This window comes from Nuphar pumila, chromosome 12 (genome assembly GCF_984573655.1).
Source record: "Nuphar pumila chromosome 12, dmNupPumi1.hap1.1, whole genome shotgun sequence".
In the NCBI taxonomy this organism is placed as follows: domain Eukaryota; kingdom Viridiplantae; phylum Streptophyta; class Magnoliopsida; order Nymphaeales; family Nymphaeaceae; genus Nuphar; species Nuphar pumila.
In genome coordinates, this window is record NC_143260.1 from 15,521,801 (window position 1) to 15,649,641 (window position 127,841).

Genomic DNA, 127,841 nt, shown 5'->3' on the forward strand with positions numbered 1-127,841 from the left:
ACTGACACCAAATCGTGATACTTCTGGGATTGGTTTCACTATGTTGATTTTTTTTTATGTCCTTTGAAATAGTGAAGAAATTTGTAGGAAGAAAAGCTCTTGTTCTCTCGGAACTACATTGGTGTAAAGTCACAAGATGTGAATATGGGTATGTGGGCATGTAATGCATGCCTTCTAGCTTTGTATGTTTTGTGTTTTACTTTTTTTTAGAATATGTTTTACACTGCTATAGCGATAGGCTCTATTTGTACGGGAAAAGGAAATTGCAAGAGTTACAGTTACCTTATTTAGTCTAACTTAGATTACTTCAGGAAAGAGATTGTATTTAAAATTTTCATTTGTTGTCTACATTTGTTGTTAAAAATGCTCGGCCCACGGTGATCATCCTTTGCTTTTTAGGGTTTGAGGGGTGTTGTATCAGTTGTGGTGCCTAACCAAGATGCAAAATTTGTTGTCTTCTCAATGGACGACCAGGTTTTGGGTGTAAAACTACATCTAAAACTTGGTTTGGTGGTTGTTTGGGTGCGACCAAACCAAGTTAAAGAAAAGCTTGGCTTCTTCAAAACTGGGAGAAACCCAACCCCACCCTATTTTCTCAGCAAGAAAACCTGGTTTATCGGGTGGGGGTGGGGGTGGGAGGGGAGGGAGAGCTTACGTCTCTCAACCAATGCTTCATATGCCGTTTAAAATCCGACCGCTGGGCAAGAAATGGCTGATCGACACCATCCCAGCCATTTTCCAGCCGATGGAGGACCAGGAAATGGAAAAAAAAAGATTTTTTTTTCTGTTTTTCATTTTTTAATTTTTCAGCCATTTTCTGGCCAACCACCAGCTGGAAAATGGCTGGGCTGGTGTTTCCAGGGAATGGCAGCATCATCCCGGCCATTCTCTGGCTGGTGGCTGGCCGGAAAAGGGAAGCTTTGAAGGAGCAGCAGCTTGCTGCTTTATTGTGGAGGTTGTCGCCTGGCAGTGGCACAACCCTGTTCAAAAGTGTATTGGATTCAATAAGTTATATCCTTAGTTGGTGATGATGAAGGCCACCCGCAGTGAGTAGTGATTCATGGAATTCTTGACCTTCTGATCTGATTCAAACTGATGACTAAAATGACATGCTTCACACGAAGGGACTAATGCTATCTCTAAAGCTCAAGCGCAAGCTTGTATTTTCGCAATTTATGGTTTCTATGCTTCATTTTTCTAAATCATTGGGACTAGGGTAATTAAGAACTTAACCAGTTGGATGGTGATAGACCCATGTCCAGATACATGATTGAAATGGATGAGTTGTCAGTAAGAACAAGCTTTTCTTATCATTCAGGTGACCTTGTTTAGAAAAAATGTTAACAGGGTGGCTTCACTAGAGTCTAACGGTTGGATGCTGATGGGCCCATGGCTAGATCCATTATTGAAGTAGACCATAAGTGTCAGTGAGAGAATATGAGTGCCCTCTAGGACGGCTGCTAATGGAATTTAATAATCATGCCAAATATTGCGGTGCTGCCATGTGTGTAAATGCAGGTTTATTTAGGGGGATCAACAAAAAGATGGAGAAGGCTGGACGAGATTTGTTTAATTTGTGTATGTCTGCAGGAAATTGTGGGAAAGTTTTCTGCAATTCACCAGTCATGCGATCATTTTCGTCTGAGAAATGTCTCATCTCAATTTGGTTATGTTATTATATGATGTAAAGGGGCATCTGCATATTTAGTTTATTCTCTATGTTACTACTGTATTTTACTTGAAGGGTTAATACATCTTTTATCTCAGTTTGTCAGCAAGCTACATTAGAGTTTTTGGATTTTTCTGTTTTCTTTTTCCTATAATTTGTTAAGCCCTGGTATCTTAACACACAGCTTAGTCTGTGTATGTGCGCATGCGTGTGTAGAATTTAGGGGATTTTCACCAACAGTTGGAATCTTGCATATGAAAAATGTTATGTCTTGATGTAAACAGCGGCCAACTCAAGGGGATTTTGTGTTATGGATAGGGATGGCAGTGGACCGGGGGAAAGCGGGGCCCCGCCCCGCCTCGCCCCATTTGGACCGGGGATGAAGGGTATGAAACGGGGATGGAGGCGGGGACGAAGGTTAAAATCCATCCCCGTCCGGGGGTGGAGGCGGGGATGGATGTGCACTTTTCCCCGCCCCGCCCCGTCCCCGCCTCATCCCCGTCCCAACCCCGCCCCGACCACTTTTCCCCGCAATATCCCCGCCCCGCCTCATCCCCGTTTGAACCGGGGATGGAGGACATGAAACGGGGATGAAGGCGGGGGTGGAGGATAAAATCTATTCCCGCCGCGGAGGCGGGGCGGGGGTGGAGGATAAAATTTTGAGGCGGGCGGGGGTGGAGACCTTGTCCCCCACCCCGCCCCACTGCCATCCCTAGTTATGGACCATTCATTGCCAATGATACTGCAGGTAATCAGCATATTTCGGTCTTTTTTTTATTTTTTAACTTGTCATGCTTCATCTGGAAGCATAGTGACAAATCTCACGAGATTTATGAAAATTCCGCGAAAATATCGAGAGAAATTACCCGAAAGTTAAAAACTCACAACTACAAAATATAGCTATCATGGAAGTCAAGAACTATAGCCTTGTTTAAATGCCACTGAAGCAAACAGTCGCAGTTTACTGATGGCCGCTGTAGGTGCTGTCACTGTTGGCAACAGTGGCAGTTTCACGATCTACAGCGGCAAGTACAACTGCGTTACTCTACAGTGGCAATCTGAAACTGCCACTATAGGTCCTACTCGAGGCCCGTTTTAGACTGCCACTGGTACCAACAGTGACAATTTGAACTGCTGCTGTAGGTACCCTATAGCAGCTCTTACAAAGTGCCACTGTTGACTACTCAGCATCAGACAAACAGTGGAAGTTTGTAAACTGCCACTATTTCTAACCTACATTTTTTTTAAATAAAGAAAAAACACAAAAACATAAAAAAAAAAATAACGAGAGGAGCAGGCTCATTGGACACCAAGTGAATGATTTGCTATTACTCTTTAGCCATATCTCTTTGTAAGCACAATAGAACGAGAGGTGCAGGCTCATTGGACAAATAAGGAAAATTAGAGAAGCGGGAAGTCTGATTCAGTATTTTTATGTGTGCCAAATTCAGGAGCATGTGATGCATGAGAACTCAAACAAGAAGCATGTTCACCATAGCAACACAAAAGCAAAGCAAATGATTTTTTCTTCAAAAAAATAAATTCTTGCAGGCTTACCACAGTGCAAGAGCCAGATGAAGCTTGGGTTTGACCATTGGATTGGGTTTTGGTAAAGCATGGACCTGAAGCATTAGATTTGGATGGAACATCAAAAGTTTCATCATTACAAGTATCCAACAATACGTCATAATTTTCTTCACATACTTCATCATCTGTTCCCCTATAAACTGATGAAAACCTTGTTTCTTCATCCAGCTCAAAGTCCTCAGGAAATTAATACCCCTTTCCTGTTGATGAACAAGCCAGTGTAAGGATAAAGGAAAAATATGAAGTGAGAATAGTTTAAACAATATGCTGGTTATTTCATCAATACATACCAAATATAAGTTTGTGCTCTCTCAAAAGGAAAAGCATTTAAAACATGCATACAACATATAAAAAATAAAAAAAAATCATGCTTTCAAAATCACCAATAAATTTTTGAAAAGCAGTCAAAGTTTGTATCTCATGCATGCATGCACACAGACAGGGCATTGAGGTTGTGTATTGGGTAATGTGAAAAGGTTGAAATAGGAAATCCTCATTCTGATGGGAAGTGCAGAGCCAAGGTTCCTAGAAAAATGGAAACCTAATTACCAGCTAGCTAGGGAGTATCTGGGATTTACACCCATGAACCTTTCTCTTTATTTGAGAGAAGTTGACAGGACATCTCCGTGAGAACAGAGAAAACAAGCCCTTCAAGCAGTAAAAGAGGCAACATTTTTAACTGTTTCCATGGGCTAACTAAACCTAATACAGTAGACACATGAGATTCCACACCTTACACGAAGAAACAGAACTCTAAACAACAATCCCATGTAGATGGGGCTAGGCTAATGATGGTGATGCAATGTTTTACTCAGCCAAATAATCCTACCACTTGCCACAAGTGGAACATCTTGGGTTTGCATAGATAGCTGATTAGAAGATTCAACAATTTCAGCACACAGAATAGAAGATACCTTTCCTTCATCTGAATTCCAGCAAGCTATATTATAAGAACAGAAAAAAAAAAAACAACTAGAAAGATATCTAGGATGAATATAAAAATCCAATCAGAAAAGGTTGCATAAGCTACATAAGCCAGATAGAATACCAGCATCCGAATTCCAATCAATTAATAGAAAAATAAACAGTAACAGTCTCCATTTGTGAATTCCAACTATGATTTCAACAGGCACAAAACAGCTTTATAACAGTAACAGAAAAAAAACTCTAGCAAGATATTTAGGATGAATATAAAAAATCCAATCAATTAACAACCATGTAAAGCATATAGGGTGTTCCAGTCTCTATTTGTGATTCTAGAATCGTAAACCAGAGCTTTTGTGCCGGCACAACCTTCTTTGTCTTTCCCTATATTGAAAATCAGAGTTGCTTAAAAAATTAAATCATAAAAAATTGCAAAAGGTTGTATAGTCCTTAAGCTACATAAGCCAGATAGAATACCTCTCTTTCATACTTAGCATAGAGCATTTCAAATTCATCACCCCAACAATCAGCTAGACCTAGAGCGTCATTGGGACAGAAAAGTGACCATGTTTCATTATCCTGAACCCTCTTCATGAAATGATCAGGTACCCAAAGTGCATAGAAAAGATCACGTACTCTGTTCTCTTCCAGAAGTGACAAAACAATGACAACACTTCATGAGTTGACTGATAATATAGACTGAAAGAGACATCAACATTATGCCTTCTGGTTGGTTGTTGCACATGCTGACTTGAGACAGGTAGCTTCTTTTTGAGATCAAGAAATTCAAAAATATCAGCATGCCATGGTTCCAAATACACAGCAAAGGCCCCTATAAAGAGAATGTAAAGGATTCCTTAAATTCAAAGGGCGAAGCCATCAGATACAATACCAAAAGACATCAGATGTCGGTAAGGTCTTGCCAACAGTAACAGATACAATATCAACAGACTCTTTTAAACTTCAAACTAGAATAACCCATTAAAGGATATACCTGTAAGGTACAAAAATACAAACAAATTTGCATAGCACTCGGCAAACACATAGAAAGACCAAGCGTTTCCTGAAAAAATTTAATACACCTGTTGATGCTTTAGTTTCAGCCATGACAGATCCACAAACCCTCTTCTTTGAAAACAATCCAGTATCTCCTTGCTGACTTGTCCACAACAAGATACCACCAAAGTTAACCATCAATAACTTGGAATTAGGTGGGACAAAAATTAATGAAATAAGATGCATTATAGGAAGTGGTCATACTCCTTGGTACAAGACCCTGACCAAATCAAATAGTAATACTCCTTAGCACTGTTGCCTGGCACAAATGGAAATTTGGGTGGGAGAAATGGTCTCAACATGCCAATCTGAATTTTCCAATCAGCTGGGTTGAAGCTTGATGCTTTCAACTTTAAAATCTCAACATGCTGCAACATGAAAACATGCAACCTAATATTACATAACCAATGGCATATAACAAAGAAACAATTTTAAGAATGATACATTTCAACAAACATAAGACTCCCATTATGACCAGGACCTTCGATAACACCAGGAGATTTTGTACCAAGACATGCTAGGAAGGGAATAAACATTGAATATCGCCTTGATTTGGCAAGATGTAAATGAGAGGTATAGGGAAAAATGACTCGAGCAAAGCAGTTTGTCCAAATTATTAGCATTGCACTACCTCAGGCTGTCAACAATGGCCCACAATGAACTAAAACATCACAACAACAATCAAGTTTTACATTAAAACAATTAGTTCAAAACTCATTTCTTACCAAACAAACCATGGCAAACACATCTACAAGGTCTGATCGACTAACTAATGCCTGCAACCATGACTTTCCACTCTAGAGTATGGGAGCCTTGAAGGTACCAATGATTAGCCCATCTGGAAACACTTCCAATTCGATAAACTTCAAATATAATCCAAATCTGAGCTTGTGCCACTGATAAGACTCTTTATGAAAGTTTTTGGTGTTCTTTCCTCTTTTTTGTGTAAAATAAAATGCTATCTGACTTGACTATCCAACATCCACAAACTTGTCGGTTTACTTCTGGCTACTATTCCTTTTCCAAAGCATCTAGATATTTCTAGCAACTAAGACCATCAGAATGACCACAATATTCACCGAAGAGCACCTTGACATCTTCATCAAGATAATATAGTGACATAAATGAAACTCTAGAAATTACAAAATGAAAAAAGAACTATGATATTTGAACTGTGAAAAAGTAAAGTGTGAAGATCTCTACCAGTATTTCCAAGAGACAATAGGAGAGACCCACAAGTCTTATAATATAATAACATTCATTGACATCTAGGCAAGCTAACATATTCTTCACAGCTTAGGAAATATGCTACGAAGTTACGAACCAGATGCTCCAATAGAGGCATCCACCTATCAAGTATTAATGTTGCTGCTGCTGACCACTAGTGTTCTATTTAAGATGCCAGTTTGGGTTCACCTGAAGGCTGAAGCTGCTCCAACACATGTTTCAGTCATACCATATAGGACAATCAATCTTCTCATGTGTGTGAAGAGAATTGATCCCTTCTTACCAAAATCCACTGTTAGATTGAACTCAAAATTGAAACTCCACCCAGTTATATTTTCTTTTTTAAGGAGATATATGTATATCAAAATCAATCACGAATTCTGGCAATGAAAATAATTTATGAACCAAAATTGGCAACAGTATGCCAAAGCAATTCTTTTATATACGTGAAGCTTTATAAAATAATTTTCACACCATCACATTCTCACGGAAATCAGTACATGCTCAAGCATCGAGATTTAACAAGATAAACAAATGAAGAACGCATTGAATTTTTTGTTTCATTATCTAGGAACAACCTTTCAAGGTAATCACATTCTCAAGTTTAAACAGCCGCTGTAGGTGCCCACACTCAACTGCCGCAATTTTCCCAAATTGCCCGATGTTCGAGTGTCGCTGTTTCCTGTTTTTATTGTAGTGACGGTAAGTTCTCGTGATATTTTCAATTTCTATCGAATTTTTCGTCAAAAACATAAATATCATGTTTTAAATCACGATATTTATGTTTTAATTGTGAAAAAAGTGTGTGGTTTTTATTTCTAAATATTTTTTATTTATGTTTTTTTATAAAACTGATTTTTTATTGCCGAGGTTTTGCCAAAAATTTATGAAATTTAAAAAAAAAAAATTTAATTCTCACGAGTTTTTGGCTGATGATATTTTGCAGTTTTTAACTTGTCACTATGTCCGAAATCTCCTGCTTTTACTTTTGGAAAATTGTACTTGAAATTTGTGACCTGTCCATAAGGAAGAAGAGGGGTTTTTGTAGTATAAATAATAGATGGTTGGAACTCTCGGTACAAGTTAGCCATCTAGAGACTTCCGTGGATGTAGGTTCATATAGAAGCGAGCCAGGTAATTGTGTGTGTGATTTTCTCATCTCTGGTGCGTTTTTGAGTTCGGTTAAGCACGGCCAACTAATCTCGTTTCTCAGCCCGTGCGTTTTTGAGTTCGGTTAAGCACGGCCAACTAATCTCGTTTCTCAGCCCTGTCCTGGTTGTTATCTGAGCTCGAGTCCGTGACATGAAACAAGGTTAAAAGATCAGGTGCAATATGATTGCACAAATATTTTTGCATTAAGCACCCTTCATCTTGAGGACAGGGCCTGTAGGATGTGGGACCCAAGACCTGATGGAGGGTGATGAGGTGTTTAATGCACATTTTTTTTTTGTGAAATCATGTTGCACCTGATTCGGACTGGAGATACACCCAATCAGGGACTCAAGATGGGCAGCATATTTAAGAGCCGCCATCACATGGCACACTATGAGTGTGCCTCTGCTTAGCTGCCCTTCATCTGCTTTTGAGCCCCCACAACTGACAGACTGTCATCAGGTGCAGCGGCACAATTCTTCAAAGTGTGCCATGTAATGGCACATGATCCTGGCTCCATATATAGTGCAATCTTTGCAGAGTGGGCATACCCAGAAAGGTGCAATTTCTCTTTCTTGATCAAACATTAAAAAAAAAAAACTTTTTATTAATAAAAAAAGTAGAAAATTGTGTATTCTCTTCTTATTTTCCAAAAAAAATAAAAATCGAATCCAACTCGTGTCAAGTTTCCTCATGTCCACATGCCTTTGTGGGTCACTACCAAGAAGCTATACTTGGCGATAAAATAAGCATCGATCAGCAGGTAGGTTGTCGCTATTCTCTCCATTAAAGGGGAACCCACCAGGGTTGCACCATTCACGAACCTGACAGGGCTTGAAGGGGAAGAATCCGAAGGTGGGACCCATGGTGATGCCAACCATGTGATCACAACTGCACGGCATGGGACAAGCAGCATCCTGATCCATGTTTTGGATCAATCCAGGACTCCCACCTCATCTGTTGATGGAAATTAGCTCAAGAGAGGTTCATTTTTCTTTGTTTGTTGAGAAGGGCTAGCTATGTTCCCCACACTTGGCTAGGTGTCCAAGTTGAAAAAAATGGCGAGTTTGTTACCATGAGTGTGCATCTCTTGCCGCAAGGTCGAACCAATAAGAAACTATCCCCTGTGGGAAGGAGGAGTACTCATCAAGTTTTATACTGGATGCTGAAGTAGGGCCACGATCAACATGCCACCTCTCGGTTCGTAGTGGGAAGTCTGTTATGATAACGGTGGTTTCTCTCCGTGTTGAAAAAATATGACATTGTTCCTCACAAAGAAAACCGAGGGCAGATCACTTCGAAATCATTTTTAGAAAAGTGATTTGGCATCCTCACCGTCCACAGTGTAGTCCTTGTGGAATGAAGCGATCAAAGATGAAGATGTCAAATCACCTTCTTAAAATGATTTGACAGATCACCTGATCTGCTCACAAGAAAACCATGGTGGAAACCATTTTCACATCTTATCGCCAGGAGATATGACAAATTAACTGTACTTGGGTTAAATCATATAGAAAAAGACTCACTCATATGAGAGATCTCAATTATTGTTTCAAATGTATGGCAACACGCCAAGAGACGAGAATTTGAGGCAGCTCATATCTTGGTAGATTCGTTTTCTGTCTTTTTAGTTAATTAAAATTCCCTGTCTTTTTCTTCTTTTGTCAATATATGATTTAGAAAAATTTTGAAACGATGCTGAAGAGAAACAGACTAACCACAAATGACACGCGATCAACCCAAGCGCTTCCCTTCATAACTCTTTTTTGATCTGCTTTATCTTGTTTACCATTTTTTTTTCTGTTTATTACACAGAGAAACCGCACACAAGATTGGAGACTTTTGGCTATGTTGTTCTTAGCCTACCATACCTGTGGTGCACTCCGTCGACGAACACACCCACTCGACTCCCTATAAGCCCCCTTTTGTTTATAGTTAGGTTCATCAAGATTGAAACCAAATACACGGGCGCGCGACCACACACACACACACACAGAGAGAGAGAGAGAGAGAGAGAGAGAGAGAGAGAGAGAGAGAGAGAGAGAGAGAGAGAGGTTCTCAATGGAGAAAAGGAGAAGCTGCGTGTACAATCTCTTCATTTCATTTACAACCCAGATTGGTCTTACCATTCTCTGTGTTTCTCCTCTAGACTCCACCTAGTGAACAAGACTAATACCAGAACACCAAAGAAAAAGAAATAAAAAAGCAAACAAAAAACATACTGAGTAGGTAAGCGTCATGTTTTTCTTTCTCATTACACGTAGCAAGACATACATCTCCATTTCACACAAAACGCACCAATGATGGTATCGTCATAACCAAGAAGGTTCTAGAAGAGATCATAGAACTGCAATTTCCCATGGTGATGGCCCTCAAAACCAACCAAACAGGCATACAAGTCCTCCATTATAACCCCACTGTTCTCTATCTTCACTCCACCACCACTGTCAGATTCTCCTTCCTCTTCTTTTCCACCGCTTTCTTTGTTATTCTTTCCTTCAAGGGATCCACATTCATCACCCGAGCTTCGGATCTCGATTCCGCAGTTCGTCTTGAGCAACTCCCTCGCGTACTGAAGCTCGCCGCTGAGCCTCGCAACCTCCTTCTCCAACCTCCGCTTCTCGGAGACTACGGACTCCATCTGGAGCTCCAGCGCGTTGTAGTCGAGCTCGAGCCTCTGCGTCTTCCACCTCGCTCGCTTGTTCTGGTACCATATTGCGACCTGCCTGGGGTGCAAGCCCAGATCGCAGGCGAGCTGAACCTTCCTCTGTGGCTCCAGCTTCTTATCCAAGCTGAAACTCATCTCCAAGAACTTGACTTGCTCTTCACTGAGCCTCTTCTTGTAACGCCGTGGTGGTTGTTCTTTGGCGAAACACCCCAGTAAGGACCCCCCACGAGACTTCTGATGATAGGCATCCATGAGAGAGAGAGAGAGAGAGAGAGAGAGAGAGAGAGAGAGAGAGTTTGGTTTAGGTGTGGGATGAAGAAAGGATGAAGGGGATAAAGGGAGAGAAGGGGGAGGGCTAGGGGTGACGTTTATGAGCGTGGGATTCACGTGAGGGTTGGACCCGCAAGTTTTACTGCATGGTGGTGGATAATTCATCAGGTCATTTTGTATATAATCTTTCCTCGGTCATATATAATTTCTGCCCCCAAACTTACTTGGTGGAGATGAGTGTGGGCTGTTAAGGAAACCGAGCTTGTCAGGACACCATCTCATTTGGTGATAAAGACAAAGGTTGCTCACATGGAAACTGCAAGCCAGGTAAGGAAGATAGGAAAGATCGTGATCCAATCTCAGTTAAGAGAGGTCGTGATCAGATCTCATCGTCATCGGCACTTGTAGTGTACACCAACTCATCAAAGGCTATCTCCTCAGCAGATCCCGATAACGGTCAACTCCTGTCAAATGGTCTTATTTCAACAGATCACAACTGTCTCTCGTCCGGATTTCAAAAGAAGAAAACGCAAAAAAAATTCTTACCTAAAACTATGGTTGACGCCTTTCCAATTGTGTGTCAAAATTATCTTTTGTATTTCATCAAGTGTTGGAGTTAACCAGATGAGATTCGAGTAAACAAATCTCTAACAGTTTTTGAGTTTATTAATAAAAGTCTATGAACACACGGTGGACAGGTGTGCAATTCAGAGTTTAACAAGATCTTGAATCTTTCTTGATGCATTGTTCTCATGTGAGGTGTGCTGAGGACTGAACGGACTAATGATCAATTATGTATGAACTGATATGAGCAGGTTATATGTTCCTCTCTGGAACATGCAGGTGCGTGTTCTCGGGTCTTAATGAGCACCACACATGGGGCTCGTTTCCCCGTGTGTGCCTGTATCACTTAGCATTGAAGTCCGGTGCATTTGCAAAGACTAAAGTATCCTTTCCTGCCATTAGTGTCATGAAACGACGTTTCGAGTAATGTACCAATCAATCTCCTTCAGCCAAAAAATGGTGGATAACCTTTTGTTTTTACCCTAAGCAACACCTCTGCTTGAAGAGTCTCAACCTCAAAATAGGTCGCCCTCTCCGTTCTAGATCACCCTTATACCTCTGGAGGAGCACCTTTTGTTGTCGTCTGTTGTCGTGGGAGCACCCTTTACCGTCGTCTGTTGCCAGAGCACCTTTTACTGTCGTCTGTTGTCGGACCACCCTTTGTCGTGCAGCTGAAGATCTATCAGATATTAAATCAACAAGAGCAGACTCAAAAGTATACTCTGGAGCTGATAGCTTCATGTTCTTCTGCAGAAGTTCTGACAACAACTCTGTATCAGGGGTCAAATCCCACATATCCTTTGCAAGCAAACGAGCTCATTCGTAATGGCAGCCCACTGCACCATTCAATTTGATACTGTTTATCAGATGTATGTTACATTCAATATTATTTGAATTGGTGGTTGTACATACTCATCGAAGAGAAATAATTGCAGATCTTTACAAAGAATGGGTTGACCCTACCAAAGGAAAGGTGATTCAGTTATTTATAACGATCTTCGAGTTATTATTTACCATGCCAATAAAAGTAACGATTTATAGTATTAATATATTTTGACACGATTCATACGACAAATATCGTAATAATTGATACTAGTAAACACTTAATATCTATTTACAATGATTCATACTTCAAATAATGTACAATGAGTTTAATAGAAATCGCTAAATAAGCAACGATTTAAACACACACATCGATGTACATATCACATAATATACTACAAATCGATACAACAATTCAGCATAATCGCTTATTCATATTACAAATCGATACGATAAACGTAAGTACTGTTATGCCTCATAAACTCCGGACAACAACAATCGTGGTAATTTCATAAATCATAAATACAAATTGCGAAGCCTGATCCATCAGATATTGAATGACACATATTTTGGTAACAAAGCTAAATCGACACGATTTATGATTTATATGTTTAAAGCAACAATGATTTATATATTTAACATAGTAGCGATTTATGATATATAAAGTTACCAAGATTTGTACTCAAGTTTGCTAAATCGTACAACGAGGTTTACTGTTGAAGCCCAAATGTTACAATGATATGTACTTATGAAGGGTGAGATTTATACATCGACTTGTAAGTTTGAAGCGATGATTTGTACGTTTAAATTAGAAATAATTTATATGTTTGATGCAATAGCGATTTATAATTGTTGATGATAGTGATTCACGTGACAACTATTTAATTACCGGTACGACGCTTTAAAGCAATTTTCATAGAAATCACTAAAGGAGCAATGATTTGAACACGCAAATGGCTACCTCATGTCCCTATAATTGTTATTCCTCACACACAGGTTTCAATTACATACTACAAGTATCTAACCCTAAACCCTAAACCCTTTTCCCGAAACCCTAAACCCTAAACCCCAACCCTAAACCTTAAACACTAACCCTAAACCATAACCCGTAAACCTGAAACCCTAAACCCTTTTCCCAAAACCCTAAACCCTAAACCTTAAACCCTAAACCCTAAACCCTAAACCTTAAATCATAAACTCTAAACCCTAACCCTAAACCCTAAACCCTAAGCCTAAACCCTAAATATCTTACTAAACCTTAACGGCAAACACTAAACCCTTAATATGTTACTGAACCCTAAGCCTTAAACCCTAAACCCTAAACCCTAAACCCTAACCCTAAACCATAACCCCTAAACCTGAAACCCTGAACCCTAAACCCTAAACCCTAAACCCTAAACCCTAAACCTCTAAACCCTAAACCCTAAACCCTAAACCCTAAACCCTTAATATCTTACTAAACCCTAACGCAAAACCCTAAACCCTAAACCCTAAACCCTTAATATCTTACTAAACCCTAACGTTAAACCCTAAACCCTTAATAAATTACTAAACCCTTAATCTTAAACCCTAAACCCTTAATAAATTACTAAACCCTTAACATTAAACCCTAAACCCTAAAACCTAGACCATAACTCCAAAACCCTAAACCCAAAACCCTAAATTCTAAACCCTAAACATCGTGTCAATTTGTTCTTTAGTAAGTCTAAACATCGTGTCGATTTGTTTAAAGCTATTTTCTTTTTGCCTTTTATGAATCAGTCATTAGGTACATCATGATACGACATATCGTTCACGTAGAAAATGCTTGCAAAAGCAAATCGCGATAGGATATTGTTCACATAGACAAAGCTGGTAAACAAAAATCGCTATAGGATAAATCATTAACGATTTAGGTCCATTGTTGTACAGATCTTGATAGAACACTTTTTTTATAAAACAGTGATAACGATTTGCAACTTTAACTTAATGTCTGTTGTTGTACTGATCATGATAGAACACTTCTCCTATATAATAGTGATAGTAATTTATAACTTTTTAATAGTTATCAAGTTGTAAATCGATTTGTACTTTACTAAGTCTAAACGTCGTATCAATTTGTGTACACGTGCATAAAACCCTATTCTATGTAAAACCCTAATATAGATCTGTGTAAAACCCTATTCTATGTAAAACCTGACCCGATACAACCCGTTATCCATATCTAAAATCCTAATCTATTTAACCTCTCTTTCTCTTTTCTGCAGCAACGCAACTTCTTCTTCTTCTTCTTTCTCCTTCTTCTTCTTCTTCTTCTTCTCCCTTGTATTTTTCTTTCTTCTTTGTTTTTCTTTGTTCCTTCTACCTGTGCTTGATAGATGGGTTTTGATGCTGATAATGTAGTTGTTTCACGCTGTGAGGAAAGATCTGTATAATCTTCGATGATGATTATGGTTTTTATCTATTGTGTATACATTAATATATTCATGACACATACAACTATGACATATTTGTCGTAAAGTATATCGAAGCTTACGCAAAATATAACGACCATAATCATTTTCAATCGTTGCCGTTATATGGCAAGCACAAATATTCTGCATGATAGACAGGGGGTGATGTTGATGTTCATCTATTTGATCTATTCCTACTGTCGGACCCTTCATTGTTCACAAACCATAATTCGTAGTTGAAAAAATATCTGCCTACCTTCGATATACTTTATGACAAATATGCATATAGAATCGGTTCCTTCAAGGAGACAATGCCTGAGCTGATGTTTGTGAAGCATATTCGCATATATACCTCCCTAGAGCTCTTGCTAGCTGGAATATGAACTTTGTGCCAGAAGTGATAATATTGGAGGATCTTTGAAACCAAAGAATGTGCAACACTCTGAAAACAAAAAATGTTCAACTGAGGATATTTGCATGAGAAGCAAAGAATGTGCAACACTCATAAATTTTGTAAATGAATATGGTTGTAATGTATCGCTGAAGTTAACTCGATTTATAGTTTACTATGCCTAAACATCGTGTCGATTTGTTTATTGTGTTTTTCTTTCGACCTTTTATGAATCAGTCATTGTATAAATCACGGTAGGATATGTTCACTTATACAAAGCTCATAAAATTAATTCGCAAAAGGACAATCGGTATCAAGCAAAATTTTATATATCATCTTAAAAATCGATACTAGAAAATACCTAATTTCTTACACATCGATATACATATCGCATAATATATTAATCATCGATACGATAATTCAACATAATATCGATTTCTAACGTGATTCTTTATATCGATTTAAGATATTGTTTTGATTATTAATATCAATTTAAGATATTGTTTTGATTCTAAATGTCAATTTTTAAGATATCAATACGATTTTTCAAATCGATTTATGATATTGTTCTGAATTTTAATATTGATTTCTATGCTGATTCTTAATAAGGATTTAAGATATTGTTTCATTCTTAATATCGATTTAAGATACTATTTTGATTATAAATATCGATTGTTAAGATATCAATAGGAATTTACATATCGATTTAAGATCTTGTTCTTATTCTAAATATCGATTTTAAAGATATCAACACGAATTTCCAAATCAATTTAAGATATTGTTCTGAATCTTAATATTGATTTCTATGTTGATTCTTAATAATGATTTAAGATATTGTTTTGATTCCTAATATCGTTTTAAGACATTGTTGTGATTCTAAATATCGATTTTTAAGATATCAATAGGAATTTTCATATCGATTTAAGATGTTTTGATTCTTAATATCGATTTAAGATATTGACTTGATTCTAAATATTATTTTTTATCCTGATTCTGTATATCGATTTATAAGCTATCAACAGTAATTTACATATCGATTTGTATAATATTTGATAATCCGATTGCGTTATACTATGACAATATTTTTGCAACAAAGGCAGATTTTTATGGCCGACAACACTGTCATTTTAAAATCTTTTATTATAAGACGTGAACCGCCAAAAATGTGAATTGACAAAAAATCTTTGGCGGGTCCCATATGCATTAAACTCCTCGACTATAAAAGGAGTTCTTCGCAATATTTCCCCCTAATCATTCCACAAAGATTCTATCACTTCATCTTCTTTCGTCGGAACACCCTTTGCCGTCTCAATAAGTTTTTGTGTTGTGCAGGTTTTCAATGACTTACATTCCTAAGAGAAGAAATGCTTCATCCTCAACGGAGAAAACTTTTGACATAATCGTATAAGAGTATGCTTTATATGAGCAAGTAGAAGCGAACTACAAAATAATGAAGATTGAGAATGATAAAGAAAGGGAGCAATTACTGGTAAAGTATAGATCAGAGCCTAATTTGTTAGATATTGAAGATGATAATCCAACAATGAAAAAGAAGAAGAAGGATGACGAAGACAAGCAAAATGAAAGAAAGGAGGAGGATAATGAAAAAAAGCAAAGGAAATTAAGGCAAAGGAAGGAGGAGGTGGAGGATAGGGGAAAGCAAAGGAATAATAAGAAGAAGGAGAAAAAGAAGCGAAGGCAAAAGGAGGAAGAGGGGGAGAGGGAGAAGCGAAGGAAGAATAAGGAGGAGGAAGAGAAGTGAAGGCAAAAGAAGGAGGAGGAGGAGGAGAGGGAAAAGCAAAGGAATAATAAAGAGAAGGAGGAAGAGAAGTGAAGGCAATTGAAGAAGGAGGAGGAGGAAAAGAAGCAAAGACAGTTGAAAAAGAAGGAGGAGGAGGAAAAGAAGCAAAGACAATTGAAGAAGAATGAAGAGGAAAGGCAAATGAAGCAGATTCAGGATGAGGAAGAGAAGGAAAGGCAAAGAAAAAAGAAGGAGGACGAGAAAGAGAAGGAAAGACAAAGGAAGGAAAAGGCTGATGAGGAAGAGAAGGAAAGGCAAAGAAAGAAGAAGGAGGACAAGGAAGAGAAGGAAATGTTTGCTACAGTGCGTGTTCGGAGGAGAGCGTGTTGTGTGTTCTCCCCCGAAGACGCAATGTTTGCTACAATATGCGTGTTCGAGGGTCCGAATGAGCGTCACATATATAAGTACATGGGGCTTGTATTCCCGTGTGTGTCGGCATCACTTAGCATCAGAGTCTGGTGCGGTTGAAAAAACTTAAGTACCCTTTCTTGCTATTCTTGCCATGAAACGACGGTTAAAGAAAATGATGAAAATGTCCTCCATTCAAAAAAAGGACAAAAATATCCTCTATCCATAAAGTCGAGGATGATGTTAACTCTTCAAAGTCCAAACAGCGAAACAAACCTGAAATGTTCTCTCTTTCTTTTCCATTTAAACTTTTCGTCGTCATCTTCTTCTTCTTCTTTCTCCGTGAAACACTATAAAACCCTCTCTCTCTCTCTCTCTCTCTCTCTCTCTATATATATATATATATATATATATATATATATATATAGATAGATAGATAGAGAGAGAGAGAGAGAGAGAGAGAAAGAGAGAGAGAGAGAGAGAAGAAATTAAGGGAAGCAAAGAGTCGGCGATCAGATGGTGATCATCGTCCTCTTTCTGCTAGCAGTGGCCGAAATGTTGCCCTCGTCTAGTGGGCAACCAAATGCGACGGCCCCTCCGTCACCTTCGAGGGACACCTACAACGAAATCTTCCTCTAGTACACCTACAATGGAGTTTTTCAAAGTACAATCCGTCTACCCCTACATCGGCAATACTTCCGATCATGGCTATGTCTTTCTGACCACCCTGACAATGCTCAACATGGGCGTTCGCACCCTCAAGTCTTTGCAGGCATTCATCGGGTTCTAACATTGTGAGGTCCTCATCTCGACCTCCGACTTCATGCTCTTCGACAAGACCCACCTTCCCGCCAACATCGAGAATGACATGTTCCTCTCTGACTTCCCTATCACGAACCTCAAGACTGCCATCGGGACGACTAGTGACTACAGCCTGATCACGGCAAAGATTGTGCTCAAGGGGCTAAAGTTCGGCATCGTGATTTACATATTACACACAATAGCGATTTACAAAAATCATGTAGCAAAAAAAAAATGGCGAATCTCTAAATCGAGTAGCGATTTATGAAAATCGCATAGCAAAACAAAAATGGCAAATCGCTATGCGATTTTCGTAAATCGCAATGCGATTTTCATAAATCGCGTAGCAAAAAAATGGCAAATTGCTAAATCAAGTAGCAATCTATGAAAATCACGTAGCGAAAAAAAAATGAAAAATCGCTAAATCGATTAGCGATTTATGAAAATCGCATAGCAAAAAAAAATAGAAAATCTCAGAAAAGGGTGTTACGAAAACCACAAGCAAGAAACAACCGAAGGAAACAATAAACAACAACGATCAAACAAAACACTTTATTGCTCTTTTTTGACAGTTACAAGAGGAAAAAAAAGAAAGAATTTATACAAGACTCAAAAAAATTTCTTTCGGGGGGCACTGCCCCCCTGCGCCTCCCCTGGACCTCTGCCAGCTAATCGTGCAGCAGGACCCATGCCAGGGGAGCCCCTAGACCCCCCCTCATGTAAGGGAAAAAAACTCTGAATCAGGCTCCATAACTTATCAAGTTGAACCATGCTACAATCAGTGTGTAGGTCAGTCGGTGCTTGATAGAGCAGTGTAGGATCGTCTGTTGGATGTGCATATAGGCAGAAAGAGAAGGGAGAGAGAGAGAGGGTTGATGTTCATGGCCTTCTTCAGGGAGATTCCTTTCTCGGATAATCCTGCAGTGCAGGGACTGGGTTTTAAATAACCATCTCTGGGGTACTTAAGTCTTTGCAACCGCTCCTTTTCTAGAATCGTCATTTTATGGCACCAATGGCGGAAAGGGTACATGAGAAGGGAGGTTCAAAGTCTTTGGTGTGTTAGGATGTCATTGTTCAAAATTTGGAAGTTGGTGGCCTTGGTATTTATCACCTACGTTGTTCTAATAAGGCCTTGATTTCATGATGGCTTTGGGTAATTTATAAAAGAGAAGGGATAATACATAGAAAAAATATGATTTAGCAGATTGGTCATGGAATTGGGTGGACTCCCATCATTGGAAAAGGGGTTGGGGTATTTGGAAGGGGGTGGTCAATCACTATTTCTGATTTTTGTTGCTTTCTTCGTGTTGATATTGATGGTGGGTTTAACACTCTATTTTGGCATGATACATGAAGAGGAGACCAACCCTTGTGTGAGGTTTATGGAAGGCTCTATGAGTTTTGGTCACAAACTTATAATCAATGGGAAGTAGTCTTAAGATAGGACCCGTCTGAGGTGGCTTTTAACCAATGGTCAACTATCATCACCGCCTTGCAAGGTAGTTCTTTGATACCCATACCTGATCGGGTAAAATTGGGCATTATCTAAAGATGGTGAGTTCAACACTTCTTCCATGTACAAGGCACTATCTCCATCATTCGTAGCATGGCTGCCTAAAAACACACTTTGGGGTGGTGGGCTTCCGCTACGAAAATCATTGGTGGGCTTGTTTATCTTACAAGGCAAGATTAAATCTGAAATGACTGCTTGGCGCCTCATTTGGTGGAAAACGCAACCATATTCTTCAGCTGATCATATTCTTCAGCAAATCAAATGGGAGCTAATGTACAGGGTGCGCAGGAAATTGGTAGAGCAGTCACAGGAGTGGATTGGCAGAAACATAGTTTTCTGGTAATATTTTTCAAACCTTGTCGATTTGCTGAATGATGACAGGGGTTGTAATACTCGATTTTATGAGTGTTAACTCTTTGCTTTATAGCAGCATTTTACATGTAATGTGTGATCCCTCGTCACACCATTTGTTATAATGATTTTTTGTTCTAGATCAATGCCAAATATGTTTCTTTCAAAAAAATAAATGAATGGCTAGAATATGAGAAGTGAAATATGAGAACTAGAAATATGGGCATTTTCAACATTTTTTGTTAAATCCAACTATGTGGATGTGCTTGGCATGATGAATTTGCTAGGAATCAACTGTTGGATCGTGTATTTTGGATGAAAAAATGTGAATTTTGAATGCTTGAATATTTATGATGATTATGAGCCATTGATTTTAAAGCCTTAAAAAAACTTCATTTATGCATCAAAATCCGATGATTCAAGAGCGGGTTCTTATAAAACTTAAACCCCTAAACCCTAAAAATGAGCAACAGATTAACCTCAAACCGACTCAATGTGTTATAATAATTGGGTATTGTGCATGCGTGGTGCGTTACTTTCAACCTTTATCCATAGAAATATAGGTATTATTGTTCTTTGGTTAAGAGGGGCTGCCAATCTAAAAAAGCGGGAAAAAAACGCTACGGGTCCATTTATGCCACTCAATTCGATCCACATGAAAATGTGAATTTTGGATCAAATGATATCGAAAATCACCATTGATGGTAATTATCAATTGTTTAGCACCGGATGCCAAATCCCCCAAAATTCTTATGAACAGCTGATTTGGCATCCAGCCCTGGGGATGAGCAGTGGATATTGCAAATCACCATCAATGGTGATTATCAATATCGCATGATCCCATCTCAAATGTGTCCCATTTTTATATGAAAATAGGTAGTTTTCATGCGGTCAGTGAAACAAATGCCTCTAGTGTAGGTGCCCATGTGGGACCCAATTCTTGTATGAAGATCGTTTCTTAAGGCCACCAATGATAGAGCATTTCTCTGCCTGTGATTACTTCTCGATGCATTTGCATTCCCCACCTGTTGAAACAAATGAGCCTTAAGAATCCAAGATTTTTTTTTTGGTTTTGGGTCCATATTGAATCGGACTTGGTTCACATAGATCCAAACCAAAGATGATTCATTTGCACTTTTCATATATGAAACCCTTATTTCCAACCTTTTCCTACCAAACTACATCAAACCTAGTTTGTATCAAGAATTGGATTCAAAGGAACATTCATATCAGGATCTGGATCTACCATGATCCGGTGGAATGGCATGAATATCTTTTATGCAAAAGACTAAAACCTTTAGCAACTAAACATGCTTACTGAAAAGGTGTAGAACTAATGGAAGGTGAGTGACAAGATTGGTAATTCTCTCCAATTTACTTACGATTTATTATTGCTCTACTAATAAGAAAGCATTTGCGTTTGAGAGTTTCGCGAGAGACTCATTGGAGCAAGGTGGAGGATCGTGTGCAGGCAAAGACTCAGTCATGTGCATGCATGAACCATTTGGGCCGGGGATGGAGGTTAAAATCAAAACAAGTGTGGGGATCCGCTTACGCTTTCCCCTGCCCCGCCCCATCCCCGATCCTAGTTAGTAAAATAACTAAAATGCCTTTACGGATGGTAGTAGACCAGGGAGAAATGGGGCCCCACCCGCCTCACCCCGTTTGGACCTGGGATGGAGGACATGAAACGGGGATGGAGGTTAAAATCAAAACAAGTGTGGGGATCGACTTACGCTTTCCCCTGCCCCGCCCCATCCCCGATCCTAGTTAGTAAAATAACTAAAATGCCTTTACTGATGGTAGTAGACCGGGGGAAATGGGGCCCCACCCGCCTCGCCCCGTTTGGACCTGGGATGGAGGACATGAAACCGGGATGGAGGTTAAAATCAAAACCCGTGGAGGAGGGATGGAGGGCAGAATTTTGAGATGGGACGGGGTGGAGACTTTTTCCCCAGCCCCTAGGTCCACTGCCATCCCTAAGTAGAAATTTATTTGGCTTAAACGAAATCAGCATATATTCAGGGGGTCATCCAGCAACCCTGAGTTAATGCTTGCACAACTGAAATGAGAGCTTTCAAGCAGGGCTCGCAGAAAATAGCCTGATCAACCCATACAGTAGATTGGCTCTAACAGATTACCTTCATAGACTAGCAATCCTATTGTGTTTCATATGTGTGGATATTTAAATGTGCGTGGGTAGATATCTGGCTGTGGAGTTTAACGTGGCTCTTCGTATCTGTGTGTGTGTGTGTGTTAGTGTGCGTGTGGGTGAGTGTGTGCGTGTTACAGGGAAATTCGCATTGGAAAGTGTGCGGTAATGATTTTTAAACTGATCTGCAACTAGAATTTGGTGGCATCTTCTAAGCTGCCATGCTTCGTTCTGATGTGAATGTCACCATGATGATGGTGGACTCATGCCCACCGCTTTGACCTCATCAAGCTGCAATTTCAAGCTCGCATATATCTTCCCACGAACTGAATCTGAAGACCTCTTCGCAACATCAAATGTTGGGTTCTCAGATTGCTGTTGCAGGGATGTGGAGATATCATGTGGTGGGAATTTGCAGGACCGTTTTCCTTGCCCGTTTCATGAGGCTGCAGTTCCGGTGTCAACAGAGCTGATTTATTCTCAATCTAATTGTCATTAAGAGGTTTATGCTGGAACGTCTGCAGCTTATATGGCCTGGTTTGGATGTGCAGTGGGTTGGGGAATGCTGCATTGGCAAGGCTGGATCTTTACCACAAAGTGTCAGCTGAATTCATGCTTGAATGGAGCTGTTGGCTGGGCAGCAGTATTGAAGCTACAAATCCTTTGCAGCAGAAGGTTATGGTAGCTGCAACACTGTTTTTATTTTATGCAGTAATTTCTCTGTTGTTCCGCAGCTGTTCATTGTACTTTGCACCTGCGGTTCTGGGGTTTTCTGCACTTGCTCTTCACTGTACAGTTATCTGCTGGAGTTCACAGCTTTACAAAACAACAGATTTGATGGGGGATGGTTGTTTTTTTTATTTTGATACTCTTTTTTTTTTTTTTGTAGCAGCTGTTATCATGAGCGCGGATCCTTATCCTTCTACATTTTGAGGAAACTAACTTTAGCAAGTGTGGAATTGCATCAGAGATTATGAATTATCTTGTTTCCATTCAGTTACGATTGTTTCTATCTCCAATTAGTTGTTATTGTATTAGTTGGAACTATCTATATATTGAGGGAATATGTATCTATCCATCACAGAGTGTGAATAATAATCTGGTTGAAAGGCCTCTTCTACCCGTGGATATAAGTAGTCATTTCCGAACCACGTAAAAAATTGCTTTTTCATGTATGTGCTCTTGTTTGTGTTTTATAACATAGTATGAGAGCAAAGCTCTTTATAGTAATTGATGATCATTGGATCCTATGACAGAATACGGAGGAGCTATTGATGGTAACACAACCAACACCACGGGAGGTTCCGCTACCAACAATGTTGGGACTATATCTACCAATGTTGCCGATACTAAAGTTGGTTGCCATGATCAAAATCATTATTTAAATTAACCAATACGTTTAGGATACATTACCGAAAAAACTAAAAAGCCAGAATACTCAAATCCCGCCTATGAGAAATGGAAATCTGAGAATGATATACTAATGAGTTGGATGTTAAACTCTATGAAACTGGCAATTGCTATAAGTTTTTTGTTTATGAACACCTTAAAAAAAATATGGGATGTTAAAAAAAATTATGAAGAACAATTCAACCTCGCAAGAGTATACGAACTGCAACTACAGATTGCTAAATATACCCGTGATGACAAGCCCTTTAATGTGTACATAGGTACCCTTAGAGGGATGTGAGATGAATTACTTCAATATCGACCCCCAACTGGTGACATTCTTGAAAATAAGAAACGGTTTGGGAAAGATAAGGTTTTTAAAGTGCTGGCAGGTCTCGACCCTCATTATGAAAACCTGCGAGATGATGCCCTTGTCATCATACAACTCGGTGTATGCCATGATCCAACGTAAAAAAACTTGTAGGAAAGTTATGAATATGGGCCTTAAAACTAAAGAAGAACAATATGAACAAATGGCATTTCGGGTTGGCTTCAAGAAAAATCAATCGTCAACTAGGCCATCAAACAACTTCACTCAAGAACGATCTAAATCAAGGCCTAAACATAAATGTACCTATTGTAAAAAAAATGGGTCACTCCAAAGATCAGTGTTGGGATCTTGTTGGTCGACCTAACTGTGACAAGGAGACTAGTGTAAAGAGAGATTCGGCAAATTTTGTCACCAAAGATGACCTGGCTCATTTTTTCAGCAGATGGCTAAGACATACTTAGCATCTACCTTACCCATTAGTGATACTCCTATCGACCTGCAAGATAAAATTCATGTCTTACTTTCATGTCTTTCAAACAACGAGTGGATTATTGATTCAAGAGCCTCATACCACATGACAAATCATGACGATGGATTGACTAGTACAAAAAAATTAGTATATATTGTCGATGAATCAATCATGATGGTCACTAGCACAAAGAATATTAAACTTATCAATCAAGATATTGATTCAAAAGTTCTTATTGTTCCTTAACTTACTGCTAGTCATATATATGTGAGTAAGATCACAAAAACTCATGATTGTTTGATTGTTTTTTCTTTAAAGGATGGGGGTATTTTGGGACACGAGAACGAAGATGGTGATTGATAGAGGCATAAAATGTAATGGGCTATACATCTTTAGTCAACTGACGAGAGCCCTTTTAAGTTGTGCTCAACGAAGTAATATTTATAGCCTTCGGCACTCCCGTCTTAGACATGCTTCTGCTAGAATCATAAAATTGTTGCTGCCAAAATTGAACAATGATAGTTTATCATGTGATGCATGAGAGTTTGCTAAGGCCACTTGACTTCTTTTTCAAAACTCTTCTGTTAGAAATAACATGATTTTTTAATTGGTGCATTTTGATGTGTGGGGTCCAGCCCCGACTCTGTTTTTGGTTTTAAATATTATGTTACATTCATTGAAAATAAATCATGTGTTACTTTGGTGTATTTTCTGAAGCATAAAAATGAGGTGGCTAAAGTTTTTAAAAAATTTTGTAATTTGGTGCTTACTCAATATGACAACAAGATCAAACTCCTGAGGTCCGATAATGGAAGAGAGTACATTAATGAAATTCTTGGTGAATTTTTTACTCAGCAAGGTATAATGCCCCAAACTTTTTAATTGTGTCAGGACTCCTCAACAAAACATTTTTATTTTTTAAAAAAAATTAGCGATGGCTATTATCCATCGCTACTTCATTGCTAATTTAAAGCAGTCGTCGATTTGCGACAGAATTTAAGTCATCGCTAATGTTCATCGCCAAAATAGCGACGTATATGTATCTCTCATTAAATAGTAGCGACTGATTAGCGACGGATTAAATTCCGGTGGATAACCAAATCAGTCTCTATTTAACAACGGGCATGATCTGTCACCAATCTGATGCTACCTAGCGACAGATAAATTCTGCCATAGTTTAGTGACTAGGGTTATGCGATGGAAGCTATCCATCGCAAAGGTCGTCGCTAACATATTTAGCGACGGATAGCGTTCCTCGCTAATACGCATATTTCTTGTAGTAAAATCTTGATGGCCCGGTTGACTCATCTATCCAAGAATATGATACATCTCCCACACCAAATCCAAATGCCACTTCTACAGACCTAGATCCCGTCCAATCTGGTTAAAAAAATCGGTAATGTTAGGAGATCTTCTCGACCCACTAGGCTTCTAATTAGACTTAGTGATTACTATTCCTATTGTGCTACCAAAATGTCTAAAGCTCATTCTATATAACATCAATTTGACATCTCAAAACTATCCATGTCTTATCAAACCTACCTGTCCAAGACTTATGCCCATCATGAACCATCAAGTTTCAAAGAAGCTCTTGAAGGCCCTCAATGGAAATGGGCGATGGATGATGAATTAAAGGCTTTACTCAGAAACAATACTTAGACTTTAGTTGAGTTAACTCAAGGGAAGAAAACAATGGGATATCAGTAGATATATAAAATCAACTATAATAGTTATGACTCTATTGAAATGTACAAAGCAAGATTAGTGGCAAAGGGGTATACGTAGAAAGAAGGTATTGACTTCACTGAAACCTTTGCACCCATTGTAAAAATGAATTCTATATGTATCCTTCTTTCAGTCATTGTAAATAAGCAGTGGGGCATTTTCCAATTAGATGTGAAAAATGTTTTCCTTCATGGTGAGTTGGAAGAAGAGTTGTATATGGACACTCCGCCTGGGTATAAGTGTGATCTTGAAAAAGTGTGGAGACTCCAAAAATCTATTTACGGTCTCAAAAAATCCCCTCAGGCATGGTTTGCCAAGCTAAGTGAAGTTTGTATTAAATTTGGATTCAAGCAAAGTACCGTTGACTATACCATGTTTGTGCATCTTTCATCTCAGAGCATTGTGATTCAGCTAGTCTATGTTGATGACATGATTTTAACAGGAGATAATAAAGCTATGATATAAAAAACCAAAGAGATCTTACATGCCAAATTCGAGATCAAACATCTTGGCAAAGTAAGGTACTTTCTTGGTATCGAAATTGCACATTCTAATAAAGGATTTTTTTTGTGTGAGCAGAAGTATACTTTAAATATTCTTAAAGATGTTGGAGTGATTGGGGTAAAGGCAGCAGAAACTCCTCTTGAAGCTAACTGTAAACTAAAAAAAATGATGGAGAGGTTGTGGACAACATTGAGAGTTTTCAAAGGCTTATGAGAAAGTTAATATATATAACTATTACACGTCCAGATATTGCATATGTTGTAAGTGTAATCAATCAGTTCATGCATCAACAACGATCTATTCATGTTGAAGCTGCACACAGAGTTCTCTGATATCTTAAAGGGAGCCCAGGCAAGGGGATCCTTATGAAGAAGAATGCAAATCTTGACATTGTAGGATTTACTGACGCTGATTGGGCAGAGGATGCAAATGATAGAAGGTCAACAAAATGTTTCGATTCTTTTGTTGGTGGTAATCTTGTCACTTAGAAGAGCAAGAAACAGTCAATAGTTGCTAGATCCAGTGCTGAAGCTGATTACACAAACAAATTCTTTTAAGAAGATAGGGATGTAAAACCTCATGATTTTTCACTTTTAAAAATTTAACTAATGAGTTTTTATGCAATTTTAGTGAAAATAAAAATTTAGTATTATTTAAATAATAATAAGAGGGTTAGCATAGGCTTTGGACTAAGTAGATCGTGAACCCTAGATGGAATCCATGGTCAACACATATGGCAAAGGTTTAAATTTTAGATAAATTGTTTTTTATTTAAAGCATTAGCTTAGCTTCATCAAGCTAGGCTTAAAAAAAAAACTTGAGAGGAAGCTCAAATAGGAAATCAAGATTTGACCCATTTGTAGTATATGCAGGATTTGTGCAAGATGAAAACTTAAATCAATTAAATTGAGCTTGTAGATGCATTAAAAAACAATGGTTAATAATGAGATAAAAAGTCATTCATGCAACATGCATTGGTTCATGCATGAAATATGTATTGATAAGTTTAGCATGTGATTTTGATTGCATATATTAAATTAGTTTATATTGCAAGTTTGTCTTAATTGTGAATTGTGTTTGCTTTGATATATGCTTATTTTCTTACTACTAGATTATGTGAGATTTCTACACGAAAAACTTTAAGTTCACATCCCCATTTTTAAAAACCCTTTTTTACATCCTGAGCAACGTGAATATAATGTCTGAGCCTATTGACATTGAATTTGATTTACATTAAATCTTAGCTTAAATAATTTTTTGGTTTGAAATGGATATAGGTTGGTGATATAAATCTATGATGTACCCGAGATCCATGGGTTTGTCTTTCTGAAGTGAAACAAAATTTTCATTACTTTTTCAAGGTTGAGTTTGGGGTCGTTACACTATCCACCCGGTTTTTCAGTCCTATCTAACATACACTTTCATATTAACAAACTAGTCAAACCGTCACTCCTAACAGACAGGGTAGCAAAGAAAGAGGGAAAAAATTAGAATCCCTTATATGCAGCAATTTCACACTAAGGGTTAGTCCAAATAGAAAAAAGCATGCTAGTTCGCGAAGGCAAACTAGAAGTTAACCACTTCCCACAAATAATTTACATGTTTTTGTTGAAAAGCAAAATGAAAAAGTACAAATGGCAGAAAGAAACGTTGTAGATTACATTTTCTTTGGCATTTTACAAAAATGAACCGTAATGGTCATTTCTAAACACAATATTCAACCTTCTTTTACAGGAACTAATCATCCGCATGAAGAAACATGAACAAAGGATTTGGATTAGTACTTGCTTCTTGCAAATTGATATCTCAGACCTAGTTCCCTGTGAAATTCACTGCTTGCATGATATTGCAAAGAAATTAAGAAAATGAATACCAATACCACATAAATTCAATATATGATTCTAAACAAGTGAAATGCAATAGATCTGTGTAAGATGGTTGTGCCGTTCTCCAATTTTATGTCATTGGTAAAGCCATAGGCATCATCAACAACATATAGTAATAAAATCCGCAAGGCCTTGTAACCTAACAATGAACAAAATGTATATGATAGACATTTTTTTTAGATTACAAGAAGCTTAAGTTAATGTACAGGAACAATTAATTACAACCAATCAGTAGCATGGTGATGGGAGATCACCCTGCCATAAATAATAGGAGAAAAAAAACCAGAAGCAATCGTTGTGCAACTAGAATTCTCAACACATGAGCAAGTGCAGAGCCTCCCAGTCATCAAAAGTCTGAGTATCCACTAAACTACTGAAGCCGAGCAGGTAGCCCCAACATCTGCATTTACTGCTGTCCAACAATCGTGATTTGAGCCCAATTCCACCTTGTTCTATTTCATCTGCATTGCAACAGAATTGCAACTAATTGCAGTCAGATGCAACCACAAACCTTGTTGGTGATGTTGTTTAGCAGAATTGGAGTACAGACATCTGTCCATGAAGCATACAAAGATGATATGGAGCAGGGGAAGGAAATCCACTATAATCCTATCATAAGAGTTGTTGCGTTGCTACCAAATTGGTGATGATGATCCATGAATGACAACCATGGTTATGGGAATAGGCAATTCCCACGAAAATGTAAAAAAATGTCTTGTAAATGCTTGCTATTTTTATCAAAAATTTCCCTCTGAAAAATAATAACATTTAACGATCTATATGCTCAATAAGCAACTAATTACAACTTTAATAATTAGTTTTTGAGCATTTTAGAAAAAGACATTTGAAAAGGACAATTTAGAAAAGACAACATAATGGATTTGAAATCACTTTTGAAAAAATTCATTTGAATAATAAAACTAAATTGTCCAATTTACAACCAAAAGAATTTTGTAAACCACATATGACAACCTCTATCATATTTGAAAATAATCAGATCTAATTTATCAACTAGAAAGTTTTTATTTTTTGGTATTTTAACAGATCTAACTTCGAAAATACATTTATTTAAGAGGGGATATGGAAGGAGAGCAGCGAATAGGACTAAATGGCTGATCAGGTCAATTGGATATGCAACACAAACTAAGGATGCAAAAGTTGAATTTAATCAGATAGACGATCCAAATCCAGCATGTCATTTCTAGTTTTGGATCCTTAAACGTCAGGATGTGCATCCTCATCAGATTTAGATTTGCTTGCTCACACTATTTTCAAGTTTGGATTGGATTCCGATCAATATTTTATCAAAATACAAGAACTTCTTACATGTAAAAAGCTTGTCTTCGAACTTTTTTACCAGATCCAGTATTACCAGGTGTTTCGGATATGGATTCAACCCCAATTCAAACCCATGGTCACATTTTAAAGGATTCACCACTATGACAATAAAACAGGCCATGATACCAAGAAAACCTGCTTTGTTTGATTATCTCAAAGGTGAAAAAGTAGTTTTAAAATAGCTATCAACAACTCGCACCAATGTTAGTAGTTTTTACACTAACTTATTTCAAAAATTGGATAAATGAAATTATGCAGATCATTTTACATCGATAATAGCAACTTTAAAAATTTTAATATCCACTTAAAAGTCATCTTAGGAATACAGAAAAACATAACATCTGGGAATTGATGAGTGCATGATATTAGCATCAATTCAATTAGGCTCCAAAAAAAAGAAGAAAAAAAAGAGAGCAAACTTCAATGTTCACTTACCTTCCTATAAATATCATTATGTGATAATTATGAATCTCTTGTTGCGTGCAAAATATAAAAATTATAGGGCTAGGAGGTATGCCCTGTGCACCATCTAGCTGCAGTGGTAGAGGTCAACTAATCACATTACTTGCACTTCTTTACCATTGGCAGCTGACCATGAAGGTAATGCAGGAAGAAAAATCCATCTTTTCAAAACCAGCTAGAGTTTGCCTCATGAAATAAGCGGGTCAGAACCGTACTTGAGCTCAGGAATGTGGTTAAATCTGTCAAAGAAAAAAGGAGCAGAATGTGAGAATTAAGGATCAGTTCCACAGACCAACATAAGGATTAAGGAAATTAAAAATTTGAACGTGTTCCTAATCAAGATTAAAGGATAGTCTCAAACCTTTGCTTGACTTCGAGAAGTCCTGTACCAATTGGCATAGGGATGCCCATTATGATGCACTCACTGACCCCCTCAATTTGGTCAACCCTCCCATGTACAGACGCATCAAACAAGTGATCAGTTGTTTGCTCAAACGATGCCAACATCAAGACACTATCTTTCATCTTTTTGATACCAAATCTTGTGATCCCTAGCACTTCACCCTGCTTGCAAAATCAGATGCGAAGGAAATTTAGCTTATAAATAGTCTAAAAGTGGCTCTGATGTCACAGGCTCCAGAAAATTCCTTACCTTAAACGTCATAACATCTGCAAGAAGCATCATATGGCGTACATCTATTGTCATGCCATGATTTCTCATAATAAACCGTATTTCATCAATTATGGACTGCCTCGCAGCTTCAATCCCCAGTGTATGTTCAATTTCTATAACATGGTTGCTCTTTGTCTTCTTTCCCACCACCCCAGGGATGCCCATGACAGCAATAAGATTCGTCCTGCAAATTTGCATTTCAAAAGCAACAAAAAGAAATGAATAAATGCATCTGCCATCCTCAATGATTTCCTACCTTTTACATCGTAAGTAGTTCATTTAAAGCAAGAAAGTGCTGCATAACAGTGGAAATGCTTGCAACATCAAACATAAATAAATTTTAAAATTTCAAATAAAAGTATCCAAGAATGCTAATTATAAAATGTTAAGGCGAGCTATGCCAGGGAACAGTGTGCACCAAGAAGCGACATTCACTTGCAGCATGCACAATCAAAGAGAAAGTGAAAATCTACCAACAGGTTGGGTTGGCTTAAAGCACAACGGAAAGAATACAAATGTTCAAGAAACATACCCTTCCAATAACAACCTATATATATATTTTGGCTTCTCTATATCATTCGCATCTTTAGATTCCTTTTTCTTCTCTTCACTGATAATAGCACGACTTATGGTTGGAATGCCCTGCAAATAAGATAGCCCTGAACTTCAGTACTCGTGAAATCACAAGCATCCACTATTTTTAGGTAACTATATCAAAATACAAGATACACTTGTGCCAGACCTTCACAATAACATTTGGAAGTAAGGAATTTAGACAGTGGAGAGCATAATCGAGTTTCTTCTTATCAGCTATAGAAGGATAGATCTTCAACTCCGAATCATCTATGCAAGCAATATTCTGAAAAAAAAAATAAAGTGAGACATCCCTCGAAGGAAATACTGAGCAGCTAAAATGCTTTCTCACCTCTCGCTTTAGTTTTATCTTCGGATGTTTCAAAATTGCATCAATGATAGTGTAGGAAGAAATCTCCAAGTGCATAGCCTCAATAGCCTCCCAATCTAGGTTCACTTGAAGATAAGCATCTCTCCCAGAATAAACAATCTCTATAGATTTTGATACCTGGAAAAGAAATTGTTAATGTCAAAGCCACATCAATTACAAAATTTTCATCTTAAATCTCGTCAACAACAAAACATGCAACCTTTTCCTTGAAAACAATCAACGATTCAACAGTGAGAGAATGAAAAATGCTATTCAATAATCAGTGCTACAACTGTTTTCTCCCATTATTCTGATTACTATTTATAATGAATACTGCTGGTCAAAACTCTACACAATGGCGTTGGATGAAAACATAAAGGCCTAATCTTTAGCCCTTGATTATGCACATAAGAACTAGATAAGCGAAGGAGCTGAAAAAAGAAAACACATGCTATAATGAAACTAGACATGTAGAATGCACATTCATCAACAATCGTAACATTCGCCAGTTAATGAAGCGACCAAGGAATCTTATATACCTTTGACACACCACCTTTGAAGTATAGTTCATAAAATATATGAGAGGGGTGTTAAATATATATATATATATATATATAAGTGTGTGTAAGTATGTGAATATATTTTTTCATATATACATATATATTTGTAAATATTTTTTATTCCTTTTTTATACAATTATCTTTTTACTTTTTGTATTTTGTGCTGGATTTGACCAGCTTTGACTAGGCATTAGGACTAGTCTAATGGCTAGTCATGGCCTTCCTTAGTGTATTTAAGGGGATCTATCCCTATTGTAAAAGCAGGCATCTTTTGTGCATTTGTGAGGATTAATATGAAATTTTTGTCCAATCGGTTCTTGTTCCTTGGAATATATCTTTTAAGGATTTTCTATTTGCCTCTTTATATAGCTTTGTTAGTTCACCATTCTTCTTTTGATACATCCAATATTATTTGTTTGGCCTTATGGAGGAGAGTTGTATGTACTTCTATATTGTGGAACTAGAGTTAATCGTTGAGGTGAGTTATGTGTGCACCTTTGTCTTCTTGTCAGTATAGATTGTCAAATGTTTTGGCTTTGACTGACAGTTGATTGACCTCTAATTACATGAGTGTGTTGTATCACTCATTTGTTTTTGTGCACCTCGATGTTGTTGAGCAATAGTTAGTTGTTAAGGTGAGTTATGTGCTCACCGCTATCTTCTGTTCAATATAGATTGTCAAGTTTATGGATGTTGTGTTGACACTAGTCTTGGCTCTGTCTAACAATTGATTGACCTCTGGTTCTATGAATAAGTTGTATCACTCAATTGTTTATTTGGCTTTTATTGTTTATTGGATGCTCGTAGGTGATGACTTTATTGTTATTTGCTTGTGACCATTTTTTGTCTTTATAGATTATATCTCATATTATTGTGAAATTTATTGCTTTGATTTGAATATTGTTTTTCAAATCTTCTTGCTTATTGACATCAATTTATCTTCATTACAGTATATTTGCCTATCTTGATTTCTCCACTCTTCCCTCTTATTTGAGTGACCTTTTTATTGGATAAGAGATTGTTCTTTATCAGTTTTACAACCATGGTTGTGGTGAGTTGTGCACCCATTGCAGCTGATGTCAAGGTTGTAAGTTGTGTATCATTACCCGTATCGGTCGGGCCAATAGTAATACCATATCGTATCGCATCGTAAACGTATGGTAAATTTCTAATAAAAAAATTCAAAAAATCTAAAAAAATCCAAAAATTCTAAAAAAAACACATCACATGAAATAATGATGAATTACACAAAATACAACCATAAAATCACAAATGAAGCATTTATGTCGATATGAGCTTTAATAGACATCATAAAACATCAACTATCACACGAACAATGCAAGATATTAAATATCTTGCAATTAAGAACATGTCACAAGACTCATTACTTTCATACTACATAAATAAAAATATTATGGCAATAGTTGCACTCGATTTTCACTCATTACTTAGAGTACCCATGCCATGTCGTATCATCTGATGTCATCTTTGTTGGAGTGTGGAACCTAATTTTTACCATGATAGAAATCTTTAATTTTAGAGAATTAACTTCGCGATAAGTTGGTGAGGGGGTTGTAGGGAGGCAGTGCCCCTCAAGGCAAAAATTTTTGGTGAGTAGCTTTGTAATTTTACTCATAATAAAGATTTTTTACCTTAACCAATTTTCTTGACTAAAAATGGTGGAAATACATTTTTTTTTTTACCTTAACCCACTTCTTTGGGTAGAAAAAACAGTGGAAATGCGCTTCTAATGGACTCTAGACAAATGGAGAAGTTGGCCTTCAAAAGGTATTTAAAACCCAAAATGAAAAAAATAATGATTTTCAGCCCTTTTAAAGTGTGTTGAAGTTGTATCGTATGATACGCCCTTTACGGGTATGATACACACTTGTATCTATCGCGATATGAGTGTGTATATGTATCATATCATATCGTATGATATTGACAACCTTGGTTGATGTTGTTTACAGTTTTACAATCATTTATGAGGTGAGGGATGTGCACCTCTTGTGGTTGTAACTAGTATTTGACCCATAAGTGGTCCTTGTTTATTCATACCTTTTGTGTGTTTGTTTAGCACATAGCATTGTGATTAATAATCTCTTGTCCTATGTGCTGATACACTTGAATTTTGAGGATTTTTGAATTAGAGGTCAAAGTGGTGGTTGCTTGTGGTGCGCAAATTGGTGTTGAGATTTGCAAATATTACTCCTTTTGTTATGTGGGATTTTTAAAATCTCTCCATGAAATTTCTAAACTTTTACCTACTCGTTTGTCCTTGTATGGAAACATGTCTATTAACAAAATTTCATACATTTTATTGATAAAAATATTTATTTTTAAGACTTTTGTTTGGCCCATTAGTGGCCCTTTGTACTTAACCCATTTCGGGTTGTGTGAATAAACCTCTTGTTTTTTATGATTAAACCCTATTGGGGTGTGCTTTGTGTGATTTATGAGATTGCACTCATTCATTATTATGTGCATTAAATATGCTTTAATTGTATGTTGGATATGTATATATATTTGTGTGTTTCATTTTCATTATCTTGTTCACATTGTTGTATGCATAAATTTAATTAACTTCGCTTTTCTTGATGACTCTTTATATTGTTATAATTTATATGCATGTTGTCACTGTCACGGACTTAGAAGTGAAGGCCCTTGCGATATAGCTTCAGGTAGTCACAAATATTGAAAGCATACCTTTTAAGTGCACAAGCAAACTCGCAACACACGCACAGGAGCAGAAGCAAGAGTACGTGCATGCACAAGCATAAAAAGAACAAGGAGCCAAGGATGCATAAAACTTCTTTATAGCAACTTTAAGCAAAGTACATAAAGAGGGGCCCGAAACATGGCGCTATTAAGCCAAAAAGCCATATACAAGCACAGAAGAGTGCCAAAAAGGTATATATACCAGAAATAAAAACATGAAAACATAGTGGTTCGAAACATGCTCCCCTGCCTAAGTTGGCATCGTCCTCGATGCCAATTGTTCATGTTAGTCCTCCACAAGTTGACCATGCTGAAACATGTTGGTAGCTTTTTCCCAGGTGGCTTCACGTTCTGGTAGACCTTTCCACTGCACCAAGTACTTCTTAATTTCGTTGAGGTAGTTGTTGGAGTGGTTAAGGATGATTTTTTATCCTTTGCCTGAAATGTTGATTGTTGACAGCATACGCTGCGGAATGAGAGCATGTTGAGGGTCTCCTTCATCTTCATGGAACAGCTTCATGTTATACATATGGAAGCCCAAACGCACTTGAAAATTCGATGGTAAGTCCAGCCTGTACGTCAAGTTCCTAACGAGCTTGATGATGATGAAGGAGGCCATCATACTTACGAATGAGGCCTCGAAGGTGGCCCCGAAAGATAGTTGTGCTGCCAGGGGAGAACTTCACCAACACCTTATCTCTGACACAAAATTCTGTTGGCCGACGCATTTCATCCGCCTATTTTTTCATGTGCTTGGTCGCCTTATTGATATACGGCTTTGCCAACTCTGTCTGATCATGTCGGTTCCTAACAAACCGGTATGCAGAAGGCGCTTTGTCACGTTCTCACGCGGCAAGAGAGTGTGGAGTTTATGGTTGTTGTCCTGTTGCAACTTCAAATGGACTATAATTGGATGACTAACTCTTTTAGAGGTTGCAGCAGAATTGAGCAACATCAATTAAATCATCACAATCTCTTTGATTGGCACTAACAAAATGCCTAATGCCACAGATATTCCTCTAGCATGTCATTGATCCTCTCTATTTGCACATCGGTTTGAAGGTGAAAACTTGTGTTGAAATGCAAGTTTGTCCCCATCAAGCGAAATACTTCTTTAAAAAATTTGCCAGTGAAGCGGGAGTCACAGTCGCTGATGACGCTCTCCGGGATTCTCTAATACTTTATCACATTTTGCACGAACAACTTTGTGGTATTGGTAGCTGAGCAGGTGGCAGAGGTAGAGACGAAGATAGCATAATTTGAAAACCTATCCACAACCACGTAGATTGAACTGCAACCTTGAGTGGCAAGCTCACGATGAAGTCCACTAGTAGAGGCTCCAATAATCCTTCAGGTCTCTAGTTTACAAGCTTGTCTTGCCGACAAATCAAGCAAGTCTACACATAAGCATCAACATCGTCGTGCATCTGCGGCCAATAGAACGCACATAACAACAATGCCAAAGTCCTCTATTGCCCTGGGTGACCCGTCCATGATCCAACTACAGAATATACAAACAATCTCCAGTGTAGCAGAGCAAATCGTCTTCCAACCAAAATCTCCACGCCTTTCCTTCTTTTATCAACACCATCGACTGTTGGACCATTGGATCGTTCCTCAAAGCTTCTCGAACCTGGTCAAGAAAATCGCTTGTTAGTTGGCTAGCATTATTGTCCCAAGTGAGCAATGTTGCAAGTTTCGCCTTCCAACTCAAGGTGTCAACAACAACATTGATCATGTCAGGCTTGTACTCATCAAATTCCGCTAGAAAAACTAATTGTGGTCATCCTAACAACTGGAGCAAAAGTTTCTTCGTAATCTATGTCATCCTCTTGGGAATACTCATTGGCCACTAATCTGACATTATATCTTTCAAGAGTTCCATCACACTTTGTTTTAATCTTATAAACCCACCTACAACCTCCAGGTTTTCTTCTTTATAGAATATCTTGAATAGTTAAGTGTTAGCTTTGTCTAAGGCTTTTAATTATGCCCTTATGACTTCTACCCATTCAATAAGGTATTTGGCTTGAGTATAAAATAAAGGTTCTATATACGAGTGTGTTAATGCAATGAATGCCTTATATGTGAGAAAATTTTTCAAGAGGTTTAGAGACTCTAGATGACCTTCTGTTTTGTACTTTTAAATATTTTTTCAGTGCACAAGGAAGATTGGATTCGCTACATCTGAAGTATTGTAAACAATTGGTGTCCCTATGAGTTTTCTCTTCATTAATTACATTTTGTTATGTATCTATAATATCTTGGCCATCATCATAGTCACAACTATGAGACTTCGAAGTCAAATCTATCAAAAAGAAATATTCGTTTACTTGGCCTTTTAAAAAAAAAAACTTTTTCCAAAAAAAGATACATTTCTTGATATATACAATTTTCTATTTTTAATATCAAAACACCTATAACCTTTTTGGTTATCTGCATAACCTAAGAAAGCAAAGGAATGGCACAGGGAGAGATATTCTTATTAGTGAAGACAAAACATTTGCATCAAAAAAAATTTAATCTAGAGCAATCAAGAGATAATTGAACAAGTTTTTCAATTGGGGTTATATTTTTCAAAGAAGAAGATGACATTCGATTAATGAGATAGGTAGCAGTTAGGGCAACTTCAGCCCAAAATTCTATTGGTATTTGGTTTGTTATCAATAAGGTCCTAATAGTTTTCATAATGTGCTTGTGTTTTCATTCGGCCAAACTATTTTGTTGTGATGTGTGAAGGCAAGATCTTTAATGTGTGATGCCATGTAAATTGAGCTAATCTTTAAAATCTTTTGACAAAAATTCTCCCTCTAGGTAGGTGCGAAAAATGAAAATATTATTTTGAAATTTATTTTTAGCCATATTGTAAAATGTTTAAAAATGCAAAAAGGTCTTCGATTTATGTTTAAAAATGCAAAATTCTCCCTCTCTCTCTCTATATATATATTATTGTAATAAGGTAAATACCCATTAAGGGTATTTTTGTCTTTTTATATATGTAATAGGCTGTCATGATATCGGAGAATCAATTTGGTTTTATGCCTGGAAGATCAACTATGGAAGCTATACATCTTCTTAGACAACTTATTGAAAGATATAGAGAGAGGAACAAAGATTTGCATATGGTTTTTATTGATTTAGAGAAGGCATACGATAGAGTACCTAGGGACGTTCTCTGGTGGACAATGATGAAGAAAGGTGTTTCTCTCAAGTACATTAGTATAATTAAAGATATGTATGAAGGAGTAGTAACCAATGTCCGCACTTGTGGAGGGGTGACAACCAATTTTCCGATAACGGTTGGGTTACATCAAGGATCTGCTTTAAGCCCTTTCCTATTTGCGATAGTGATGGATGAGCTTACGAGATCAATTCAAGAAAATGTACCGTGGTGTATGTTGTTTGCTGATGATATTGTTTTGATTGATGAGTCTAGAGCTAGGGTTAATGCTAAGTTAGAATTATGGAGACAGACATTGGAAGCTAGAGGTTTTAAGTTGAGTAAGAGTAAGACTGAATATATGGAATGTCGGTTTAGTAAGCAACGAAGTAGTGATGAGAGTGTAGTGAAGCTTGGTGAGCAAGATATACCGGTGAATGATTATTTCAAATATTTGGGATCCATCATTCAAAAGTATGGAGAAATTGATGGAGATGTAAATCATAGGATAAAGGTTGGGTGGATGAAATGGAAAAGTGCTACTGGAGTGCTGTGCGATCGTAGAATGCCATTGCGGTTGAAGGGAAAGTTTTATAGGACGACTATTAGACCCGCTTTACTATATGGTACGGAATGTTGGGCTGCCAAGAGACATCATATTCAAAAAATGAGTGTAGCTGAGATGCGGATGCTTAGATGGATGTGTGGAAATACAATAAAAGATAAGATTCGGAACGAAGAGATACGTAAGAAGGTAGGTGTTGCACCCATTGAAAATAAGATGCGAGAGAATCGTTTACGGTGGTTTGGACATATTCGGCGAAGGCCTAATGATGCTCCAGTTAGAAGGTTGGAGAAATGGGAAAATATATTAGTTAAAAGAGGTCGGGGTAGGCCTAGGAAGACTTGGATGGAGATGATAGGAAAGGATATGAATGCTTTGAACCTCACCGAGGACATGGCGTTGGATAGAAATGATTGGAGGAAAAGGATTCATGTGGAAGACCCAAAATGAATTTCTTTTTTGGTTCATATCGCTGACCCCAATTGTTTTGGGATGAAGGCGTAGTTGTTGTTGTTGTTGTTGTATATATGTAATAGGCTATGCCTGTTAGGGGCACTTTAGTTCTTTCTTTCTTTCTTTTTTTCTTTCTTTTTGACCTTCAGCTAAGAGCATTTAAGTCCTTAGCTCATAGAGTTGTTTGGACCTCCCTAACGACTATATTTATAGCCAATGGGGGTGATCCCAAGGGCTCTTGAGCTCCTCTTTGTCTATATAAAGGGTAATCCCCCTCTTGTATGTTAATGCTCTTCTAAAGTATTATAACTCCTTTTATGAGTGTATTATGAATAAAATGTTATTTATTTTTATTCTTGCTCTTGTGCCTTAGTGCATTGTATTACCCATAGTGGTTGTTTGTATTGCCTATGTTGGCTCTTTGTATTGTCCCTTAGAGGAATTGTGCACTTTGTGTTTATGTTCTTGTAAGCCCTTGGAATCATATTTCATTACAACTGCCTAATCTCATTACAATATGCATTCACTTATTTCACATTAGTATCTAAACCTTTTTCCCTCAAAGCATGATACGAAGGCATCTTGTATCAAGACACGATATTGATTATGGCATCTACCATGACCTGAAAATAAAAAAATTTGCTGCATTGAAAGGAATATAGGCATCATACAACCATCTTCCAACCGCGACATTCGCCTGTTCGACTAAATGTTGAGGAGTCATAGCCGTACGAATATCAAGTTGCGCCCCAGGGGTATTCCTAGGAGGGAAAAAGCTCGTAATAGAGAAGTTAGTTCTACCTCCTCTCGAAGAACTTCATCCTCCTCTTCTTTCTCTTCGTTCCCTTCTTTATGTGCTCGCGGCAACACTACTACTGGTACCATCAACACTTTTCCCCTTCGCAACAAAACTTTCTATTTTTAATCCTATGCTAGGGGTTATAGGATCAGAATTAGGGAGCTTATCTTTGTAAACCACATCCTCTCAAAGCTCCGGATATCCCATTTTTGCCTCATTCATCTCTCTTTCTTGTTATTTTCCTCACATATCATCAAGTAATTGATGGCATTGCCATTTCACGACATCCGACAATGCATGCATATTATGATGTGTCCCGGCGAAATGATGCTTCAACTGAGAAAAGCCACCTGCAAAAGAATTTTTGCAATAGTTGCACCTGAATTTTAATTAGTTTTCACTAATTACTTGAGTGCACCATTGCAATGTCGGATCCTTTGATGCTATCTTTCAAAAAAAACAACTAAATAAGAAGCAAAGAATTGAGATTTTTTACCTTAAACTACTTTAAGCGGATGGTGAAAATGCACTCTTGAAAAAAATCGCAAAAGCCCTCTCTTTTGCGCATGAATCAGCCCCAAATTGATCTCACAACCCCTAGGGTGTGTGGGTTCCCTTCAAACAACCTACAAATAAATGGAGACGTCCAAGAAGCCTTTAAAACTCAAAACTTAAAAGGTTTGGAGTCATTTTTAAGTACGCCACACCTGTATCGTACGCTACATCGTGTATCGTACGATACACTCAATTACAAGTATGATACACACTTGATACGAGTATGAGTGTGTATCATATCGTATTTCCCAAAAGTAATGATATGTATTGTACGATACGATACATACAACACTATCAAAATTGTACTTTCCAACTCATAAAAAGGAAAATTATTTATTTAATGATCTGAAAACTATGGTGATTTTCTAATAGTTTTTCCTTGTCTATTATTGTTTCCTAACCCTTAAGCTAAGTGATATTTGACTAGAACCATTAATAAAGTTATCTCTTTAAGTTTGTAATTAAATAGATTATATGTGGAAACCTATGTCACACGCACTTGGCTAGGGGGTCGACGCACCCGCATCGACACGCCCTGACACGGGTGCGGACACAGGTGCGGCTTCGAACACAGGGCAGACTCGGTCAACAAGTGTCGGACTCGATCAACACACCTGGTCCGAGTCCGTCCACTTTATAGACTCAGTAAACTTTGACCGAGTCTATAAAGGTCCATATTTGAAATTTATTTTGGACTCGGGTCGGGTCTGGATCCGAACCCAACCCAGATCCAAAATGTTATCGGCGTCAGGGCCGAACCCTAAAGAGGGGCTTACGACAAACCCCTCCCTGTCGATCTTTCCCTCTCTATCAGTCGTCCGACAGTCCTCATCCCCTTCAGTCTTGTCGGTGACCCAGACCCTGGTCACCAGCCACCCTCTCCCCCAGCCACCGGTCCTCTCAGTCTCAGGTATGCCCTCCTCCCTCTTCCGTTCTTCTTCCTCTTCGTCCGGCAGGGGGCTCACCCTGCCTCGTTCATGTTTTTCGACAGGGGGGCTGCCCCCTGCATCGGATCTGTGTTCCAATAGGGGGCTCTGCCCCCTGCCTCGTTCTTGTTTTCCGACAGGGGGCGGAGGCCCCTGCCATAATTTATTTTCTGACAAGGGGCTCCCTTGCCTCAGATCTATTTTCCGGCAAGGGGTTGCCCCCTGCGTCGGATATGTGTTCCGGTAGGGGGCTCTGCCACTTGCGTCAGTTTATTTTTCTGCAAGGGGCGGAGCCCCCTGCCTCGTTCGTGTTTTTCGGCAGGGGGCGAAGGCCCCTACCATAGTTTATTTTCCGATAGAGGGCTCCCCTGCCGCAAATCTATTTTCCGACAGGGGGCGGAGGCCCTTGTGTCGGATATGTGTTCCGGTAGGGGGCTCTACCCCCTGCCTCGTTCGTATTTTCTGGCAGGGGGCGAAGGCCGCTGCCTCAGTTTATTTTTCGGTAGGGGGCTCCCTTGCCTCAGATCTGTTTTCCGACAGGGAGCTCCCCTGCCTCAGATCTGTGTTTGCTTTCCCTTTGTCGCAGCAGAATCGTGTCCCTACTCGGTGTTAACAGCTCAACTGTAAGGTTCCTTGTGCATCTTGCCAAAGGGCTTGCACATGTTTGTTTGCATGGCTGATGCCTTTTGGGTCTCTATGTTTGCTTTCCCTTTGCCGCAGCGGAATCGTGTCCCTACTCGGTGTTAACAGCTCAACTACAAGGTTCCTTGTGCATCTTGCCAGAGGGCTTGAACATGCGGTTTGGCAGGCCACACTGCAGTATGCACTTGTGTGCGCCTCTTGATGCACACAGTTGCGGGCACAGAGCAGCAGCGGTTGTGGCACGTGTTGCTCACTGCAACCACAAGTAGTTTTTTGACAAGGGGCACCTATGTTATTTTCTGTCAAGCACACAGTGAGAGGGGTGGAGCTCCTGTTACTACTTTTTTGAAGTGTTTATAAGCTTTATTTACGTATTTTCTTTTAAGTTTTCACTTTTCAGATATAATGACGAGTTCTAGTGGCAGTGTCAATACAGTTGGTTCAAGTTCTAACCCTGAATTAGAAGTTTTTCAACCACTTTGGATGCTTGTGACAAAAGGGATAAAAGTTAGTGGTGGTGGTGGGAATGTGCAGTTTCATTGTAATCTATGTAAGACTGTTTTCACGTGTTCTTATATGCGTGTGAAAGCACATCTTTTGCATATTCGTGGTCAAGGAATAAGGGCATGTTCTGGGGTTGACAAAGCTTGTTAAAGCAATTAAAGAAAGAACAAGAAGAAGCTGAAAAGAAGAAAATTGCAGAGATGAGAAGCGATTCGATTAATCTGCCTTTTCCTATTGCTAGTGATGTACAAGAGCTTTTGAAGAAAAGAAAGATGGAAAGCAATAAAACAATACAAGGCAAGAGCAGAAATTGATAAAAAGATTGGTCGATTCTTTTACTCAAACTCAATTCCTCTTAATGTAACTAGAAGCCCATACTGGAAAGATATGATTACATCTTTGGCTAATTATAATTTGAGTGGTTATGTGCACTAAGAATAGTCGTTCTTGCAAAGGAAAAAATAGAATTGAAGACTTGTTAGAGACCCAAAATATTGCATGGAAATGACATAGAGTGTCTATTGTTTCTGATGAGTGGACCAGAGTAACCAATCAAGGAAGCGGGAGCGGGAAGCGATACGGGAAGCGGGAGCGGGAAGCGAGGCACTTTCAAAATTTTAGGAAGCGGGGAAGCGTGGGACCACTTAGAAGAAAATTACGAACCGTCTCGGAAGCGACCTAGGAAGCGAACCGGAAGCGACCTAGGAAGCGAACCGGAAGCGAGAGAGAAGCGAAAAAAATGAAAAAAATGGGGCTTAGAAAATGGTTTTGATTAACCTTTCTGCTATTGATGCTTAGAAAATTCTAGAGGGATGAATGAAGAAGATGGGTTTTGGTAAACGTGGTTTAAAAAAAGACTTGGTCCCAAGTTTGAACTATAGACAGCTTAACCAAGGCCCATCAACTTGTAACACTATTAAGTATGAATTACATAAATAGGTATTATCTTTGACACTCTCAACCATTTAAATTATGAAATCAAATTCTTGTTGACAGGCCTTTACATTTAAAACCAAATAAGTTACCCTGTGGCATGTGTTTCAAAATTTAAATAGCTCCTGTTTCCACAAACTGCTGAGACAATGAGATTACATTTATCTCAATGTCACATGGATATGGCCATATATAGGGGATATAAACATTTTATGCATTTGGTCAAAATTAATATTCACAATGCAGTACAATATTATTGTCTGGCTGCCACACCGAGTTTCACTTGGCCAAAATTGGAGTCAAGATTAACTATATAATTTCCACTACAAAATGTAAAACTACATTAAATATTCTTGTTATCAGTTACATGAAATAAAAAGGACAAGAGAGAGAGGGGGGGAATCTTCTGAGAATGTCAGCAATAAAAATTAACTAAAATGGCATGATTTTCTTGTCCAATATGAGGAGCAATATAAATCATGTCTGTGTGTCTTGTTACCTATTCCAACAAAAAAAATGACCATTAAAAGGTCATGAGCAAAAAATATGAAGCACGACGTGGACCTAGGAAGTATAATAAAAAAACTTTGCTAATGGAATATTTAATTCTGTGGAATTCTGTGGTGAAAATAGGAATAGGAGAAGAGAACTACCTGTCTTAGCAGGATCATAAGATCTCCACCAACACAATACTCTAATACCAGCCATAAATGTGCTGAAGTTTCATTACTGCTGGCAGGCCAGCAGGGCCATTAGCAAGGTGGGAACTCAATCCCACCTAACTGATTACTGTTGGCAGGCCAGCAGAGCAAGGTGGGAACTCAATCCCACCTGACCGATTAGCTGTTGGCATACCAGCAAGGTCGGAATGAGCTTCCCAAAAAGCCAGTCTGGGGTCAGCATGAATGAAGGGGAACACATCGGCAAGTCTGATAGAAAACCCATGCTGACCCCTTTTCACGGAGGACCCAGCAGAGAGAGTGAGAGAGTGTGAGAGAGAGGAGAAAGAAGAAATAGAGTGAGAGAAGAGAAGTGAGCGTACCTGAATGGATTCATCGCCATAAGTAGGGAGGAGGTCGCTGAAACTCGAAACTCGCCGAAAACTCGAGAGAGAGAGAGAGAGAGGGACTCGGATGCGTGAAAAAAAATAACCTAAGCCCTCAGGGTTTTTTTTTCACGGGTTTTGTAAAATGTCGATTTTACCCTTAGTTAAAGGGCATATTCACGTGTTGATTTTTAAAGCACACGTGTAAAAAAAATATATTTAAGGGCAAACTAGTCATAACCTTGAAAGTGTCCCCTTTTAAAGGGGTACGCGTCCCCCATTAAAGGGACACACATACCCCTTTAAAGGGAAGCGCGTCTCCCTTTAAAGGGGGACGCGTACCCCTTTAAAGGGGGACACACTTCCCTTTAAAGGGGGACGCGTACCCCTTTAAAGGGGTACGCGCTTCCCATTTGAAATGTGCGCTTCCCCACGTGTTTCGGAAGCGCGACGTTTCGCGCTTCAGAAGCGCGTATCGGGGAAGCGCGCTTCTCCTTCTATAGGGGCGCTTCCGGTAACTCTGGGGTGGACTGATATACAAAGGCGACCACTGATAAACTGCATTGCTTACTCACTTAATGAGTCAATTTTTTTGAAGACTGTTGACCCATCTGGAGAGTATAAAGATGTTGAATATTTAAAGAGATTATTTGTCGAAGTGATAAAAGAAATGGGTGAAGTGTGGTGCAAATCATTACTGACAATGCTTCAGTTTGCAGTCGTGCAAGAATGAATTTGGCAAGTGAAGATACATATTCACATATTTTTTGGACTTCTTGTGCAGCACACAGTTTAAATTTGGCACTTAAGAGTATATGCAATCCGAAATGTGTTTAAGGATTGAGGAAATAGAGCATGATGTTCAAAATATTAGAAATTTTCTTATAAACCATCATCATACCCTTTCTATATTTAATAGGCATTCTGATCTCAAGTCACTGAAAGTTGCTGAAACTCGTTTTGCTTCTCTTATTGTTATAATGAAAAGAATTAAGTAACTCAAGAATGCATTGATGATGATGGTGGCTGATCAAGATTGAGATTTTTATCGTACTGAAGATGATGTTAAGGCTGAAGCTATCAAAAAATGCATCTATGGTGATTTTTTGTGGGATAAAATCATATATTTTGTTGAATTTTCAGAGCCTATTTGGGAAATGTTGAGAGAAATTGACAGAGAGGTACTCATGCTTCATAGAATTTATGAAATGTGGGACCATATGATTGAAAAAGTTCAAAGTATCATTTTTAAACATGAGAAGAAAGATGTTGCACTTATGATGCAGAATTTTACAATCATATACATTCAGTTTTAGTGAGAAGATGGGATAAAAGCAATACACTTTTGCATTACATGGCACTCTCTCAATCCAAAATATTATGCAAAAAAATGGTTGACAACAGGTGTTGTGCTTATGGGAGATTTGATTCTTTAGCAGCACTCGTGGCAAGGGACGAGGAAGATCCCATTAATTGATGGGCAACATATGGATCAGAGACACCAAATTTGCAACGTCTTGCAACGAAGTTGTTATCCCAACCTGCTACATCATCGTATTGTGAAAGAAATTGGAGTACATATGCTCAAATTCACAACATTAAAAGAAACAAACTCACTAGTAAAAGATCAGAGAATTTGGTTTATGTTCACTCTAATCTAGATTAATTTATTGTCACACCAAAGATGAGTATAGGTATTTTTTTTCTTTTGTATTCAAAGTTCGTATTTAAATATTTGTATTTAAAGTTTGAAGTTAGATACTAAGTCATTTTTTTATGCAATTGTGGATCATCCAAGTATTGGGATGTAAATCTAGAAGATTTTGACTTGGAGGGAGAACATGGTTTGCATACTTTCAACATAGACTACATTGATCCTGTTCTTTCCTCTAATTCAGACGATGAGGCAGATTTATGATAGGTTTTGTTGTTTATCACACTCACAAGCTTCTTTATGTGTTATATTTTGGTAAGTTTGTGTTGTTAATAGTTACTTTTTTATTTTTGCTTTAAAATTTATAATCTTATTATTAATTTATTGTTATAGATAGAATTATATATATATATATTTAAAATATATATATAGCCGAGTCTCCGTGTCCAAAATTTTTGAAATTGCACCGCACCCGCACCCATGTGACATAGGTGAAAACTTGTTTAACAGGATTGAAACTAACTTTTAGTAGACTTATTATGTATTCATCCAGAACTACAATTTAAATCACATAATTATCATGTAAAATCAACTACAGCAAGTTTATCATATGCATTAACATGAGATGATGCTTGAAGCAACGGTCCAAAAATGCCCAATTTGATTATGAAAAGAAAACAAGAAACACGTTACATATAAACCAGAACTCAGCAATTTATCGTTTCCATAAAATTCATGCATATTATCCATCAATAAGGATAAACATCAGTAACACAGTAAATTAACATAGATAAGAATCTTAAAATAAGAAAAAGAGTAAGCATGACCAAAGATCCAACACATGATGTTCCAACAAGCTCAGGTTGTGTCCATGCCACCATTATTGTTGACAAGTGAAACAAACTGTACAAAAGCACCTAACAAACAAATACCTGCCCAAGAAGAGTACTTTCAATGCGGTTTTTCACTATATGTGCCGCATTTATATCTTCTTCGGAGCTAAGAATGGCGGTGATTATGGGTGTACTGATATTTTTTGATGCATTTATTATTTCCTTGATGCGGGGAACACCAAGAGTCACATCTAATATATGGTTAAGGATGTTCAAATAGACCTAGTAGCACATACCACAAAACATAGCGTTTAGCAAACCAACTGTATTCTGACAATTAACTACAGCAAATAACACTATAGTAACGGATGGGAAAAAGAAAAGGCTACACAGTGGTGCTAACAGTAAAAGAAATATGCTAACAGCTTAATGTTACAAGATATATGCTCCAGATGAATGTTGCCAAAAAGGATACTCATACTTGCAACTCCAGCAAAGTGGAAAGTTTTCAGTGTCATTTGGGTCCCAGGTTCTCCAATACTTTGAGCACCAATGGCTCCAACAGCAGCTGCAGCTTCAACTCTTTTTGAATGGTAACGACGTATACCAGTCTCCAAAAAATACTGCACAAGCAAAAGACAACATAAATAATTGCACTACCCAGTATATAATTCATCTGGAAGAAGCTGAACTGAGAAGGAAAACAGAAGTGCAAAACATGGCAATTTGTTATGAAGTAAGCCCAACATAAAAAAGAAGCAAAAAATAATCAGTCAATAGGAGATTACAGTGAGGGAATTTAATATATATAGGCTATATTGTAGTGTTTAATAGGTAAAAGAACAGAACTACAAATACAACCTATATAGATGGATGGTGTTTATATATTTATTTTCGCTTGGGTAGAACAAAAAAGCAGCACCAGTGTTTATATATCAATGAAAGGTCATGAACTGGACTATCAGAGTAGGCAAAAAATTCTATGTTTTGCTCGGATAGGCACGGGTGTGCAGACCATCAAAGCAACTTGAGACTAAAGAGTGAAGCATTTGCCTACACACACACATGAACTGATGAATCCCCAAATACTTAGCATAGAAAAGCCTTTGTTGTCAGCTCAGAATAGTCGTCATTATTATTTTTTACAAGGACAAAAGTCTTATTTGAGATTGTCGTCCTTTATATAGATTGTTAATAGTGTAATGCCATTTTTGTCGTAGAAGAGAGTGTAAAAGGGGTAGACCCCGGTGAGTCGTGTGAGAGCCTTAAAGTAATGCAGTTCCTAATTTGCTTTGCACTTCCGCTCTTCCATCTCTTGTAAGACTCGAACTTTTTAAAGAAAAAAAATGTGTTTTGGATCCAGGTTGGATCCGGGTCCACCCCGTTGCCCCCCGCCCCCTGCGTGTTCTATTTAAACCCCCCACAGGGAGGTTTTCCTTTTGTAAAACAGCGAGGACCCTGACCCTCGCCTATTTCACGCTGAAGTGACCCGAGTCCCTCCCCTCTTTGGACTCTTCCCTGCTCGAACACCAACCCTCATGCCTCCCCCCCCCCCCCTCGTCTTTTTCTCCCTCTCGCCGGAACTAAAGGGTAGCATTATGCCAGGACATCCAGTCCATACCCAAAATGACATCATAAAAAGTCAAGTCTAGTATGACCAGGTCGGCAGACAACTCATGTCCCTCAATGACCACTCGAACTGCAGAAAGATACTTTCAACAACGAGTACACACACCCATAAGAGACATCACATCGAAAGCCTTTTCTAAGCTAGATGGAACGAGGTCGAGCAAATCCGCAAAAGAAGATGAAATAAACGAATGGGTAAACCTGAATCAAACATAACACGAGCAAGATGGTCAGCGACTACAAATATACTTTCGATCAAGTCAGACTGATAGTCCTGGTTGGTAGTTGTGGCAGTGTCCACTCTCCCATCCGACCTCTGTTGTGCCTGTTGTTGAGGTCTTTGTTGTTGTTGTTGTCAAGGTTTTAAAACCCGTGACTCGGAACTTGACTCGTTCTTTATTGACTCGTGACTCGGCGGGTCAACTCGGTGACTCGGACCGGGTTTTGTTAACTTTTGATTTTAAAAGAAAAACAATATATAAATTGTCAGTCCATGGGAAAGATGTATTATTCAGTACAAGAGTGATTCATCACGCCAACACCTTCATAGCCCTTGGGAACTACATGATCCCAATGGCACTGGTATGATAGTATCCTGTGTGATTATGGATTGCAGTCACTTGGATCATGCAATATACAGAGAATGGCAGGTCGAGTTAAGAGATTCATTATTTTGGACAAACAAAGAACACATAATGGAGTTGGACAGATTTTCTGCACCATGCATCACCTTGAAAGAATTCAAACAGCTATTAGCAGCTCGAAAGAAGATAGAATAAAATTTTCAATGCCTAAGATTAGAGGTTAGGAAAAGTGAAATTGTTGCAGGCCTTAGATTCATGATGCCCAACTCTTAAATAAAAAAGATTCCAATTAGACAAAGGGCAGAAACAGAGACAGATGATGTTGGTAAAATGGCCCAGAAGCTGCACCAAATGCTACAGACTGGGGAAAAGTATCACTGTATAAGATAAACTATCATTTACAAGAACATAAAGTGGAAAACTAGAAGTTGCCTTGGACCTCTAGTGGTCCACGAAAGGGTGGTGATGGGGCAATGTTAGTTATAGAGGCAGAGTTTTTTTATGAAGTTGTATCATCATGTATGTAAAGTAATATGTGATATTCATATAAGGAATCCTTAGGTCCTAACTCTCCAATCTCCAGGTGTCTTGAAAGAAATCCCTGCTTTTAGATGCATAGAATTCTTTGTTAATTGGGTTTATAGACTAGAATGCTTTGTTGTTTGATTTATATACTATAACAGTTATTTGTTCAAAAAGATCTTTCCTGACAGTCCATGGGAAAGATGTATTATTCAGTACAAAAGTGAATATGTGTGTGTGAAATACCCAAAAAATCAAATTTCAAACATCCCAGAACTCGCCCGAGTAAGGCCGAGTCAAGCCGAGTCTGGCCGAGTCAGCAGCCGAGTTTTCGCAGCCCGAGTTAAGCTTGTCGGGTTGACTCGCTGGAGGGCCGAGCCGAGTCACCGAGTTGACTCGGCGAGTTTTAAAACACTGGTTGTTGTTGTATCAGTTGTTGTTGTTGTACGCCTTGAGTTGTCGGCTTGTACGAACAATACTACGCCATATGCCCTGGTTGTTGGATAGTATACATTTGGGCAGAAGAATCTGAACTTGAGACAACGCAGGTGGCTAGAATTTCTCAAATATTATGAATTCTCTATCGCTTACCATCCAGGTAAAGCAAATGTGGTGGTAGATGCACTTAGTAGGAAGACTTCAGTTTCAACTGCTAGTTTAATCGGACGAAGTTGAAATTTACTTGAGGAATTTGTCAAGTGGCAGTTGTTTGTCGATAAAGTCAGACACATACATTGTGCAGAGATGAGAGCGTGGCCTGAGGCATTACAGTCAGATGATCTGAACTTCGAGAAGATGTGTGAGAGTGCTCGAAAGAAGTTGAATCTACAGTTCCACCGTAAGGAAGACGGGATTATTATGTTCGGGGATAGAATGTGGGTTCTCAAGGCTCTTAGAAAAGAGTTGATGAGTGAAGCCATCAAATCAAAGTATTTTATTCATCCTGGTGGCACCAAGATGTTCAAGGACTTACGGAGGACTTTTTGGTGGAATGGAATGAAACAGGATGTGACAGATTTTGTGTCTTGTTGTCTTACTTGCCAACAAGTTAAGATCGACCACCAGAAGCCGGGTGAATTATTACAGTCATTGGGCATCCCAGAGTGAAAATGAAATGACATATTTATGAACTTCATAGTAGGATTAACGAGGACATGTCATCAGCATGATGTTATCTGAGAGATAGTAGACCGACCGACGAAGAACGCACACTTTCTGTCTATCAAGGTGAGTTAGACCTTGGAAAGCTTGACAGACTTGTATATAGATGAGATCGTTAAGTTACACGGTGTACCACTTTTGATCGTGTCAGATCGAGATCTCGGTTTTATGTTACGTTTTAGGCGCCAGATGCATAAGGCTTTGAGTACCAGATTGAAGTTTACTACAACTTTTCATCCGTAAATTGACGAACAGACCGAGTGTACGATTCAGACTCTCGAGGATATGGTGAGAGTATAGGCGCTAGATTGGGCAGAAGATTGAGATAAGCATGTGAAACTTGCAGAGTTTTCATACAACAATAGATATTACATCTCTTAAGGGGGTAGAGATGTAATATCTCCTAATATATGTGTCTATTGTAAACTTAATAAATATAAGGAGACCTGAATAAAAAAAGATCAATTTCAAGTTATTGTTATTTGCTTGGTCAAATCGCAAATAAAGGGTCATAGCTCGATTAAGTACTGAGGTTGAATACCATGTCATGGTAGCAACTGCTTCATAGTGGACATGGATAAAAAATTTGTTAGATGAGACAATCCCTAAATCAGTTATACTTTGTGACAATTAGTGTCATCAAGATACGATTGAATCATGTGCATCATGGAAAAACCAAGCATATAGAGATTGATCAACACTTCATCATAGGTAAAATTAAAGATGCGGAACTCACAGCAAGATTCATTGGTTCAAAAAATCAAATAGCATATCTTTTTACAAAGGGTTTGACAAAGCAAAGGCTTTGGTATTTAAAGTCCAAGTTGTCCATGGTGATTATCATGTATAACTTGAGGGACGCTATTGAGAGATAATGTTAGTTAGATTTGGGTTCTGGATCCAGATCCAATATATGTATAATGTGACGTTTCAGTTTGCTTTTTTTTTATTTCTCTTTATTCTTTCCAATATTGCCCCTTGTAATTAGTTTCTTGTAATATGTTACATGGTAGGCAAATATGTAATGTTACTTGTATGTTAATTTTCAATATACGGAAACCTCTCACACGAACTCCCTATTGGGAATTGTTTCTGCAACAACCCTCTACCTTCTTCTCTTCTATTCATTCTTGAGGCTGTTCTGGACACCTACAGATACCAAAGTTATTACCTAACTGCCACCACCTCTTTTCTTTCTACCCTCCTCTTTGCTGCTGGAAGTCCCGAGGAGTCAGGAGGGTCATAAAAGGGAGGTCAAGGGCAGGACCAAAATGGCTTAATCCAATTGGCCAGAGTGTAATTTAAAAAAGAAAAAACTACAATTGTGATTTACAGGTTGGTCCGGGTTGGGATGGACGCAACCCAAACCGGCCCCTACCTGATGTGTTCCCAGTACCAGTGTCAAGTCGTGCTGACACGAGTATGGTTATTGGTGGATGTACCCATGTGACATGGAATAGAAATGTCATAAGTGCAAAACAGCCCTAAATCGTACAAATCTAACACATAACTACCTTATTTTTATCTCAAAAGATGTAAATCTTGGGTTTTCAATATAGAGGTGCATCAATTTAGCAGAAGAAATCAGTGGTAACAAAGTATGGAGGAGCTATATCATGGTTCACCCATCAAACCAAGGAAAAGAATGACGCATCCATAATGTATGCCGAATAATTTCTGCATTATAATATCTTAAAGGTTATTGCAGATCATATCATGAATATACTTATTGCAATCTAAGTATCAAGGCCTAAATAGATAACAACCTAAGACCAGCTAGAGAGCATTTGAAATACCTTCAACTGCTGGGAAGATATTCCAGCCTTGTTTCCAGTAACTAGAAGTGTATCATTCAGATCTTTATAACCATCTACTTTTCTCCGAGCATCCCAAGGCACCTTCCAATCAGAAAGTTGCTTTTTGATGAAACCCATTAACATATCCTTAAAGGAAGATGAGCAACCACCTTCAAGCGTCATATCAGCCTCTGAAAGTCTGTCATCCACTATCTTTAGTACTTCATCATGGGATAAACGTTCTTGTGAATTAACAGGGCAGAGAGCCTGTATAGAACAGAAAAACTTGAGCATTTGCACTTCCGTCATTTCATTTCCCATTTATGCCAAAGCAAAGAGAGTTCATGTAAAGAGACCTCAGTCTTCACGAGTAAATGCTCCAAGTTTAAGGGTTCACCATCATCCCCTTCCATTTTTGATGGATCCATGCTATCTTCGCCATATCGAAGCTGAACTATAACACCACTAGCATTGCGAACTGTTTCATCATAATGAATTGAGAGGTCCTCCAATGATTTCATTAGCCTACGAGACATGTACCCTGTATCAGCTGTTTTAACCTGCAGTAATCACAATCAAGTATACTTAATGCAAAGCATTTCTATAGACAGAAACAGAAAAGGACATGTAAAAGTACTAATTGCATATGTGACAGTATCTATCAAAGAAATTTCCTCAACAAATCAAAACGAGAAAAGGAAAAGGTACACTCTTGCACACAAAAGAACTCTAACAGTCAAAAGTGCATAGCAAGAACCAATTAACACGAGCATAGAGTTCACAAACTTTGTTGCTGTCAAACGTGACACAATCAGGCAATGACAAACACGGCTAGTCAATATCATAACAGTGATGGACAAAGGGGGGTTTTATAAGTGACAAGCAAATTGATATTACCGCTGTGTCAACAAGGCCCTCACGTCCACCCATTGTATGGAAGAAAAACTCTGTTGCCGTTAGTCCTGTATAGAATGAATTAGCCACAAATCCTTTGGCCTGCATAAATACCAATAGAAGTTCTTACAATTTTCTGACTAATAAAGCATACAAGTATCGAAACTATAAAAAACCATTGTTATTTATAAGCATGGGAAAATAAAGACGCAGTTTCTAAAATATTGGGCTTAAACAAAACTAGGGTTTTAAAGAAATAAGAAATCACTTTGCTCATTTCATTCTTCCACTATATACATCAACTAAAAACAAAATTAAATTACAAACATCTACTTCAAATCAAAACAATGAATTGAGAAAAGCCCTAATTATTCTAAAAGTATAAGAAAAGAAAAGGACCTAGTTACCCTCCAAGCATGATACAAGTACAAATATTTGACAAGTACACTCCTTAGTACTTTCCCTCAATCTCAATGTTGAATAACATTGACTACAAATGAAATCATTGAGAAAACAAAGATTCTGTGAAAGAAACCTCCAAGTCACGACCATGATGAACATAAGATAATGTGATGATTCCAACAAGGTATGCCTCGTGAACCTAGTGATAGCCCATCAACAAGCACTTTCCTTGACAAGCTGTGAGGGTTGAGGCAAGAACATGTCCATATCCGAACACACCCTGACATATACTAATTTAGTTGTAGTTGGCCATTGCTTTGTACATAACTTCAATGGAGAAAAGGAATACTTTCTTTTGATTCTTACATCTCAAAGAGACAAGGGATCCACTAAAACTTATAGAATATACTGAGGCAACATGTTTACTTGTCGCATCTCCAACCTTTTTTTTTCCTTGTTACATCTCAAAGAGATCAGGGAATCACCCAAAAAAGAAGTGGCATATTTAGTTGTCGCATCCCCACCTATTTCAATGAATTGGCAAGAATATGAAGACAAGAAGAACCCTGGGGAGAAAGAACTTTGAATATAATGCACAATTTGAAATATCTATTTGCTCCAATTTGGCCATGTTTAAAAAGGCCAATGAAGCTTGTCGATAGTGTTGAAATATCCATTTGCTCCAATTTGGCCAAGTTCACAAGGGCCAATGAAGCCTGTGATTTTTTGAACAATTTTTAAGGCAAAAAATATTTGGCATATAGATTTCACTTGGAAGAAAAGATCCAGATGACCCAAAAAGGGGATAGGAGTTTAGAATCTAGATAACTATGTGTCTTTCTCACAGTTAGAGGATGAACTGTCAATGCTTAAGACCAAGTGGGAGAGTGCTTATGGCAATGAGATCAAGTCAATCAGATAAGAGAATATATATATATATATATAACTCTCTTTTCAACCAGATCATAGCACTACCATTTTTTACCCTCAGCAAAACCAAGAAAGCAACATTTGATGACTTTAGGAGACAACTTGTCCTTATATCTGTCAGCTAGCAACTTTTCTATACAGTTTCTGAAAAGGGGATATGCTTTAAGTACTCGAGAGGGCAAGGCAAGTGAGAACGGTGCAAGATGGCACTCCTTGTCCCATTAAATTCTGGTCTAAGAGCCTTGAAAAACTCAATAACCCTGTTTGTCTCCTTGTGCTGATCAAGCGGGAAACGATATGGGAAGCGGAAGCGAGGCATTTTAAAATTTATATGAAGCAGGAAGCAAAGTTTCAATTTAAAAGCAAAATATGAATAAAAAATGAAGCAATGTGGAATCAAACAAGAAACAAATAAAAACTAAAATAAAATTGATCATTCTTATTCTTACATTTCATGATTTTTCTGTAAAAGAGTTAAATTTTTGTTAAAATCTAACAATGATGGTTACCAATTTAAAGAAAGTACATGGAAAGTGAGTGAAAGCGTGAGAGAAAATACATGAAAAAGATTAAAAGAAACGTGAGAAAATCATATAGTATGCATAGACCATCTGTATGAGAAGCATAGAAGAAACATGGGGGAATCGAGCTTCCCATGAAGTTTCGGAAGTGAGGAGTATCACGCTTCCGAAGCAAGTTTCCGGGAAGCGAGCTTCCCACCTACCTAAGAAGCTTTCGGTAACTCTGGTCTTAATCAAATAACATGATTTTAGGTTCATTCATCTCCTAAAATCATGTTATATCAAAACCCCACCTCAATCGAGTTGGAGCTAGTTCAATGGCTAGAAATCTAGTTGTTGGACTAGTGCCAATAGCTACAATGGGCTCTCCTTTGAGCCCATTTTCCCCTCTTTTTTGTGTGTATAAAAAGGGGATGAATCACCTCATTTTAAGCAATGCCAAGCATATTTGAACAGCCAATAAAACAGTTGTTTTTAGTCCTTTTTGTGAGTGTGCCCTCTGGCCCACTTTCGTGCATGTCCATTTGGAGTTTGTATTGGTGAACATTCGTGTTTTGAAGACTTATTTTATTACATGCATGCACTTGCACACAACACACAATGATCATTAAGTTTAATACTAGACACTATGAATATTAAAATCAATATCAAGTGCATACGTAAAACACAAAATTAACTAAAATGTTGCAAAATTTTGCAGCAAAAAGCAACACATTGACTGACATCAACGGGAAACACACAAGCACACTCACACTTGCACGCAGTAAGCAATCAAGTTGAATACTAGACACCGCCAACATTACCATCAATATCATGTGCATGGATTTGGGCATAAAAATAAGAACTATCGAAAATGTTGCAAAAAGTGCAGCAAAACATCTTAACATCAACAGGTAACACACAAGAGCAGATTACATGCACACAAACAAGTGCACATGCACATTGATAATCTAAAAACTATTTAGCATGAGTGGAAGTATATCAGGCTCACAGCAGGCGTTTTATCATTCCGTGGAAAGTGAGGTAGACTTCGCTCAATAAATCCATTTGGAGCACGATGACCACCAACTGATTGCTGCCCAACACAACCAATCATTTGGCTGATATTGATAGGAGAACCTTTGGATCCACACTGTGACATGATCAAAGGGCTGTTCCTCCATGGCAACTCTGCCATGCAAACCTAAAAGCAAGAATGAAGATCTGAATGTTTTAGCAAGTGTACAAAATATTTGGAAAAACAGGAAGTTGGAAGCGACAACAGAAACACATGCACAAACTAAATTTACTAAATTAAAGTAGGACAGAATGGAGAAAAAGGTTTCTTTCCAGGAACTTCAAAATACAAAGCTTGACCATGCAAAGAAATAAGAATACATATCAATTATGCAATCATAATATTGTCCAAGAACACAGATGCTGGCATATAGTGTAAAAGAAAAATAATACTTTTAAAAATATGGACGATTTTGAACATGAACTGATCACAAACAAAAGAGTGAACAACCTTTCCTTGGAAAATTAATTATAATTGGTGCTTTATTTTCTATGGAAGGAACAAGAGTACTACTAAATCAGGATACATTGCAGGAACATGGAATTAAGCATTATGACAAAATCAACAGAATGAGAAACTAACTTGAGATCATAAAGTGAGAAACAATAACACTGAAAAATATCGCAGACATAAATCACCTGATTTCAAGTAGCTTAAATCTTATCTATGGAGGACAAGACTACATAAAAAGAAGAAAATACCTAAAGTACACTTAGGTGTACTTTGGTATATACAAGACAAAAATGATTACACAAGAAAAGGCTACATATATCTTAACACTTATTTCATATTCACATGACTTATTTTTCTTTTAGAATTTGTCATCAATTACATTACATTTCAATTTCAACTTGGTTTTATTAGTTGATGCTCCAAATTGTAGTGATTTAAAATTCTTTTCTTATACACTCACACACATGCATACATCTACCACTATGTGTGTACCTGTCAGAAATATCCTGCAGATGTTAGAGATATCAGCCTGCAGATGTTAGAGAAATATCAGAAATAAAGAACGAGAAGAGAGAGAGAGAGAGGAATAGTCGGCGCAATAGGGTTTTCCCTTTTTACTTGATATTTATAAGTGGTACAATACACTTTACACAGGTAATAAGATCTAATTACAAACATGCCACCGCTGGATCTCGAGGTGGATCGTGGGTCGGGTCGGATCCACGATCCAAACTAGCAGCCTCCCTCAAGTTGAGTATGGTCTTTGATCATGTTCAACTTGTCTTTGAGTGCCCAAAACTGATGAGTGGATAATCCTTTGATAAAAATGTCAGCAACTTGCATATCTGACCTAACATATGCGGGTTCAATTTCTTTTTCTTCCACCTTTTGTCTAACAAAGTGTTGATCGATTTCGATATGCTTCGTGCGACAATGAAGAATGGGATTGAAGGCAATATTAATAGCACTTTGATTATCACAAAGAAGCATAGAGGACGAGATTGGTTCTTGTAATTCTTGCAGTAGGTGTCTCACCCACGTAACATCAGCTGCTCCTGCTGCCATTGCACGATACTCGGCTTCAGTACTAGATCGCGCCACTGCCTTTTGCTTCTTGCTACTCCATGTTACAACATTATTGCCGATAAGGATGCAATACCCTGAAACTGATCTGCGCTCATCAGGATCACCAGCCCAGTCCGCATCTGTGTAGGTGAATAGTCGATGTCCTGACGTATAATCTGTGTCTTTGTTATACATCAAACCATCTCCAATCGTACCCTTTAAATACCAAAGGATTCTTTTTACCGCTTCCATATGTGCATCTGTAGGAGCATGCATAAACTGAGAAGCCTGATTGACAGAGTATGCTATGTCAGGCCTAGTGAATGTTAAGTATTGTAACATCCCTACAACTCGACGATACAAAGTAGGGTCATGATAAGTGGTGCCTTCTTTAGCACTTAACTTATGATTTAGAAGACAAGGTGTGCTAATTGGTTTACAATTCTCCATCCCCGTAGCGAGGAGAATATCAATAGTGTACTTATGTTGGCTCAATGTAATAGTCTCATGTCGACTATCAACTTCCACACCCAAAAAATATCGCAAGGAACCCAAGTCTTTCATCTTGAATTTAGCCATCAGCATAGACTTAACCCAAGATATGTGATCCTCATCACTCCCGGTAATAATGATATCATCAACATATATAAGCACCCAAACAATAGTTGAACCACTTTTGAAGATGAACAATGAATGGTCTAGAACACTTTTATTAAAACCATGATGCTGGATCTCTGTGGAAAAACTTTCAAACCAAGATCGAGAAGCTTGTTTTAATCCGTAAAGAGAGCGGCGAAGTTTACATACCCAATTTGATGAATCATGCATGCTATATCCAGGTGGCTGCTCCATGTAAACTTCTTCCTTTAGTTCACCATGCAGAAAAGCATTTTTAACATCAAGTTGACTAAGTGACCATCCATGTTGTAATGCCAACGCAATGACAATCCTGACTGTGCCCAGTTTTACTACTGGGCTGAATGTTTTATCGTAAACTTGCCCATATTGCTGTGTGAAGCCTCGTGCAACCAGGCGAGCCTTATAGCGCTCAACATTGCCATCCAGTTTGTGCTTGATCTTGTACACCCATTTGGATCCTACAACATTCTTGTTATATGGCCTTGGCATAATTTTCCATGTGTTGCATTCATGCAATGCCTCCATTTCCTCATTCATCGCCTTTACCCAGGCACGAGAATTTACAGCATCATGAAAGGAGGAAGGTTCTGTTTCTTTGGACACTCTGGTTAGAAATGTTTGAAAATCCAAAGAGAAATTGTTATAACTTACCCAGCGATCTATAGGATGTCTAACCCGAGTGGAATGTCGTAGGGGAGTCTCTGCATTGACTGGGTGAGTTCTACGAGAATAAACAAGACCAGAAAAACGTGAGGATGTTGTTGTAGGAGGAATGTCTTCCATATGTGGTTCCACATCAAAAGTATAGGGTTCATTGTCTGTCAATAAAGATGAATCCTCATGAGGCAACGAGTCATATAAAAGTGAGTCACTGAGTCAAGGATCATAATTGTCCTGTGTATCTGTGGAAGATGAACCCAGAGTGTCAAAATTTTCATCATCAAAAACAACATTTCTGGATATCCGAATTTTGCCTGTATGAGGATCATAACACCGGTATCCCTTATAGTCATCTGCATACCCAAGGAACTTGCACTGTATAGCTCTGTCTTGAAACTTATTTCTCAATGAATGATCAATATGAACATAACATACGCAACCAAAATGATGTAGTTCTTCATATGATGGATGACAATTATAAAGAACAAAATACGGAGAATTATCTTCAAGGATGGTCATGGGCAACCTGTTGATAACGTAAACAGCTGTGTGGAAAGCTTCGGTCCAAAGGGAAAAAGGGATGCCCACAGTATGCATCATGCTCAAGGCTGTTTCAACAATATGCCTGTGCTTTCTCTCAGCAACTCCATTTTGTTGAGGGGTATGAGGGCAAGAAATGTTACGTGTAATGCCATGCTCCTTCAAATATTCACTAAAATCATGGGATATGTATTCTCCCCCATCACACTGGAAATATACAACATTGGTATTGAATTGGTTTTGGACTAGTGCATGAAACTGTTTGAACAACTTGAAAACTTCATGTTTGTTTTTCATGAAGTAAATCCAACTAAAACGAGTGTAAGAATCAAGAAAGAGTACATAGTATCGAGATCCAGAAAGAGAAGCAGTGGGTGCAGGACCCCAAACATCTGAGCATATAATTTCAAAAGGCTTTGATGCTCTTTTATTGATACTATGAAAAGGAAGTACATGACTTTTGCATGAATGACAACTTGGACATTTTGACTCTAAACTGACTGCGGGTATTAGACCTTTAGCAGACAACTTGTCAAGAAAGACTTGACTACAATGACCCAAACGAAGATGCCATAAGTTTGGCTTATTAAGTTTCAAGACTCTAGATGAAGAACTATGATCTGTGGATCGACTCAAAAATGTTGGAAAAGAAGGAGCTGAAGAAGTCACGGCTACGGAAGACGACGTCTTCAAAAGCACATGAGATTCTTCAAAGACGTACATGTTCCCGCACCGTTCACCTTTAGCGAGCGTCTTCTTGGTGTGAAGATCCTTAAGATAAACAGAAAGAGTAAATTCAATGGAAGAATTTGTTTCATCAACTAATTTAGACACAGATAGAATATTCTTTTGAATAGCAGGTGTGAGTAAGACATTTGACAAGGGTAATTGAGATTCAGGCAAAGAAATGGAGACATTTCCAGTGTAAGAGATGGGGTGGTGAGATCCATCTCCTATGACTATAGTGCCATTTCCAGTGTAAGGAGTCAAGTGGGTAAATTTACCTGCATCGGAAGTAACGTGTGCTGCTGCCCCTGAATCAATATACCATATACCTTCCTCATTTTGGCGTAAGTTCATCTGATTGAAAGTAGTCATGAGGCTATTCTGTACGTCCTGTGGAAGAACCTGTCCCTGAGGAGTACGGGCAAACTGATGAGTGACCTTCTGCCCTGGCCTACTATTTGGCCTCCCTGATTTGTTCTGGTTCTGAGGATTATACCAGCAGTTTGCTTTAACATGTCCCCGTTTGTTACATAGAAAACAAGTAGGAACACGTCCTCCTCGTGGTACACTGCTTGAACCAATACCTCCTCCTCCTGGTGTAGGCAATAATCCTCCTCTCTTCATAGATGTTCCATTGGGGCGAGGGGGAGTAAATGAAACTCCTGTTTGAATAGGCGTATGTGTCATCATCACAGGATGAGCATCCTCTGACGCGTGTTCCTGATTTAAGCTGACCTCATATTGCAAAAGCTTAGATTGAAGATCATCAAAACATGGAAGGACTGAGACAACCTGGAGTGCCGTGCAGAACATGCGATATTCAGGTCCAAGACTACCTAATACTTGTTGTACCATATTCTTATCTGATACGGGACTTCCAATGGCAGCTAACTGATCTGTAATCACTCTGACATCCCCCATAAACTCTGTAATGGATTTGTTTTCTTTTCGCATGGATTGGAACTTCCACTTAAGTTGCAAAACCCGAGATTCGGAAACCTGAGAAAAAGAATGAGCTAGTCCATTCCACAACTCGGCAGCGGATTGGTCATCAGAGATAGTTTGTAATACACGATCAGAAAGTGTGGAGGTTATGTAAGCGACTAATGTCTGATCCCGTTGTACCCATATGTCATAAGCTGGATTGGTGCTTCAAAGTTGACTCACCTTCCCGTCTTCACCTGTTATTTCCTGCATGATATGTGTAGGTGGGGCGGGCGATCGTCCATCTAGATGCCCATAAAGACCATGACTGCGAATAAAAGGCACAATTTGGCGTTTCCAAAAAAAATAGTTATGTGATAACTTGTGGGTCATGAGGTGAGTAAGAAAACTAGGGTTCAATTTGGAATCCATAGATTTTATGAAGAATGAGAGAACAAACTGTATTTAACAGTGTATTAATAGAAGAAGAACAACAATACTATGTGTGCTGAAAATGATATCAGCAACACGTTGCACAAAAATATAATGACGTGTAATCCAGAAATTAATCTTCACACACACACGTTAAAAAAAAAAATTTAATGCTGCATAACGTGTGAACCAGGCCAGGAATAGCAATGTTGTGTACACAGAGAAACAGCAATGCTTTGTAACGTGTGAGCCAGAAAAAGGATTTGAAAAGAGAAGAAATCGAAATAGAAATAAGGATGCGCAAATTGAAGAAAGAGAAGAAATAATGTGTGAAATCAGATTAGGGAAAAAGGAGAAAAGAAATAACGTGTGAAATCAGACTAGGGAAAAAGGAGAAACTGAAGAAATAGGGATACGTGAGAGAAATAGGGATATGTGATATAGAGAAACAGAGAAAAAATCAGAAAAGGGAGAAAGCCTACGTCCTTTCACGCACTGGTCCTTATAGGCCTTCCAGATGATCGATTTCTGCGCTTGTGCTTTGATACCATGTCAAAAATATCCTGCAGATGTTAGAGATATCAGCCTGCAGATGTTAGAGAAATATCAGAAATAAAGAACGAGAAGAGAGAGAGAGGAATAGTCGGCGCAATAGGGTTTTCCCTTTTTACTTGATATTTATAAGTGGTACAATACACTTTACACAGGTAATAAGATCTAATTACAAACATGCCACCGCTGGATCTCGAGGTGGATCGTGGGTCGGGTCGGATCCACGATCCAAACTAACAGTACTGTCGCATCCCCGTGTCCTAATTTTTGAAATTTATTGTATCTTACTAAGGGTATCCACATCATGTCACACACCCATATCTCTATCCATGTGACAATTCTCGACAAGAATTGAAATTTTTTAACACAAGAAGACATCGGATTTGTGCTTCAAAAATAAATCCAAATATAAGGAGAAAAATCATCAACAAACATAACATAACACATGGAATAAGATTTGGAAGAACATAGGGTTGGACAAAGGTTGTCAGACTAGGAAGCAGAAGCGGAAATGATACGGAAAGCGGAAATGAGAAGCCAGGCATTTTAAATTTTATAGGAAGCGAGAAGTGAGGAATAAAAAAAGTAATATGAGAATTAAGCGGGAATTGAATATAACACAAATAAAAACTAACATAAAAATTACTATTCTTAATTTTCATGATTTTAGTGTAAGAATTAATTTTTTGTCAAAATCTAAAAATGATGACTACCAATTTAGAGAACACACATGGGAGGTGAGTGGGAAGCATGAGAGGAAGTGCATTAAAAACATGAAAAGAAGTATGAGAGAACATATAAGAAGTATGGACAATGTGTGTGGAAAGTATAAGAGAACCGTGGGAGATTTTAGATTCTCACCAAGTTTCAAAAGCAAGGAGTATGGCACTTCTAAAGCGGATTTTCCGGAAGCATGCTTCTCACTTATCTAAGGAGGTTCCAGTAACTCTAGGTTGGACCTCAAACATCTGATAGCATAGTATGAAAAGGAGTAGCTATTTCATCAACTTTATTGAATGGTAAATAATAACATTTACATACTTGACAACTTACACACAACTGGAGCTAAAATCATCTCCATCAACAACAGGCAATAAATTAGACATATAAAGACTATTTTGATGACTTATCGTATTAGCATCCAAGACTAGTGTTGCAAGCATCGAACCATACGTATCATAACCTTGGGGAAACTCGATAAGATACATACTTGTATCTCGTTATGGGTGTTGTACGGGGTGTATCATACAATACACCCTGATACAGGGGGTATCTTACAATATACAATCTATGCAATTTAAGTTGCACTGATTTTGATTTTTTGTTTTTTTGGAAACATATAAGGCCCCTTAGGGTGAGTTCATGTTCATTTATAAAAAGCTTAAAAAGGGTCTGAGGTTGATTTCTTGTAAGAAGAAGATGATGATTAAAATCATGATTGACATTATCTAGTTCATTTTTGTTTGAATTTTAAAAAAATTGGTGATAAACTTTTAAGTAATGAGAAACACTTTGTGATTCTGTTTTTTGTTTATGTAAACATGCATTATTATGAATATTGTAACTTGTTAGTTTAGTTTTGTTGTTTAATATGCATATTATTTCATAGTTTTTATTTTTATTGTGAGATGTGCAAGCCATTCATAGTAATATCTTGATTATTGAATGATCGATACTTTATGCAGCTCATAATTGTCTGATATGTGATATTATGGTTTTATTTGTCATTGTTTCTTTATTCAACACTCTACCTCAACCATAAACAACAAAGGCCAACACACTTGACTTGGAGTGGCATTTAGTTGGAGCCTCCTGAACACATGTAAATTGTGTTCACCGTTGGTGAACACTCAATTCAGAAGCAAGTCCTTAATAGGAACAAGAGAATGAGAAAGAGTAACATGAAAATCAAACTTATTAACAAGCTACAAAACAAAAATAAGATTACATTTGTTTTGGGACATATAGAAGGGATACTCAACAACCCATTAAGAATAGGAATATGAGCATTTCGTATGTGGGAGATGTGAGAGATAGGGTACATGTTTCCATGACCAGTTATAAATTTGCCTTCGCCTGGATAACAAACCAATTGAGAAAATTCAGACACACCGCCTCAAACATGATCAGCAACCCTTAAATTGACATAGCATGCTCCATCTCTAGCATTTTTCAAATTCATATCTGAAAAAGAATGGACTATGAAAGCATGATTAATATTTCCTGCAGTAGATTTTTGCTATGAAGCACTAGTGGCTAGTCCATCTCTATTTATTGTATTATTTGTAGTGTTCCCAGCATAATACCAGCAATAGGTCGACATGTAATCTTGAATTATGCAGTATGTGCAAAAAGGGCCAATTATACTAGGCATCCAAGGGATAAGAAATATGTCACACACGGAAATCAAAAGAACTATCAAATCAAAGTCCAAAACCAGCCGTTCTTCAACCACAACCTCGATGTTATAAACCATGTGCACGTCCACAACTTATAGAAACAGCAAGTACTTCATGAGATGAATCCTTGCTGAATTTGGCTTCAGTGTAAGATTCATGAACATGGCGTCATAGTTCAATAATATATGCAGCAATGTATCAAAGGCTGCTAAGAGATCATGTGTCATTAATGAAACCATAATAATTTGATATTCTTCTCTGAGACCATTGAGCAAAGTTGTCATACTAGGAAGCGGAAGCGGGAAACGATAATGATACGAGAAGAAAAAGTGATGCATTTTAAAAAGTATAGGAAATAGGAAGCGAGGAATAAAAAAAGAAATATAAGAATTGTATTGGAACCAAAATGAAACACAAATAAGAACTAAAATAAAAGTGCTAAATATTAAATTTCATGTTTTTTTAGTGTAAGAATTAATTTTTTAACAAAATCTAAAAATGATGACTAGCAATTTAGATAAAGCACATGGAAGTGAGTCAGAAGAGCAAGAGAAAACACATAAAAAACAAGAAAGTTGAATAAGAGAATATATAAGAATAGATGAAGCATGTGGAAAGCATAGAAAAAGCGTGGGGGAATTGAGGTTCGCATCAAGTTTCGGAAGCGAGGAGTATCGCGCTTCCGAAGCGAGCTTCCGAGAAGCGAGCTTTCCACCTATCTAAGAAGCTTCCGGTAACTCTGCGATTGAGTACTATGTGAACAAGATTTTCATTAGATGATTAATAGCAGGTAGCTGGTTAGAGATAACAAGAATTTTGGAAAAGAATTCGTCAATAGAAATGTCATCTTAGCTTGGTGCCATGAAAAAATAACTTAAGATACATGAGACAAGAGATGGACGTTTGCACATATCTTGTGCAAGTGACTCCATAGAACAACCATGATGCAGTCCGAAGGGGGCTGTACAAGAACCTCTAAGATAGAGCAGAAGTTCAGTACAGAACCAACTGTTGGCATCACATATGCCTAGTGAAATATTTAGTTCTGGATAGTGACTATTCATATCCCACTTTTCTCATCTTGCCCACTATTAACAAATACTCCAACGAGCATGGATCTTACCCGTTGATATGGCCCATAAGATTATGACCTTGAATGAAAGATATGACTTGTTTTTTCCAAACTAAATATTGGTCAAATCCAATTTTTCAAGGATAATCTTAAGTTAAAGGAAGAAGGAAAAGAGATGCTCCTACTGGAAGCCATAGGCGTTTCAACAACAAGAAAACAACAGTTATTTCTATTTCATTTTTGAATTTAAGATCATAAAGCAAGAAAAATAATAAAAGATCAAGGAAAAGAGGGAAAAAAGGTCGATCTAGGTTCGGGAACCAGAAAATGAGATGCTGGCCTGCTTTAGATTTATGCCGGTTGCTGGGAAGGGATGAGATTAGCCAATAATGTTACTTGTACAGCACAGCATTTTCCCTTTTTTGGATCTAACATGGATCAAAAAGCAAGATTATCATTTATTTAATTGGATAGAAGAGATAAGGAGAGTTTGGGAAGATTGAGGAATATCAACAAAAGAATGAAACGTTAAGAAGGAAGAAAATGAGGTAAAGGAAAAGGTTTGTGGCAAAGAAAAAAAAGACGGGAAGAGAAATTACCTAAAGAAAATATGACAAGGGGTTTCATGTTAAGAGAGAGAGAGACTTGGATTGGCACCTATGTCACCTGGGTACAGGTATGGGTGCGGAGGGTATGACATGGCAATTCCAAAAAATGTGGGTACGGGAACACGGCTAAATATATACCCATGTCGACACATGTCCACACAGCTACGGCATCTAAGTGTCATGTCCTGATTACATAGATTGGCACCTTGTCTCAATAGAGCTATATTGCTCTGATATCATATCAGGGTTTTGAGAACAAGAAGAAAAGAGGAAGGAGAGGTCATTTGACCCAAAACCAGATTGATAGGGCCGGGCATCCTCCATTGAGTCCTTTTATAATCTTGTATTACATGGGTAAGGACTGAAAAACCCTTGCATAAGTTACACAATCTACGAAGGATAGAAAAAATACAAAAGAACTAAAATATTACAAGGGAGACTCTTAACACTTTCTAACACCGATCATCTATACCTGAATTTACAGCTGGTGATGGTTACTCTAATGTCACTGGTAAGAAAGCAACAAAACACTCGCTCAAATACATATATGCAAGTTACACACACATATACATAGAGAGAGAGAGCATATATTTTCTCGCAATTAAAACAAGTGCCTTTATCATCTGCCAAGAAAGTGCCTAAGCTTTCCAAATTCATAAGAATAGAACCAAAAATGGCATATACAAGACTCCAAGATGTAGAGATCACACAATACGTGAATTTATACGCTTCTTTGGATTCATACTATAGATTTCTGCAGTATTTACTTTCAGTTAAATAAAGAATTTTAAGTATCAATACAAGACAAAAGTGCTACACATTACGTGAAACACATGTAATTAGGTGATGAAAACCTTAAATGCTTTCGACCAACTCATAGGCATTTGTTTCAACAGTAAAACATGCCTGTATCTTTATAGTTTATACATATCTCAGTTACTGACTAGGCATATCTTTACTGCACATAACATGAGAAGTGATAACTCAACCATGTCCTCAGACATCAAAAATCGCTAAAATAAAGGGGTTTTGCTACCTTTCCAACATCATCTCGGATTTTACTTAGCACTCCAGTTATCTTAGCTTCCAAAGTTTCAGCAGCAGTGGATCCAGGATGTGGTTGAAGTTGTCCCTTGTTGTATTGTTGTATGTAATCATCACAATTTGAGTATCCTTTTCGTATTGTTTCATCCTTCTGTTGTGCAAGGTGAGTTTCTGGCTGGACATCATTAATCCCTATTGTGAAACCATGGTTTCCAATCCACCTAGAACTGCAATAAGAAGTCGTGAATAAGCTGCATATTAGAAATGTGTATCATTTTCTGAGAAAAATATACTTCTGAATAAGACAAACAGAATAATAAACATTTTTAATTCTATTTTTGATAATGAGGATGCGAAGTCCACAATAAACAGCAAGTATATATGGGCATGACTACATCATGCAATTGTCTCCATCTGATATATGATAATGGGCATTTGCACTAGTCCGTAATGAAGTATGCGGAAAAATAAATACAAAGTGCACAAGCTCATAAATTTGATAAATTAAACAACATATGGACTGGAAGGACAATATGACATGCTTACCTCAACTTTGCTAGACGGTTCATACAAGATGCAGCAGCATGTGCATTATAATCTCTAATAAGAACAGAGAAGAGACCACTTTTTTTTCCATTTCCTAGGATGAATAATGTAAAAATAATTAAAATAAACATCATGAAGATCATAGACCTAAACAGGAAAGATGACTGATCGACTAGTTAATGATATCCAACTAAATAAAGAAAAAAGATACAAAAGGCCAGAAAAATAGCAAACATAAAAGAATCTGCAGGTGCCAGACATACAAGAACAATAACAGTGATATTATGTCATTTTTGTGGCACTGTGTACATCCACATGCATTACTTTAATAGTACAACAGGGAATATTTAATAGTTTACCAAATGATTATGCTAATATACCACAACAACATGAAACGTGAAAATTTGTTATTAAAGCTTCATTTGCTTACTTAATTTGAAAGTACTTTCAGGAAATCCCTAGTAAAACAGCTCATATTAAATAAGAACTTGGTAACAAATAAGTTCATCACTACAATCAACACACGTAGTAGAAGAGATGAACATAACTTAGTAACAAATAAGTTCATCACTACAATCAACACACGTAGTAGAAGAGATGAACATAACTTAGTAACAAATAAGTTCATCACTACAATCAACACACGTAGTAGAAGAGATGAACATACCTAAGGTAACTTTTCCAATTTGCCCACATAAAAGCTCACTGTTACGGATATACACAAATCCATCATTTGGACACAGAGTTCCCCAAGGTCTGACATAGTTTTTCTCTGGGAGGAAAAGATTCACGTATACCCTCATATTGGCATATGGTCGTATCAACACGCTGAATAGTTGCTTCCCAGTCCAAAGCTCTATAGGCTGACAAAGTAGATACTGAAATTAAATTTAGAGTCGATAATCATAAAGAATAAAATACACTTCTAATAGTAGAAACCAGAAGTCTCTAGCAAGCAAGAAATATGCCCTTACAAAAAAGGTTAAATATTGATTCCAACTAAAAACTGAGACATAAAATTTAATAATACAGCAGACTAAAAATGCTTGGTGGAAAACAGGAGATCAACATGAGAAATAAATCTACTGTATGTTCACAATTCCTCCAAGAATTCACCATGCCGACATTGACTGCAAATGTTCCAAGGACAAGAAGCAAATGAGATGAACATACGAGAGAACAAAAGCAAGCTGATGTGGTAGCATTTAAATGCATGTTTTTATTATAATTCACCAGTTTTAGCATTTAGCTCCAAGCCTCCAAACTAAAGAAAAAAAAGGGATTCATAAAGAAGTCGCCAATAACTTATTAATATGATTGCTTCCTACAAATAGCAGAAATTAAAACATTAGACAAAAGAAGAGACTACTAAGAACTGTTGATTCAGAAATTAAAAATAAGGATCAGTGTCTATGAAATCATTTAAAAATTCAAAGGTAGGACAAGAATGGAAGTGTTATGCTTACATGAAATATTACAAAAAATGAAAACGAACAATAGCCTCTCATTTAGAGAAGTTCATAATGAATACAAATGATCTTGAAATGGCACACCTTCAATAATGCTGGAGTTGGTAGGTCAATTGGATCCATCGCCTCACCCATATATGAGCACATGAGAGAGAATGCAGACCGGTCATAAAATGTGTCTTTCCTTGTAATAAGAAATGATGAAGTTAAGAAATCTTGAGTTGAAGCAACCAAAATTTCTCCATTTTTTGGTGTACACAAATTATTCTGCACCTGCACGGACATCACAGAATTTCAAGAAAATGACCCCATTCAATAGTAAATATCGAAAATCTACATAGCTAATGGAAAACGGAAAGCAAATTAGTATGGGATAAATAAGTCCAGCACCATGTCACAACCAAGGTTGTAAAATGTGTTTTGTAACTCCTATAGGAAATGTTAATAAAAATTAAGTACCATATCATAACACATGTAAAAATTGTAAAGATTTTTAAAATTTTCTAAATAATTTAAAAGATTAAGAAAAATTTTCTCAAAAATTCATAATGCAAAAAAACTAAAGAGGACCCTAAAGCTGATTCGACACCTAACGATGAGATGCATTCATTTGGGACGGTTCCTACGGAGATGGATTATTTTAATGAAGAATCAAATAAGAAATATCACTTAAATTGGGTAGGAAAACTTCAATGTTGAAGGTTTCCCATCTCCTACCTCTAAAAAGTGGGTCATACAAGGAATGTTAAAAATGATAAAGAGTTTAATGGGGAAAACCATAATGTGTCATGGACAATGTTGTCAGACTAGGAAGCAGAAGCAGGAAACGATACGGGAAGCGGAAGCGATGCATTTTAAAATGTATAGGAAACGGGAAGCGAGGAATAAAAAAAAGAAATATAATAATTGAATGTGAATCATAATGAAACACAAATAAAAACTAAAATAAAAGTCATTAATATTAAATTTCATGATTTTTTAGTGTAAGAATTAAAGTTTTAACAAAATCTAAAAATGATGATTACCAATTTAGAGAAAGCACATGGAAGTGAGTGAGAAGAGTGAGAGAAAACACATAAAAAACATGAAAAGTTGAGTAAGAGAACATATAAGATGAATAAATGAAGTGTGTGAAAAGCATAAGAGAAACGTGGGGAATCAAGGTTCTCATCAAGTTTCGGAAGCGAGGAGTATCGCGCTTCCGAAGCGAGGAGTATCGCGCTTCCGAAGCGAGCTTCCCACCTATCTAAGAAGCTTCCGGTAACTCTGGTCATGGATCTCTTGATCTTAGGTCTGGAGTTGTAAATATCACATGACAAGAAATAATCAACCACATCAAATATTGAATACTCAAGAATTAAGACAATAAGTTATTAAGGGCACGTTTGGAAGGCAGAAAATCTGTCATAGGAAAAGAAAGTTTTGCCTATGAGGGTTTTTTGATAATGAGAAGTTTTCCAAAAGAAAGATTTTAGCTTGTTTGTGTAGCATGAGAAAAAACAGAGTGGGAAAATGTGAAAAAAATGAGAGGAGAAGGGTGGTGGTAGGATGGATGGTGGTGGTGAGATGGTGGGTGGTGGTGATGGTGAGATGTGGTGACATGTGGTGGAGGGGAGGAATGTCTTGATAGGAAATATTTCACCCCCCTCCACCTCCTCTATGGAGGAATGTCTCCAATCAAAAAGTGTACTTTTTAGAAAAAACTCAGCAAAAAAGTCTTGTTTGGAATGGTCGGAAAATCCGTATGGATTTTCCATTTTGCATCACCTTTTCTACATCTTTCTCGCTTCCAAACTTGCCCTAAAGTCATGACTAATAAGAAAAGTATAAATTATTCAATGCTCTAAGTATCAAAACAAAAGGAAAAAAAACTCATAAGTGACAACACTGTGTAAATTATATAATCCAAAATAAAGTGATATACATTCAATAGATCACCTTCTTTGCTTCAATGACCGGCTATGCCACATGGATACATCCCAACACCACTTGTACTCACGTTGATGGCAGGGTAGAGGCACGGGTGCTGGATGCATACCCAATGCCACTTGGGTCGGGTCGGCAAGGTGCATACCCAATGCAGCTTGAGTCAGGTTGGACACAATCCGATGTCGACCCAAACCAAACACCACTTTTAACCTTTTTTCCAAAAGTTTTCGATGGGGTCAAACCCCTGACCGAACCACACGAGAAAGAGATCTTGACTGACACTTCTCACACTCCCCCTGACTGCCGATGACCCATCCTGGCAGTCGTTCAGCAGCAGAGAGAGAGGGGGGGAGTTCACCCACTCCCTCTTTTTATTCACATGAAATATCTCCCAATTCCCTCTTTTTATTTTTTCTAAATATCACCCACACCCTTCTTTCCATTTTATTTTTAAAAAACTGCCCCTAACTCAAAATCTTTTTTCACCTGTTTTTTACATATGATTATAAGTGTGAATCGTGGATTCTTACCCAATCTAAACTAATATATAGATAGATAGATATATAAAGTCCCATTCTTTTTGAAGTTGCACACAATTTAAGGTGACCAAAGCCCTAATTCCCAACCAATATAAAAAAATCTTACTCTTTCAACCATTTAAAAAACATTACTCATCTAATCTTGTGATACACCTCATTTAAAACATTGTGTAGCCTCTCATTTAACTTGCCTCTTTGTATATTGCTCACAATAGCAAAAAGGTCCTAGTGTACCCTACCATATTTAAAGGATCCTTCTCTGTGTCTCTTCCCAGTGAGCATGTATGTTACCCCTTCTCCTTTTATCTACACCTCTCTCTCTCCCCCCCTTCTGATTTCCCAAGAATATGTACGCTAACCAACTATTTTTCATCCACCTATCAACCCTCCCTCTCTCATATTTATGTTGTTTTTTTCCTATTCTCAATGACAAATTGACTCTCCCTTTCTCACTCTCATTTAAAGCTCCCATCTCTCTTTCCTTATTCCCAAGAGAATACCAATCGTACCTCTCTCTCTCTCTCTCTCTCAAGTATATAAGAGATTGAATGGTCACTGGATGATCACCCTATGCACCATGATGCTTGGGATGTAATAAAAGTAGATAGCATCTTTCTATTCAACTTTGTTATTCTTTGTGTGTTGATCTTGTGTTATTTTCTTTCTTTCTTTTTGGTATGTTGAATTTCCAATTGATTATTCCAGTAGTCTATAGATCAGTGATGCGACTGAGTTCTTTTCATCAGATTTAATAGATTAATTTGTTGAAAAAATGCTATGTTTTGTTTTATTTTTTCACCTCAATAAGGTTGTCGTCTGAAAATATCAAATTCCTAGTGTATATATATCAATCTTTTGGAGTTGACACAAAACCAAAGTGACCCAACCCTCTTTGGCACCAATAAGAAAAAAAAATTATTGTTACTTTTATTTATTTTACATTGTTTCAACTTTCATCCCCCTTTATTTAATGCTTCATTCTTTCTTCATTAATTATTTTATAGTTTATATTCTCTTTTTTCTCGTTTTTACCACTTTTTATGACCCTACGTAACTCCCACCTTTTCCCATTCTAATGTTTATTTCTCTCATATTAAATGGTTCTTAATGTCAACCATCTTTTTTAAATACCCTCATTCTCTCTCTCATATTTAATGCTCCATCTCTCTCTCTCTCCTTTACAAATATTTCTCTCTCATATTTAATGGGCCTTCAGTTCAACCAATAAAATTTCACACATAACTGGTTCCCCTTTTTCATTCTCTCAACTCACATGAAACTGAAAGGTACCTTGTATGACAGGCCAGATCCATTGGCATCCCACAACCAGATGTGTTTTTCATGTTATTTAACAAGGCATTTAAATGTAAAGTCTCATTGGCAGTTATTGTGGAAAGGTCGTCATAGTAAATCAGTCCTATGGTCAGAAAGATTCCCTAGAGCTTTCTATTTATCCCAATGGGGCGATTAAGAAAATATTGTTCCTCTCCATCAAGAGTGCAAGGGAGGGCTTGAAGTGTTAAACAACGAGGTGGAGGCTCTAAGGAGCCGAGGATGGAAGAATGTTGTTTGTTGCATCTATTAGGGTATAAGCACAATAGAAGAGCAAAGAGAGAAAAATGATGCTTTATTACTTCAATTAGGGCAACTATAACATCTATAACAGAGCCAATTCTAACTTTATTTTTCATGACCATAATACCCCTAGTGTGACTAACTAAGGGCCAACATGACAAAAAGAACTATGGACTGATATGTCCTTATATAGTACAAAGAATGATTGTTTATGTATTAGAACATTATTTACATGATTACCATTGGCATCCCAAGTTTGTTGAAGAGTGTCAGACTGAAACAAGGTAGCAGACAAGCTCTCAGTGAAAAAATTAGCAACTTGGCAGTAGAACCAATATATGACAAGGAAATGACACCTTCCAACCATTCTTTTCCAGTATAATGTCAATCTATCTCAATATGCTTTGTGCAATAATGAAATTCTCGACGAAATGTAAATATCACTTTAATAGTCACAATGCAACGTGATACTTCTACTCTATGTCACACGGACTCGGCTAGGGAGGCGCCGCACCCGAGTCGACACGCCCCGACACGGGTGCGGCTTCGGACACGGCCCAGACTCGGTCAACGCCGAGTCAGACTCGGTCAACGAGTCCAGGCCGAGTCCGTCCTTTTTTGGACTCGGTCAACGTTGACTGAGTCCAAAAATTGTCCATTTTTAGGGTAAAAAACAAAAAAAATGATCTTTTTATATATTTTTTTAAAAAATATATATATAGCATGAGTCTCAAACATAAGCCCTAGAAAAAAAAATTCCGGGAGGCGCCCCCGGACCCCCCTTTCTGCAAGGGCAAAAGTACAATTTGCAAAGTTTATAAAAACACTCATACTGGTGCCAAACTTTAGAGGACAATATCCACATATATGCACACAGGATATATTATTATATATATATATTTTTTAAAATATATATATAGCCGAGTCCCCGTGTCCAAAATTTTTAAAATTGCGCCGTACCCGTGTCGCACCCGCACCCATGTGACATAACTTCTACTTAGTTTCACTCCCATATCTTCAAGTAGCCAACGCGACCAAACTATTTCAGTTGTGGTTTGAACCATTACTCAATAGCAAGCTTTGTTAACCTACAATGCAACTCTAGTATTTCTTCCTTTTCCATGATATCAATTAGTCGGGTTGCATGCTTATGTTTAGAGGTGTCTCAAAAGCCTAATTCAGGTTCTGAAACAAACTTTCATGATTTTTAATTCTTAAAACATGATAAATCAGTGCACAAGATTTTTAACATATCTTATTCAATATATAAACTAACACACATAAAAATATTTGTCATAAACATCAAACTGTTTAAGAGAAACAAAATCAGCAAAAATGTGCAGCCTTCACAATATTTCTGTCAGTACAGAAATTCTATGCTGCCTTGCAGAGGTAGTATCTACCATTCTAGACCTCAAATGAATCCAAAAAAAAAATTGGGACTGCACCTACATGTCTGAAACATTCTTCTAAAATTTGAGGATTTTTTAGCTCACTGATTTGGAGAACCATAAATTTCTTTCAGACTGGTCGGAGAACAAGGTATAATCAATGATATATATGATATATTTAAAATATCATTATTCGCACTATTTTCAATATTGTTGCCATAATCCAATGTTTTTAAAGGCGTGCATAATGAGGCATTTTTCAAAACTATGAATGAGGCATAACGAGGCGCAAGCCTCAATAGTTCTCAATTTTTAAATGAAATATATATTAAAAATCTATAATTACTAAGATAAAATATTTATTCATCAATTATAGATCATAAATAAATAACAATTCATCATAAATAACAAAAAAAAAAAGTCTAAAAAGCAATTATGTATCTTAATATCTTAATATACTTGAAATCTTTCAATTAACTTAACAAGCAATTCTGAAAATTTGAAATAAACAAAACAAGAATAAACAAATGGGAAAGTATTCACTTCAAAAATATAACAAAGATAAAAATGAAAAACATAATGGTCCTATTCAATTTGTTTTTCTAACATATATGCAAGCACATATAACATGTACCCAAGGATAGATATTCAACATCAAGGTTTTTCATCTTCCTGGGTGATTCTTTAATATCTTAAAAGTGTAAAAAACAACAAATAATAGCTTCATCCACCAAAGACCGAGTATAGACTATACAGCTATGGCCTGAGATAATTTGGTTGAGATGGCTACTTGAAGATATGGGAGTGAAGATGGAGAATGAGACAGAATTGTATTTCGATGATCAAAGTTCTATTCATATAGCTATAAATCCAGAATTTAATGAGTGCACTAAGCATATTGAAATTGATTGTCACTTTGCCTAAAGAGCATAATTAGATGGCATCATCTCATTGTCCTACATTGGCTCTCGGCTCTTTAGATAGTAGATTTCTTTACCAAGAGCTTGTCTACTTTTCTTTTTCGGACTCACAACGATTGTATTCACATCTTCATTAGTTTGAGGGGGAGCATTAAAGTATGCAAGTAATATAGTGTTGTACAAATAGAATCAAACAGTCCTTCCCCTTATGGTCAAATCAGTCCAGTTTTATTGCTTAGGTTCAAGTTGTAACTACTAATGTAGTCAAGGGCAGTTTAGTCATGTAAATGTTGTAATAAGGGGAGTCAACCCCTATGTATTTTATTCTTCATTCCCTTTTGGTTTAATGAAAACCCTTCTTCTTGCTCATCATGTTTACCTTCATTCACGGTTTTGATAGTGACACCAAAAACCAAAAAAAGGGCACTCGACTTTGCTAAGTCAATTGTACTTACAATCAACTATAGCAAAGCTTAACCAATATATACATGTATATATAGAGAGAGAATGGGGATTGTGCTTCCCCTTTTTCGTTAGGTCACTGTTAGGACCCTCTAAAAATCATAGTTTTACGCATTTTATGCTAGATCTGGGCCGTTAGATGTGTATTTAATTGCTTATTTATCAAGAGAAAAGTTTTGTTTTGAATTGATTTGATGTCAAAATGTGAATATTTTATCATCAAATTTTAGTTCAATATCAATCATTGATTTTTTTTTACCTCTTTAAAATGCACATCTAACCACAAAGATGCTTAATCAAAAACACGTTTTCTTTTGAATAAACAATGATGAACATATCTAATGGTTCAGATCTAGTATAGAACACATATTTCCAGTAGTTCCCCTTTTCGTTAGTATAAAACTATGCTTAATCAAAAACAATGTTTACTGGAAATATGTTTACCTGAGTGTGAACTAGACACCTTTTTTGTGAATCTGACCCTGCAGATGCATTCAGCACTGCCTGTTTGCTAGGAATGACTGTTGGATTGTGTATTTTACGAAAAAAAATATGATTTTTAGATAATTGAATATTTATGAGAAATCGGGTCATCGATTTTCAAGCCTTAAAAGATCCTGCTTATGAATCCTAATCAGCCAATCTGAGTGTTGATCCACATAAAACCGAGCATGTAGATCACTTCTGTATGGTGAGTTTTAAGGGGGGGAAAAGAACACAAAAATCTCGGTTCATACTTGGTAAAAGTGATATATATATATATATATATATATATATATATATATATATATATATATATATAACAATGGTGGCTAGTAGAGAATGATTAAAGAGACGATGACTCGGGTGGGATAGAAGGACGAGTATTACAATATACTAATATACCTTAAGAAGATATGACTCTTACAATGTTGGTTCATGATTGCTGAGGGAATAATGGAGCTTGGTTCAGGAGATTCACCCACCTTTTGAATGGGTTGAACAAAAAATAAAGTGGCCTAAACCCCAGGAATCCTCTTGCTATGAGTTATGATCCTATATTCTTCTCTACTTCATCATTTTCAGGATGTGAAGGACCTATCACATATTAGGCTTGTCTCCTTGCAAAAATCATAGTGGGAAGATCAAATTAATTATGGTAGACCTGGATTCACCTTACCACACACCTTCACATAACAAGGCAATTCACTTGATTTATTTCAGAAAGATGCCAGCCTTCATATTGAAAGCTAAATCTCGTTATCAGAATTTCATCGACAAATGAAGGTATCCCAATAAATTAGAAATAATTGTTTTTCTCAAAAAATCCTGAGAAAATATTGGCATGTTAAATTTTAAAAACATATAAAACATAAGAAAAACATTAAAATATATGAAAAATATAAACATCACACTAATAATGAGATGAAAACATGAATTTTTGAAAATATTGTGTTTTGGATTATATCTGGTTTCCAAATATCACAACAAAATACTATATTCCCAAAAAATGGCCAATATTTGCAACTATAGTTTTTGACCCTCTCAAATGTGATTTATCTTATGACTCTCAAAGCAAAACCTTCCTATGTTGTTAGTGTGCATTGGTTATGCCTCTTCACCTGTTGCGTCAATTCATTTCTTGTCTGGCCCTTTATGTTTGCAATCTTATGAATTTGTTGTAAACTGAGGTCCATTTTTGTATATTGTCGTAGTTGACTGGTTAGCCTAAGACCCATTAGCCTCCAGTGCATAAAATGGCTATAAGGTGTAGCATTTTTGGCAAAAATAAAAAATAAACTTGGTATTAGAATGAAGTGAGGGACGAACGAACCCTAAGCTCTCTCTCTCTCTCTCTCTCTCTCTCTCTCTCTCTCTCTCTCTCTCTCTCTCTCTCTCTCTCTTTTGGAATGATGTAGGGCCTTCAAGAACAGAATTATTATCTAAAAGACAAGAGAATATGCTTTATAAGCAACAAATCTTCCAAATGTGACCGTTGGGGGCTCCCAACGTCTCTATGGGGAGCCCCTTTTGGCCTCTCCTTTTCCTCTCTTCTTTGTGCATAAATAGGGGCTCTCCCCTTTGTATTCACTACTTCTTGAAGGAGCTTTTGCTCCATTGTAATGGGTGTTACACCCTTCTTCTCTTCAATAATATTAACTTATGCCTTATAGGCATTTTTGCCCCTTTCGTGGGTTTATGTGTTAGCACATTATGTGCTTGTGTTTTCCCCTTTAGTGGGTATATCCGCACTTCATGTGCATGTGTATTGGTTCATTATTGAACCTAATGTATTCAAAGCCGTTTCCTTACAATTAGTCATTGGGCCTTGGCCTCTCAACTACATGTGTATAACAGGCCAAAACAAGGGGTAAGCGAACCTATGTCAAATGGGTGCGGGTGAGGGGGTGCGGCACTTTCAAAAAACTTGGGTGTGGGGGTGCGGTAAAAAAAAAAAAAAAAAAATATATATATATATATATATATATATATATATATATATATATATATAAAAAGTTTTAATAGTTAACAACATTAACACTAATGAAATAAAAAACAATTATCACAATAGATGAAATAAAAAACTGAGCCCCCTCCTTGCGCTCTCTATGTGCAGGGGAGGGGCTGAGCCCCCTCCCTGTCCTCCCTCTTTGTGCAGGGGAGGGGTCGAGCCCCCTCCCTGCACTCTCTGTTGGCAGGGGAGGGGTCGAGCCCCCTCCCTACGCCCTCTTTGTGCAGGGGAGGGGTTGAGCCCCCTCCCTGCACTCTCTGTTGGCATGGGAGGAGTCGAGACCCCTCCTTGCGCCCTCTTTGTGCAGTGGAGGGGTCGAAGAGGAGAGCAGAGGGAGTCGGAGATGAGAGAGCGTACCTGAGGAAGAGAGGTCCGGCGAAGCGGTCGGCGGCAGCGGCGGGGTCCGGCGAAGGTCGATCAGCATCAACTTCAGAAGGAGAAGTAGGGAGGAGAGCATGGGAGGATTAGGGCAAAAAAAAATTGCCCTAATCCTCCCCTTTGCAGCATATTTCATCGGGCGAAAAAAAAAATTAAAATCTAAAAACTGGACACAAATGACCCTGGGTGCGTTGACCGCACCGGGTGCCGCACGCGCACCCGCGACGCGTCGACACGGGTGTGGCACCCGGTTTGCCGAGTCCTTGTGGCATAGGTGTGAACATTAGAAAATGTGACAAGGCCAGATTGAGAAGGAATAACTGCACCTATCAGGCTCAATAACGTAAACTAATAGAGAATTTGACAGAAAAGCATAGGTAAAATTGGGAAAGAACATTCCAACCGGAAGGATCCAAGCTACAGGCCATATTATTCATGTCAATTGCCTACATATGAGCTAGATGTCAATAAAATCTTCATCATTTGCTCATTAGCAGTGCCTTTTACATATAAAATCTTTGTTATTATTATTTTCTTTCAGGTCTATGCTTAGATCCAGAGCAAAACCGATCAGTTTGTACCTTTTACATGTAAAACATATCTTTTGAATATAATAATCCAAATGTGATCCTGTATTCAGAACTAATTTGTTGAATTTATCTGAAATTCAAAATTAGATTCGAACTGTTTTGCTTAAAATACAGATCACAATCAACATTGATGCAGCCCCTATCAAACTGTTTGCACCCCTAGTCGCAACATTTGAGAGGTGATGGATTCCAGCACAGTCACCTCTACTATCAAATACCAAAAAAAGTACACATTTAATTATAAACACAGTTCAATCCTAGCTGGGCCCAGGTCGAGCCTGCTGGAGATCAACCAAGCCAAGCTTGAACAACCCAGGCTTGCACTCAGGCCAAATTCTGTTCAGTCCTCTGTATTAACAATCCAAAAAGAGTTTTAGAATCATTCAAAAATTACTATTATCGATATTAGCAACCATGCCACTGAGAAATAATTAAAATAAATAAAGCACAATATTATAGCTCAGCACCTGTCACATAGGTGCGGGTGCGGCATTTTAAAAAAATTTGGGTGAGGGGGTGCAGGAGTGTGTGTGTGTGTGTGTGTGTGTGTGTGTGTGTGTGTGTATATAATTTTTAACAGTTAACAGCAGTAACACTAATTTTTAACAGTATTTTTTTTAGAGTTCAGATTTGGACATTTATGACCCCGGGTGCATTGATCGCACCCAGGGACGGCTTGACCGCACTGGGTGCCGCACCCACACCCGAGTCGTGTTGCATCGACGCGGGTGCGGCACCTGTTGGCCGAATCCCTGTGACATAGCTCAGCACTAACCATATCCTCTACTACCAAACTGCATAGCCTATCAAACAGTTTATTAACATACAATACTTCCAGCACCAAACATCATAGGTAATATATTTTACTAACATACACGTTTTGAATGAAAAAGATGGACTACTGAAATCCATTTTGATATTTCTAGTGAAAATGTATTAGAAAAAACTTTAAGAAAAATAACCATGCTCTCAAGCTTTTCAATTGGTGCCTAGTTGCATAGTTTACATCAATAGTATTATAAGAAACAAAACCTGCTCTATCATGCCAACTCACATCAATGATGCTATCACATTGGTAAATCCATCCACACATTCATTTTAGTAATGAAGCAACAATTGTTAATACTGAAACTTATTTTCAGGTTAATGAAATCATCATCAAACTGTCTTTCAAGTAACTTCCTTAAATATGGCAGATATTTGGACATGTTTAGTCTAGATCAGATTGAAAACATGTAACGAGATGAAGGTTCCCAAGAATATGCAAACTAAATATGATTTGCAGAAGATCTGGAAGCTACATACAGTAACAAGCACTATGTCAAAACTACTCAAATGTTCAAGTTGATGACCTACAATTCCCCAATTTTGTACACATTAATTTCACTCAAACCAATACCAACAGAGCAACAGTGGTGAAGTGTGTTACCCCCATCAGCATGAGAGCCTCAGCACGAGCTTCTTCAGTTTGAGGAACATGCATATTCATCTCGTCACCATCAAAGTCAGCATTATATGGGTTGCAAACAGATTCATTAAACCGCAGGGTTCTCCAAGGCATAATCTTTGCCTGAATCAACATAAGAAAGCCAAGGAAAATTGAAAGGTCAATCTGGAAGCAATTAATAGCTCATAATGTTAGAGGGCCACTTCTTACACTTTGAGGTACATTGGGTATCAAAGCAGATATGAAGCAAAATAATTACTCTGTGGCACATGATAGACATCCGGTGCAAACTTGGTTGTCTGTTAAAAAGGATAACATCTCCGTCCTCCAAATGTCGTTCAACAATACTCCCATATTTCAGTTCCTCCGCCACATGTGCTCTATTTCCAAACTTCAAAAATCTAGAAAGTATCCATATTAACCACAAAATATATCACAACTAGTAACCTCATCAGATTAGCAGAGCAATTATACCATGTTAAATATCTATGGGACTCACTGTTTGCTACCATCAGGATGTATTACATAATTAGCCCCTGGATACTTTTGCATCCCATTGCGAACACGCTGCCTCAACTTCTCAATATTGTGGTGAGACACATGCTCCGGGTAGCTTAAGATCTGAGCCATCAGTATAGGGATTCCAACCTGGCAGCATAGAAAGAAACGTGAAAAAAACTTCTTTCAGAATAAGTGTGAAAAGTTGCAGCATATTGATTGTCATAAATCAACTCCTAATAGTTGACCTCTGTAATTTTCAGATTTGGATCAGGAGAAATAACAGTCCTTCCAGTAAAATTGACACGTTTTCCTGATAAGTTCCCTCGAAACCTTCCTTGTTTGCCTTTCAATCGCTGGACAAATCCTTGCATATGTTGGGACTGCATGTTTGATGATTGAATGCTAGGATGCTCACTATGTATGTACAAACCGACCTCATTTTGAAGGTGTAACCAGTGAGCCTAAAAAAGTGTTCCAAATTCATCATTACTCAGTATCAGGTAAAAAATAATGAAGTCTGCAAGGGGAAAGTAAATAAAAAAGTACAGGCAAATACTAAAAGAGTCCATGTATGAAGAATGGAACAAGTGAGATCTTTAATGTCCTTGACCAAAAAATATGGCCTAATGTTCCATATTGAAGTCAACCATAAATGTGATCCAAGGTGAGAGAGTGATAGTAGTTTTAGGGGTTTTGTGTGATTTGAGTGTATTGTACTAAGGATTAAATGTAATTTTCTTTTGTATTTTTAATGTTTTTTATTAATGAATATATTCATTCACGCTCAATGTGTTTCATTTTAGTTCGAATGTTTTTGTCCAAATGTATTATGTTCTTGGAGTTTATTACGAAGTGCATTGGGATCCATGTCCTCATGACAAGTGCAATACAAAATAAAAGGGATCAATAGGATAGGAGAAGGCTTAACTGACTCGAACTTACCATACAACTCTGAGCAGTATCTCCATTTTGCAAGCGTGCATGCAATGAATTGTTTACCAGAACTATATTCTGCAATCTCCTGGTAATATCATTTTCATTGCTGCAAAAGTAGTAAATCAGACTATAAGCAACACAAGCTTCTAATAACTCTTGCTATTGCCAACAAACAGGTATATCATCAATCTGTGTAGAATGAGGCTTAACATTTTATTTTTGCAATGTGCAAAAAGAAACCAATGAGCACATGAAATAAAGCATCTATACAGACAGCATGAACTTGTTAAAACCTCATAGATCCAGCATCTACAAAAGCAGAAGGACGAATTGGTGTTGGTGGGACTGGAATATTTGTAACAAGAAGCTTTTCAGGCCTATCATATAGATAAAGCAAATCACTGTCCTGATGATCAAAATATAGAAAATTTATTAGAGTTGGGCCAATAATGTACTTCTGACCAAGAAGTAACTTGAAATGAAAGTATACAAGCAGGGTTCTGGCAAGTGTGAAAGCATCTACCTCGTCAGTCACTCTCATAAATAGTTGCATAACCTTTAAAGGGTTCAGGATGGAAATATTCTTGTCATTTGAATCACTGCTGCAATCCATGAACTTTTTATCACCTGGATTTGAATATTGATGGGAAATAGCTAGTGCAGGTGGTTGCATTGCAGCCTTCTTCACAGTTCCTGCAATTAATGGACAAATAAGTTGCAAGGACATAATGGTAGTGTAATGAAAATACAAAGAGTACAAGTGGGTGCCTCTTATGGGCATACAAGAACAAAAGAATATACACAATCAAGACCACTTATGGGTCAATACAAGAGCACAACCACACAAGCCACTTAGGACCTAAAACACAAGTAAAAAATATAGGAATAATATTAATAGAATGCTTGTGAACAAGCTTAACATACAAGAGGGGTTACACCCCCTATTTATACACAAAAGGAAGCAAAGAAGAGTCACTGGGAAGTGCTCCCAACAGCTATAGCTCTTACATTTAATTATGAATTTAATTAATTCTTCTTTGGTTGTGAGCTGATTTGAGCTCTTACATTTAATATGCATGCTGTCTTGTTTGCTTAGTATAATTGATGATTTGTACCTTTATTTAAAATATTTACCTAAGCCTTTGGGACATTATCTATGCATGAATGTTTATCTCTTCTTGATATTTTATGTCTAATATGTCCTTTTCTTTTGGACTTTAGTGATCAAAATTCTACTATGATCAGTATTTATGTTTTCTTGAAAAATATAATGATTTTATGGTTATTATTGTTTAAACTAGATTTTGTAAAAATTGTTTTTGAGGTATATTCCTTATGTCTATCTTAATGGCTATTGTATCTAGATTAAATTGTTACTAATTTTTCTAAAAATTTAAAAAATACTGTTTAAAGTTATTTTTCTTGATACTTGCTTTTAAAACTGTTTAGATTATTTTCTATATATGGTACTTTTATGTTTTGTTGGCGTGTTTGACCATCCTCTCTCCATCTCCATGTATGTATGTATGTATGTATGTATGTGTATATATATATATATATATATTCTCAAAATATATTTGTTTTGAAACTATACACATAGTCTATAACTATTTGTTAACTTGTGCCGTTTTAAAAACCTTTTTTGTTCTCTCTTAAAATTATTTGGTTAGGATATTTCCCTTTGTGTAGTTGGAACCTTTGTGTAGTTCTCTCCGCGGGTTCTTAAAAATGGTATGGGATGAGAAAGTAATTGTTGGAATCTTGAACTTATGAAGACATAGATAGCTTGTGATAGCTCGTGTAGGCATTTGGTGCAGATTACGAATGAAGACATTCAAAGACTTTATTCCATTCATTTGTTCTTGTACTTACAAACTTACGGTTATATCTTTTGAATTTCCTTTTGTATTCCTGTTCTTGTACTTTATTTATTTTTGTCATTTTTTAAATGACTGTTTTTTGTTAAAGAGTCCTTTTGGTCTGAATGCTTGTGGCTTAGAAATTCCATTTTGGGAGGTATATTAACTGGGAAGATGGGCTGCTTTTTAGATGCAAAAGCCAAAGCTTATGAGGAAGATCTTAGAACGGAGACTACTGTAATGAGAGATCATTTTTTTATTTTGCAATACAAGGATAAAATAGTTTGAAGTTATATCCACTCATATGAAGATAATATAGATTATGCAATATGTACTATCCACCATTAGCAGTAATAATAACTAAATTGAACTAATATACATTTCATCAATCACATTATGATAAACAATGAATAGGAAGAAGGCTCCACTTCGGATTTCAGCAAATGATAGCCTTACTGTCACATTTATAGTATGTATACATGATATAAAATACTTGAAGTTAGAATACATTATAGTAGGGCCTAATCCCAAACTCTTAAAGAGTTCACTAGCCAGAAACATGTAGACCTCATTGAGACATTGGTAGAAAATGAGGTCTTATATTGCTTTATTGCATGAGCAGCTGTAACAAGTGTAATGGATGCAAAATTGCAAACACCTTCACAGCATTTTTCGGACCATCAAGTAACCAACTATACCAGGTGTTTATTGCAAACATCAAAGGAATTCAGCACTTCAATATCCCTGCTTTCAAGTCATTGAAGAAGCAAATAATGCCTTTCATTATCTCTTTCAGCTTTATAGGTGGAGAATTTCAGCAACATCAAAAAAATAATCTAAATCTATGGTTTAATGATTGTGAATGAGAAAATATAAAATGTTAAATTACCCATGAAGGTGCACATCGCACCCCTGTGAAGTTCTATTAGATGTCAAAAAGATTGTGGGGTTGCCAATGTCAACTGGATGTAGTATGAAATTAATATGCATAGAACATGTGCATCTACATGTGTTTTTGCATGTTGACGGGTGTTCAACAGTTTCAAGCACCAATCTCCTAGTCACTGTGGAGCAGCTCACCCAACACAGGACCAGCATGTTCTTTGGTAGCAAAACTTATACTTGCCTGGAGGGCCAGCTTTTCAAAACTATAAGGTACCACCAGTACCTGCATCTAAACGGTAACACAGACCTAAATGCACAGCATATGGATGGACAGAACATATACAAAATAATCAGGATAATTTACTCACAAAAAGAAAAAATTAAAAGGGATATCTTAGTAGATAAATAATGATTTGGCAACTAGACTTTAAACATCCAACCATTGTAATCTCCACATCGAGGGCAAATGTGAACGCGTTTGCACATCACAATTATCTTTTTCAAGTTGGCTTTCTTTTGCAACACCTCTGACCTTGGATTTCTCATACTGTTCAGAAAAGGTTTGCGCCCATTCTCCGGAAGAAGTACACGAGCACATGACTATTAAAAAAGAATTTGAAACATAAACACTGAATATCATGGCCAAGAAAATATGTTGCCTAGAAACAAATGTCTCTATTTCCATACCTTACAAATGCATTGCAAAATTGTCACAATATTCTTAAAGTAGCCAATATGAAAAACAGGAAGAGCAAGCTTCACATATCCAAAGTGGCCCGGGCAATCAGTGAAATCGGCATGGCAAGTGGCACAAGAACTACCCTTACTTGAGATTCCCTGAAGGAAAATTCACTCGCTTATGAGGTGAGTTTAGAACTAAATGTATAAGAAATGACATCTAAAAACTTTGATCAAATGTAATATTCACACAAGATTGTTACAAATCTAAAGACATGAAGGAAGATATGGATATATTTTGGGGAAGTTGGCAGATAGATATGTTACCAAAAAAGTGGCATGCAACGTCAATAGACTAAACAGCAAAGAAACATCAGTTTATCATCCGATCTAGAATCATGAAAGTAAAGAAACATCTGGACATAATAGATTTAAGCAAAGTCTTGAGAGGTATGTGGCTTATGCATGGAACTGTATAGAGTTCATGGGTAATAAAAATCAGTAGTATGGAGGTCAAGAAAAGATTTCCATGGTTGGAGCACTGTGATATCGAGCAGAGATGTAAGACTTTGAAAATTTCCCTCTTCCAAAAGATAAGAAACTCAACCAAAATGGATGAATATTTAGCTTTGGAGTGTCACTTCGCAGTCAAATTTATCCAGCCTAATGATTTTAGCTCTTTTTGGTGTCCCCTTTCAGAGATGCATATAGATTATAGAGCCTTATCCCTACCCATTCTGTGTACTTCATTTGAAGTGAATCAACCCTAAAGTGTTTGTAGTAACCAGTGCTTACTCAATTTAACTTGAGGGATACCCTTTTGAACTTTTATCATATTATATGGAGAGTGGATTTTATAGCCTTATATGAATATGCTGGGCTACTAGCAGTCAGCAACGTGCTATGATCAATAGCAACAGAGCAACAAGGCCCTTGGTCAGAAGTGATTGCTGATGCAGAAAGGTGTGAACCTTTTTAGTGCTTTATTTTAAATTATGGAAACAATGTTTAATTTGGATTCAGCATTAATGGAGCACCATGAAGTTGACTGAACATGGATTGGATCTGTTTTCCTGAGAATGCCTTCTCCGTGAATAATGATGAGTGTCTGCTTGCTTATTTTGCTCGTTTGAATTTGGTTGGGAGATCTAACTCTGCCAATGTGAGAGAATCATATCACCAGTGAAGTCTGATCTTCGTGAGGTCGGCTCTGGCGGATCTGGCTCTCTCAAGGCTACGGCCCAGGGAAGTGCGCGAGGGGCAGGCGTGTCCTGGCAGCAAGCGCAATGCAGCAGTAGGCTGGTGTGCAGCTGCAGCCGAAGACAGGAGAAGAGACGTGTCCTGTAGGGAGGACATGTTGCAGGTGGACACGCTGCACAGGCAGTGTACGGGGGAGAGAGGTGTGTCCGGTCAGGCGGACACACTGCAGCAGGGGGTCGGGGTGAGAAGCAGAATGCGTGTCACCGAGCAGGCCACGGTAGTGGCAGGTATGGGCGAAAGCAAGGGGGTATGGCAGGGACGTGTCCCAAGGCTGGGACACGGCCAGAGAAAAGCAGGCAGGAAAGGAGAGAGGGTTGGGTGTATCAGAGGGCTGGAACACGGCCAGGATGGAATCCGACAGGGAGAGGGAGATGGGTGTCTCACCTGGAGGGCATGGGGAACGAGGCGGAAGGAGAAGACACGATTGGAAGGAAGAAATATGTTCCCAACAGGCAGACGATGAGCGATGATGGACGAACACTACAGTTGAGGGAGGGGAGTCTTTCTCTCGGGGAGTAATCACACACACCAAGAACGAAATTTAGAGGTTGAACTCTGTAAATCTTATTCAATAATAAAGGAACTATACATACCTATTTATAGACTACAAGAGGGCTAAAATAGCAAATGTACAAATACAGTCCCACCCTGGATGGGATTCCAAGAGGGTGTCCCACCCTCTTAGAGAGTCTTGGGGGAAAGTGGGATCCCAAGGGAGCCGTCCCACTCTCGGAGAGGAGAGGGTGTTGTGTGTTCTCCCTCGAAGACAAATTCGCATATTCCGGTGTGTACGGAGGAATATCTTGGGACCTGCAATAATTCATATGCCAATGTTACCCATGATGACTTTATAATAAAATAACATATAAAAAAGGTAGATATAAGTTTGACGAAAATGTCCTCTTGTAGCTATTTACGAAAATACGTGTTCAGACTCAGGGAAACGAACCTGAAGCGATCTCTCTTTCTTCTTCGTTTGAACTTTTCGTCGTATCTTCTTCTTCCTTCTCCGTGAAACACTGTAAAATCCTCTCTCTCTCTCTCTAGAGAAGAAATTAAAAGCGGCAAAGAGTCGTCGATCCAATGGTGATCGTCGTCCTTTTCCTGCTAGCAGTGGCTGGAATGTTGCCCTCGTCCAGCGGGCAACCGACTACGGCAGCCCTTCGCCGCCTTCGAGGGACACCTACGACAATATCTTCCTCCAATGTGGCTTCCAGGTGAGCGAACTGACGCGTCTACCCCTACGTCGGCAATACTTCTGATCAGAGCTATGCCTTCCAGGCCACCCTGACGTTGCTCAACACGGGTGTTCGCACTCTCAAGTCCTGGCAGACATTGATCGGGTTTTGGCACATCGAGATCCTCATCTCGACCTCTAACGCCGTGCTCTCCAACAAGACCCACCTCCCCGCCAACGTCGGGAATGGCACATTCATCTCTGGCTTCCCTGTCATGAACCGCTAAATTGAGTAGCGATTTACGAAAATCAGGTAGCTAAAAAAAATGGCAAATCGCATAGCAAAAAAAAAATCACTAAATCGAGTAGCGATTTACGAAAATTGCATAGCTAAAAAATGGCAAATCGCTACGCGGTTTTCGTAAATCGCTTCTGAATATAGTGATTTACGAAAATCGCGTAGCGAAAAAAAAAACGGCAAATCGCTAAATCGAGTAACAATTTACGAAAAATCGCATAGCGAAAAAAAATGGCAAATCGCTACGCGATTTTTTGTAAATCGCTATATCGAGTAGCGATTTACAATAATCGCGTAGCAAAAAAAAATGACAAATCACTAAATCGAGTAGCGATTTACGAAAATTGCATAGCAAAAAAAAAAGGAAAAACGCTAAATCGAGTAGCAATTTGCGAAAATCGCGTAGCAAAAAAAATACCATAAATCGCTACGCAATGTTCGTAAATCGAGTAGCAATTTTTATAAATCACTAAATCGTGTTTCAAAAAAAAGGTAAATCGCTACACTATTTTCGTAAATTGCATAGCGAAAAAAAAATTGTCTTTTTCTAGAATCATCGTTTCATGACACTAATAGCGGGAAAGGGTGTTACGAAAATCGCAAGCAAGAAACAACCGAAGGAAACAATAAACAAGAATGATCAAACAAAACACAGCAATGACACAGATTTACGTGGAAAAACCTCCCCTCAAATCTGAGATGGAGTAAAAAAACCATGGTCGCCCAGAGGAAAAACTTTATTGCTCTTTTTTTATAGTTAAAAGAGAGAAAGAAAAGAAAAAATGTATACAAGGCAAGGGCGACAGCCCTAAACCTAAACAAGTCGGGCCTGACCCATAAGAAACTGGGTCTCAAACATAAGCCCAAGGAAAAATCTTTCGGGGGGTGTTGCCCCCCTACGACCCCCCGCCAGAGGCAGCCCTCCTGGACCCCCACTCGCTGAACGCGCAACGAGTCCCGCACTGGGGAGGGGGCGGACCCCCTTACGTAAGGGCAAAAACTCTGAATCAGGTTCCACAACTCATCAAAGGGTATTTAAGTCTTTGCAACTGCTCCTTTTCTAGAATCGTCGTTTTATGGCACCAATGGTAGAAAGGGTACTTAAGTCTTTGCAACTGCACCGGACTCCGAAGCTAACTGATGCTAACAAACATGGGGATACGAGTCGCACGTGCTTACATACATGGCTCTCATTCAAACCCGCAAACATGCACCTGCCTGTTCGGGGGGTGCACAAATAACCTGCTTCGCTCGGAGAGTCCTCTCTCTCTCTCTCTCTCTCTCTCTCTCTCTCTCTCTCTCTCTCTCTCTCTCTCTCTCTCTCTCTCTCTCTCTCTCTCTCTCTCTCTCTCTCTCTCTCTCTCTCTCTTGTGCAATCCCCAGTTGGGCGGGTCTGGGTGGATCTGGATCTGACTTATCAGACCTGAGGTGCATGCGGGTCCATAACAGAAGGTGTGTACAAACTAGATCTCAAGGAGCTTCAAATATATATGTGATTTGGACCAAGTATGTATCATACAATACTAATACTAATACTGCAGAATTTTTTCCTGTAATTTCGTCTCTACTATTTTTAAAGAATGCCAACCAGTTTTGGCAGGCTTCTAGGGGTCGTTTTTGGACTGCAAATAATCCTAACTTCATCTTCACTCTTTTCTGATTTGGCATCAATACCCTTCATCAAATGATTGTCTTTTTCTTAAATCACAGGGTTTTTTAGTAGATATAGCTTCAAGTGAGAAACCCAAATCAAGCAAGAAACTGATCAATTCCTAATGCAATTTTTATAAGAGGATCTATACAAAACTAGGAACAAACATGGAAACATTGTAAAAAAAATAGTGGAACTTAAAAGATCGCAAACCATACCAATCGCCTGTCCAGCAAACCGTGTTTAACCGGAGACCGGTCAAGTTCATAATAGACGTCCTTGTAAACTTGCACTTCTGCAGCTTTCATAATCTCCGGTCCCGAAAAAGTGGAGAATTGAATGCTTTTACTGAAAATTCCATCAGAAAATGCCACTATGTTACATGAACAACGCGATTAACAAGATCATGACTTTACGCTACCAAAGAGTGCACAATTCCATAGTTCGACTTCAGAGCATGGGAGCCTAAATCAATTTATCAATAATCTGCAGAGAAAGAAATCTCTAATGGGGGAATAAGAGAGCAAATCTCACATCTTTCGTGGCCCGACTTCGTCAGCATACGGTTGCTTGGTGAAATTGATCTTTGACGACATGTGTTCTGAGGGATAACGCTCCGAAAACAAAGAAGGATGCCTCTCTGAAGAGAGAGAATCTGTTGGAAATAAAAACAGCAATCAAAAGAAGCGGCGACAGCGCTGCTCCGATGGTCTGCAGACGAGAGAGGATCTCTCAGCCACGAGGTTGATCAGGCGGAGGAGATGGGGTTCACGGCGATGGCGCAGCACCGGTGGTCGCCGAACGGGGAAGGAAAGAGGAGAAGGGGAGGTGAAGAAAAGGGGAAAAGGAAACAGAGGAGGAGGTGGTGGTGGTCAAGGCGGCGGCGCGGCTCCGGACGATCGGCACACGGGGAAGGAAGGAGGAGGAGCAGAAGGCTCGGGAGGGCGGCTGCGAGCAGTGAAAGGGGGGAAAATGAGAAGGGCGGGGGGGGGGGGGAATCGGCTAAGGTGAGGGGTGTATCGGGTCCGGTTCGTCTCTCTCTCTCTCTCTCGTGCAATCCCCAGCTGTGCGGGTCTGGGTGGATCTGGATCTGACTTATCAGACCTGAGGTGCGTGCGGGTCCGTAACAGAAGGTGTGTACAAACCGTGGGTGAGAGGTGGGGGTGGGTCCCCCCTCCCCCACAACTTTTTTCTTTTCTTTTTGATGTTTCACATTTGTTTTTTAGTATCACGTTATTAGAATTCAACAATGAACCCCTTTCAAGTATAACGCCCCTTTCTTATTTTGTTTTTTCAATTTTTTCATGCCCCTCACCGTCTCTTTTTCTTTCCCATTTCTTCTCCAACCTCCTCTCACGAAAACCCTTGAGAAATCAGAGCAGGTGTGAACCACTCTCTCCTTCACCTCTCCTCCTATCTCTCTCTTACACGGTTCAGAGAAAAGGTTTACGCAAGCATTGCAACAAGGGCTTCACGCAGTTGTGGCAGCAAGGAGGAAAAACAACAAATAAGGTAGGGTTTATATGACTTTGTTGTATACTTTGTTCAAGCGTGTAATGAAATAGCAAAGGAGATTTATGTAGATGCAACCATAGGAGGTCCACATGAAGGCTAATCGGTCAATACCAAAATTATTTTTTTTATGTTATAATCGATTTGCGTAAATTTAGGCCGCTTGAACTTTGTTCTGCATGTTTGTGTTAGAAATGTTCTGAAGCATATTCAATAAAGCAATTTCTGATATGCGTATTTTGCTTTGGAAATATTCTGGATGTATGTTTAATATGAGAGTCTCTCATTTGCGCATTTGAACTCTTCTCTGCGTGTTTGTGTTGGAAATATTCTGAAGCATATTCAATAAAGCAATTTCTGATATGAGTATTTTGCTTTGGAAATATTCTGGATGTATGTTTAATATGAGAGTCTCTTATCTGCGCATTTGAACTCCGCTCTACGTTTTTATGTTGGAAATATTCTGAAGCATATTCAATAAAGCAATTTCTGATATACGTATTTTGCTTTGGAAATATTCTGGATGTATGTTTAATATGAGAGTCTCTGATCTGCTCATTTGAACTCTGCTCTGCGTGTTTGTGTTGAAAATATTCTGAAGCATATTTAATAAAGCAATTTCTGATATGCATATTTTGCTTTAAAAATATTCTGGATGTATGTTTAATATGAGAGTCTCTGATCTGTGCATTTGAAATCCGTTCTACGTGTTTGTGTTGGAAGTATTCTGAAGCATATTCAATAACGCAATTTCTGATATGCGTATTTTGCTTTGGAAATATTCTGGATGTATGTTTAATATCAGAGTCTCTGATATGAGCATTTGAACTCTGCTCTGCGTGTTTGTGTTGGAAATATTCTGGAGTATATTCAATAAAGTAATTTCTGATATGCATATTTTGCTTTGGAAATATTATGCATGTATGTTTAATATGAGAGTCTTTGATCTGCACATTTAATTTAATTTTATTTTTATTTCAGTTTCTGTGTCTGGCTTAGATTCAAAACTCTACATTTTTGCATAGAGGTTTAGACCCTGCGTTAGGTTTTGAGAACAACCTGCATTTTGAACAGTTGGTAATTGCCAACGTTTTGCTTGAGTTGAATCATGGTGTGTGTGTGTGTGTGTGTATATATTATATGCGTAAATATATGTAAAATTACAATCTTGTAGTTGTTACCTCCTTTGAATATTTGGCTTTGAAAAACACATTCAATTTTCGGATCTGCAGGTTTTGCTTTAGAGATAGTGGGTAATATGTTAAAAAAAAATCAAATTTCGATTACGTATTTAAGCTTGGCATAAACCTTGACTGATTTTTGAAAATGACCTATTTAATTAACTTTCTATTCTTCAAATTTTATTTGATGTTTTGAGGATGTTGGAGTATAAGAACATAGAATGATAGTGGTACTTGATTTAGGTACAGGCCGAGCTGGGTGTATGTAAATATGAACTTCCAGAAAAGTTAATGCATTTAAATTTGTTTTCTACCATAATAGAACTGAAATTCAACATCTATCTTGCCGTGTAAAACCCTGTTTTTGTTTCTTTCATTACAAACTGACAGTTAAAATCTGTGAGGCATGTGTAGCAATGTGATCACTGCACACACAAATTTTTGTATGCTTTAAGTTTGATTTCATGACACAATGAGACTGAAACTCTGCACTTATCCTGATGAGTAATGTCTTGTTGGTCTTTCTCCTTTCAACATTATAAATTTGGTTATATAACATGTGAGCCCTGCACACTGAATCTGTTCTGATTTTCTTTGTTGCTATCATGGGACTGCCCTGGGTAGCTTTCTTATTAGATAACAAGTGGGTTCTAAATTAATACATTAAGGTTGAACCATTACATGTGAATATATATATATATATATATATATCGCATGCGTTCACTGCACACACAAAATTCTAATGTAGATAACGTCAGTACACGACATATGAACATGTTTGGATACATTGCTATGGTTAAGATGTGAAACATGCCCAAAACATTTGTAAATAAATATTGACATGTGCACCATGCTAGTAATAATAGATGTTGGAAAATTTTGTAAATATTGACATGTGAAACATGCCCAGATTGCAGCTGTTGGATCCTGCTGTTTGGTTGGGGTTGTTTGTGCTGGCATGCTATATGTGGCCAATGTTGGAGAATCTCGTGCTGTCTTAGGGAAATTGGTGAAGGCTACAAAGGCGGTTGCTGCAGTTCAGTTATCTGCAGAGCATAATGCTGGGATTGAGTCTGTGAGGCAGGAATTGCACTCGTTGCATCCTGATGACTCACAGATTGTAGTATTAAAGCACAAAGTTTGGCGAGTGAAGGGCATTATACAGGTAACTTCTTATTCCTTTTCCATCTATGCCATACTCTTAACGATATTCGCCGTAAAACAAGCATTGCTAAACAATGTTAAGATTTTTTCTTTCCCTTATAATATTCATTAAAAACTTAAAATTTCCTTCGATGGACTTTATTTTGAAATTATAAATGTCTGTGGGATTGTCCTTGGGATTGCTCTCTAGTGGGAACTTCTCCTAGCTGCTGATTAATTGCAAAAGATTCCATTCTTGTGAGTACTATTTCTCATGCACTTGCCATAAGGAGGGAATTATTTTATTGATGAAATTCATTGACTTAAATTATACTGATGAGTCATTGTGTTGTAACGATTAGAGAGAATCACAAATTTATAATGTGAACTGCACAACTTTTTTACGTTCAACTGTGTTTCACACTCATGCACCTTGTGTCCAAGTACTGTACCTCATAAAAAAAATTGATCCATATTTTACATGCTTTGTGAAAATCTTATTTGACACTTCCTAAACTTCTCAAGTCACAGTGCTTGATTGAGATCCCCTTGTTCTTGCTCAACATCACCTGGGTCAACTGTAGAAAAAAATGAATTATTAATTAAAATATGTGATCCAACTTTCTTTTGCCCATGACTTTTGTCAGCTTTACAGGTGACAGAGTAATAGTGCTCTATGCTTGGAAACAGAAAGTACTGATTAAATTTTCCAGCGCTAGCTCTTGACATTATTGTGTGTTAACGACACATCTTTGATGTGATTTTTCTCATGTTGGCTCTCTGTCAATCCTTTCCTATCAGTTTAGAATAACACATGTTTGCTACTGATTCACATAATGAGTTAATGGGATTAGATATCAACATGTAGTAGTACATAAGTTCCTTGCTAGTGACACTTGTTAAACCTGAGCTGTGCATATCTTGTGTCAAGCAACAACTTTATGGGTTCCGTTTACTGGATATATTTTTGTCATCCAGGTGTCAAGGTCCATTGGAGATGTCTATTTAAAGAAAACAGAGTTCCACCGTGAGCCACTATATCCAAGGTTCCGTTTACCTGTACCCATGAAAAGGCCAATTCTCAGTGCTGAACCATCAATATCAGTTCATAGGCTAGAACCAGGTGACAAGTTTCTCATATTTGCATCTGATGGGCTGTGGGAGCACCTTAGCAATCAAGAGGCAGTTAATATTGTTCACAATAATCCACGCAATGTAAGATAATGGTTTATGTGTACATCTGTTCTTACTGCTCTTCTGCTATAAGTAATATTGACAGTGGGTTTGAAATTTTTATACGGGAAATTGCCCGGAGACTCATTAAAGCTGCATTGCAAGAAGCAGCAAAAAAAAGAGAAATGAGGTATTCAGACCTCAAGAAAATTGATCGTGGAGTAAGGAGACATTTCCATGATGATATTACAGTGGTGGTGGTATTTCTTGATCACCTGTTTATCAGTAGCTCAAACCGCACACCCACTTTTTCCATTAGAGGTGGTTCATTTCCTGTACATGCCATCCAGTCCTCACCGTTCTAAAGTCATCATCTTTTTGACCCCTTGTGTAACCGAGAATTCTTTTATGTCGACTAACCTGGTTTTTAGGTATCATCTTCCAATGGGAATAGCAAAGAAGTTTAGGTATTTCTAGGAGTTGCATAGCTTGCTAAGGGGAAAAGTTTGTCTGTAAATTGTACTAGCATTGAAATTTGAGAATTTTAAGAGTGTTGGAAGAATAAGACATACACCTTGTATCTGATTTGAGCAGAAATAACAAAGTTGATTTTGCATATTCCAAGTTTTATTTCTCTGGTCCTTTTGCTGCAGAAGCTTTGTGTTCCTCCTCATTCCTCTTATCTGCACAAAGTCTATCTCAAATTTGCAGTTGGTAGTATCTTTTCTGTCCGTGGTTACAATGAAGACCCATAAACTACCAACATGTGCATATGATCGCCGGAGTATTTTTTGGACTTTATCAAAACGAGCTGAACCGCCTGCTTCAGTGAATCACCAGAAAACATGAAGCCTGAGTGCATGCATAGTGGTTGGCTTAAGTGAAGCTTTATCAAACTATGGATACACTCTGAATTGTTGAATTAAATTCCAAAGTACTACTACCCTGTACATTTATGTATATTATTGCCTGAGAAATGCATCTTACACATGATAGCCTGATTTGTTTAGGCCTTTCTTCTTTTTTGCTCTTTGTAACATGTCATTTTTTATGCAGCAGCGCGTCATGCAGCAGTGCTGCATATTGAGAGCCATCCATCCTAACATTTCTGGAGATGGACACCCCACTTATCACAAGAAATGACGAGATGGATATCTCTATGATGTGCCGGTGCTGCTGCTTGCCTAACATGCAGCCGCTGCACATTATGTAAACTCTTTTTGTTAATCATGTGACAATTTCTTGATTTGTCTTATGATCTTTGCCACCAATTTTTTTTTTACATAATTCCCCCTATACTCTGTCCAGATAACGATGTTCAGCCTCCATTAATATATTGATGCACCCATTTACCTAAAAAAGTAGGACAAGTTGGTAATACGCTACTTTTTTCCAATTTATCCTACTTTTCTGGTTTGGTTGTGCACATCTAAATGATCGTGAAGACACAGCCGTCGGGGTCACATGAGTGCCAACCAGCCTGGGTGCTGACCCCTTCGTTTCAAGGTGGACTGGCACAGAGTATGTGTGCCTTTAACTGGTGGGCTCCGTAAGGGTTTGGGTGTTGGCAACCCCACTCGAGGTTTACCTTGCAGTGGAGCGAGCACAATAAATGACCCGGTTCTCCTCATCATAAAAAAAAACTGAGGACCACCTTTCTCATGGGATTAGGCAAAAGGAACAGAACAGACTTCCCTTGGAAAAAGGAATACTCAGTTCTGACATTAGAGTGCAAAGGGCTAGCTGCTAGTTTGTAGCAAACAGGAGCTCTTGGATTCTGACTACTGAACCGCTGCATAATTTTATTTGAAATAAGTTGCATTCCATGTGCTGTGTGTCTACATCATGCTATATCATAAATAGGGTTATGATAATGCTTATCCTTAAAAAGGCTCTATATGAACTTTACAAGCGAAGGAAGCCCAACATTTCATATTTTAAACCTTTTTTTGTTGTAAATGTTTTATTTTGAATAATGGTAAAGATAATTTGAACAAGTTTTCTCTATAATCTATAATTTTTTGGAACACATTTTATTAAATAACATAAGCAACATATGTTACTGGATTTTTAGGCCTCTGTTGGTTTTGGATTTTTGTGGGCTTGAATTAGACGCATCAAAATACCCATAGTAAAAATCTCAGTATTTAATTTGTTTTGTATGATTTATGACTAATTTTTTTATTGAAAAAACAAAATTAGACATGATTATTCTATTAATAGAAAATAGTCTATGTTACAAAAATTTTAATTTATATTCTATAATGAATTAAGGTTTGGGTTTTTATTTGTATACATGTAACATATATAAGAATCCCCTATTAAAATCTCATACTCTAATTGGTCCTTGATGATTTATCGCAGAATTAACAATAATGGGTAAATTATGTGTTATCAATCCTGAATTGGGGGATTGTGTTTGAATGCATGAGATGGTTCCATAAGTGAACCCGATAGACATATGATGGTTCCAGAAGTAAACTAGATGGACATATGATATACTGATATACAGTATGTGAGCGTACTGAAGCATGATGTTATCTTTTATAAATTATTTTTTAATGTAAAAATATAAATTCTCTTATGATGTTATGATATGAAACATTATGTTTTGACATGCATCATGGTATTATGATATGAAACATGATGTTTTGATATGCAACATAATGTTATGATGTAATTAAAATATGTTATAAGACATAAAAAATATGTATGTATGTGTAAATGCTCAACAACAACAACAACATCAATAAATATGACTTTGTGACATATTGTTGAGCAACATAAGCCTATTGAGGTTGTGTGCTAGTGAAATATTTTGGTAAAAAATTATATTGAATGCAAGTTTTAAATTATGTCATGATGAATATGATTAAGGACATATACTTACACATATTGGCACATGATGGGTATACTGATGTGTCCAAGCAGGGAGATTATCCAATTAGATGATGCATGAGATGATATGCATGTTTGAGATGGATATAAAGCTCATTTGGCATGGGTGAATGTTGTGGATATTATGGATCCAAAACCATTCTATGTATAAAGAATGTATGAAAATTAAAGATGTAAAAGGATACACAAGCATTGTGCTAATAATTTTCTCCTTGGTTAGCCTCTGATGATGGTGGGATCCTTGGATGGTTGTTGTAGGGGACAGAGTGATACTAAACTTTGTGGCGTTACTTTCTCCAAGAGCCTGATATGGTGGCTCGTGTCCTCAACCATGATAATAGAGGACTTTCCACCATTGAGACATGTGAATGGTGTGTCTGACTTCAGTTGTTAGGGTCTTGGTGTACCAAGTAGTGCCATTTAGAGTGGAGATTCTTTAACGGTGGTCGTTTAGAATGATGATTCTCTAACGATGGCCATCTCGGGTGGTGATTCCTTGACGATGGCCATAGGGTGGTGATGCACTTGGTTGACTAGGGTTAGTTTTGTAATTGTTGATGACTTTTCACGTTTTACTTGGATTATTCTTCTTGCTAACAAAAATAATGCATTAAATGAGTTTGTTAAACTTTATAAACACATTCAATTAGATAAATGTTATTCTTTTACAAACATTAGAAGTATCATGGAAGGGAGTTTGAAAATTTGAAGTTTGCAAAGTTTTGTGATAAGAATGGATTCTCTCATAAATTTTTTGCACCTATAACTCCTTAACAAAATAGAATTGTTGAAAGAAAAATTAGAACCTTAGAGGAAATGTCTAGAACCATGCTTTGTGAAAATAATCTTCTTTGTTATTTTTGGGCTGAAGTTGTTAACACGTCATGTTATATCATAAATAGAGTTATGCTAATGCTTATCATTAAAAAGGCTCTATATGAGTTTTACAAGTGAAGGAAGCCCAACATTTCACATTTTAAACCTTTTTTTGTTGTAAATGTTTTATTTTGGATAATGGTAAAGATAATTTGAACAAGTTTGATGTCAAAAGTGATGAAAGAATATTTCTTGGATACTCATTGTCCTCTAAAGCATATAAACTTTTTAATAAAAGAATTCTTGTTGAATAATCAATCCATGTTATATTTGATAAATTTAACCTCTCTCCAAATGAGAACAATGATGATGATGAGATAGGTATTTTTAAGAGCAAGGAGTAAAGTGAAAACATGAACCAAGATAAAAGTGCGCAAAAAGAGATAAATCCACCTTTGAAAGATTTGCAAGAGAAGAGAATCCAACACAATGATCTTCCCAAAAATTTGAGGTATGCCAAAGATCATCCAAAGGAAAACATTATTGAAAATCCAAAAGAAGAGGTAAGAACTCAACTTTATTTGAATAATGTGTGCAAGTTTCTTGGTTTTGTTTCTCAAAGATAACCTAAATCTATTGATGTAGCCCTTAATGATGAATCTTGGATAATAGCTATGCGAGAGGAAGTTAATCAATTTAAAAGAAATGATGTTTGGGATTTAGTTCTTAAGCCTAAAAATCATCATGTTATTAGGACAAAATGAATTTTTAGAGACAAACTTGATGAATTTGATGAAATAATTAGAAATAGGCTAGACTTGTTGCCCAAGGGTAGAGCCAAGAAGAAGGAATTGACTTTAATGAAACATATGCATCATAAGCTAGATTAGATGCAATTAAAATGTTATCGGCCTTTGCATGTACTTTTGACTTTAAATTATATCAAATGGATATCAAAAGTGCATTTTTAAATAAATTTATCAAAAAAGAAGTTTATATAGAATAACCCTCCATTTTTTAAGATCCGCTTTTTTTAAACTACATTTTTAAATTAAAGAAAGCTTTTTATGGTTTGAAACACGCCCTTCGTGCTTGGTATGAAAGACTTAGTACATATTTTATAAGTCAAGGTTTTACAAATGGTCAAATTGATATTACATTTTTTATCAAAAAGAATGAGATTGGCATTCTAATAGTTCAAATTTATGTAGATTATATTATTTTTGTGCTATTGATGTTATGAGTAAAGAGTTTTCTAAACTTATGCAAGGAGAATTTGAAATGAGCATGATGAAAGAATTAAGCTTCTTGCTCGGACTTCATATTAAACAAAACAAAGAAGATATCTTTATTTGTCAAACTAAGTACATATTAGAGTTATGAAAAACGGATTGCATAACTCATCGGGAAGTTAAACTCCTATGTCTACCTCAACAAAATTAGACATTGATGAAAAAGGTAAGTCTATTGATCCCAAAATCTATAGAGGTATGATAGGTTCTTTATTGTATCTAATGACTAGTAGACCAGACATTCTATTTAGTGTGTGCTTATATACAAGATATCAAAGCAATCCTAAAGAATCTCATCTAAGTGTCGTTAAGAGAATATTTAGATACCTATTGGACACCTTAGACTTAGGTCTTTGATATCTAAAAGGATATCCTTGTGAACTTATGGCTTACTCCGATGCGGATTATGCTAGATACAAAATTGATTGAAAGAGCACAAGTGGAGCATGTCAATTTCTTAGTGAATGTTTGATTTCTTGGTTTTCCAAGAAGCAACATTCCATGGTATTATCTACTGCTGATGCCAAGTATGTGGCCACTGGTAGTTGTTGTGCACAAATTTTATGGCTCATGCATCAATTATGTGATTTTGGTATAAATTTAGATCATATTTCTCTCTATTGTGACAATACTAGTGCCATCAATCTTTCAAAAAATCTAATTCAACACTCGAGATCTAAACATATAGAAGTTGGACATCACTTCATTAGAGACCATGTCAGTAAGGGTGATATAAAACTAAAGTTCATTGTCATCGACAAGCATTTGGCATATATTTTTACAAAACCCTTATGTGAATAAAGATTGTCTATAATTAAAAGAGAGCTTGGTATGTGTAATTATTCTTGATTTACTTTGTATATGCATACTCGTAGAAATATGCTCTTAAATGAAAAAATTTGTTTCGAAATTGCTTGAACTATGTGATTGATTTAAATACAAATTATTATATAAAAAGGTGAGCCAAAAAGGAATTTCTGTTAGAATATTAGAAGGATCTCACATCATCATCTCAATACATCAAGTTTTATCTTATATTTTCTCAAATCTTATGACTCAAGTGTGTTTGAGTTGACTCTTTCATAAAGAAGAGTTGACTCCTCATCAAAATCTCACATTGGTATCTTTCATAATTGTTTTTAAAGTGTCAACCGCTTCTTTTCGAGAGTCGGCCCTCTCATTTTGAGAGTCGACCCATTCGTAACCTATTTAAGAGAGAGCTGACCCTTCACCATCATATTGTGTTGTGTCTTTCTTCTTTATTTTTCTCACTCAAATAGTGTCTTGGGCACAGTCGACCCTGAACCAACACCGTCCCTCATCCTCTACTGAGAGCGGGTATTCCTCCTTCTAGCTTGTGCATCCATTCCTTCACATGAACCATGCAAAGCCCTCAAACATATCCCCAAAATGGTAAAGCAAAGCTTAATAGACAAGAGAAAAATGGCTTCTTCTTTCACATGAGAACAAAAGGTCTGAACTAAGCAGGCTCAAGACACCACAACTCCTCTAGATTTTGGCCAAAGGTATTTTTCCAACAAATTATGTCAAATATTTTTTGAGGTAAAGTTTAGGAAAATAAGGGTATTGGATAATAAGATGATAAATTTCAATTTTTTGAATGAATTTTCTCTTCTATTGAGAGAAACATTTGATGTAATGGGATAGACAAAGTTTCTATCTATCAAGAATCTCACTAACCTATTTTGATGGCACATTTTTATATGAATATGAAGATATCCAACAATGGATCCTCAACATTCATAAAGGGGAAAAAGATTGTAGTAAACAAAGATTTTCTGAGTAGTGTGCAACACATACCTAATAGGGGGCTGAAAAGTATGGACAAGTTTAAGTGAAGTGGAAGTGAACTGGTGAGGCTTATTATTGAAAACCCCTATCCATCAAGTTCAGAAATACTTGTAGCCACCAAGTTGAGACTAGAGTATCTTTTAATCCACTATATTGACGTCACTATCCTCCTTTCTATCAGTGGAAAGCTTAGAGGAGTATCCACCATTCATCTGATGTTCCTGGACTGCATTATTAGAGGATATCGCTTGAATCAGCCCGAATTTGATCTTCAGCATTTGATCAATGCAATCGACCACATAGGACCTCTTTTATATGGATCTATGATAACTAAGATTCTAGAGTTGTATGAAGTTCCTTTATCAGAAAAAAAAAACTAAGAATTTGGGGCATTTAAATGTTTTTAGTCAAAGAACCTTGCCTAGAATAGGGTATATTTGGAAAGAAAATCAATGGATCTCTAAAAGAAAACCTGCATCTGTTGAGGAGGAGGGCACATTCTTACTCATCTGTTGACTTAGATGATAAAGTTCATGCTTCAGACACTCCTTTCACCCCTGCATCTGCATCAGCTCCATCCTCTTTCAAGAGACTAGCACAGGCTGAGGGAGAGCAGGAGAACTATTTGAGATCATAGTTTGGATTTTATACTCTTGAAGAAGTTCGAGTTGTTAAGACTAATCTAGCCGAAGTAACACAACTTCTACTTCATATCGAGTATCACATACTTGATCATCACTCATGTTTTTCATGTTGCCAATCAATTTCAACATGCACCCATCACAACTCATACGAATTCAATCGTTCATATCATATACTATATCAAATGTATCATTTCAAGGCACTTTTCTTATTTTCATCCTTATCTCTCATTATGACTACACAAATGTTGACTAGGGTGGTGATATAAAAAATAGATGTTTCACTACTTGATATCGTGTTCTTATAGGTGATTCTTCTATCTCATAGAGGCATAAGCAAAAGAAAATGTCGCACTTTTGTCAACAGAAAAAATATTGAGCAATGACAACCACTATAACTAAATTTTATTGTTGAGACACATTAATGGATATGAGAATTTCATTCAATGAATGGACTAAGCACATCGGATTGATTGTCACTATGTATGAGAGAAATATCTTCAATGAGTTGTATCTTTATTGTATGTCTTCTCCAAATATCATATTACTAACTTTTTTTGTAAACCACTCTCGTCTCGATTCAATTTTTGCTTGACAAACTCTTAGCTGCCCAACCTTGAGTATGCGAAGAATATTAACTTATGTGGTTGTAAGCTTGTATAATTTTATACATAAAAATGTAGTTTTTGTTTTTTTTTCTTTAGGGGCAATTTCATAATTCGCCTATTAGGGTAGAGTAGTCTTCTAGTTTATTATCATTCTTTTGTAATAAGCCTCAAATATGAGGGTATTTTTTTCTATATGTCATATTTTTATAATCATAGCAACTTTCACGGTATAAAAAGTGTTATAAATCAATAAAAGCATCATTTATCGTCAACAATCCTAGCTCACTTGGAACCTCTTTTTCACGTGTCAAGCTGAACATAGGACAACTTTAAAACTAATAAAAAGTGAAGCACAAAAAACCAAAATTATCCCAAATATGGGAAAAGGCAAAACTTATGTTACACGGATACAAATGCACGAATGGGACAAAAATGCAGACATGCTTTGTACAATATACTAATTTTCAAAAATTAGGATACAGGGACATGGTCGTACACGCACGCATAGACATACGTATGTGTATAAAAAACAATCTTAAATCACTATAGTTAGGAACATCCAACTATTTTATAAAACAGTTATTTATTACACATGTAAAAAGATAGAAATGCCCCTAATGGGTATTAGCTATTACAAAACTATATATATATATGTATATATATATATATATATATATATATTCATACATTTATTTTAACACACTCTCTTAAACTTACAGTGAAATGACTGAAAGTTTGTTAAGGAGAAAAATAAATCGAGGTGCAGGAAGAGCTTTGGTGAAGAAATCGGCAAGTTGATACTCGGATGTGACATATGGCAATATAATAGTTCCTCTCATGTACCTAATGACAATGCATCTTTATGTGCTTTGCTCCTTATGGAAGGTGTGGTTACTTGCAATGTAGATTGCACTCTTATTATCATAACAAATCTTTGAAGATTTTGATATGATGACACCCATATCTTTGAGAAAACTTTTTAGCCACACAACCTCCATTGTAGTTGTAGCCATCATACGATATTCTGCTTCGGTTGAAGATAATGATACTCTTTGGTGCTTCTTGCACCTCAACGATATTAGAGAATATCTAAAAAAAATACAAAACTTATGATTGATATTTTATCATTGTGATTTCCTCTCAAGTCAGCATCACTATAAGCAAGTAACTCTGCGGAAGAAGATGAAGATAATAAAACTCTCATTGTTATGGTGTTTTTAATATATCTGATAATTCTCAACACAACACTTATATGCACAGTTGTTGGAGCATGCTGAAACTGACTGACAACATGAATTGCATGAGCTATATCAAGCTTGGTGATTGTCAAGTAGGTGAGTGACCTAATCAATTGATGATAAGGTGTAGGATCTTCAATGAGAGTCTCATCTACAAGTCTTAAAATTTATCATTTCAAGGCTTTCTACTTTCTTGTCATCTGATATGTCATACTTAGCACAAATATCTGCAAAAAGCTTCATTTGAGACAAAATATATCTTCTGGGAGAGTAAGCAACTTCAATGTTTAGGAAATATCTTATAAAACCCAAGTCAGACATGTCAAAAAAAAATTCAAAACATTTTTAATATCAATAACTCTTTGCGTGTCACTCCCAGTGATTATCATGTCATCTACATAAAGTAGAAGTATGACCACTTTAGAACCTATACTTTTAACAAAAAGAAGAGTGTCAATATAGCAGGAGTAAAAACCCAAAGAAGACATAACACTGCTAAATCTATCATACTAGACTTTTGGAGCCTGTTTAAGACCATACAAGGCTTTCTTAAGTCTAAGAATTTTTTTATTTTCAATATTAAATCTCGATGGATGATCCAAATATATAGGCCTCCTCATTTAATTCCCCATTAAGAAAATTATTTTTAACATCAAATCGACATATGGGCCATTTTTTGAATATATGCAACTGCTACGAGGGTCCTAACATTGGTCATCCTAGCCACTGGTGCAAAGGTTTTTTAATAATCAATTTCATATTCTTAAGAATATCTTTTGGTGACTAACCTAACTTTATATCTTTCTAGGGTCTCATCACTCTTAGTTTTAACCTTAAAAACCCATCTGCATCATATAGCTTTCTTTCCTAAGAGTAACAAAGTTATTTTCCAAGTTTTTGCCTTTTTTATAACATATAATTCTACATTCATTGCTTCAACCCATTGTGGAAGATTTTTAGCTCCATTATAGTGTGATGATTCAAAGTAGGAATGTAAGGCTATTAAATAATCTCTATAATTTGTTGTTAAAGAATCATATGATACAAACCTACTAAGCGAAATAGAGACACAATTGAATCTTTTAAGTAGGGTTTCCTCTATGGAGGAATCATGTGTATATTTTTCAAAGGCACTTGGAGGGTTTCTTTTCTCATATCGGGCATACACTTGTATTGGTTTATCAGTAATAATATCATTACTTGATTCAGCATTTTTCAACATTATAATACACATCATTATCACTCAAGGAATTATCATTGGAAGAATCATTATCACCATTATCATTTCATGTATTCAAACAACTTTGCAAATTTTTTTATAAATCCAACAACTGGGGTTGATCCATGTACATGATCAAATTTATGTACATGGGTCAACCAATGCTGAAAAATACACATATTTAGCATACTGGATGATCCATGTACATGATGGTAATCTTGTACATGGGTTGGCAGACCATAAGAAACTATGTACCAACTTGCTAGTTGATCCATGTACATGTTCACAAACATGCACATGGGTCAGCCAGACCTGTACCGACATGTACAACATGTTGGTTGTTTCATGTACATGGGTCAACCAAACCCAAAACTATGATCATAACAACCTTTACCATATGTTGTTTGATCCATGTACATGATTAAGATCATGTACATGGGCCAACCAGACCATAAAGCATGCATATGTCAGCCTGCACAACATGGCGGTTGCATATATGCATCAATAAAACTAAAACCTATAATAATATGCAGATGCATGAGCATGCAATTCAGCTAATATAAATTTAAACATCGCATTCAGATGCATTAAGCATGTGATTTAGCTAATATAATTCAAAACATCACATTCAGATGCATGAGCATGTAATTCGGCTAATATAATTCAAAGCATCGCATTCAGATGCATGAGCATGTGGCTGGACAAATCTAAATAAAATAAAAAATTATTTAAACATGTACTCGACAGATCCAGACCAGATCTGGGTGAATATGTGGACTCAACAGATCTGAACCAGATCTGCGTGTGTACACACTCGACAGATCTGAATGAAATCTTCATGTGTACACACTCGACAAATATGAACCAAATCTGCATGTGTACACACTCGACAGATATGAACCAAATCTGTGTGTATACACACTCGGCATATCTAAACCAGATATGCCTGAGTATACACTTGGTAGATTTGATATAAATAAAATAATTTTTAGATGTGAAATTTCAAATGCATATGTATGCACATGTTACGTTTGAAACACTAAATTATGTTCATCTATATGCATGTCAAAAAGATTAGCAGATCTATCTATCTATATATATATATACATGGTATGCATGAGCAAAACAAGATTCAACAAAACTGAACCATATAATATTTTCAGAGACAGGTAAAAAAATATCATTGCACATGGACTGTATACACATTTTCACAAATATATTCATTGGCATGAATAATAAAAAACCACTAAATCTAATTATATGCATCCATATGTATATTTTCTATGTATAAGCTATAAAACTAAAAATCGACATGCCTATTCTTGGGTGTAAATTTGTCAAATTTGAATATGAATTAAGCATATACATGTTCAAATGCATGAACCAAGAAATCAACATGTATGTTTTCAAAAATTCGTTGCATAATGGAAATCCTTATTCATAAAAAAAAAACAAATCTGCATATATATACACACACATGAGATCAAATTTCTCTTTTTCCTCTAATACCTATACATAAATTGATTATACATATTTTTACCAATAAAAATTTAGAAAGAAGCTCATACCTTGATTCATAGCGTGGAAAAATATTAGAAAAAACAATGGGTGCCTTAGAAAAACTATTTTTTTCTCCTCTTCTTCTTCTTCTTCTTTATTTTTTTTCTCTCTCTCTCTTCTCACACAAATTTTGGGTTTTCTCTTTTTTTCTATCTCACTCTCTCTACAACATGAGTTCTAGAGAGAGTGAGAAACCTTTTTATAATGTTTTATTATTTTATTTTATTTTTTTTAAGTTGATTTAATCTAGAAGGAGGGTGACGACCCCTCTAGATGATACTTTAGAGAGTAGAGTTCTACTTAATATAGAACTCTACCGCTTCTAGATAATTTTAATTAAAATTTATTTTATTATTTATATTTAATATTCTAAAAAATATTTCAGAGGGTGTCGCATGCCTCTAAAAGACTCTATGAGGTAGAGTCCTACCCTAGGTAGAATTCTACCTCATCCTATTTAAATTTAAAGTTTATTTTATAGTTTTAAATTGGCCATGGATGGATTTCAAATCCAGATTTGGATCAAATGTCCAAATCTCTATCTAAATCTATATGGTCCTAATTGGATCAGATCCTAGTTAATATAGATCTTGAATTGGATCTAGATTCATATTAACTTAGATCAAACAAAGCGATTCAATCTCATCCAATCCAATCCAGAAAAAGTAAAAAATAGAGGTGGGTTATTTTTAAAAAATACGATTTTCGGGCCAACCGTAATCCAATTTCAAAAAATAGGTCACCAATGGGGATCAATATTTCGAGTTAGATTTAACGGTGTTCATACCTGAATTTTGCTTTCGAATTTTGCCTGAATTTAACTTGAATTTTGTTTAATTTCTTGCTTGAATTTAAAGGTTAAAAACAAAAAAAATTAAATTATAATTATCTCAACTAGGTCTTGTCAGTGGGCTGACTCTGGGCCATGCCTAGACCCAGCTGACCCTATAAAATTAACTATTTTCTCATAATTGTATCAATTTTAAATAATATATTAATTAAAAATTATATTTATCGATTTTAAAATTAATGAAAAAAATACACGATACTACATATCTTGATCACAGAATCCAATTACCTTATCCATTTGGACCGACCTAAAAGAGAGCACAACCAAGTTTTGGCCAATTGACATGCTGCATGGTTATGTCACATGGCCATGCCCAAAAAGAGACAAAGGCACACTACTTTCGTGCAATTAATTATGAATAATATATAAGGGGACACGACACGCAGTAAATTAGTATTTCTGTGACATGGAAATAGCAAACAATAGAACCCAGTGTTGCTTGTAAGAGTTTGACTCACTAACTATTTCCATATTTGGATCCTTTCAATAAAATATGTATGTACATTCAGATCTGTTAAATTGGATTACTTTCTGGTTAGAATTAGCACTTGAAGATGTTTCTAGTTCAGATCCTGTTTAAAATTTGATCTAATTGCATTTTTTACATGTGTATAGCTTGTTTTTATTGTATTTTTCTGGGATCAAATATTTCCACCTTGCCTCATCAGATCTAATTTTGTTTTGTCTTTGGATTCAGATCTACTTAGAAATTGGGGTCTGGATTTGGATCTGACAAGACCCAACACAAATCCGATCCGTTGGCACCCCCCAGCAACACAACACACATAGAGAGAGAGCTGTCACCAATGATGAGGGTTTTTTTTTTCTATGAAGGATGGGAAAACCATCCTCTGAATCAGAGACCTAGTCATGCTGGCTAAGTCTGACGTACTTACGGTTGCTGTTCCAATGGTGTAAACCGGCTGTGCACCCCTTGCTTCAATGGAGTCTTCAAGCTTCAGCTCAGCAAGGGCTTATCTCTTGTGCTGATGCTCGTGGGAACGGTAAGATTAGACTAGAGAGCGAGAAATGCTTATGAGAAAGGAAACTTTCACTGATAGGGTGCCTTATTTTCAGCAATAACATTTTGATAAACTCCTTTCGGAAAAAAAAAAAGAGAAAGGAAGCGCTCACTGATACAAGCGCAACATGATTTTAGTTGCACCGATTCCTGTACCTTCCATTTTTATTTCGCATCTCCATTTCCATCACATGCATGACCGTTCTGTGGTTTCTTACCCTCCCCTGCAACTACCACCTCTGCCAAATACACCTCTGATCCTTTCAGTTTCCTTTCCTCCAAAATCCTCTTGGTGGACTTGTAAAACGTGGCATACAGGACCAGCTGCAGCATCCCCAACGCGGTGCCTATCCCATTTGGAATCTGCACTCGACCAGCAAAGCATTTTATCAATTCACAACTTGATTAATATTTTTCAAAAGGTATACATGTCGAGTAGTATGCCATGCATGGTTATAATATGAGATATACATGAAAATGCAAATATCAGTTTATGTTTGCACGTGCATGCATACAAATCGATCGATAGCAGATCCAGTGATTTGGCCCGAGATCGGGCCACACAAAGCACAGAAAAGAATTGCACGTGTGGCGATATTCTGTGTTTTGTGGTTTACGCAGAAGATCGCTGCATGCGTAGTAGTGATTTTCTGCGTTTGTGTTTTACACAGAAAATCGCCTCACAGATTAGCTATCTTATGAGTTTTGTATGGCCCGAGTACTTTGTAAAGTATTTGAGCCCAATCACCTAATCAGCTCATATCCGCAGTTTATGAGCAGATCAGATCATAATGAATCCCCGCCGCACATCTCACTTGGGAACTCTGAGAGTGGGACCCACACGCACATCTCGATCAAGTGAGATGTGCGGTTGGGATTCAATATGACCTGATCGGCCCGGGTGTCTTTGCCCATTGCAGTGCACGTGTATATAATTTATGTGGGGGTCGTGCATATAAATCTCCAACGTTTTGCTTTGCCCTGTGATTCTTGTACTTTCTCAGCTTATCTGTGATTCTTGATCACAATGGGAAAAGAATCACATGCCACACACAAACGTCAGAATGTGTGCCCTGTCATTCTGAAATAACAACTATGAAAGTTTGTTTGTTTTTTTCTAAAATATCAACTATGAAAGTTGAGACCTTTTAACCTGTGAAAGTTGAACTTGTGACCAACAACAATCGGATCAAAGCTGTGACCAAAACAAACATGAATGTGCATGACTGCATGTGTATGTATATATTGATCTTTACGTACAGTGATAAAGAGGTCGAAGCGGATAAGTGCATACGCAGTCCAGCATATTCCGTTGGCGAAAGAAGCAAGCGAGAGGAAGAAAGGCATGTACTCCACACTTTTTGTGCGGATCACCATTTTCTGTGGACACCACAATCTCATGATCAACCAACTGATTCTTGATAACAAGCCATGACCTTATGCATGTTTCCTTATTACCATAATGAATAAGCATGCTCTACCACCGCGGTGGTTACCCATGTGGTCAGCAGGGTTCTTTGTCATGCTAAAGGCTTAGGATCAAATCCTGCTGGCGTATTGGAGCTGCCGTTACTTTATCACGGTTGGGGCATGTAAGGCTGGGTGATCGTACCCTCAACAGGGAGTTTTACCTCGTAGGGAGGCAGCCCATTAAGTGACCTGGTTCTTGGTGAGGGTTTTCCTTCTCATAAAAAAAAATAATGCTCTCTCTCTCTCTCTTACTTACCATGACTGACAGGGGAGCTGCATACATCATTGAGCCAAAGAAAATGCAGAGGCTACCAACGATCAGTGAGCGTTTGTCGTAGGTGTGAGCCAGCATGAGCACAACGAGAGAGACCGCCCCCACAAATGCGAACTCTAGCACCAAGTACATGGTGATCTTGGTCCTCTGCTTCTTTTCCGAGTATATAACGAAGAGCAGCACGTAGATGAGCTCAATCAAGAAGCCTGAGCCATTTATGGTGATGACGAGCAGGCTGTGTGGGTGAACCATGGGGAGGCCATAGACTATCCACAGCATGCAGTTGAGTAGCGTTGCCAAATATGGCAGGGGAGAGAATTGCTCCACTGCACCCTTCTTGCATATCTTTACAAAGGTTGGCCTATTTTATTTTAACCAAAAAGAACAAAAAAAAACTAGATCCTGTCATTAATTACTTAGAAAAAATGCTATTTTAAGCACACATAAAGGGGGGGGAGGAAAACTTACATTGGTGAGAAGAATAACCCAAATGATATAACATTCCCTGTGAAAAATGGAGAAACATGAGTACAATAGATTTGATAAAAGAAATGTATGATGCCATTGAGGAGCTCACACAGGACCGGCAACCATAAAACCCAACTGGTCCATGGTAACGAATTTGAGATCAAATGTCTGCTTGTCATTGCCTACAAAGACTCTGTATATCTAGCTAGGCGGGTCGACTTAAGGCATTCAAGTTAAAGGACATCAAGAGTTCGATACTCTGGGTGCTCATCCCTTACTACAAGGCCGACGCCAAATGGCAAACTATCCCAGAGGGCAGCAAGGTGAAGTACTCATGGAGTTTTACTGGTAATATGATGTCCAAACCAAAAAAAACTGTTTAGCCCTGTTATCTAAAAAGGAAAAGAAAAAAGAGAAGTGTGTGGGTGAACACTCACCTAAGATGCCAACAATAGTGCGAGCAGTGTCAGCGGATACCATGGTGGATGTTTTCTAAGAAAGAAGTAGCTTGAATTGGATGGAGAATGTAATCGGTTGAGGTGGTGAAAGAGTGGGTAGTTTATGGGGTATATATAGTGATAGAGGAACGGTCGAAAGTTGGGGTACGCGGTATATCCATAGAGGCCGAATGTGGTTGGCTTTTGGATATCTCTTTCTTTCTTTCTCTTGTTTTCCTTTTGCTTTTTGGCTTCGATGTGCGTGTAAGGATATGTGTTTAAGTGAAAGTGGAGCAGAATTGAGGTTGAGATAGGGTTGAATTAAATGAGGGAATACATTGGCACTAGTTTCAAGGGTCTCAAAACCCTCGCCAACGACCAATTAATTAGGCTCAGACTTTGGTCTACACTTATCCGTTACTCCAAGGACCAACTTAAAGCTTGTAATATGTGTGTGTGTGAGAGAGAGAGATGGCTTGAATAGTTGAATCTTAGAACAACTGTAAATTATTCTAAAAAGTGGTAGAAAATATTATGGCTATTAGGGATGGTTTGCACCTTGGATTACTAATGTGTTTATTTAAAGTGACAACCATGTCTCTAACGTCTATGCTAGGGTGGTAAGTTGGTTACCTAGAACTAGTGACTGACATGACACGCAGATTATTGGGCAAAATGGAATTGCTAGGTTAGTGTTGGTTCATGGCTTTTTACTTTTCTTGAGGCAGGAAGTAACTAGTGCCCTATCTTGGCGCTATTTGAACGTTTTAGAGTTTCTATGAGCCTATAGTTTGATTCGAAATTCAGAGTAAAGCTAAATTTGCCATGCAGGGACAACATCTGAGTTCGGTTTTACTCTTCCCCTATATATATATTATTACTTAAATTGTAAATGGTCTGAAATTCACCAAGATTGAGTTGGTCTAGGTGTGGACTCATTTGACCTAGTGGATCTAGGTTTAATCCAAACTAGAACTAGCACAATCTAGGTTTAATCCAAACTAGAACGAGCTCGATCTAGGTAAGAGTTTCATACGAAGATTGTTTCGATCTCTTACCATAAATTGGATCCAGTAGGACCAAGTCAGACCGGATCAAGTTTGCATCCAGTTATCATATTTGGATCCAATAAGACCAAACCAGAATGAAGCAGGTTAGGATCCCGTTTAGACCCAACCCCAGACTGGATCGGTCTGGTTCCAATTTGTGCCAAACTCGAAGTGAAACAGGTTCTGATATGGATTCAATATAAGAAATAAAGATTGGATCTCTAAATAGTTTGGGATCCACAATAGAGTATATTTGGATCTGGATCTAAGTTGGGAAATCAGAAACTAAACCCAGAAGGTTCAGTTTGGATTAAACCTAGATCGAGCTAGTTCTGGGTTAGGTGCAGTGAGAAGTTTATCTGTTCCTACAAATCTTGCCTCCAACTCTTCATCTTCAATTTTCTGCCTAATGATTTGTCATGCCATGCTGAATGGGATTTGATGATATCCTAATTGCACTTTAATTATTACAAAATAATATTGATCTTTGCACCTTTTCTCTTAACTCGATCAAAGGGAACCTTATCCAGGTCAATTATGAAGTGGTTGTTGCCATGTCCCTATATTCAACTTCAGTACTTCACCTGGAAACCACTCTTTGCTTCTGACTACTTAAAGCCATTAAGTTTTTTTGTCATTGTATACACAATAACCAGAAATAAACCTCCTCTCATATGAATCTCCTACCCAATCCGCATCAAAAAATGCCATCAACATTAATACATGCTCGCCTTGCGATCTTCTTTTATACACAAATTCATCTCTTGTTGTACCCTTCAAGTATCTCAATATTCTCTTTGCTGCCTCCATGTGACTAACTTTCAGCTCATGCATGCATTAAGAATATAGGTCATGTGGATTGAATCTGGGTCGTATTCAAATCCAATCCAAAATAATATTGTTTCGGTATAGTGGGTAGATTTATAATTTCTCATATATTCATGATATATAATACAAGATGCCAATCCCAAAAGGTCATATTGGACGTCTCTTTGTCCCTGAATTGTTTTCTTTCTTTCTCTCTCTAATCCTTCTTTTCAATTAAGGATGTTCCATAGGGCACACATCTCGAGATTGGATCTTCACATGGTATCAGAGTCCACAAAGAGGTAAGTTCCATTAAATTGTGGTTGCACCTTTCTTTATTCCGAGCCTTCCTGTTCTACATATTCTTCCTCAATATCTTTTTTTGTTTTGTCGCCCTCCATACTCCTCTTCTCTTATTGTTTATTGGTTCTGTTTGTTTAAAAAAAAATTGCTGAAGTTGTTCCTTCATGTTTCCTTCATATTTTTGTTTCTTACTCTCATTCTTGTTTGGATTATTAAAAAAAAAGAAAGGAAAATCTCTGGTAGGTATTTTCTCTTACCTTCTTTGGTTCTTTTAAGCCCTAACATTAAGATCTTCTTTCTCGTATTTGCTATTCTTGCTGAAACTTTCTTTTTCTCATTCTTTCTTATTCATAGCACCTTCCTAAAATAGAAAAAGAAGTTAACCATATGAATGTCTTGTGATTCCTAAAAGAAAAAGGAAACCAAACAAGAAAAAAGAAAGAGTGATTCATCCTCGAGTCACAGAAAGAAAGACTCACTCTTTCAGATCTGCATTTTTATTTGCATCGTCCTAAAAAAATTGAGGATTGTATCTTTGATCAGTGATCTGCTCTCTATTTTCTATTGTCATTGTTCTTTAATGATCCATTGGTTTCTTCTAAGTTCTCTCGTTATGGCTGCCTCCTTCTTTAGTCATTTGGTTACCTACAAACTTGACTGTTCAAATTTCATTACCCGGAAGAAGCAAATTATTCTCTTCCTCTGTAGCCGTGGTTTAATGAGGTACCTCGATGGATCGGTCCCACGACCTCCTAAACTTGATCCCCAATCGTCCTCTAAAAAAGAAGGCCAAAAGAAAGAGAAACCTTCTCATGCAACACCCATGGCTCAAAATCCAAAATATGATTCATGGTATAAGAATGATCAATCTGCAGTGGCTCTCATCACAACCACTCTTTCATGAGATGCCTTTTTGCATATTCCATCTGGAGGTCCTGCAAAGGAGTTGTGGGACATGCTGCATAGGTGGTATGAAAAAATATTGACTCCAAAGGTTTATCAATTGAAGGCAGAATTTACAGAGCTAAAAGGAGGCGATTCTTTTGTCCTTGAGTACCTTAACAAGGACAAGGTTATCATGGAACAACTCTCGGAAATAGGGGCACCAATTGCAAATGAGGATGTTTGCATGAGGACCATTTGAGGTCTTGGAAGTGAGTACAACGTGTTCGCTACTGTGTATGTCAACATCCAACCATGACCAAGCTTTGATCAATTGAGGACCATGCTTTTAGAGCATGAGGCTATGTTTGAGATTTCATCTAAATCTCCCAAATACGAGCCGAATAAAAAAGTCACGGTTGTTGCTCAGTCCTTCAACCCATCTTGTGGAAGAGGGTGTGGTCGTGGGTGTAGTTCATATGATGGTCGGGGTGAAGACATGCTGTATGCATGTATGCTTGATTGGAAGGGTGATTGGGACGTGTACTTGATTTTGACAGAGTTTGTGTACAATAATAGCTATCATGTGAGCATTGGAATGACACCACTCAAGGTCTTGTATGGGAGGCCATGTCGATCACCAACTTATTGGAATGACATCGATGAGCAATAAGTGGAATCACTGATGGTTTTACAACACTACACTCAGTAGGTTTAGATGATTCGAGATAGACTGTGAGCGGCTCGGAGTCGGCAAAAGAGTTATGCCGATCAGAGACGGTGAGAACTCACTTTTATAGTTGAAGATATGGTCTCCATGCAAGTATCTCCTACCAAAAGTGTATTCCGGTTCGGAAAGAAACAAAAGTTGAGTCTGAGATTTGTTGGACCGTTCAAGATTTTAGAGCGGATCGACGAACCTACATATCGTGTGGCACTGCTGCCACAATATGCCCAAATTTATGACGTCTTTCATGTATCGATGTTGCAAAAGTATATTCATGTCCCTTCGCACGTCATTCAATATGAGAACATGGAAGTGCAGAAGGAATTGACCGTATCAGAGAAACTGATAATGATCGTAAACCGTTGGAACCAAGTGTTGTGATCAAAGATGATTTCTTTGGTCAAAGTGCATTGGCAACTTCATGACATCGAGGAATGCACATAGAACCGAAAACCAACATAAAAGAAAAATATCTTAGCCTTTTTTTAGATATTGTAATGATATTTCACGGACAAATTTTTTTTTAAGGGGGTAAGATGTAAGACCTACAAAATTTTTGAAATTTTTTAATGAAAATTCTTAACCAATTAGAAAAGTTTGATTTCTAGTTTGATTGGTCTATGTGAGTGATTAAGGATTTAATTTTAATTGTTCTAGATTGTTTTCAGTACAATTGGTAATTGTGGGTCAACTGACAAATAAATTATAAATAATTAATTTAATTATCAAATAAATAAAATTATTATTGTATGGTCGAATTAAATTGGTTAAGATGGCCAATTAATCTATCAGAACACAATTAGTTAAGTAAATTAATCAAATAAAAAATATTTATGCAAAGAAAATTTTATGCATAGATTATTTAATCCTTACTGTATTGGATTTGGACTAATTGGATATATATATATATATATATATATATATATAAAGAAACAAAAAATAATAATAGAGAAAATATATATGTTAAAAATATAGTGGAATTGGGTTTGGAGTTGGATAAGATAGGATCCAACCCCATACCCAATGTGGCAGTCGACCTCCCAAGTGGAGCCATCCCCTATGCCATGTGCACATGGGGAGGAGAGTTTCATTGAAAAATGCATGAGCGGTTCTTCCTCTCATGCATATTTCAAGGGTCCTAGGAAATAGATCACAAGGCTTATCTCAAAGTGGATAAAGCCTTTTCCTAAAACATAAAACATTTTTCTTTTTTTGTGAAAATTTTATATGTGCTTTTTGACTTCGTTGTTACATTAAAAAATGTTTTTGAGATGAGGGCTTGACCTCATCTCAGCCCTACATCTCACACTTTTAATCTTAGCCACACATCTAACTCAAACCCTAGGCTAACTCTATAAGTATGTGTTAAAAAGGTGAAGATGAATCATTCTCTCCCATTTTTGAAAATCTCTCTCCTTGCTCTCTCTTCCCCTTCCATGATTTTCCTTGGAGCTCTTGGTGAAGCTTTTAATCTCTTTCGCTAGTATGTAATGTGAGGTTCCATCAAGGGACTTTCACTCTACACGATTTTGAGGAAGAGGTTTCTCTTGTCTTATATTTGTGATTTTATGAAACTGTTCTTCAAAAAAGTAAGTAAATTTTCAATAACTACTTTGTTTATGTTTTAACTTTCATCTACATACATACATGTATTTATATGATAATACATATAGGTATGATTATGGATAAGCATGAGAAAACCCTCATGTACATACTTCTAGATGCTCTCTTTAACCATTTTTTAATCTAGTTATATGTTTAAATGGTTAGATCTTATGTATTTCAATTCCAAATAATAATTTTTCATTTTTAACTTGTGTCCATGGTTAGATCTTATGTATTTAAAATTTTAATGATAGTTTTTCATTTTCAATACATGTTCATAGTTAGATCTCATGTATTTCAATTTTTTAATGGTAATTTTCCATTTTTAACTCATGTTCATGGTTAGATCGTATGTATGTCAATTTTTAATGGTGGATTTCTATTTTTAATACATGTTCATAGTTAGATCTTATGTATTTCAATTTTTCAGTAGTAGTTTTTCATTTTTAATTCATGTTCATGGTTAGATCTTATGTATTTCAATTTTTAATGGTAAATTTTTATTTTTAATACATGTTCATAGTTAGATCTCATGTATTTTGATTTTTCAATGATAATTTTTAATTTTTAACTCATGTTCATGGTTAAATCTTATGTATCTTGAGTTTTAATGGTAGTTTTTTAATTTTTAACTCATGTTCATAGTTAGATTTCATGCATTTTGATTTTTCATGGTAGATTTTTATTTTTAATACATGTTCATAATTAGATTTCGTGTGTTTCATTCTAAATGGAGGTTTTTTATTTTTAATACATGTTCATAGTTAGATTTCATGTATTTCAATTTTTAAATGGTGGTTTTTCATTTTTAATACATGTTCATAGTTAAATTTCATATATTTTTAGTTTTAAAGGTGGTTTTTCATTTTAATACATGCGCATAGTTGGTTATATTGTATTTTTGCATTTTAAGGATGGATTTCCCATGTAGATGCATGTGATACATGTTAATCATCATGTATACACATGTATGCATAAGTCAGATTCAAGGATGAACCAAGTGTGGGTTTTAAATATGGAACTGCGCAAGAAGTTCTAGGATCCAATTCATAAGGGATTATCTAGTTTGAAAAGAAAATGTGTATAATATATATATATATCAATAATTTTTAAATCTATTATACTTTTTAAACATATATATATATATATATATGTTATATATAAAATCATTTCTGGTTGTTGGCCCAAATTAAACCAGATCTGACCCAAGCTGGTTTAGACCTAACCTGAACCTAATTTTGGTTTAGGTCAGGTTTGAACCGTAGTCTGTTCCGAACCGGACCTGAACCTAGTTATGGTTCAAACTGAATTGGACTAGGGTCAGTTAATATGAGGTTTGAACCAGGCTCAGTTCAGACCAAATATAGACCCAGGTGAGTCCAAATCTGATCTGAACCAGCAAGCCCTATTGGGTGTGCTGTTAACAAAAAAAAAGATAGCACAAAAGAAAATTAGAGGCATACACTAGAGAGTGTATACCTGTAGTTAGAAGTGTATATGTGCAAATGCTTTAGAAAAAAATAATAGCTATGTATACAACTTTATATATATATATAAAACCATGATGTATGATGCAATGAGTTAATGTATAAGGCCAATTCATGATTAAATATTCATTATAATGTAAATGCAAGCAATGAGCTAATGTAGGATACAAATGCATGGTTAAGTATGCATTTTAATGTAAATGCATGCAATGAATCAATGTATGATGCAAATACATGGTTAAGTATGCATTGTAATATAAATGCATGCAACGAATTAATGTATGATGCAAATGCATGATTAAGTATGCAATGTGATGTAAATACATGCAATGAACTAATGTATGGAGCAAATGCATTATGATGTAAATGCAAGCAATGAAATGTTGTATGACCAAAAATGCATAAATTCTTTAGGTAATGAGATTGAATGTGAAGCATGTTTTGAGGTTCTATGTATATTTGAACCATGCTTGCATAATGATTTGCCTATATTTGAGCATATGGTTTAAGGAACCTTCGTAGTGTCAATGAACACACTTTTATGGATGTTTATATTATTATATTGTTATGCATGAGAACCATGTCATTCATTTGATAGCTCGTGTATGAGCTTGGGTCTGTTAAGAACCCACGAGGTGCATAAGAGCATACCCTACTACATGCATATATCCACACCTTGAATGGTTGCAGGTGCCTTCATTGGCAAATTACTCGTATGGGCTAAAGGCATTAAAGCAACATGATTGAGTTAGGTTCATAACAACATCATGTTATAGCTTTTGCCTTAAGAGGGTATTTAGGCTAGTGAACCTAGCTTGCCTCATGGATCGATGTACATGAAATGTTAAATGTATTAATTAAGAAAACCATATTACACATTCACACTTTGATGTACCTTAGAGAAGGTAAGAGGTACAACCTCGAGTGACACAAATACATGTAGATTTATCTACATGGCGTATTGAACATTTTATGAGAGTGATGACATCCCTTTGGTCTTTAGTCACTCGAAGTTAGGGAGGTCGGGGTTATCCATGTGTCCTAAGTAATACACCCCTACTATTGAAGATAGTCTTGCATTGCAATTCTTACTAAACATCAAGCCTCTGCGAAAATTCTCTCAGCCACGGGTTGCCTGCTTTGGAAATTCGGTCTGTTAGATACTTCAGAAAAAATTTATGTAGCATAATAAACACCCATCATGACTTCATCAGATACGATGATTACACCCGAGTACCCAGGGATGTTAAAAAAGAAAAACAAGATATTCATTGACTCATGAAATATTACTTATGCTTTATTGTTGAGATACATAATTGTTATCTGCATTGATGTTGAGATATGTGTTGTTATTCACATTAATATTAAGTGTTATGTTTGTTCTTTATTTCTGTGATATCATGATATAATAAATTATTGAACTGTGATATTATGACTATGATGAATGTTCTAGCACGTCCAATATTTCTGTTATTGATTTAGACTTACCTACTCGAAAGAGTTTTTCCCTGTTTTATAGTGATACAAGTGATGAATGAAAGATAGTGCAATGGCGTGATGTGGCAGCGAGGCTAGAGACCATATTTCTATCTTTTTGCCGATCTTAGGATTTTTATATCTCAATTAGATTGAGATATTTTGTGACTCTCTTGTATGGACATGGCCTTATGGTTTTAGATACATTTAATCTTTGATGAAATGCTATTGTATTGTGGAGTCAGATTTTTGATGTTACTGTTATTCATTTTTGTAACCCACTTAGGGTTGTCCCATTTGAAAAATAAATTATTTTCGTTGTGCATTGGTCCTCTCATTCAAGTTGGATTGAATTTAAAAAAAAATGGTTGCAAATTTTTACTTATTTCAAATTAAAAATTCTGGGGCGTTACAAAAGAGGTTGATCTTCTGCATCTATCACATGCTATGCGTGTGTCAATAAGGGGCATATGATTGCACATTGTCGCACTACCTGTTAGGTATATAGGAAATAGAGGCATAGTTCCCTACAATGCAAGATTTTCAAATTGCAAGACTCTTTCAACCCTAAGGTTCATCATGCAACAATGGAGAAAGGTCCTTGGTTCCTAGATTTTGGAGCAACACATCATGTCATAGCTGATTTGAATAATCTTTTTCTTCAATCTGAATATCAAGGCAGTAATCACATGAAAATTAGTAATGACTCTTCTTTAAAAATTAAACATGTTGGTGATTCAGCTTTTCATATTGAATTTCATCATGACCGTTGTTGTGTTCAGGATTGCAAAATAAGGAATGCAGTAATCATTGGAGCAGAGCTATGAAGGATGAGTCTAATGCTCTCCTTAAAAACGATACATGGACTCTTATACCTCCTAAAGCTAATCTCAACATCATTGGCAGTAAATAGATTAATAAAATAAAAAGACGGGTTGATGGATCTCTTTAACGGTATAAAATTGGTTGCCAAATAATACAATTAGGAAGAGGGTATTGCCTATTTTGAAACCTTTAGTCTTGTTGTGAAACCACCTACAATTCACATTGTTCTTACTTTAGCTATGACATGAAATTGGCTCATCTGTCAATTATATGTTCATAATGTCTTTCTTCGTGGTGTTTTGACTGAAGAGGTTTATATTAGATCCACACTTCCCTGATTATATCTGCAAATTATCAAAGGCCTTATATGGGCTTAAACAGGCCCCTCAAGCATGGTACTAGCGTCTCGGTCATTTCCTTTTGAGCATTGTGTTTATAGTTTTCTCCTTGGATACTTCTCTTCTTGTTTATCATCGGGATCAACTCATAATGTTTATTCTTATTTATGTGGATGATATTGTTATCACTGGTGGCTCCCTTTTCTATGTTCTTGCCATCATTTCTTTGTTGAGAGCTGAATTTGCCATTAAAAATTTGGGACAGTTGCATTACTTTTTGGGCATTGAAGCTAATTTTTATCTCTTCTGGGCTCTACTTATTTCAACAGATCATATATATGCTGGATTTATTGGCCAGATGCTAAACTAGTTACCACTCCTATGGCCTCCTTTGCCAAACTATCATTAGCTGATGAAGAATCGTTTTCAGATCCTACCCAGTCTTGCCAAGTGGTTGGTGTTTTACACTATCTTACATTAACTCACCTTGATCTTGCTTTTGTTGTGAGTAAAGTCTCTCAATTTATGCATAAGCCATCTACTACCTATTGGATGATGATCACGCGCATCCTTCACTACATTAAATACACTTTGTAGTAAGGCCTGCTTATTCCTAAATGTGATAATTTTGACATATCTACTTTCTTTGATGCTTAAAAAGTGCTACTGGAGTGCTGTGCGATCGTAGAATGCCATTGCGGTTGAAGGGAAAGTTTTATAGGACGACTATTAGACCCGCTTTACTATATGGTACGGAATGTTGGGCTGCCAAGAGACATCATATTCAAAAAATGAGTGTAGCTGAGATGCGGATGCTTAGATGGATGTGTGGAAATACAATAAAAGATAAGATTCGGAACGAAGAGATACGTAAGAAGGTAGGTGTTGCACCCATTGAAAATAAGATGCGAGAGAATCGTTTACGGTGGTTTGGACATATTCGGCGAAGGCCTAATGATGCTCCAGTTAGAAGGTTGGAGAAATGGGAAAATATATTAGTTAAAAGAGGTCGGGGTAGGCCTAGGAAGACTTGGATGGAGATGATAGGAAAGGATATGAATGCTTTGAACCTCACCGAGGACATGGCGTTGGATAGAAATGATTGGAGGAAAAGGATTCATGTGGAAGACCCAAAATGAATTTCTTTTTTGGTTCATATCGCTGACCCCAATTGTTTTGGGATGAAGGCGTAGTTGTTGTTGTTGTTGTTGTTACTTTCTCTGATGCTTCTACAATATTGATGATGGTTTTGCTGTATTTTGGGTTTATCCCTTATTTCCTAGTCAGCTCATAAACAACCAACTATTGCCCGATCCAATACTAAAGTTGAATACCGCTCTTTGTCCAATGCCATTGTTGAAGTGCTATGGCTTCAATCCTTATTGCATGACCTGTGTGTCTTTGGAGGCTTCCATCCCAGTACTGTGGTGTGATAACATTGGTGCAACCTAGCTTGCTGCAAATTCTGTCATGCACAACTGTACAAAACATATTGATATTGATGTTCACTTTATTCGGGACCATGTGACTCACACACGTCTACAAGTTAAGTATATATCATATGTTGATCAAGTGGTCGACATTATGACAAAACCCTTATCTGTAATTCGGTTTCATTTACTAAGGGTCAAGCTCAACACTCTGCTTAGGCCATTGGGCTAGAGGGGGGCTATTAGTGAAACTCCATCTGATCCACCAAATCCAGATCGTGACCTAGGTCTGTCCAAGATTACCGAAGCCTAATTAATTAAAGCAGATAAATAGAAGATTGATCAAAAGAAGGAAATCAAGAAAGACTCTAACCATAGGGGTCGACCAGCTCAAAAGAGTCCTAATCCAAATCAAATGGACTCTAATAAAGAAGCCATAATTAATGAAGGAGTTAACTCAAGTTAGAAGTCTTGAGGAAACCATGTTTCATGTAGAACACTGCCTGGTCGTCCATCTGATGTATATCAAGAAACTGTTCAAGATGAAACTCTACAAGCAAGGTTGTTAAATGCGATGAGGCGAAGCGAGGCGTTGAGCCTGCGCTTCGCCTATGAGGCGTACGCCTCAGGTACTGAGGCGTACACCTCTCACAACTGGAATGGAAGTGAAGCGGTGGGAGGGGAGGCAGTAAGAGAAGGACCACCCGCCCAGCTGGTACGGAAGCGAGGGATATGCCGGTCGTCCGGTGGTCGGAGAAGACTGAGCAGCAGCTGCAGCACAGCAACTCCGGTGGTCGGTGGTCACAACTGGTCGGAGGTTGATGAGGGGCGCATCACAGCAACGCCTCAGTACCTTGAGCGTGCGCCTCGCCTCTGAGGCGTACGCTTCAGGTACTGAGGCGTACGCCTCTCACAACACTGTCTACAAGTTTAAGATAACGTAGTCTCCCACATGTATGAATTGTATTTTGCATAATTCAAAAAGGCGAAACACTTCTAAGAAAATCGTGTAACCTCTTTATATAAAGAGAACATCTCTCTAAAAAATGTGAGCTAAGATATATATATATAGAGAGAGAGTACTTTGTGGACGCAAACCATACAGGTAGAACCATGTTAAATATGGTGTCTTTGTGCTTGTGTGGATTGTTTATTTTACTTTGGCATAGGTGAATGCAGGCAGCAGCATAGATACAAAAGTTTAAAACGGGAAAAATAAGGAAAGTCAAATTCTCATGGAAAATTAAAATTTTATTTTTAGCATTTTTATCAATGAAATATCAGTAAAAATTAACAAAATTAAAATTAGGAACAAAAAATTTGTAAAAGTAATTTTTTTTTATTAAAACATAAAGCAACTCATTTTTTCTAAAGGAATATCATATTAATTTTAAAAATCATGATATTTTCATTATAAAGATAGTATTGCAATATTTTGGCCATTTAAAAAGAGAGATCAAAATGTCTTTTTTTTATTATTTATTTCCGATATAGTTTCATGGATACTTGTAACTATGGACTACCAAGTACTAAGCATACATGGGGTACCTCCACCGACTGCTATTCGGGCTTAAAAGGACTTTGGGACACCCTGTTTTGCCTTTTGGTGGTGGGCTCATCAAGACCTTTTCTTTTGATTACTTCACCATGAGGCAAAGTAGGGCTTTTCAGGCAGAACACCAACACAAGTTTAGGGATGTGAAAACAGTTTGGATTTGGATCAGATGTAGCAAACAACATATTCAATTAATCGAAAGTTGTTGGATGTGGATTTTTTTTTCAGATGAAAGACGGAAAAACCACCCTTGGGATCAATGACCTAGTCGCACTGACTAAGTCTGCCGTACTTACGTCTCGATGACGTAAACCCATGACACACCTCTTGCCCCCAGCTTCAGGTGAGCAAGGGCTTGTCCTTTGACTTTAATGCCTTTCTCTCGTTAATGCAAGGGGTTTGACACTTATGAGAATGGAACCTTGACCACCGGTCAAGTGACCAAGGCCCCTAACGCACCAAACCCCTTGGGGCCATTTGGATGTGGATTTGAATTATGAAAATCTCATATAAGATTCACTTATATATATATATATATATATATATATATATATATATATATATATATATATATATATATATAAACACATATTCGTCCAAGTTGGTAGACAAAATCAAAACCATATCTGCATCCGATTATAATCATATATAGTTTTGGCTTACCAAATGCCACTAACTAGAATAGAATTCAATAGGATATCGGATAAAATCCGGTTCATTGACATACCTAAACAATAGGGAAGGGCAACGTCTGACAGCTTGCCCAGTGACATAGTCTCATGGGTTTCCCAAATGATAAGGCAAAGCATGAAGGTGTTGAGCGTGTCGAAAAGTTTGCAATTTTGTATTTCTTGAAAGTTTGCAAAATGATATCATATCATTGAGAGGCATGTGCCATGGAACAGCCCGGAGCATGAGGGCTTATTCTCTCTAAATGTATATTAAATGAAAACAAAATTTGATGGCCATGATCTCATCTGATCTGATCTGATCTGATCTGAGCAGGGCAGTTTACAGTTTATCGTATCAAAACGGTTGATTAAAGTGCAACACTGTCTGACAGATTTATCCTGGCCGTCCATCACATATGCCTGCTGCATATTGATATTCATTTAGGACATCTCTCTCTCCAAAAACTTTGAAAAAAAAAAAGCATTCTTGGGAGAAAAGTCTAGAACACCAAAGTTTAAATTTATAAGCAGCACTTTTAAGAAAAAAATTCAAATACTAATCCAATCTGATCGGGTCTCATGTTTGAATCACATTTACAGATTTAGTTTCAATCTTTGTACTAACTTGATTTTCAATGAAAATTGTCACATATATATATATATATACATTCTTGTTAGACTTTGTTTTGTAAAGTAAAACACAAAAATTGTTCCGGCATATATTATATATCGTTTTTTTATTACATTTCATTCATCTTTTTGAGCGTAACACCTTTTTGAATCACATTTTCATTTTTTAACAATTTTTTGCGGTTTCAATGAAATGACCACTTTTTTTTTTTATACCAAAGCTAAGAAAAACACCGGGTGGGACCCCCACCACCACCCTGACATACGCAGCCCACTAGGGGCGGTAGTGAACCCGGAAAAAATGGGGCTCCGTCCTACCTCGTCCTGTTTGGACCGGGGATGGAGGACATGAAATGGGGATGGAGGTGGAGATGAACTTACACTTTTCCCTGCCCCACCCTGTCCCGTCCCCAATCCTTCTTCAAAAATGGTAATGGATCAAGGGGAGACGGACCCCGCCCCACCTTGCCCCGTTTGGATATGAAACGGCGATTAAAGTTAAAATCCAAACCCATGTAAGAATTTCAAATTATCAAATAATCTGTAGAGCTTGCAAGTTAAAGTGAGGGTTAAGATAAGTATAAAATATTGTTTTTAATCTTTTGTTTGAAGAAGGCATATTTTGCTATATTATTGCACAATAAGAGGTTATTAGTAATGATTAACTGGAGTGGACTCCAACTGAGGCTTCCGTACCATGCTTTGGGAGGCGTTTGAATGGAGGTCAAATTTGGCATGAGGCCTTCCGCAGATCCTACCCTTCCACAAAGCAGAGAACACAAATCAAGTAACATGAAATCCATGTCACAAAGATACGGGTACAACCTGATAGGTGACTCTAGTTTGACGTTGGACTTTTTTTTTTTTTATGAAAGGTAAGATACAACTACACCCATTTTTTTGAATATTTTAATTAATAAAAAACTATTTGTTTCATGTTTTAATATATAAAATATAGTTTTACTGAAATATCATAAAAATAATAAAACAATACATTTAAAAATATTAAATCAATGTTCATACATGCCATGGGGGTATAAGTTTTTTTTTTTTTTTAAAGTTGAGAGAAGGTTTTCCCGACTTTCATTCACTTTTTCTCTTATAGGCAGTGGAAGGGGGGTGGGGGTGAGGTGGCACCGAGAGTCATCGATGCTAGGGTTCTCTCTCTCTCTATTTTTTAAGGTTTTTGCATATCTTTCTTTTTTTATTTTTTAAGGTTTTTGCATATCTTTCTCTTTGATTTTTTAGGGTTTTTGCTTTTCTTTCTTTTTTATTTTTTAGGGTTTGTGCATATCTCTTTGATTTTTTAGGGTTTCTGCATCTCCTTTCATGCAGAATTTCAAGTTTTCTTCTTTGCGATTCTTGTCTTTTCTTTTCGCAAAAGTTTGTTGAAATCAGATTTTGTTTCTCGCGTTTGATTTGTGATTTTGTGGCATTTCTTTGTTTTCAATGTGATCGACGTTGCATTTCTAAAAGATTTTTCTTTGTTTAAGCTTTTTCTAGTTTCTTTTAGGAATTTATCAAAGTTTTGATGGATTTTTAGAGTTTTTTTGGTATAAATCTCCTTTTGGATCGATGTTCTTCATATAAAAGTTTAGGCTTATGACGATCTCTTTTTTCTTGTTGTAGTTGCAAGTCGAGCACTGGTTGAGTTAATGTGAGTCTATGCCCTAATCACCCTTTCCTCGTATCGGTTTTTTGTACTATCGATCTTGTTGTATTCTTCATCTCGATAGATTTTTTATGGTTTTCACTCGGATCGACATCTTCTTTTTCTCCCTCGCTTTTCAATTAATCACTATTGTTATCAATTGGTTGTACTTTTTCAAGAGCAGGACCATGTATTGAGGTAATTTTTGTTTGTTGTTCTTCGGATTTTGATATTTTTTTTTTCTTTTCTTGAAATATTTACGTGATGCTTTGGTTAGGTTTCTTGGGAGCTAATTTTGAGTTTATAAGTCTTTTCAGTGTTTCAATGCCTCAATTGATTTAGAATTTGAGGAAAATAAGATATTTTCCTATGTTTTTTTATCGACATTGCTACATGGGTTTCAAT

The 127,841-nt window shown here is 37.2% G+C and overlaps 4 protein-coding genes across 8 annotated transcripts; 1 reads left to right on the forward strand and 3 right to left on the reverse strand.

Moving 5' to 3' along the window:
• Positions 1 to 9,944: 9,944 nt before the first annotated feature.
• LOC149820106 (homeobox-leucine zipper protein ATHB-40-like) lies at positions 9,945 to 10,418 on the reverse strand. The gene has a single exon (XM_089981743.1). The coding sequence runs from the start codon at positions 10,416 to 10,418 to the stop codon at positions 9,945 to 9,947; it is 474 nt and encodes a 157-aa protein (XP_089837869.1).
• A 17,740-nt stretch (positions 10,419 to 28,158) lies between these two features.
• Positions 28,159 to 91,339, reverse strand: NRPC1 (nuclear RNA polymerase C1). Of its 5 annotated transcripts, none has more exons than XM_089982177.1 (28): positions 90,922 to 91,339; positions 90,606 to 90,735; positions 86,011 to 86,160; positions 85,764 to 85,923; positions 83,103 to 83,272; positions 82,873 to 82,985; positions 82,586 to 82,685; positions 81,889 to 82,104; positions 81,642 to 81,790; positions 81,402 to 81,543; positions 81,125 to 81,265; positions 69,505 to 69,693; positions 68,619 to 68,814; positions 67,952 to 68,045; positions 67,398 to 67,632; positions 56,226 to 56,417; positions 53,385 to 53,483; positions 52,844 to 53,047; positions 52,488 to 52,754; positions 47,271 to 47,418; positions 46,895 to 47,046; positions 31,431 to 31,586; positions 31,248 to 31,364; positions 31,038 to 31,147; positions 30,485 to 30,689; positions 30,194 to 30,396; positions 29,806 to 30,071; positions 28,159 to 28,493 (listed from the first exon to the last, which is right to left on the reverse strand). In XM_089982177.1, the coding sequence occupies exons 1-27, from the start codon at positions 90,981 to 90,983 to the stop codon at positions 30,020 to 30,022; spliced, it is 4,152 nt and encodes a 1,383-aa protein (XP_089838303.1). In that variant the 5' UTR covers positions 90,984 to 91,339; the 3' UTR covers positions 28,159 to 28,493; positions 29,806 to 30,019. The 5 variants fall into 5 exon arrangements, with proteins under 5 accessions (XP_089838303.1, XP_089838301.1, XP_089838300.1 ...); XM_089982175.1 differs by having other exon boundaries at positions 30,194 to 30,399; XM_089982174.1 differs by having other exon boundaries at positions 68,619 to 68,829.
• A 432-nt stretch (positions 91,340 to 91,771) lies between these two features.
• Positions 91,772 to 96,656, forward strand: LOC149820108 (putative protein phosphatase 2C 79). The gene is made up of 4 exons (XM_089982758.1): positions 91,772 to 91,899; positions 93,991 to 94,245; positions 95,202 to 95,438; positions 96,453 to 96,656. The coding sequence occupies exons 2-4, from the start codon at positions 94,039 to 94,041 to the stop codon at positions 96,537 to 96,539; spliced, it is 531 nt and encodes a 176-aa protein (XP_089838884.1). The 5' UTR covers positions 91,772 to 91,899; positions 93,991 to 94,038; the 3' UTR covers positions 96,540 to 96,656.
• A 12,374-nt stretch (positions 96,657 to 109,030) lies between these two features.
• On the reverse strand, positions 109,031 to 112,043 carry LOC149820109 (bidirectional sugar transporter SWEET4-like). Its single transcript, XM_089982757.1, has 5 exons — positions 112,001 to 112,043; positions 111,564 to 111,600; positions 111,078 to 111,456; positions 110,612 to 110,731; positions 109,031 to 109,714 (listed from the first exon to the last, which is right to left on the reverse strand). The coding sequence occupies exons 1-5, from the start codon at positions 112,041 to 112,043 to the stop codon at positions 109,517 to 109,519; spliced, it is 777 nt and encodes a 258-aa protein (XP_089838883.1). The 3' UTR covers positions 109,031 to 109,516.
• Between the last annotated feature and the right edge of the window lie 15,798 nt (positions 112,044 to 127,841).

Coding starts and splice junctions, on each gene's coding strand:
- LOC149820108 (XM_089982758.1), top strand. CDS start 94,039: ATGCTATATGTGGCCAATGTTGGAGAATCTCGTGCTGTCTTAGGGAAA. Junction 94,246..95,201: donor GAGTGAAGGGCATTATACAG/GTAACTTCTTAT, acceptor TTTGTCATCCAG/GTGTCAAGGTCCATTGGAGA. Junction 95,439..96,452: donor TTCACAATAATCCACGCAAT/GTAAGATAATGG, acceptor TTTTTTATGCAG/CAGCGCGTCATGCAGCAGTG.
- LOC149820106 (XM_089981743.1), bottom strand. CDS start 10,418: ATGAGTTTCAGCTTGGATAAGAAGCTGGAGCCACAGAGGAAGGTTCAG.
- NRPC1 (XM_089982173.1), bottom strand. CDS start 90,983: ATGTCGTCAAAGATCAATTTCACCAAGCAACCGTATGCTGACGAAGTC. Junction 81,791..81,888: donor CAAATCTGAAAATTACAGAG/GTCAACTATTAG, acceptor CTATGCTGCCAG/GTTGGAATCCCTATACTGAT. Junction 81,266..81,401: donor TGTCTATCATGTGCCACAGA/GTAATTATTTTG, acceptor ATGTTGATTCAG/GCAAAGATTATGCCTTGGAG.
- LOC149820109 (XM_089982757.1), bottom strand. CDS start 112,043: ATGGTATCCGCTGACACTGCTCGCACTATTGTTGGCATCTTAG. Junction 111,457..111,563: donor GGGTTATTCTTCTCACCAAT/GTAAGTTTTCCT, acceptor AAAATAAAATAG/GCCAACCTTTGTAAAGATAT. Junction 110,732..111,077: donor CAGCTCCCCTGTCAGTCATG/GTAAGTAAGAGA, acceptor TGGTGTCCACAG/AAAATGGTGATCCGCACAAA.